Genomic DNA, 144,179 nt, shown 5'->3' on the forward strand with positions numbered 1-144,179 from the left:
AGTACTGAAAAACTCGTCAAGGTTTTGTGTTCGTATTTATTTTTATTTCTGATGAGGTAGGTTCAAATCAAATAGCAATGCCAGAAAAAATAATCAAACATCTCACAGTGGGCTTTTAGACTGAGTTTTCCTTTGTGGATCATTTTTAATTCTCTTTTTCATCAAGGGGTAATTAAATCGGTATCTGTGCTCAAGAGCCAGCGAAGGCGGCAGCAGAGGCCAAGGCGAAACCTCTCAGGCCCCACAGGCTTCCTTGCAGGCTTGTTCATTGGACAAGAGACCTTCCCCCTAAGGAGACTTTCAGGAGAGACTGAGAGAGGGAGAAAGAGAGGGAGAGAAACTTCCAGTGCTGGCTACCATTCAGAAGCTGCTCATTCTTCCCCCAAGCAACTCTACATCCCACATCAGAGGAGCAGGAGAGATCCCAGGTAGGAACAGAATCCTACCTGGATCCTGATGGGGGGAGGAAATCCCCTCTCTCAGTGAAGGACATTTGTCTTGAATTTGATTTGGTGTCACTGAAGATCCATGAGATCAGATTCCTTAAAGGACACTAAAAATGTTTACTTGGTGACTCTATGGGTTCATAATGACCATCACTAGTTAAGAGTGGCAAGAACACCCTTCTCCCCACCACCAACAGATGAAAATCAACTCTGTAGAAAAAAAAAAAAAAGAGTGTGTGGTTATCTGATAATAAACACAACAGTTACATTGAGGAACAGCTGAGAAAGCTCTTAGGTGACCAGGAGAGGTCAGCCAGGTGACTGAGATTGTGTCTTAGACTTCTCTTCAAAATCACACCCTTTCAGTGCCAGTCCAAAATGTTTCCCAGTATAAACCCGATTCTCCCCCAACCCCCCAGAGTGGAAGTTCTACAGAAGAATTATGTGTGTGTGTGTGTGTGTGTGTGTGTGTGTGTGTGTGTTTAAACTGTTGTGTCTCCAATGCCTAAAACAATAGGTATTTTTACATAAATATTTGTAACTGGAATGATAGAACATTAGAAGCCCCTGCCCCATGATAAATGGAGTTTACCAACCAAGACTAGCAAAAGAAGGAAGTGACAGGAATTAAAGTGCTCTTTACCGACAGTTTGGGGAAAATAAATTGTGACCCAACACAATCTTCCCCTACTCTTCATACTAAAGGGAAGCAAAATCACATGTAGATGGAGGAGGGTGCACAGAGTGCTTCCTTAGGTTCTTGGAAAGAAGAGCTCCTAGAACAGGGTGCTTAGTTGGAAGGTGGCATACACCTTTGTTTTCTAAAATTAAATTTGTGAATAGTAAAACTGCAGAACTCTCCAACTACTAAGTAAAGGAAACGACTAAATAAAATGTAGTTTACATGAGTTCTGGAAATGTCTCTAGTAAGAGAATCATTAACCTGGGACTTTGCAGTTCCCACCCCATTAGGCTTCCCTCCTCTGGATGCTTTCGGAAAGGGAAGGCCCCAGGGGTACCGACTTTCTCTTGGGCGCTGGTAGAATAGACTGTGGACTCCGCAGCGCAACACCATAGGAGACTTGGTTCCCACAGCCCTTTCCCCAGCCCCGAGCCACAGACATCATAAGCCCTGGCCCCAGCTACTGACGAAGACCATGTGCGGCTGCCATAATGTGTATAAAAGGGTCTCTCCTAGGGGTGGATTTCTTCTGTTCTTGGAATGCTTTTGGCAGATCATCCACTTTTCCCCTGGCCTCTTGGGAGTATGAACATACATTTTTCTTTATTGCAGACAGTATTCTAAAGTGTCAGATTGTGCACTTCCCACTACCTCTCCTGTCACCCAACCAAAAGCTCTTTTCAGCGCTTGGGACACTGGAGCACGCGCCCTCGAAAACGTCAGAAAGAACCTCCTGCAGAGCAAGGAGAAGTCTGACTGCCCTCAGGCTGTGCGCCGCGGAAACCTTCAGCTGGCTGGTTGCACCAATTTAGGAGTCTCAGCAGCCACCAGCTCTAGCCTGTCCCCGGGAGCGCCCGGTTCTAGCAGGAACGCTCTTCTTTCAGCACAGAGCGCCCAAGTTCAAGGACTGCCCTCTTAAGATTTCAGACTCAAGAGGAGCATTTTGGAATTCAGGGGAGAGAAGAGCGGGTGGGGCAGAGCCCGCCTTGACGATCCCGGATAGCGCGCGAGAAGCATTGACAAGTAGGAAATAAGGGTCTGCTGACTTTGAGTTCTTTGGCTTTGATTTTAAACGGCAGTGACGCTGGGTGGTTTCGCACCCCCACCCCCTTCGCCCCCTGCCGCTGACTCGGATTGATCCTGGAGCTAGTTACGGGTGTTAAACTGGTACGCGGGTGGGGCAATTCATTAGGCAAGAAATGGATTAGTTGTTTATTATCTATAAACATTCCAACCACAGCAACCTATCATAAAACCACGGAAGGGCCTATAAAGTAAAGCAGCAGCGAAGCCTCCATGTGGGCAGTGCGGATTTTGCAATTGTTCCCGGGTGATAAAGTGTCCATTAGAGATGGAGAGGGAGGGAAGGGAGGGAGCAATAATAAAGTGAATCGTCAGGAAGCAATTTCTTAGATTAGGAATCAAGATTTCTTTAGGGTAGGAAAAATATTGGGGTGAATTAGAAGGGGGTGACTAAAAGACAAAATAAGGGTTGGAGGGCCACAGTGGGGTCATTAGCGAGGCCAGAAATGAAAGCTGTGGATTAAATGAGGATAGCCACTTAGTCTTTGGTTTCTTGGTGAAAATACTTGGCCAGTGACCACGAAAAGCAGCCCAACAATATTTTATGGGGAAAAAAAGTTTAAAACTAGTATCTTTCTTGTGGCAGAAATTCGCTTTTGTATTTGGCTTTTTAGAATTTTCATTTGGAACAAAAACAAAACAAATTGCTATTTTTTTCTTTGTGTATTTCTTAATTCTTTTTGCACGTTTGACATTTACTATTAGAAATAATAATGCAATATATAAGCCGGTTGCCAATTAACTGGATCAAGTATAATACTTTTCAATTTAATTCAAATTCTATTATGCAGAATCAAGTTATTGGTAAATTTCTTAATTTAATTTCATAAGCATACAGGTTTAGAAATACTGACTACATATCAGAGGTTTCTTATTTCTCAGATCTTAAAAACTTATTAAAGAGAACAGTTCAAAAATGGGCATAATTTATAAGTAAAAATTTTAAAAATATACTGCTCTTGTAACTACCTAGATCAAGATGAAGAGCATTTACCAACACCAGAGAAGTACCCCTCCTGCACTGAAATTTTTTAAATTAAAAATCCATTTATTAGATCTTATTTTAGAAAATGTTCATATTTAAATAATTGCTTCAGTGCCTGGATTTCTTTTCATTGCCAGTATTTTGTGGATTTTCCCCCTGGGGATTATCTTCTTGAAAATAAAAATGCTTTGAGCATTTTGAAGAGGGAACAAAAAACAGTCTCCACATCCAAAACCCCTTCCCCCAACTTTTCTTATTCCATACTGAGAGACATAACAAACAAACGATTACATGTTGGAAAACACATCTGAAAACAGAAAGGTCACGTTACTACCAAGTCCTGGGGAACATTAATCTGGTGTTTGGAAAAAAAGTTGACAGTTGAAGGTTGGGGTTTCTCTCTCTTCTACTCAGAGAGGGAGGAGGAAGAGGGGGAGGGGAGATAAAATTTGAATGAGATAAAAGAAAAGAGACAACTTTGTGGTCTTTTTATTTCAGAAAGAAATTATTTTAGGGCTACCAACTTTCTATCCCAGATTTGGGGGGTGGGGGCGCAGGGACTATGGGGACTAACAGTCTGAAAAGACTCCAATTTGCATTGACTCTGTGGAAAGGTGTGTGTATTGTCCTAAAATAATTAATGTGAATACTGAGAAATAATCTAAATAACATCAAGCTCTGACTGCCTGAGGGGAGAATTTGCAGGACAAAAGCCAGTCCCTTTTCTAATAGCTTGTGAGAAGGTGAAAGTTGATTGCCTGACCATTTCCCTCCGCATAGCATTTCTTTAAGCCGCTCCCGATTCCTCCCAGGCCCAGGACTCAGAAGTAATTCCTTTTCCTGACTTAGTTAAGTTCGGGTAACCCACCACGCAGTGACTAGGTGTCTAAAATACTGATATCTGGCTACCTTTGCTTGAGTTACCTTTTATCTGATTTTGTAAGATAGAATGAGAAAGAAGATCTGAACTACATTCCTAAAACCATGATTGGAAATTATCATATTGAAATCATGCTGATAAATTGCACTGACAGCGAACAGTGAATCCTTCGTTATGGACCTGCTCAGATCTTCTTGATATCTCTAAATCTGAGTTTTCCAAGCGGGCTGATGGAGGCGGGGGCCAAGAAGTGAGAGATTTAGAATTAGTTTTACCAGAGCTTTGTGTAACCATGTCTCTTTAACCTTGAAAGGTTCAGGTTTCCCATGCACAAAATGGGATCAGATGATGAGCTCTTTCATTCTCTGTTTGTAGGGCAATCTTTAAGTCATCCCTCGGTAGGTTGCTAGAGCATTTTCCCCACTGGGCCTTTTGCATGCCTGTTAAAAGCGCCAGCGTGTATGTGGCCCTATCTAGGACATTCAAATACAAAGATTCTGGCATAGATTCCGGGCTGGGAAATATCGTCTGGACCCCCTGCAGTTAACTGCCTGTGGCGTGGTGTCCAGGGCAGCCAGATAGCTCTGCACCTACCATCTCGGCTGACAGTGATTCATGCGCTCATGACTCTAGCCAACAGTAAACCTCCGATGCTAGATTGTGCAGGGAACAGCGCGGGAGTTAAAAATAAGACCAGAGGATGGGTCAACCCGCACGTCTTTTCCCAGTTTCCCTATCTGGTGCTTTACAGCTTCGGGGCTCAGGAATTTCAGCCTTTCCTGCTTCATTGGATTCCATTTCAAACCCTTCGGTCGACTGTAAGCATGTCCACTTCCTTCCCAGCCGCAGACCCCCAAAGGGAGGTTGGATGAGTCTGGGGCGAGTGCTAGTGCCTGGTGCCCAGCAGAGCTCCGGATGCAGAGGGCTACGAAGTCCCCGCTGCGTCCAATCCCCAGGAGCAGATTATAGGAACGGTAGGAACGACCAGCCCTAGAGTTGCTTTGACATTGGGGGTTGGGGGAGGGACGGGTCGTTTGCCTCGGGATGGAATTATTCCTGATGGTTTATTTTAAGACGTGAACTCTAGAACGCTGCAGCGGCTGCTGCGGTACACAGCTCCCGGAGTCAGGCAAGCAGCCAAATTGCGAGGACTCTATGAAGAAGTAAGACTGGTTCCAACCAGCTATCGTTCTTTTTCTTTTCTTTCTTTCTTTTTTTTTCTTTTTTAATTTTTTTAAAATTTTTTATTTAAGCAGTGAGATCCCGAAGCGCTTGTCTCTCCATTCACAATTCTTAGCAGGCTGCCTCTGGCATTTTCCACTGCACCACCAGATCTGCGAGGCAGACGCCTTCTCCAGGAAGACCCAGGGTGGGGGCCCTGGCGGCCACACGGATTCCTGCCATGGGAGCCTCTAATATGTAGGGTGGGTGGAAGCTGACTTGACTCTTCCAGGCTCCTTCCCGGCCACTCAGATTTAGATCCATCAGTTCAAAAATTAATGTCACAACTATTGTCAAACAAAAACACACGGCTAAGAAAGATGGCAAAAAATTCAACTGGGACCAAGGAGGGTGCTGTCCTTCTTTACACTTTCAGATATCGCTTGAACTCTGTCATCCAGTACTCCTCCCTCGGTACCTACTCTTGGCAGTCTTCATACCACAGAGTGTCGCGGACGTGGTCTAGGACGAGAATGGGGCAGAACGAGCTGTTTTCCCTTCAGTGTTAAATCTGGAACCCCACCCCTCCCCCGCCACTGAAGCAGACGTGCAGAAAAAGTCCCCCCAGATTGGCTACCGAGCTGCGCCATAGACTGTGAGATGAAGGATGAGAGAGAGAGGCTTTTAGTGCTTCGGGAAGATAAGGTCCTTGAATCTTGGAGGAATTTAGCCTCTTTTCCTTACGTCTGCAAGTTGCTCCTTGTTTGTCACCTGCCGCCCCACTCACCTGGAGGGAGAAGAAGTGGACCCCAGAGGTCGCTGGGGAAGGCCCTCCATCCCCCACTCCCCAAGGTCATTTAAGATTTGCTCAGTTCTGGGTAAAGTCACAAAAGATACTAGTGTGAAAATAGATCCAAGGTCAGGCGCAGAGAAGCTCCGGAATTTCAACCCTCCCTTTCCATAAATATCATTCCAAATGTGTTAAAAACTACGTCGTTTTTAAGGTTTAGGATTTCTGATGCTACACTTGAGATATTGAGATCAGGTATGATTTATGCTAGTTATGTGGCAGAACACCGTGGGGAGGAGGACTAAAAGAAGAGTTTCCAAAAGAGCATATATGCCACTTAACATATATGCCGCTTAATCCAAAAGCTCCCATGATTTTTACGGGAGCAATTGCAGTTAAGAAATTACATTTAAGATTAAATAAAATTTAGTTCTCTTAGTCATTTTACTGTTTTTCTAAACTTACGTCATTTGGTTATAGAATTTTACTTTGCAGAAAAAGTATTGCTTTTTTAAAATCAAATTATAGCATCATAGTAGCAAATAGTATGTCCAGGTTTTAAACACAGTTATTTTGAAACAAAATGTTTTCAACTACCTGGGAGGATATACACAACAGAAAAAAAATAAGGTTATATTTTAGAAATTGTAATCATTCCCCTCTGTTCTTTACCCCAGGAAAGAACAGCTAAATTTGGGTTACACAACTTTTTTTTTTTTTTTTTTTTAATTCTCAGGCATGGGTTGGAAAATAATCAATGAATATTTGCAAGAAAACATTAAACAGCATGAAGCATGATAAAAAAATGCCTATATAAATCTTCCTAGCAAGACTAATCTATCATATATTTCATATGTAACCCTATTAAACTGTCATTTATTACTATTGCACTTTTATGAAATTCACTTATGATACTTATATTTTGTATCAAAATGGGAAAATGTAATATCACCTTAATTCAAAGCTCTCCCCAATGAGAGAATTTTTGCCTAAATGGCAAATATTAAAATTTAAAATTTGAAAGAATTAACTACTTGAAAGTATTTCTGCAACTTTAGAACTTGTATTTGTGGGGTTGCTACTCTTTTATTTCTGTACTTCACATGGTTGAATAATTGGGTGACTCTCACCATTTTCCCCACATAAGCCATGCATATTAATGGAGAGAAATTAATTTTGAAATTCTTTTTTTTTGAAGTGATAGATGTTATTATTATAGTGAGGTAAGTAAGCTAAAATCTTTGTAGTTACAATAATGGAGCAGATTTAAGTCCTACGCTATTGTTGACATTGAAAGGCAAGAGCTATGATCAATTGATTTTTTTTAATAAATGTGTATTGAATGCTTTGGTCAGCATATCTATATAATGTGTATCCTCAACAGTTTTTAAATAAATATTAACATTGGGATTATAGAGCTAGCTTTATTCTGAACTAAAGAGGACTTCTGGAAACCCAGCATAAGAGAGTAAAAATATCTACCACACACATTCACAGCCCAAAATTCCTATCCCCAGTGAAGCAAGAATAATCCTCTTATTTCATTAAAATGGTCACTAACCTTATAAAAAGAAAGGAATGTTCTAATCTCTTACCTGAAGGAGTCTTGTCAATGTAACAGGAACTGAAATTGTGACTGCTCTGTGCTGCCTATTACAGTACAGAGTTCTGTACAGCATTGCTTTTGTGAAGGCTGAAGTAATAATGTATGACTATGGCCTCCCGGGACCCTTATGAAAATGAGATATGTAGCTGGTTCAAATGAATGCTGTAGACCTCAACCTGAGGATATAGTTAAGAAAAACATACACTAAAACTTAATTAAAATGTTAACTATAGTGCTTGCATGTTTGTTATTTGGTATGTGCATATTAATGTTATATGAAATCTATGTTAAGAAATTATAGTAGTTATGTGTTACTCAAACTTTGTTTTATGTCAGAGGGGCAAAAATTGCCTTAGAAAGCAACTGCTTTCAAAGTCTTCAGAGACTGTATATTTTAATTAATAACCCCTCCCCCCAGCACGAGAGACAGTGCTGGAAAATCGAACCCAGGTCCTTGAGCCCCCTGGATAAACGCTCTACCACTCTGCAGCTCCCAAGTCCACATCTTTCTCTTTCTTAAAAAAAAATTTCCGCTTCTTCACATGTGGCTTTTTAAGTTTTTCTGTTGTGACTCTGTATTTAAGGTGTTTTCCATTGACTCTATCAAAATAAAGTAATTGTTATTTGGGGATATTATATTTACTTGAAAATGTGTGCATATTTGTTTAAAACTATGAATTCTGGGAAGAATTTTAATTCTATGAAATATAAAATGAGATTTATGTAATGAACAGCTACTGTTTCAGCTAATAAAAAATAAAATTTGTATCTCAGTAATATATTATAAAATGTATTATTATTATTGTCAATCTAAGTTCATATTAATTTGAAAACAAGAATACGTTCTTTAAACAAACTGTTGACATACCATTATGTCATGTATATGGGGTTTTATTTGTTTGTTTATTGACTGATTTAGAATGAAAAATAATTCTGTGAAAGAAATTTAAGGTGGATTATCTAGTCAATTTTTCCAGTCTAAATTTTAAGTTGCTAAAACATAATCTAATATTTTGATTTTTAAAGTTCTTTTTTTAAAAAAAAGTCTCAAAAATTGAACACTTACGCTCACTTTGGCAGCACATATACTAAAATTGGAATGATACAGAGAAGATTAGCATGGCCCGTGCTCAAAGATGACATGCAAATTTGTGAAGCATTCTATATTTTCAGTAATGTAGTCATGCAAGATACTGAATTTGGTGAAATAAGCTAAAGAGATAGAGGGTTTCCCTGTACACTTCTTTACATCTTCCTGGAAATATATAGATATTTTGAAATTTTTAATTAATAAAGAATTATGAAAAAAAATCAAGCACTTATTAGAGGAAAACTCTACTTAAAATTATAATGATCTTTTTGCTTTTTTTAATCACTAATCTTCATGCCAGAAGGAATATGTTTAAGAGTCATTTATACCTATAGTTCACTAAAATAGAAACATGAAATTTATTCTGTAAACAGAAAACAAAAAATGTACATATAGTCATATATCTATATGCATATTTTTTCTTTAAAAAGAAGATTAAAAAGTTTCATAATTTTGAGCAGCAAAAAGAAGTGTAACAAACACTACAGTCCAAAGCAATAATAAACCTAGGAATGATTTTTAGACAAAGAAGAAAGGACATATTCCAGGGTAGATTTAATTTTATTTAGGGGCTTTTGGGATGAAAGAGGGGTAGGCTTTCACTATCTAAATTAAATTATCTGAATTATCTGCCTAAATGGAGCAATAGAGACACATCCAAATGAGTTATGTAGATACACCCATAACATGAGAATATAGACCCCCCAATTTAGTTTTTAAATAATTCAGAACTTTACTTTTAGTTTGGAAATATATTTTGGCAACAGCATTTTGAGACTTAATTTTCAATTACATATTCCCTGTAACAATATTCTTTTAAGTGTAGCACACCTCTAGTGAATGCTCATCATTTATATAACAGCTATTTATTAACTGACTGTTAACATCCAGACACTACTCTAGGATCCCCAAAAAGCAAAACAAACCAAATACCTGCCCTAGGTGGTGTTAGGACTTTTTCTGAAGGCTGTGGAAATTAATCATTAGCGATAGAAAATCCTGTAGTTTTCAGTTGATCCACTAGGTGGCAAAGTGTGCAAACCTGGCAGCTAATATGCAAATAGCGGCTTTTGGGCATATCTTGAGTGAAATTTTCCAGCATATCTTGTTACAAATGTCTCTGTTCGTCACAGTTAATAACTAAATTTTCAGAATACTTCTTGTATTTAATTTTAACAAATCATTTCTTGCTAGAGACTCATCTCCTAGGAAAGAAGAGAGCCAGCTGTATTCCTCAGAGGCCCATCTGCAAGATCCCCAAGCTTATCTTAAACATTTTTCCTCATTTCCTCTGCTTATTTCTCTGTGCCCCCAGATGTGCATATTATAGAAATCTTTCTAAGGTTCTGTACATCTGGCTTTGTACACAGCCCAGGGAGCCTTGGGTTAATTTTATCCAAATTTATCTAGATAAACTTGGGTTTCACACTTTGGTTTGTTAATATGACGGGGTTAGTGTCCAAAACACAAACACCTTAGAAGTATGTCCATGGTAACAAGTAGCCAAACACAACAATCAACATATATATGAAATCATGCTTATATTTTGTTTTCAGAAACCTCTTAAGTACCACCACACCCTTACACTGAGGAATTAAAATTCCTTAATCAGACCTCTTCTTTGAAACAATTTTGACATTTTTTTTTCCCAAATAAAATTGGATCTTTATTTATGTCTAGATTTCCCCAAAAGATTTTTTTAAATCTTCCCTTCCTTGATAAATGGTTTATAGAGGATGCAGAAATAGTTGAAGAAAATTTTAAATGCAGAGTTTGATATTTTCCTGTGCTTATTTATCATATGAAATCAAGATCTGTGTTTATAGATGGGTGTTCTTTAGATCTCAGAATGATATGTTAAAGATGAATATTGCTGTAAGTGAAGATGCTATCTCCAATTCCTCCCAGTTCATGTTCCTGCCTCCCCCATCTCCAGGACACAGAAAATATTAACATTTTAGTACATAATGTAGAAATTTTTCTCCTTACATATTTTCCTTAGCTGTAGTGATCCTCAGTACATTGGAAATGCATGAATTAATTATGGCAAACATATATTTGACATATATGGTTGAATTAATGACTTCATTAGTAACTATGATGTATTTCATAGAGAAATTATTTGTATAAAGTTTACTTGTAGATCTTAATGTAGTCAAGAAAAGAGACTGGTATGGTGTTACTAGTGAAAAATCCATTCTTAACTTGATTTTTATTATTAAACGATTTTAGGCCTGGGATAGAGCTCAGTAGTAGAGCAGTTACCCAACAGGCACAGGCCCATGGGTTCCATTCCCAGTACTGGGACAGGGGAATGGGGAGAAGAAGGATTTTACTTATAGTTAGTCTAAACAAAAGAAAGGACAATTCAAAGGTTTTAAGTAATAAAGTATTATTAAATTGAAGAAATTGAAACCAGCTATTATCCATTCCCACTGATAGCAAATTATCCTCAAAGTTAATCCTAAAGAGACTTATGGACTTTATATTTTAAAAAGGAGAAAAAAGGAAAACTTTTAAAGAAACTAAGATTATAAATAATTGAATAGATTATAATGGGAACTCAGACTTTCCTTCTCTTGAGGTTTTTTGTTTGTTTTTGCTTTTTGACATAATTTTTAAGCATGAACTTTTACCATAGTTCAACCTAGAGAATAACCTTTGAGTTATATTTAATAGAGAGTTCAGGGCTACAAGGCCATGATAATGTTGCTGGTGTTGGTGCAACTTCATCTGAAGGTCTGAATATTACTCAAAGGAAAACAACCTAAGAAGAGAACACTGTGAAAGCATCTACTATGTTGCAAATCAGTTACCACAGACCTAATCAATCACAGAACTTTATTTTATTTTATTTTATTTTTAAATTTTAATATTTATTTTTTAGATCTCGGCGGACACAACATCTTTGTCTGTATGTGGTGCTGAGGATCAAACCCGGGCTGCACGCATGCCAGGCGAGCGCGCTACCGCTTGAGCCACATCCCCAGCCCCAATCACAGAACTTTAAAAAGAAAAAAACTTTGGACAAGGAAATGGGAATACCTTGGTGGGAGATAGGGCCTTCTTATTTATTTATTTATCTATCTATTTATTTATTTATAGCATTGCTAGGAATCAAACCCAAGGCACCTTGCATACTAGGCAAGTGCTTTACCACTAAACTACATCCTTAGTCATTCATCCACAATTTTTAAATAGAAAACATTTAAAGGTTTAGTATTTTCCTTATCCATAAGACAACACTAAATCAACATATATTTTAAGGAGTACATCAAGAGATTTCATTATTATGCAACCATTTTCTGGAGTATTTCAATTAATTTTTTGCAAAATATAAAGAGCCCAAAATTCTGTGGCAAAGTCTCACATTATAACAAACATGAAGTCAATGTGTCATATTGTAGAAAAAAAACATAAAGGACAAACAATAATAACCATACAAGGGCTGGAGATGTAGCTTAGTTGTAGAATACTTGCTTAGCACATGCAAGGCCCTGGGTTCAATTCCCAGCATTGCAAATAATAATAGTAATAATCATACAAAACATGAAACATGGTTGAAATATAGTCCAAGTAAAAAGCTTTGTGACCAAAAATGTTAATACTATATTACATGTTACTTGAAACATAAAATCTTTGAATTTTTGTGCTTAAAACTTTTTTTTCTGGTGGACTCTTTCTTCTCAATGTTGCCACTATGACTAATATTACATCATCATTTTCATGGAGACAACACCATGAGGATATCTACTTATGAGAATATAAGTCACTTGTTATTAGCTCACAGAATGGCAAAGTGGTGCATATTTGGTCTTGTAGAAGAGCTTTCAGTTGATCACCAAGTGTTTCACAGAAGTGAAGTCACCTTTATATCCTTAGAATAGATCTGTGAAGGCCAAATGAACTAAGGAATAAAGGCCTTTAGCAGAGTAAGTATAATAAAAGAGTGATACATTTTACTTATAATTTTGATTCCATTATCATTATATTCAGTTAAATCTTTCCACAATTGTTTTCAGAGATTTCTGAGACTCAGTTTCTCATGGTGTTGACCAAACTGCAAAATTAGCTCCCCTACAGGAAATCTGAGTTACAAAATACATTTCCAAGATGCTGAAACTGTTTCCTCCCAAATCCAGGACTCTGCTGTGTGGCATGACACAAACATTCCCAGCTGAACAGGGTGGTTTTTATCATGGATGCCAACTGGAAAATAACTTAGAGATGTTTTGGGTTGGAAAAAAATCTGACCCCTTTGGCACATGCATTACATTCAAAATGTCTCTACTCAAAAGTGTTTAAACTTTTATTATTGCATTTATCACATTGTATTACAGTCTTGAGTAGGGTGACCATACATCCTTAGTTTATGCATGTTGTCCTGAAGTACCATCTGGTTTAGCATTTTAGCACTATCAGAAGTGTCCTGGTTTAGACAATAAACTCCATAGTCCCCAATTATGAAGCAGGTGCCTGGCAGGAGAGGCCGAGGAGCACTGGGGTGGTCCTAAATAGAATGTGGGCCTGTTTGACACTTTGGTGGTGCTGGTGACCCAGAGATGTCTGGCAGCTTTGCCTGCAGAGGAAAGCTCCTTAAGGAGAAACTTAGCCTCCAAAGACAGGAAGAATCAACAGAGGAGAGTTAGGAAGGCCTCCAAGTCTATGAGGCAGGCTTGCAGGGAAATGGCTTCTCTTCCCATTTCTGCTAGGAACACAGTGTATTTGAAGACAGTGTGGACCCCAGAGGACAGCACCATTTTGTTCTTCTCGGTTTAAGGTTGTATTAGGAGACAGCAGCCTGGTGAAGAAATCAAGGGTAGTGAAACACATTCCAGAAGATGCTTTGCAACCCTGAACCTCAGTGAGGTGTGAAAACAACTCACCCAGAATTTCTCAGGCTTCTGAGAAATACTCAGGGCCCAGGGCTGAGGTGGGATTGAAGATTGGATTTGTGTGTGTCTTTATCACCAGTACAAGATTTAATTTTGTTTAGTGTCATTTCAGTTTTGAGTACTCCAATTGTAGGGTAAGTTACAGTCTATTAACTAAAGAAAAATATTTTCTATCTTCTTTTTAAAAATTAAAATGTATTTATTTTGGTGCTAGGGATTAAATCAAGGGCCTCACATATGCTAAGCACACTGTCACTGAGGTACTGCCGCCAACCCTATTTTTAAAACTGATGTATAAAAACTAGAAGTTGTACATATTAATGGGGAACCACGTGCTGTTTCTATACTTGTATATATTATGCAATGTTTAAGTCAAAGTAAACATAGCTCCTCAAACATTTATCATTTCTTTATGGTGAAACACATTCAAAGTTCTTTCATCTACTCTTTTGAAATATATAGATCATTATCATTATCTATAATCACCACAGTGTGCAACAGTAAAAGAGTTATTTGGTAAGTAGAACACCTCATGCCCTATCAAGAACTTGGACTGGCTAGAGGAAACTTTTCTGAACAAGTTGGTTATTTAGTTCAAAACTTTAATTGTGAAATATTCTTTAACTTGAGACAGAGCAGCATTTGTTTATATTCAAGGTATGTTATTAAAGTACTTGGATATTTTGGGTTGTTTGTTTTGAGAACACTTATCAAAATCAATTTGCCCATTCAACAAATACTTATTTAGACCCTAATATTTGCCATGCACAGTGCTAAGTGCTTATGATGATATCAATATTCAGCTATTTCTGTGATTTATTCTATTGTTATTATGCTGAGGACTCTCTTAAAATATTATAACAGCCATTATCCCTCGCCTGAGTACTAATTATATTTACAAACTAGTTGCTGAATACTTTTGCCTGAATGTACATTAACTGACTGGCCATTTTCTTACCTACATCCTCTCATCACCACCTTCCTCCCAATACAAGCAAACTTGGCCTTCAACTGTGTTTCTTCTAGGATGGCAGCATTATTTGGAGTAATGTTTTTTGTTGCTGTTATTTTGTTTGTTTTTGGTGCTGGGGGTTGAACCCAGGGTCTTGAGCATGGAGGCAAGCAATCTACCACTGAGCTATATCCTCAGTAGCCCTGCAATAATTCTTAACACCTTCTTCTTTATGTCCAACAGTCAATAGGGCACCAAGATGGTTTACTTTTGAAAGTGTCTCTTAAATCTTTTGTCTATCCCTTCCACTCCAATAACAGTGCTGAAGTTCATATTTCCTTCAAATTTTGCTTGCATAATTAAAAGTGTATAATTACCAATCTTCATTGATTTCCTCAGACTACATTTCTACTTTACATTTTTTTATCAGCATTAGAAAGATCTTAAAACAGATCAGAAATGACACATCTGAAAAATCCCCAGTTGTCTACAAAATTAAAGTGTCAACTTTCTATTATGGCTTACTCTTTCTCCAACTTGTATTTTCCAGTCTTTCCTTTCACTACACTGCTGTTCACACTTTACCCTCCAGCTCCCAAAGGTAATTCACTACTCCATGACTCCCATCCACATTTGTATCTGTGCCTTTAGTCATCTCTTCTCTCAGTAACACACCTATTAAAATAACACATTTTCTTCTGCTATTACTTAAGTTAGTAACATACACAAAGTACTTTGGAGTCAGTGTCTTTCTTGATCCCTACAAATGGTCATATGATCCTCCAGAAATCACCTAACTCCTACAGAACTCTGCAAAATTATTATGGATATACACAAAGTATTTTAGGACTGAATGTGGCTATGATTGACTTCCTCCCATGAAAGCCCTTGACAATGGGCTTTCTTCCTTTTTGTCTCTTTCACTGCACATGGGCCGTCTTTAAATATTTATTTGAATGTTTGAATTATAACTTCACTGTTATGTAAAATAATGTCTTAAATGTATTGCCATGTAATAGGTACTTGGGTGCTACAGTGACCTTGATTATATGTGCAGTAGAACTTTGGTATGTGAGAAATGAGATTTTTTTTCGACACTGAAAAAAAGCACAAAATGCATAAGAAAAACTTTAGGCCTTGAATATAATGTGATTGGCTATATTGTTTGTATTAAATTGATGTGATTAGCTGGGCTTGGTGGTGTATGCCTGTAATCCCAGTGGCTCAGGAGGCTGAGGCAGGAGGATGGCGAGTTCAAAGCCAGCCTCAGCAACCTAGCAAGGCTCTTAACAATTCAGTGAGACAGAATCTGGGGGTGTGACTCAGTGGTTAAGTGCCCCTGAATTCAATCCCTGGTACCAAAAAAAAAAAAAATTAATGTGATTAGTGGAAGTATTAGAAATATTCTGAGTCAAAGAAAAAGAAAACTAGTGAGGGGAAGGACGAGACACCGTTCCACTTACCAGTGTAAAAGAAAAAGAAATATGGATTGTGGGCTGGGTATGTAGTATAGAGGCAGAATGCTTGCCTATCATGCCTGAGGCCCTGGGTTTGATACCCAGTAGTGAATAAAATAAAATATTGAAAAATGGAAGCAAATGTTGGCAGTATCTAATAGAAAGTGATTTCGGCTATCCAATTTTAAATGTGCAAAATCACCTCTACTGAGAAATGCATCTGGCCATTGCAGTCTGACACAAAGCACAAAGCATTTGATTCAAGTAACTCCTCTTGCTTTAATTTCATGTTTGCCAATCAATTTTCTACAGTAAGCTGGCAAATAAAGAGGGTACTGATTAGTAGGTTATCACTGTTACATTTCCTTCTGTACTGGATTTAAAATCAATGTCATGAAAAATACATTTGCTTAAGATGTGTTGACAAAACCAGATTTCTGAAACCAAGAACCAGACCCAGCATCAACACAAATTCATCATGGTAATAAATGCCCCCAAGGGGACAGCTGTTACAAGGCATTGGATTTCACCTAATCCAATATGAGCTTAGTCCCATTCAAGGATATTTTTATATTTCTGGTTTATTATTGACTATGGCCATAGTCTTTTTGGGATGGGGCATTCTGGAAACTTCTAAACATTTTCCTAACTCCACAATGAACTAAGGGAAGGGAAAATAAATACATATTTATTTTTCAATTTCTGCAGTAACAGTAAAAATCTCCAAAGAGAAGTGAAATGAATAATTGTGAATCCATGTGTAAACACTATTACCTACATTAGATTTTGCAGTCAAAGCCAGGTATGGTGATAACATCTAGCAACTCAGGTGACTGAGGCAAAAGGATGGCAAGTTGGAGGCCAGCTTTGGTAATTTAGTGAGACTCTGTATCAAAATAAAATTTTAAAAGGGCTGGGGATGTAGCTCAGAGACTGTTTTGGGTTCAATCCCCAGTACTGAATACATGCACACATACATTTATGCAAACACACAAATATTTTGAAGTCCATTTTTAGATATTAAGAATGCAATGCAGCAACTAAATTGCAATTGCTACTAAAATTGACATACATTGAAAATAGAATAATATGATTTTTGAGAATTTTAGAAATGCAATAAACAATTTCATGGCTTCAAGGTTGAAAGTGATATTTGCTTCGTGAGAAACTGACTGTGGGCCATATGATAGATGACAAATGTACTGGTCTACATACACACTATTCTATTTTGCTCTTGTTAGTGTTCTATCAATAAAACCAGCAGCCTTAATAAAATTTTCTAGGCCATTCCACTGGATATTCACTGGAAATCTGGTTCTGGCTGAAGGTCTCTTTCCCTGAGGGATGTATGCTCAACTCAGAAAACTACTTTGAAATTGTTCAACAGGAAGGCACTCTTTGTTCATTTTTCATTTTGATAAAACCTGACAAATGTACATTACCAGTTTTCTGTAAAATTAGCCCTCGAATATCTTTCAGATCCTCAAGATATTTTCTATTCTGCTTTTGTTGGAAGAAGTTTCACATGCCTCAACTCTTTTGGATAGCTATTTGAATAAAATGATAAATATTGACATTGTGTTGCTATTGCTAATTGGTACAAATGCAAGTAACAATTTGCACAATCTTATTGTAATTCAGTATTGATATTGTATTTGGTATTGATAATTGGTATTTGGTGTTTAATTTGTTTAATTAGTCTTGGTTAATTAAAATACTTGGTTAATACAAATATCAAATATAATGATTTCCAGTATTGAATATAATACCAATACTGGGGCAAAAATTTATATTACATTTATTACCTAATAACTAGTCATATTCAGAAATTTGGTTTTAGGTAATAATGTCATTATTTTCAAACATAACACATGAGGAAGTAAGAAAGGGTGTATTAAGTTAGATTGCAATTTTATAGCTTAATTTTAAAACTTGACTACAATTAGGTATATTTTTTTAAAGTATTTTCAAAGTGAAAATTATTTTACATTTCAAGTGCTTCATTTCTTTAAATGAAAAACAAAACAACAAAGTAACCTGAGATTCTAAAATTCCTTGTTTGTTTGTTTTGATTTTTAAAATAAATTAGAGGTTGTCCAAGATTTTTGTCTCAAGTACTCTCAAAATGTCAACAACTAAAAAATTTTAAAAGTGATTAACTACTTGCAAAGAGACTGAAAACAATATCTTAGGTATGTGTGTCCCCAAACATACATATTTCTGATTTAGACTTTTAAACTGTCAATACCAAAAAGACAATGCCATTGACGTGTACCTGGCACTAGTCCTTCCAGTTAATTTTTTCCCTGGAGAGTGGTTTTGGGCGACAGAGTGGCGTCCGGGCTTCCCAGGTTGTTGCACTGACAAACTGCAGTGGTGGTAAAGTCAAGGAGCCTGACAAAATCTCATTAATCATTTTAAATTAAATCCAACCTTCCTGTCCCACCATGCCAAGAAGAAAGCCTTTTCTTTCCTTCTTTCTTCTTTTTTTTCAACAAATGAAAATTTCCTCAGAAAAATTTGGTATGTTTCTCGTCTTGGTCTTTAATTTAGTTAGACAAAAATAAAACAAAACAATCCACTTTTCTAAGCTTGAAAACAAAACATTTGTCCAGGTATGATTTAACAGATCAACCAAGTGTCTTTTAAAGATAAAACATATTTTGAATAAAAAGTCATGGAGACATTCTGAGAGGAAACTACACCATGCAAATTAGAAAGATTATGTATCTTTATTTTCTTATTAGGTCAATGAATTTATTTTGTTGTATCTAATGACCCTGCCAGGCATGGTGGTGCATGCCTATAATTTCTAGCAACTTAGGAGGCTGAGCCTGGAGGATTATAAATTTGAGGCCAGCCTTGGTAACTTAGCTAGACATTATCTCAAAAGAAAAAATATGAAAAGCATTGGCAATAGAGGTCAGTGGTAACATGACCCTAAGTTCAACACACACACACACACACACACACACACACACACACGTGTATATATACACACATGCACATACATGTGTACATGTGCTTGCTCTAGTGTGCACTTTCTCTCTCTCATACATATACATATTGCCCTTAGTAGAATTTTAAAGAGGAAATAAGAAAAAAATCCATTATATTTTGGTATATTTTATTCCAGTCTCTTCTTTCCATTCATGATTTTGCCTTATTTTATAAGGTTATTGTAATGTGTGTATCTACACATGTATGTACACATATAATTTCATATCTTTTAATATTTATAAGTGGTTTTTCATATTATTCAGAGACATCATGGCTTCATAGTAATACATCATGAGAATGTATTTTGTTCTACCTGATCAGTCCCTAATATAGTGTTGGGTATATAGTCAAATATATGTTATTTCTTACAAATGTTATTTCTCAATTTGGGGGACTCCAGGTGTTTCCATCTATTTTTTTTCTTTAAAAATATAAGAATGTGATCGGGGCATACACACTCCCTTTTCCCTATTTTTATTATTTTCTTAAGATGGCTCCCTAAAAGAGGCTCAATTTATTTATTAATGCTTGAAAAGAAACTGTAGGTAGTTGTATTAATAAGGATATTTAAGCAAAAAACCACTTTAGGCAGTGGAAAACAAGCTCCAATTAGAATAAATAGGTTGTTATTTTAAATATTACAACTGAACAAGTCAACTTTCATTAGCTCTATATTCATTGATATTCATAATATTGCCAAAAATTGGAAAGAATAATTACGAAAATTAACAAGATCAAAGACTTAAATTCTTGAAGTTAAAAAAGGGAGACAATCTTAAAGAAACAGTGATTTATCCAGATATTTAAAATTGGAGGTACTAGAGAGATGAATTTATGTTTAGAATAACACACAGGTTGAATCTGTCTTAAAAAAATTTTAAAGTTAACGACTTATAAATTGTGTACACCTGAAAAATCTTAATGTGTTTTGTAAATGGAACTAGTAAAACCATCTTTCTATATGCTTACACAGGAACTGAACCAGAGCTAAAATAAATCAAGAAACTGCTCTGGGAAAATGTCTATGTTAGGAACTGAATCAGACATAAGAATTAAATTTCCATCTGTGAAAACTGAGAAAGCTGTACTGGAGGGAACAGAATCTGGGAACATTGAAGGACAAATAGCATTTCAACAGGTAAATATGAAGGAGGATTTAACAGTTTCCCAAACAGAGTGAAAAGGTGAAAATACAGCATTCATTATGATTAGAGTGTTAGTTTCAACAGAGTAAACTCTGGAAAAATCCTGATGACAAATTTGTAGCAGGCTCTAAAGGATTCAAGTATTGTTGTTTTGTTTGTTTGTTTGTTTGTTTTTTTCCTTCTCTGCCCTCTCCTCCTTTTTCTCCTTTTCTTTCCTTCTGTATTCTTTTCTTTCCTTTTTTTTCACCCTTTCCTTCCCCTTTCTCCTTCCTTCCTTTCCCTTTCTCTCCTTTTCTCTTTCAAAATATGATCTGTATCTTAGAAAGCATAACCAGTGACTGTGTGGGAAGTATTCACCAGAAGTACCCAATTGGCATAGTGCATTCTGGGCTTGAAACAACACAACCCTTATTGGGGAAGGAAGGTGTAGACAGGCCTAAGCACTTTTGTGGGTTTCGGCAGAGCTCAGATTACACATCGGGTAAGGGAATATTTGCTCAAGAACCATATAAAAGCCATTAGCAGTATGATGATTTTCTAGCCTTAAAGAATTTAGTCCCAGGTGGCAAGATAGACTCAAGAAGGCTAAGTATAGATGGGAAAAAACTTCCTTGGGCTGCAGTAAAAGTAAAGATCAGCACCCTTCTTGACAATTTCTTTCTTTAGTCATTGGGATACTGTTCTTCTTCAGTGCTTTGATGAACCCTCTTTTCTGACTCCTTTTTTTTTTCTCTACCCAAACCTAAAATAATATATTCCCAATTATTTCTTTTTATACTCCATACTTCAAGAGACGTTATCTTTTCCATGTATCACTTAATATGCTTTAAATAGTAATGTGGACTCCAACTTAAATATCCAGCTCTATTCACTTTTAACCCTAGTCCTATTTCTGGCTGCAATGAAAGCTCTATTCATTCTTTGAAGTTCAAAATATGCAAAAATTGGGATAGTCTTTTCCATTTTACTCCACCTGTTGCTTCTCCTAGGAGCTACCATTCATAATAGAACAACCAGGCAGTCAGATTACAAATCTTTTTCTAAAATCACCACTCCTATCAATTTCCAAATTTATTACTTCTCTCTAACATCCTCTGCCACTTTTATAATTCAGATCTTGAAATAGAACCTGAGTGGTTGGGAGCAGTCTAATCTTAAGATCATGTTTGATGAAAAAGTTGGACATGTAGAAAATAATAGTATAACTACTATAATAAAGATATGTACAAAGCACCACAGTTTACAGAGGAAGAAGCAATTAACATTAGTGGTGTGTAAAACAGTTTGAGAGCTTTGATAAAGAAATTACTTTTAGGTGACTCTCAGATGATTAGCAGAGGAACACTATATACACAGGTAAGAAAAATGTACCAGAGAAAGAGAGCTTATAAAAGGCAAAGGAAGATCAAACCATAGTTGAGGAATGTTATTAGAGATGAAGCTTTAAAGATAAGCTGAGGCCTGATTGTGAAAAGTCTTAAGGAGGTTACACTTAGTTTTTCAGGGCAAAAGGGGACTTTGAAGTGTCATCAAGATGATTTGTGTTTTAGAAAGATATAAATGTTAAATCTGAAAGAAGATGCAGTTCTCACTTATAGGTAATTTGTTCCCCAGCAGATATCTGAATATATAGGAACATTATTTGTATATCATAATGACTGGGGGAGACTAGTGGCATTAGTAAGCAAGATCCAAGCATGGTTATGCCCCATACTGTATGTGACATTATATATAATACAAAATTCTTCCCATGATTAAGACTAACCTTCCTTCAAAAATAATAGAACCCATACAGGGAAACACTGAATGCTTAATTTAGTACATGTTTTTTATTATTAAGGGTCTTCATAGATGGATCATGTTAAAAATTTTTAATTGCCTATTTTAAAAAGAATGAGGAATGAATCCCTAATCATTAACCATAAAAGGAATACTACTCAATTAGAGAGGGTTTAACTTTAAGTGATAGCCAAATAGCTCTTTCAACCTTCCAACAGATAAAACTACCAACTCAGGGCAAAATATAAAATTCAATGACTTGAAAGTAGTAGAAAGCAACCCAAAGCAAGCTGATCCTACAGAGAATATCATTTTGGGTAGCAGAGAACACAGCATTGGGCGAGTTTCCCATTTTGATAATTAGCCCAAAGGCAGTCCTACTCTGCATCATGTGGAACCTATAGTTTTATTGATGTGAAGAACCACAGGCTAGGGTTTGTGGTAATGACTGTTGCTGGAAAATGCAGAGGGAAAGCCTGGCAAGGAAAGAACCAGTGAGAGTCTCAGATCCTAAGTATGAACTTTGCCTCCAATTCTGGCTGATCCCTGAAGCATGCAGGCACAGAACAGACTCTAAATAGAGCTGCCTTATTAAAAAAATGAACTGAAATTTGACCTGCCTTCAACTATAGGGGAGTCACAGTTTACAGCTGGAAGTTTAGTCAAGTTAACTGCCTATTTGTTTGGGGGGAAAAAAGGATCTGGGGAAACAAATCAGAATCCCAGGGCTTCTATTACATCTTATTTACCATGTCCAGAACATAGTCTAAGTTATTCAGCATAAAGAAACAGAAAAATGTAAACCCATTCTCAAAAGAAAAGGAAACCAAAGAATACTAGCACTGATATGATCCAGGATATTGGAATAAACAGACAAGTATTTTAAAGCAGCTTTTCTAACTATGCTCAAGGATGTAAGGGAAAATGTGCTTGTAATGAATGAAAAAAGATAAGAAATCTTGGCAGCGAGATAGAAGTCATAAAAGCTGAAGGCAATTATAAGTTATAAAAGCTAAAGGGAATTTATAGAACTGAAAAAGTGTAGCAATTTAAAGAAAAATGTTTATTGGAGGCTTAAAAAGCGAACAAGTATATAAAAATTAGTAAACTGGAATACAGATAAAGAGAAAAAAACCACATGAGGAATAAAAGATTGGAAAAAAATCTATAGAGCCTCAAAAATCTGAGACTATATGAAGCTAAAAAAATATTGCATGAAATAAAACACTCAGAGGAAAATAATATCATACAACAGCAAAAACAATTTGAACACTACTGCCTTCTTATCAGAAATAAGAGGTCAGAACATAATGAAATAATATCTTTAAAGGGGAAAAATGTCAACCCAGAAATATTCAGCCAAAAACTCTTCATAAAAAATCAGATATTTTCAGATAAAAGAACACTATGATAATTTTCAGCAGACATGAACTGAAATAGAAATCAGACAGTTTTGATTTTGAAAGGAATGATATTGCAAGAAAACTTGGATCATCAGAAAAGAATGAGTATCAGAAATGATAATCTGGGTAAGTATTAAAGAGTATTTTTAAAAAATTTATTTAAAGTGTATATGCTTGTTCAAGGAAAATTATAACATATAACATACTGTATGTTATATATGATAAGAATAAGGTAGTGGATGGGAGGACAGCATAAATGAGTCTCTATGGTCACATTGGTTTGGTTTGCAGAGGTACATGTTTTTGTGAGGTTTCATTGATTAGTATGCATGATATATCTGCATTTCACTGAATGTAAGTTTTACCTCAAAGGAAAAAAGCTAAAAAAATAGACTTTTAATTAAAGATATGCAAGCTTAAGTCTTTAGAAATGAAGTATATTGATGTTTGAAACTTATTTTAACCTGTACCAAACTAATAAAACGGATTCACTAATGGAAAGAGGGATGGATAAATATGCAATAAAATAAATATAGTAAAATTTAAATTGTAGAATCCAGGTGGCACGTATATAGGTATTCTCTGTAAAATATGTCAATGTTTCTATGTTTGAACATTTCCATAAGAAAATGTTGAAAAAGGTATTGCTAATCCACATTTATAATCAGACTGTAGTAGAAAATAAGACTGATAAAAGGGGAAAAAATTGGGAAGTGGGAGCTCTTAAAAAAGAAAAGAGAATGAACTTTAAAAAGATGACAATTAAGAGGGATGGTGGGGAAAAGGAGTAGACAGAGAGGTCTATGTGCCATGCACTGGAACATAGACACAAAAATAAAATACATTACCACTGTTCTTTGTCTTTTGAAGCTTAATAAATTAGTTTGAACTTTACAAATTAGAATTATTTTGTAATGGAATTCAAAATTATATACATGTAAACATTACTTATTTTATTCAGAATCTAGACATTGTTTTGTATCAGTTTAAAAGTTCTTCTGACATTAAAAATGATTTGATTACCTTATTTTTGTCCTTTAAAAATCTATAGTATACTACTGCAGCTGTAATATTAAAAATCTCTATGGATTTAGGGTCAGATCTGAAAGGAAGCCAGGATTCTACACTTCTAGTAAGAAGTCTCTACTCCAACTCCCTTACCTCAAGTTAGCAGCTCTACCATCAAATTCTCTGTCACTCCAAACCTTTTGTTGTTTAACTTACTATATAAATACAATATTCTCTATCAATCCAATGCTGTGTAAATCCAACACTCTTTCACCACTAAATAATTATTAATTAAGACACACTGAATACATTTGCTCTTCATTTAGTAGGGTTTATCTAATGATGTAACACCTGTGAATGCAGAGCTGATGTCTAGGTATTACTAATACCTAGTACAGTGCTTAGCACATGGAAGTCCCTTGATGAATATTTACTAAATGAATGAACAAAGACTATACACCATTGTCATAATATCCCTTTCTCAATGAATTCTGAACAGAGATTATCAAGATTAGGAAAAGAGTAAAGTGTGATTAGTTCAGCTATAAGTAAGCAGAGATTTATCAGAGTTCTAATAACATGTATTCTGTTCTGATAAGTGTAGATGTTAAATTCAGACACATTTTTAAATCTTAAGTGGTTTAAAGGACTTACTGAGAACTGACTAACTCAGAAGTTTTAAAAATGAAGAATCAAATGATAAATTTATATTGTACAAGTAAGTATGAGTTTTGCATAGTAATATAGTAACAAACCAACACTCTTGGAAGTCCAAAGACAAGGATAGCTGGTATTGGTTTCCATTTGACGTCAGATCCTACTTTTACAAAGACAACAATATTCTCAGATAAGAACCAAATAAATTTCAGAACCCAGTTTGAGAGAAAAGGAAAAAAACTTTAGTTAAAATCTTTACAATAAAATAATTATGATTATAAATCTCTTTAGTTAAATATGTACACATTATATGGAATCTTAAAAAAAAGAATGTAAATGGATAAAGTTTTTCAGGCAAATCTACTGCACAAATACACCATCTTATAGAGTATAATGTGTGTCAGTTTAACATTCTTTCAACAGTTGTGTTAGACAATGGCTGTGCTTTGTGCAAAACATGATAAGCAAAATTAAGAAAAATTCTCCAAGGTTACTTAGTTCTCCAAGGAAATTACTAAAAAAGAAAATAGTGAAAGAAAAAGAGGTTGTATACTCAAGCTTGATTGTATACAGAGGCTAGAAGGGGCAGCACTGATGAAACCCCCATATTTGCTAAATAAGTCCTTGGGTAGCTTTTAGTCTGAAGTAGAAAGTTGAAGTCCTAGTAATTGTGCTTTTATGCAGCCACATGGCCAATAAGGTAGATGTTGTCATAAAGGTGCCCTACAAAATCTTCACTAATGTTTTGAGCAGCACGACGAGTATTTCTAATAAATTCTCTTTTTGACATCTTATTCTTCACATGAGGGCTAGTGAGGTCAATGGAAAGTAGAATCAAAGAGTAGCACAGTACATAAACAGCGTCTGTAAGGAAAAAGAAACACTTTGAATTATTTGCTAGTATAAAAAATATTATCCCAAAGGTTTTACATAAGGGCAAATGTTCATAATTTTAAGAGCTCAAGATTAGTATACAACTAAACAGGATGACCAACTCCTCCCAGTTTGCCTAGTTTTGCTCTTTTTCCAGTTCAGCACTAAAAGACCTGGGAAATTCCTCAGGACTGGGCAAACCAGGACAGTTATCCTCCAGTCTGAATGTAAATTCAGTAAGCATTTCCTCCCTTCCTCCCAACCCCGCAACTGACTGAACCCAGGGCCTCATACATGCCAGGCAAGTGCTATACTACTGAGCTATAATCTTAGCCCTCATTAAGTATTTTTTTCAATTTAGAAGAACTTTAGAATAGTTTAGGAGTTTATAGTAAAAAAATCATTATACATTTTTTTTTTTAAAGTTTTAGGTGGACACAGTATCTTTATTTTACTTTCATGTGATGCTTAGGATCAAACCCAGTGCCTCATGCATGCTAGGTGAGCACTCTACCACTGAGCCACAACCCCAGTCCTCATTCTAGATTTAAGAATTTCAGAATTAGCTTTATTTTCATTTTTGCTTTCAAATGCTTTCACCTACCATACCAAGCTACACTTTCAGAGGCAACAACTATGTAGAGATTTTAAAATGCCTATATATACTAAGTATTGCTTTAGAATTTGCTTTTGCTTTTTTTCACACAGCATATTGTAACGGCTTTCTTTAATCTCACATATAGAATCTTCTCACTCTTTTTCATGGCACCACAGTAGCCATTACAATCCTATTGATATCCCATCTTACAATCCTATTGTGTATATCTTATTGATATAAACATTCATGTTATTTACAATTATATAACTATTTGAATATGTGTATTATGTTATTTATTTCCAACTATTTGTGTACTATGAATCAAAATTCATATTAAAAATTTGCACTAAGAGCATATTTTCCTGCTCATTAAAAAAGGAACATATTTATTTACAGAGTGCTTTACAAAAACCTAGTTTAATATGAAAGCATTTTAATGACTACTTGGCATTAAAAGTAAAATGTTAACAATTTATAGGATTATGAAATTAATATTCTTACTTGGAGAGATGTATTTCAAAATCATATGAAATTTACCTATTAATTTCAAAGGTAAATCTTTAGGGAAAGGATTCCTATACCAGAGCACCATGCAACAAAATAATTTTCTTCTTTATATAAGCTCAGGTCAATACTTGGTGTTTAATATTACAATAGTAACAAACGATACTTGGTACTCTTGTGGTTTATATTTCAGAATCCTACAGGTAACTGAAAGATTATGTCTTGTAAAGCATGTTCAGTAAATTTCATAAGATAGGTAAATGTTTTGTAATCTCTGCTTAATGAGATAATCAATATAAAATTTTTTATATGAAAAGATAAACCTATATCAAATGAAAAGCACACAGGAAACTAAGGTTCTATCACATGCAAACATATATGTATACATATACAGTACACACAAATACAATAAAAACTAGTTGTATTAAAAACAAATTTTATTAGGCACAGGGTCTCTGGTCTAATTCTTAGATCCTTTATCCACTTTGAGTTGAATTTTGTGCATGGTGAGAGACAGGAGCTTAATTTCATTTTGTTGCATATGGATTTCCAGTTTTCCCAACACCATTTGTTGGAAGAGGCTATCTTTTCTCCAGTATATATTTTTGGCAGTGTTGTCTAGTATGAGATAATTGTATTTATGTGGGTTTGCCTCTGTGTCCTCAATTCCATACCATTGGTCTACATGTCTATTTTGGTGCCAATAACATGCTGTTTTTGTTACTGTTGCTCTATAGTATAGTTTAAGGTCTGGTATAGTGATGCCACCTGCTTCACTCTTCTTGCTAAGGATTGCTTTGGCTATTCTGGGACTCTTATTTTTCCAGATGAATTTCACGATTGCTTTTCTATTTCTATGAGGAATGTCATTGGGATTTTGATTGGATTATATTACATTACATCACATCTGTATAGTGCTTTTGGTAGGTAGGAAATATGGTGGAATGAGATGGACATCATTATTCTAGGTACACGTATGAAGTCATGAATGCTATGACTCCACTTTGTGTACAACCAGAGAACTGAAAAATTGTGCTCTATTTGTGTACTATGAATCAAAATGCATTCTGCTGTCATTATAACTACAATAAGTAAATTAATTTTTTAAAAGCCAAAAAACCCCATAAATTTTAGTAGAAAAATATTACTTATGCAATGTGTGGATTATTAAAAGCTTTAAAATAATTTCTCAAGTATTCAATTACATTGGTAAAACTATCGAACAAACAAGAATAATTTTAAAGAATATCTGTAGCTAAATTTAACTTTTGTTCTAAGTCAGTAAATTTACTATGTATAAATGATGTCTATGACTAACTAAAGTAGTCCTCTATGTTTACATAAATGATATATTCCATAGATGCAGTTACTGCTAAAACAAAAAAATAAATATTTTTAGTTAATGGAGTCATTTTTCCCCACAGTGAGAAAAATGTGTCATACTGGACTCTTTTTACCTGGAGGTGGCCAGGGAGGAGAGAGGAAGTAATGTACTATATATATATTCTTACCAGGACTAAGGCCAAGTTCCCGCATTAAATCCGGATTACAAGCACAGAACCTATGTGAGAACTTTGTTATAAGAGTTTCAAGATATTCTCCACGCTCTTCAGGGGCATGGATATGACGAAAAAATTCTCTCAGTGCATTTGGCAAGAACTGATTTCTAAAATTATGCAATGTTACAAGGTCATCCAAGACATCTCTCCTATAGAAAAAAAATAGGTACAGCTTTAGTTAACTTTATTAAAAAATGCTAATAATAAAAATTATAAATTGTAATTTGTAATTTTTGGATAAAAATAATGAATTATTACTCAGTTAATCCTATAAGAGTATATATTCTTCTTTTTTTGAACCCAAAGGTGCTTAACCACTGATCCATCCCCAGTACTTTTTTTTTTTTTTTTTATTTTGAGACAAGGTCTCACTAAATTGCTTAGGATCTCACTAAGTTTCTGAGGCTGGCTTTGAACTTGCAATCCTCCTTTCTCAGCTGCCCGAGCTACTGGGATTACAGGAGTGTTCCACCACACCTGGCTCAAAAGTAGATATTATTCTTAAAACTTTAAAACATTAAGTATGATTATCTAATGAAGTTAAACAATTTTGAATTCTTTCATAAATAGGTTACAACAAAACAAAAGACAATACCAGAAGTAATTCTGCTTATAAAATAAAGAATTTTTTTTGCAGTGTCTTCTTGGCTAAGTCTTTACTTTTTAAATTATGAAAGTAAATACAATCTTCACCTACCATACCAAGCTACACTTTCAGAGGCAACAACTATGTAGAGATTTTAAATTCCCTACATATACTATATATTGCTTTAGAATTTGCTTTTGCTTTTTTCACACAGTTTATTGTTAACAGCTTTCTTTAACTCCACATATAGATTCATCTCACTGTTTTTCATGGCAGCACAGTAGCCATTACAATCCTATTGATGTATCCATCTTACAATACTATTTTATATATCCTATTGATGTAAACATTCAGGTTATTTACAATTATATAAATATTTGAATATGTATGTTATGAATGTTTAATCAATAGCATTCTAATGTCTAGTCTCACTTTGTTACAATATCCTTCAATGATTATTGAACTTAACAACAATTATGTGATCATAACCTTCAACTTCTACCAATTGCTTATGGCAGGGATAGGCAAACTATAGATACTGAGCTAAATCTGGCCCACTGCCTGATTTTGTAAACAGCTGTATTAAAACACAACCACAGTACTTTGTTTATAGATTATATGTCTGTTTTCACAACACAACTGCAGAGTTGTAAGTAGCTATGGCAGAGATAATAAGATCAGCAAAGCATAAAATATTTATGAAAAGATCTGTTTCTTTACTGAAAACTGCCAATTCAAAGAGCCTGACATTTAAAGACAAGAAGAGTCAATGAGAATATTTTTACATAAGAGACTTCTTGTAATGACTATATACCCTATTTTTTTAGCAAAGTTTCTAAAACAAAGTAAACATTTATAAATTGGTATTGAAAAATCCTGAGGAAAAAAATGATTGAAAGACATGCATTTTTTTGTGCCATAGGTTAGTTTAGTATCAGATCTATAATTTTTAAAATGAGAGTTTGTGTGACATCAAAATGTTTTCCCATAATCTTTACCTTTTTTTTTTTTTTTTTTTTTTTTTTAGTAATCAGGGACTGAACCTAGAGACACAGGAACACTGAGCCACTGAGCCACATTCCCAGCCCTTGTTATTTTTAAATTTTGAGACAGGGTCTCAATAGGTTGCGTACAGCCTCACTAAACTGCTAAAGCTGGCTTCAAACATGCAGTTCTCCTCCCTCAGCCTCCTGAGCCACTGGGATTACAGGTGTGCACCACGACACCCGGCTTCAATTTTTTAATGTCCATCAATTAGTAGAATAATAGAGTATAAATGAATGACTATTAAATCAGAACAACATATTAATTATCTCAATGTGTGTAGAACACACTACTAAATGTCATGTTTTCAGAATTTTCAAACATGCACATGGTACTTCTGTGTAGTACTGCTATGTACACACATATCCTTATATCTCTAAGTTTTGATAATTTTTTTCATGTACATGAACAATTTCAGAATTCAAAACTTTCAGTTATTTTAACACTTAAGATTATAGCTAGTTATTAAGAAAAAGGGCTGCAGTTTCCACAAAAATATTGATTTTGGTTTGTTATTAGAAAAATGTTGGGCTATCATTTTGTTTATGTGCATGGACTTATTTTTACTTTTATAATGGCAACTTCTTCATTAGCAAGATAAAACTCACAAAACAAAGGATATATAAGATACAGTAATTGCTGATTGCTATCTAGTATATTTTTAAAGTAAAACTTTATCAAAAGCCTCACTTAACTCATTTCTTATGAAAACTAAAACTACTTCTTCTTCTTTTTTATTTTTTTTACCTTTCATCAAGATAGATTCTCAGCTTTTTCCAGTTCAGTGTTCTTGTACAGAAGATAAACTTTGCTATTTCCTTTGGCGAGTCATCTAGGATACCCTTGGACATAAAGTAGTTCACTCCCTACGGCAGAAAGACAAGTCTACATAAATAAAATCACCCCTTATTTATAAATTTTGACAATTAGGCAATAGCGGAACCATAGCTATAAATTTTCCCAGCATTACTAGGCTTTTTATATAGCTTTATCATGCAAAATACAAGCTAGAACCTGAACTGAAACTATTATTTGTGACTGATAGTTTACATGCAATGAAAAGTAGGAAATTCAAAGTTAAGATTCCTAAAGAAATATTAATTTAATTTTCTGGCTCATGTCAGGTGAAACTAACTATACAGAAATATGGCCTAATTTGGGACAGCATATGAAAGAAACCATCACATACACTATAAAATAAGACTTGTAACTAATACTTCCCCTGCATAATAGAAACCATGATTTCTTAAATCTTAGTCCACTTTCAAGGAAACAGTTTCTTGAGAAAAAATAATATTCTCAAAATGAAGGACTTAATAATTTTTAGTCTGGAAAGAAAAATAATTAAATTACTGAACTTTAAGTAAAGTAGGCCATACTCCAGGCTGGTTAATGGGTTTTACTAGTTTGGCTTTAAGCATCACTATATTTTATAAGAATCTAACTACAATGCACATTAAGGCAAAAACAATTTGAAAGTTTTCATAGGATTTATCTTTGAATTTCCTTTTCTCTGCATGCAAAGTTTTCCAGAGAAGCATTACCCATAACTTTGCATCTACTTTAGATTTAATCACCAACAACAAAACATCACAAAAAATCAAATGCTAAAACCACTGTTCTTTCACATATATGGAAGTCACATTCAAATAAATGTATTAGGTGGATTTGAATGTGCAGTATTGAAATAAAATGCAGGTGTGTTTATTTCAACTTGTAGTTATCCAGAGCCATGCATTTCTATGAATGCTTATGTCTGGATACTAGCACAATGTGTGCAGTTAATTGGTAGAGAAGATGATGTATTACATACACGCAACATACTATTTTCACACATAAATTCCTTCAGCATTTCTTCATTTTACAAACACATAGTACTCAGAAATATTGCACACATTAGAATTTAAAAAGCTGGAATATATTCTATAAAAGACTCAAAGACAAAAGCTTTCTCATAAAATTTTTATATTAAAAAAAATTTAAAGCAAGTTGATACCATGAGGTAATGCTTTTAAAAGGTTATAATTATCTGTAAACTGTAATTCCAGGATGACTTTTTATATAAAACTAATTTTATGATCCTTCAGAATAATACCTTAATAGCAATGTTACCAACTTTTCATGGGAATTTTAATAGTACAAAGGCAATGCTAAGGTCCTAATTTTAAGAATCTACATAAAAGAAGATAACAGTGTAATAACATGAAACTTTCCTATTAACTAAATTGTAGGTCATATTTCACTGAATCCTGGATGCAAGAGCTTGAAAATGTCATATGATCAAGACAGAGAGTCAAATTTTGTCTAGAATGAGCTGTCAGCAATTGTCTGAGGGGGCAGGGATGAGAGAACTATTAATGCTTGTTCCATCCTTTCCTCCATTAATTTGAATAATCGAGAGTTGACTGTATGTTTAATCAATCAGCTTAGCAAAAATTGAGTGGGGTTTGTTTCCAAAATTTCTCAGTGTAAAAGAATAACAGTATTTTCAAATCATTTCTGTGTTCAATTTTAATTGAAGTGATTTAAAGATGAAGAAATGTCAATTAAGGACTACTTAAGTCTTTATTCATACCCAAATCGCTATTTAAGAGGTATAAAATTAATTCTCACCTATTAAAAAACACAAATATAATCCATTAAGTAGGATATAATTATGTTATTATATGTCATTTTAATATCATTTGATGCTATTTAGTTATAAGGTAACCTTAGTGTTTGCCTATGTAATCATCATAAAAATATACTGTTGACTATTTCCTTTTTTATGGAACATGTGTTTTGAGAATTAAATATCTAATCTAACCAGAATTCTCAAAAATCAATCAAATACACAGGAGTAAGCACATATACAAAGAGTTTTAAACCCAATCCTGAAAACTAGAAACATATAGCCTGAAATAAGCCAAATCTATTGGTTTTATGTGGAAAGGAGGCTTTAGTTTCAAGCCTGAGATTTCCCTGTAGAGGAAGAACTATCAAGGTGAACCTCAAGACAAACAAAAAAGGCATGGGATTAGATTATAATTGTCTTGAATAAGGAAGCTGGCAATCATCCGAACTCCTTTCTATGTAATAGTGAAATACAAAAATATAACAGAACATGAGATCCGTTGAAGGATATTGTATTTGTTCAATAAGTAGTTTCTTTAAAATTTTTAATAAAATTTTAGAAGAATGGTACAGAGAGATCTCCAGACCACATAGTACACTAGCAACTAGAACTCACAGCATGTATGTGTGTGTGTGCACATGTATGTGTGTGTGTGCATGTGAACACATTGATTTGTCTACGTGGTCTCTCATAGTCAAAAGAAATCATGAGCACTCATATTTAGTCTATATTAATACAAATACAGTTTCTGGTAAAAGGAAGGTTGCAACTTGGTATATTTTACCTGATTACATGGTTCATTAAAAAAGTGTCCAATTTTGAAAGTTACATTTTATGTTGCATACTGACAAAGTAGAATTTATCTGGACAGAGAAAATTAGGACTCAGATGGTTGAAGGGTATAAAACGCATGTTATATAAGGAAGAGGTGAGGAATGTAGAGGTATTAAACCAAAGAAGGAAATAGTTAGAAAAGAAGAAAAAATAAAGACATTCAATATATCAAAATAATGCAGCACTTAAAAAGATTTTGTTTTTCCATGCTGGGGATCAAACCCAGGACCTCTCACATTCTAGGCAAGCAATCTAACACCAAGTTACCCCCATAGCTTTCCTGTGTACTTTTTTTAAATGTATTTTTTTTAGTTGTAGGTGGACACAATACCTTTATTTTATTTTTATGTGGTACTGAGGACTGTACCCAGTGCCTCACACATGCCAGGGGAGCACTCTACCACTGAGTCACAGCCCTAGCCCCCTATTTACTTTTAAAATGGAAATTAAACACCTAAAGTCCATCTAAGGACTGCAGTCTAGGAATCCCTATTCTAAATGAACACAGAAGTCTCAAGCCAGTTAACATCTCATTTAAAAGGCATGCTTGCAACTACAGCTGAGTTGTTCAAAGGCCAATAGTTTGTTATTTGCTTGAGTCTATTTTTTCTTTTGCATTTCCAAAATAAACTTACGCTTCAAACTCATTACTATTTAATTTCATTGTTTATAAATTTTAATTTCATTATGCAAATTCTATTCTGTTCAACTTTTAGAACTATTTAAATTGTTTTGTTCACAGTGTAGTTCTTTTTTTTTTCCATTTGGGGAGGATTCTAAGACATTTCCATAAAATAACTGTGAGATAAATATTAATGGTGTCAGTCTCATATTTGGCTGGCTCCTTAGATAAGTTCACATCAGCTGAAATGAAACTAATGATCCAAATAGATTTTACTTAAAAAATACAGTTAGGATAAACAGTAGGATAAACAAAAGTTACAGTAGGATAAACAAAATTCCTATTATAAAAGTAGACATTAGGCTTCATGTTTCTTTGGAAAATGATAAACTGGTAAATAATATTCATGTTATAAATCTTAACCTTTTTTTGGTACTGGGGAGTGAATCCAGGGGCACTCAACCACTAAGCCACATTCCCAGCCCTTTTTATTTTATTTGGATAGGCTCTCACTGAGTTGCTTAAGGCCTTACTAAATTGCTGAGGATGGCTTTGAACTCATGATCCTTCTGTCTCAGCCTCCTGAGACGCTGGGATAATAGGCGTGTGCCACCATGTCCACCTTAAATTTCTTAATTATTTAGTCTTTTAAAAAAGAATCCATTAACTTTACATTTAGATATAAATATGAATACCTAAAGAATAGTATATATAATAAATATATATTTACATATGTATGCATATTTACATATGTATGCACACATGTCTAGCAGTATAAAGTTTTTCTAAAACAAATCAAAATTCATAAATTAAAACTGTCCACATCACCATTTAAAATTATGTTAAACCTAGATAGTATATGTAAGGTATTCAGTGACAGACACTGAGTGGTATAAGACAGTTTTATCCTAGGAAAATTTATTTGTGGTGATGAGACAGGTATAGAAATAACTTGCATACACAATGTGACAAATCAATAAAATGCATGCCCTAAATTAATCTGTATTAAAAATAAGAATTTCAATAGTTCAATGAATGGAAACATCACTAAAGGATGGGACATTTGGATAGGTTTGAAGAAATGACAAGAGTTCAGATAGCTCTAAATGAGGGGAACACTGGAAAGAACATTTCAGTTGATATGTGAACAAAAGCAATATAACATAAAAACTAAGTCTATTTTCAGGACAAGGAGAAATATCTTGAATTTGAGAATAAGTATGGAACTGGACAGTAGTATAAATAGTGCTGAATTTTAGGATATGATTTTTATTCCAAATTCATATGTAATTGGAGGTCTTTGAAGAATTTTTAACATGAGGAAGCTGGCCTGCAATATAAATTTGACAGTACAGTAGTCCTTCCTTGTGGTTTTGCTTTCTGTTCATTCAGTTACCTATTCATCTGTGGTTTGAAATATTACATGAAAAATTTTAGAGATAAATAATTCATAAGTTTGGGGCTGAGGTTGTAGCCCTGTGGAAGAGGGCTCGTCTTGCATGTATGAGTCACTGGGCTCAATTCTCACCATCACATAAAATAAATGAATAAAATAAAGGTCCATCAATAACTAAAAAAACACATATTTAAAAATATAATAATTCATAAGTTTTAAATTGTGCACCATTCTGAGTAGCATGATGAAATCTCCTGCTGTCCTGCTCCATCCCTCCTGATTCATATCCTCACTTTATATGTCACTTAGTAGATATCTTGGCTATCAGATCTACTGTCATGGTATCATAGTGCTTGTGTTCTAATAATCTGTGTTTTACTTTAAAATGGCTACAAAAACCAAGAGAAATAATGCTAACAACTTGAATAAGCCAAAGAGAAACCAAAAAGTGCTTCCTTCAAGTGAAAATGAGAAAGTACAACAAGATATGTTGGGTCAGAGAGTATAGTCAAATACATTTTTTTTGCAATATATTGCTATAATTATTCTATTATTTTTCTTAATTTCTTACAGTGCCTAACTTATAGGTTAAACTATCATAAGCATGTATGCATAGGAAAAAAACTATATGTAGGCTCAGAACTATCCATAGTTTCAGATATCCACTATGAGTCTTGTATCCTCCCTGGATAATAAGGAAGGTCTACTCTAATATAAAAAGAAATAATGGAAGATAAACTAGTGGGCTACTACAAGTGTTTGAAAGCATGGAAAAACAGTAGAAATAGGAAAGAAATAATAACATTTTAAAAACTCCATATGTTCCAGAAATGAAAAGAGGTGAGTATTCTTGCAAATATGCTGGCAGTGATAACTGATGTTTCTAGCTTGATGAAGAGGGAATTGACTTGACAAAAAAATGACTGATGGGGAGAAGGGGGAAAAAAAGGAATTACAGATGGTGTTGATTTGAAGAAAACAGTGATAGATCTGGTCTTAGGTTGAATTGGAGGTGGTGATAGATATAACCAGAAAGGCATAATAGGCAGTTGGCAATGTAATAGGATGTAGAGAAAGAAGGGAGGATTAGAGATATAGATTAAGGATCTTGATTAAGAAGCATCAGCTGGAGAGATGGTAAAAAAGAGAAAAAGGGTAGAATAATGTCCTAGAGGACAAGAGTCTTTGAGATTTAAAAATGGGAGTAGATACATTTACACAGTAGAGTTGAAAGAGCATAATTTTCAGAAGAAATATCAAACATAGCTCTGCCAGTAAATGATGATGTGACATAAATAATTTACTCAACCTTTCTGAGTCTCAGTTTCCAAATCAGTAAAAATCTTGGGCAGCTATTGTGAATAAACTAAAATGCCAAGCAAAAGAAATAGCTGGCTTACCTTTTCTTTTGGATAGCTCAAGGAGACTATGGGAAAAGAGGTCACTGGTTTTTTGGTGATTGGGAGAAAACAAAGTAATGACTTTCAAGAAGTCTCTTCTATCCAGTAGTGGAGGCTCAAGTCTAAGTAGAAATCTAAAGAATGAGCTTAAGATAAAGAAACTGAGTAAAGTCCACTTGCTTGAAAATTTTATTAGTACAAAAGGGGAAAAGGTAAGTGGTAAAATTAAAGGCAAAAAGAGAAAATGAATATTTTTCAAGGTAATTTGACCTATGCATGTCAGAATGCAAAAAATAAAAAAGTCAATGGAGAAAGAAAAAGTCTGATAAGCAGGAAAACTATTGCTCTGCAAGAGTAGCAACACAGACAAATGGGAGCAAGGAGAAAGACAGAAAAGTACCATTGGAGTATATAATGCTTTCTAGGCCAGGAGGACAGGGAAGTAGCACTAGTTCAGAGACAGTGTGAAAAATAAATTGATAGTTCATTTTCAGAATATGGTATTTAGCCTTAATTGGGATGTAAAGATTCAACTGTAACTATTTAAAACTATATGCTTTCCCTTTGCCTGCCCCAATTTTAAAATTAGCTAATCATGTAGACTGTAATGCCAAACTCCTCCTATTAGGGCAAGGGGGAGTGCTGCAGTCTACCTGCACAGGTGTACATGCTAGCCACGTTTGGTAGCATACCCTTCAGGAAGAAGTAAAGTTTGCCTTGCCTGCCCAGAGCATGTGTTTGATTTCTTGCAGTAACTTGGTATTTTTAACAATATATATATTAAAAAAGTAAAAAGCCAAAAATCGAGTGCATGTTGGTTTCCTTCTTAGGCAGAATACCAATTTGAAAAGGAATGGAAAAAGAGAGAGCTGATCTGGATCCTTGTGCAAAGCAGTGAAGATTTCTATTAGAAATGGAGGTATAACGGAATCCATTAGTAATAAACAATAATGGTGCTGAGCAGCAATAAGAATCCAGGGAAGTCAATGTGAATCAGTCTCCTCCTCTCATGTTAAATTCACCAAAATCTATCATATATGTTTGAACCAATAAATATATATTTTGAAATAGAGTGCATTCTAAAAAATTAGGCATGTAAAGCCAAATAGAAAAGTACATTCTATTGCACAGATACCTGGCAGGAACATTGTATAACAGTTCATGTCAATTGAGGAGATCATTAATATAACAAAACCAGCATATATGAGGAACATATTCTTAATTGTTTTCTTAGAGAACAGTTTAGTAAAGAAATTTAAGAAAAAAATGATTTAGTTTTTTTGTTCAAATTTGTCCTTTTATACATGCAAAATACATGTATAAACCTATTGTTAGAACACTATATAATACAAAGAAACTGGACATTGCATTTAATTTGATTTTTAAAAGGATATTCTAAAAATAATAATTCTTAAATTTTATCAACAAATATTTACAAAACAAAATAGCTCAATCTAGATTTCTAACTTTCTTTTCAATATAAGAACTCATATATTAATTTTTACATATACATTTTAACCACAGTGAAATGAACAAAAAATATAGTTAAAATGTATTATTTTCACAGTAAAAGTAATGTGAAAATTAAGAGATACAACATGTTATAAAAATTTCACTTTCTAGATAGTAACAAATAAATAGTACATCAGAAACAGCCTGCTGCAGATCAAATGGGAATATTCCCATTGTCTCCTTTGAATACAGAAGCAACAATAGTTAAGAGACTGCTCTGATAAGATTTCTTTTTTACAGGATTTCAGAATTGCTAAGGTAAATATAAAATCTATTAATTTTGTTCAGTTCAGCAGCTCTCACTCTTCCTGTTTAATCAGAGAATATGTGCTCTATAGTTAAGGAATTAAAATTAAAAACCCACAAAATTTGGTCAGGCACAGTGGCACACGCTGGTAATCCTAGCAGCTCAGAAGGCTGAGGCAGGAGGATAGTGAGTTCAAAGCCAGTCTCAGCAAAAGCGAGGCACTAACAAACTCAGTGAGACCCTGTTTCTAAATAAAATACAAAATGGGGCTTAGGGATGTGGCTCAGTGGTTGATTACTCCTGAGTTTAATCCGTGGTACCAAAAACCAAAACAACAACAACAACAACAATGCAAAATTTGAATGAGATTTATTTGTAAATAAAAAAATCAACATGCTGTTTTTTATGTGCAGTAAAATAAAGACTAAAAAGTATGCTTGTAACAATGGCAACTCAGTTGCAAGTTATCTTGTGCAGTTACATCCCCTCCTTTTGCCCTGCATTCTAAATTCCAAAGAAAAGTTGCACCTAAATGATCAAGATGTTAACTGCTGAATAATCTTTCTTTAGACTTATAGAACCCAGAACATCTGGTGACCTTCATGTTACATCAGAATGCATAAGATGATGCTTAACTTTTAGAAACATAATGTGTGAGGGCTGGGTGAGTAACTCAGTGATAGAGGGTTTGCCTAGTATGCCTGAGGTCCTAGATTTGATCCTCAGCACCAAGAAAAGAGAAAGGGGTGGGGTGGGAAGAAAATCAATCTATTTGTCTAAAGCATTTTAGAAATTAGCCCCAGGAGATCAAGGTCCCTTGCAATGTTCTGGTTTGAGAAAAAAGATACATGTCCTGGATGATGAAGACCCCACTCAGCACCTAGCCTTCCTGCACATATTACTGTATCTCTTTTCCCTCCCTATATAAGTCCTTATATGCCTGAATTTCCCAAGATGGTCTTTTTTGGGGGGTGCATGATAACTTTCCCCCATCTTCTCAGGATGTCAATCTTTACATAATTTTGATTATAATTTTGATTATTTCCTTTCTACCAACTTTCATCTCCTGAGTATTGGTTTTTAAATAGTGAGCAGATAGACCTTGGTTTGGTAACAGGCCCAAGTTTTTAAAGTCGTCCTATATTGGCAGGGCACAGTGACACATGCCTGTTATCCCAGCAGCTTGGGAGGCTTTACAAGGCAGGAGAACCAGAGACTACAATGCTAAATGAAATAAGCCAATGCTGGAAACCAAAGACCAAATATTCTCTCTGATATGAGGAAGCTGACTTACAATAGGCAGCAGAAAGGGAGGAGTGAAAGTTCACTGGATTGGACAGGGCAGAGTAGGGGAAGGGAGCGGGGATGGGAATGGGAAAGACAGTAGAATGAATCGGATATAACTTTCCTATGTCATATAGGAATCCATGACCAGTGTAACTCCACATCATGTACAACCACAAAAATGGGAAGTTATACTTCCTGTATTTAGGTCAAAACAGACATTCTACTGTCATGTATAACTAAAAAGAACAAATAAAAATTAAAAAAAAAAATCCAGCGCCAGCAATTTAGAGAGACCCTGTCTCTAAATAAAATATAAAAAAGGGCTGGGGATGGGGCCAAGTGGTTAAATGCCCCTGGGTTCAATCCCCAGTACCAAAAAGTTGGCTATGTAGAAAGATTAGTTTATAAGACTAATATGTTTTCCTTCTATATAGGTACCCATAACTAAACTGTGCACTGGAAGACTCTGTTAATACTAGAACTAAAAGAAAAGAGAGAATTTTGATGTCAGTTTGAAATCTGAACTGCAGATCTCAGTCTCTTCTTTTACCTACCAAGAACAAAGAACATTCACTGTCTACACTCATGTGGGAGAAAAGAAAATTGTGAGAGAAGAGAATGTATCAATGTCCTGTAGCTAATTTCCATTAATATAGTTACTGAAATGAATCATAACATCACAATTCATCTGGAAGATAATGAGAAATCACATTATTCAGACTTGAGTGTGGGATGTTGGAAGAAGCTTATTTATGAATGTTCAAATTAGCAAGGATTTTAGTAGCTTCTGAAAACTATTTATGAGGAACTTTTCAGTACATTAAAGTGCAGAATGTTAAGGAATTGCTAAGTACAGTCATATATTTACCTGAAATTATTTTTAGTTAGAAATCAACAGGAAATCTCACATAAAAGTAGGACAGTTATATAAAAATGAAGGGGCTGGGGATGTGGCTCAAGTGGTAGCGCGCTCGCCTGGCATGCGTGCGGCCCGGGTTCGATCCTCAGCACCACGTACAAACAAAGATACTGTGTCCGCCAAGTACTAAAAAAAAAAATAAATGTTAAAAAAATTCTCTCTCTCTCTCTCTCTCTCTTTCTCACTCTTTCTTTAAAAATAAAATAAAATAAAATAAAAATGAAGAATCCCCTCCAGTGGAATCTAGAGGAACTGGAGAGGGGACATGGGATAGATTTTTGTTTATTCTTAAAGAGAGAGAAAACAGTGACATCAGACAAAATATATGAACCTCCTTATCTAAAGTTTTAAATAAATAATTAAAAGTCATATTAATTAATTATAATAGTTTCAAACAGAAAATGAGCCACATCTAGGAAAAATAATAGCCCCCAGAAGAGGAACATCTGTCACTGGGGTGCATCAATAAGATGACAGATAAAAGTCACTTCACAAATAATAAATTACCACTAAGAATTAAATGTAACAATGATTATTGTAATTATTACTGAGAAAATTGCTATTAGCTGAGGCAAGACTCTTGGAAAATGCATTCTATCTCTAACCTGCCTCTAAAGTGGAAGGAAAAAAGCATTAGAATTAAAATGTGGAGATAAAATTCTATTAGGTTCAGGTATAATTAATAACAATTGAAAGTAATGAAGTGATGTATTTAAATATTGATGTTAGCTAATTTAGAATTTCCACTTCATAAAAATCACACACAAACACTGCCATTTGCAATGTGCATATGTAACTATGCAACTCACTTTGATAAATAAGGTATAGTCTTATCATATTATCTTAATTATAATATGTACATTTATAAATATATTTAACAGCTCTGAAACAACCATGAAATGAAAAACTATTTTAAAAACTTATTGGTGCATATCAATTATACAAAATAGTGGGTTTCATTGTGGAATATCTGTGCATGTACATAATCAATTTCACTCTTCAGAACCTTTCCTTGCTTTCCCTTCATCCTTCTCCCTGATCCCATTCCTATACTCTGATGGTCTCCTTTCTATTTTCATGAAATCCTTTTTTTCCCTCTAGCTTCTACATATGAAAGAAAACATACAGCACTTTAAACAACTATTTCTTTTAAAGTCTTGAACACAAGCAAACAGAAGCAAGTTGGGACTCAAATGATACTTTGACTGCCAATAAATATATACATTTATTCATGTAATGAAAGTGTCTGTTCATGCTACCACCATCTGAGCCAAGACGCATGTTCTAATTTGGACATAATTTTTAGACCTCAAATTATTGTTTAAAATGTCTTTGAAAAGATTAAACTAGGCAATAACATTGAACCAAAATGTTTATTGCATATGCAAAAGATGATTCATATATCAGGAAATGTGAGTAAAGGCAAAGGGTATCACTAAAGCTTAGAGATGTTTGTGGAACCAATATACCCTTCATGAAGAACTATTACTCATTGTCAAAATAGTTACCTATTAGAATCCAAAAGTTCTAGAACTCCAAGGCCTAAAATAGCACCTGGTTCTTCAAATTAAGTTGTTGTAGTTGTACTTCTAGTATGAATATTTAGATTCATTTTAGCAGTTAGAAGTACTAAGAATTTAACATTTATGTTCACCAAACCTTTATAACATCATGTTATAGGTAATCTTATTGTACCCTTTTTGTAGAAGAAGAAACAGAAGCATACAGAGTTTAAATAATTTGCCCCAAATCAAAGTTATGTAACTAGTAAGAGGTATAGATAACTAATAAATATTTGTTGAAATAATATTTGAATTTAGTATACAAAGCTTCCAGCTGACATTCAAGAGAAGCTATAAACTTTTAAGAATTAGTTAATTTATCTAGGAGAAAAAAAATAATACAACCCCTCAACTTATGAGTTAGATCAAATATGAAGGGCATATAAAACCCAATACACCTTGAAATGCCTCAAATTATAAATTCTAATAGGTCGGCATAATTAATCCAAATAAAGCAGAATATCACCCTGATGCTATATTTAACTGCTGGTGGCTAAAAGTGGTTCATAATTAAAACTTTGATTATAAAAAGGTAGTTCTAAAAATTTTATGATATGAACAAAAAAAGATATAATCTTATGGATAAATATATATTACATTTTGAATTTAAATGCCTTTAATGTAGTGTTTCTTTCATACTCCCATATTTTAAAAACTGTAGTTAAGTTAATGGACTTGATGACATTCAATAATTGAGAAAATATTGTCATATCTTGCAGTGACATATACTGTGACAGTGGTAGTAACAACTGCTAAACTCATGAAAGACTCCTACCTTAAGACATTAAATCTAGACAATGATATCAAGCTGCACTAAAGCTGTGGTTATATCAGAGAAAAGAAATCATTTTGGAGCTACCAAAGTAGTCAGGTCACATATGGTGAAATAAAAAGAAAATAAATTTTTCTTTGGAATGTACTTATACCTAAGCCAACATTACAATGTCTCTATCTAAATTGGTAACACCATTTAAATGAAGAAAAAAATGTTTCTCAGTTCTGCAATCAACACATTGTTCATTAATACAATGTCTACTAATTTAACTTTTAAAAGTTCACACCTAATAAGGTAGCAAATTGGTATCTCATAGCATTTTGGGAAAAAGAAGAGCAAAATCCATCAGGTCATTTGATCAATGAATAAACTATGGAAAATTTGTCTCTTTTAGGCTTCTAAAAGGTTTACTTGGAGGGGGGGATATAGCTCAGTTGATAGGGTACTTGCCTTACATGCACAAGGCCCTGAGTTTGATCCCTAGCACCAAAAAAAAAAAAAAAAAAAAAAAAAAAAGTTGACTTGGAATCCACAAATCTTTCTATGGACTAATTCTAAACCATGTGTTGCAATGATTACTGGAGACAAGGGAGGAGGAGATGGCCAAACTAGAGTATGGTTAGGGCAAAGTATGAAATAAAATTGATCTAATAGACAAAAGATAAAGTTGCCTTCTTAACCACAAAATCATCTCAAGGATCAGATTAAAGATAGATACGTAGGTGGATAGATAGGAAAACAGACACATTCATACATTCATATATACATATTTATCTACACTACCTTACCCTCAAAGAAGCAAAAGCCCTCCAGATTAGCAAGATTTGATTAGCTGTAACTTTTTGGTTCAAAGTATTAACTTATTTAGACAGAGGATTCTAGTTAGTGTCTTGGGGCATAATTTTTCATTTTGACTAATGCTGATCAAGCAGAAGAGGCTTGGCCAATGAACATGAACATTTTAGCTCCTTTGTATAAAGAATTCTTAGAAGCTAATTAAGCTGTTTTTTGGTGAGAGACTTTTCTCATTGTTAACTAACTCTTTTTTTCTCTCATTAAATTCTCATCAGCAAATCTAGAGATAAATTAATTATGTTTAAAAAATAATCTGCATTCAGGATTATATATCAAACTCCTAAAAGTTTGAGTAATAATGCTAATAATAATACATCAGTCTGATTTGTATTATAAACAATAGGGACCCTAATTCAAAATTAATACAGGGATAAATTAGGGATAAATTTACTTTAAAAATAAAATTATCTTGTAAAACAAGAAATTCCAAAATAATATGGCTCCAGGGTTGTTGAGCTCAGGAATGGCAACTCAGATCCAAATTTTTCTTTCAAATTTTCTATTCTGTGTTTGTAATACCACTCATAACTGAAAAATGGCTGCATGTGGGCCTATCACACAGTCTAAGCCAATGTCAAGTTGTGCATGCCTACACACACACACACACACACACACACACACACAACACTACTTCCCTTTGTTTCTTTTTAAAATCTGGAAAATCTTTCTTTGCACACATTTCTAATCTCCAGTCAGAACTGGATTATGTGAATGTCATGGAAGCCAGGCAGAATAGAATTAACATGATTAGCTAGAATAAGCTATTTTTAACTCTTGAGACTAGGACTGCTACTGCAACTCAGTTGGTTGAAGTTCTTTCTCTAGTGGGAAGTCAAAGTAATAGGATCATGTAGGTCTATTGTTAATTCTTTAAAAATTATTTTTGTCATAGAATATAGTCATATAGAAGGAACACAAAGGCATCTCTTGAATTACACCTCTGTTGTTCTCTTTTTCCTCACTGTGCAATAGTAGCTATTTCCTTCTGATAATGAGGTTGAATTACTTCAAGCACAACATAACCATCTCCCTTCTTTTTTGTCTGTTTGGTCAGTGACAGACAGCTTAAATAGCAAAAAGGTAGAGTCAGCTGCCAATTCAAATGGTGGTGCTTCTGGTGTCACTATTTGTCCAAAGGCCTCTGACCCAACACAAACCAGAAATAAGGAAGACAGAATCACAAATTTTACAAGTAGGTCACTAAATATATTGAAGACTTATGGAATAATCTTTTAACCTAATACATTTAAGGAATGTAAGAAGAAAGCTTCTTTTTCTGCTTCTTCTTTGTGCTGTAAACAGGATCCTGTGAGAATGTGATATTTTGGACTGTGGCAGGCATCTTGCTATCAAGAGGGTAAAAGTCAATGGATAGAGAGTCCACAATGATATCACTGTATTACTCTGGGTCCCTCCAGAACCCTTTAGAAATAAACAAATATATATGGTCTAAGTTACTATTAGCTTAGGTTCTGTTGCTTACAGTAAAAAATATCCTAGTTGATATATATGGGCAGAAGTGGGTATGGCCAGAAGTGATGATCATGATGATCATGAAACTGGTTGAATGAAGCAGCATAGTGTAGGGCACTGAGAACTAAATTATTCCTAAATAGACTCTAAATAATAGCCAAGGATTAGGAATTTCTATTTATCTTTCTTTATGCTCTCCATCATTATTCAAGGAATATACATCTCACTGTTAATCTAGCTCACATTCTACTACTTATGAGTTAATCTGACAGACTAATCTACTTTTGGTATAAAGATAAAGTAAAATTTCTAGATATATAAAACTAAGAATAAAATCTCAAAAGGCAAGTACATTTTCCAATATAAAAACATCTTAGTGTTCTGTTAGTCTTCAATGTCAATACCCTTGTGAAACAGGAGCCACTAAGATTTAATAGAGAAAGAGAATGAGATATTGAGGATTTAATAATGAATGATTTATTAATTCCAAATTATTCTACATGGACATTTATGTTAAGGTCTACACATTGTTGCTTAAATTTGATATTGCTTTCAGGTTTATTGTCATACATTTATTTTCCAAATTAACATTTTCCTTAAGAAATTGAAAACAATAGAAAATGAAAAAATACCTCAGTCTGTCAGGACTCAAACACAACTCTCAGGGTTTTTTTTTTTTTTTTTTTAAACTTGGTAATAAGTACTAACAGACTATGGAAAAAAAAAAACCAAATAGTTATAGATCTACAGACTTTCATAAGAAAAAAGATTACAGGTATAACAAAAAAAAGCAATTATGGATCCACAGACTTTGATTAAGAGGTTGTATCAGATAGCTATAAATTAACAATAGTGTATTTCAACTATTCTAACATTTATAAAGAGTAGGATTACAGATGATCTATACTATACTATACATTATACTAGTGTATCTCAATATGTGTTTCCTGGAATGCTATTTTACAAATATATATATGCATAGTCAAACAAACTTGGAAAATTCTACACATGACATTTCTCTTTTAAAGAGTCATGAAGTGCATCAATGTATTAATGGCTCTAAAAAGGTATGCTGTAAATAAAAGCCAATTAATCATAACATATCATATTCAATTTTATTAGACTTGGGAACTTCTTTAAGCTAGGTATTCCTGAAGAATACATTTGAGAAATGCTTATCTGTATATTCTGATAATATCAATAAGGGTTTTCTATCCATAGGAATAAAAATCAAAAGTTACTTCTCACCACTGTTACCGTGCTATGAAGTAAAGTAATAACCATTTTGTTGCTGTATATTGGAGCAAAAAGGAAGATTCAGTATCAGTACGAAGATCCTTTCTATAATGGAGAACTCCTACAAATTTCCTGTTTATACTTACACTGATTCAACAACAACAACAACAACAACAAAATGCTATCTTAAAAATAAGTTGCATGTTGATTTCTATCTAAAATATGTATATAGGTCAAACTTAAAATACTTTTATAATAGATCTTATCTATGATCAACCTAGTAAACTGCAAAAAATTGTATGCATGTAGGTCTTTCTGTGTGAGTACAGGGGAAAAAGGCCTTTTTGTTAACCTGACCCCATGAGGATATTAAAAAAAAATTGTTAAAATAAAAAATCCTATAATAAAATTAAACCATATTCATTGCCAGTTTTGTAGACTCTAAATGTCAAGAAAATGTTTTAACACAAAATACAGCACAAGAAATATATATTACTGGTTGGTAAGTAAAATTACTTTATTATAATACTGCTAGTAGAATAAAATCAACACATATAACTTGTACATGCAAGGGAAATACAACATAATGGAAATGGGTCTCAGCACATTCCTTTACTAGAATGTGGTCATCTGCCACTAAGTACACAAGCTCATGCATAAGATCAAGACATTACATACAGCTGAGATCACAATGTCATGCATATAACAACAGCGTGCTAGATAATCATACCACAAATTGTGCAGATGTTCTCCCCCACCCCATGAGCCACTGCCAGCAGTTGCTGTGGAGTTTGGTTACCCATATCCGTGACATGAACGGTGTCCTTTGGAGATTCTTGTTCCCTGTGGCTGTAAGTATTCTTATTTTTATAATATTTTAATGATGCTTGCTATTAAAATGTTAAGTACAAAACTAGAAATTATGGAAAAGTAGACTTTTTATAATAGTGAACAATTATATACATCTTATCTCAGATACCTGCAATAAACACCACTTACATTTAAACATATCATCCAAGTAATTTAATGCTCAAGTTAAATGAACTAAAAATGATATTTCTGATGACAGTGCTCCAGTGAGTGGGGGGAAAAAATCAATCTCCAAAAAGTACTCTTGATTTCTAGCACTCAAAAACCTTGACAAACATCATTCTAATGACCTGGCTAACATATGACTCATACAGATAAGTTCAACATAAAAACATCTTTTTGGATAACCCTTTCACTTTTCAATTTGAAGACCTGAAACAATTAATCAAATGGCTATAATATATTTATATTAGTAACAAACATATACAATATAGTCATTAAAACACTTCCCTTCATTCCTCAGAACATATTAAATATATTTCAATATCTTGTTTTGCCTATTTGTATCCTAAGTGCATTCTGGTAAAGACAGAATTCTATCTTGCTATCAGACAACACCTGCTTAATTACTGATATTTATAATAGCACAACATCAGAATTCTGGAACCACAACATACTTTGAGTGGTTCAAGTCTACACTTATGGACAGCACTATATGGCCCTTTCAAAGTGGTAAATTCAGTACTTCTGGAATGCTCAAGGATATCTTTAAATCAGGCCAAGAAGTAAAGAAAAAGAAAATACAGCCAACTCTCAATAGCAACGGAAGGTAGGATGGATAAGTAAAATCTGATGATCAAAAAAATTATAATTAAATTAATAACTTCAATCCACTCTCTTAGCAAACATTTTGATTTAAAATTTTTAAAACTGTCAGATTAAAAAAAGAATTTGAATTTTACCTCTTTTCTCTGCCTCCCCTCCAAATGCTCTAGAGGAGGTAATAACAAGAATGCTATATGCTGATATACGTAGCTGCAAAAATGGAAGCATATTTTTACATCTAGCTTTTTCAATGTGAATACTTAAAACTATTCAATATTTTAGTGTATGAGTATATATATGTATAAGTATATATAAATATGTATATTTAATATTTGAATAAAAAGATGGCTTTAGGATTTGTTTTAAAAACAGATACTCTTAGCAAGGAATGACTACTTACCATAATCAACATCAGCAGTTACATCCAACTTTTCCCAACTTTATAAATCTACAACTTGGTTCTTACCAAGTTACATTTTCCTTAGAATGCAACATTTTCAAGTCATATCAATCAAATATGACAGTTTTACTCAACATCAATATAATTTGTAATGAGATCCAGTATGGCTTGAGAAACTAGGCAAAATAAAGACTGGGGCTTACATCAGCTGCCTCTTCTGATCCCTATATATTCTAGAGTTAAACACTGTACTATTCTGCCTCAGTTCTTCAATTACCTCAATAGACTGATGCAAAACATATATCTTGTCATAAAATTCATCATGAGAACTATTTTAATTAGCAATGAGTAATGTCTAATTTAAATAACAAGTTGAGAACAATAAAGTCTCTGACACCATGCCACTCTCTGATTATCTACCTATAGCAGAATTTCTTGAATGGAGAAGATAAGCCATAGTGCAAGATCAAAAAGATGACTAGCTTATTGTTCTCATATGTTTACAAGGAAAACAACAGATTTGACCAAAACAAAGTAAAAACAAGTGTTTTTTTTCAATAATAAAGGGCATCAGAAAAATTAACAATAAAATAACAAATATTAAAGCCTAACTTATGATAAATAATTTATCCATTCATTTGCCTTTTTAAAAAATGATCATTAGGTTCTAAAAAACAATATTATATTCATTCTAAATATATAATTTAAACTTTAATTTCCAATGACTCATTCTATTTTCATTAAGAGTATCAATTTTCTCTCACCTCTTAGAATAGTAGAGAGAGGAAAGAGAACAAATATCTGAATTTCAATATTACACCAGGTTTTAAAATATGTAAATTTTGTAAATTTGTTAGCAATGAAACTTTGATTTTTCATGTGTACAAGAAAAATTTAACAAAAAAGAAACTATATGTAATAAGTGAAAATCAATTTAAAAATATGCTGTCACAAGTATTATTACATGTACATTTATAAAATCAGTATTTAAGATAAAAATATTTTACATGGGAGAAATATTTCCCTAATTATAACAAAAATCAATTCCCTAATTTTAGAACATATTTAGCTGTATGATTTAATGAGTCCTTTGTTTTTTCCTTGGGGTAGTGGAAACTGAACTCAGGGCCTGATATGTGTTAAGTAAGTACCCCATCACTATGCTACATTCTCATCCCTAAATAGTCCTTAAGACTTCTATAAACAAATAAAAAAGTTGGTTTTTTTTAATTTAAAAGATTTGGTTAGTTAATATTTTTCCACAGAAAATAATGCACCTGGAAGTATTAATTTTGAGCACTGAATAATTTCTACTTAGATTTCAAAGAATTAGTGTAGTAGGTATTTAAACAATTCTGAAAATTAGAACTTTTTCAGAATAAATTAAAATGAGAATAGGAAAAAAACAGTAGAAGAATTGGCTTCACATTTTGATCATTACTACATTTTAAGAAATAATTAAATGATCAATATAAAATTTTTCAATTTTACAACAATCTCTAAGTACTTTTTATGTCAACAAAGACTTAAAGGCATCAATTAAAGACAATATTTTGATGTTGGAAACTAGAATGATGTTATCTGTGATTATGATAAAAGTGTATCACTAGTAAACAAACAATAAACAGAAAATGCATAGACAACATTTGATGAACCTATTCCATGTTCTAATTACCAAAATGTCATATTCTCCAGTAATAAGTATCTCTATTAGATCAGAAGAGGACTGCAAATGTCATGGATGCTGTCATACAAAGTGAGCAAGCAGAAAGAGTAGAACAAGATATAGTAAAGGAAAATGTCTATGTCATATAGCATTAATTAAAATACGAGGCTTCTTAGTGATTGAAAAGGTATGTTCAATTATTTGTTTTACCTGCAAATTTGTTATGTTAGAAAGCTGCAGCAAGATAGCAATAAAGTTCACATGACACAAATATTCACATTTTTCACTTACCTCATCTGGGTTGGCATTAAAGGTAAGGCTACCTTCATCTAGCTGCATATACAGTTTTCTAAAAGAAAATCCTAGAGGTGGATTCTTATTGTAAATGGAACAGTGACCCCAAGTGGATTTGCACAACCTGAAAAATAAAAGAAAATGAGACAAAAAGTTATTGCATTTAATTTCCTAAATATGCATGAACATGATAAAAGAGAAATATTAAATAATATAAAATTAGATCTTGTAGCTCTAAAGTTTAAACTTTTTAATTTTATATTTGATTTTTTATTTATCAAACATGATAAGTGCCTTAAATTTGGCAATTTTCATAGAACCTAAAAATTTAAGTTACAAAGATTAATAATATTCATAAATACTACCTGAAGTTTAAAATAAGTATCAAAATAGTAATAATAACTGACAGTGCTTACTAGATGCTGGGCACTATTTTAAGTATTTCAATTGTACTGATTTACTCAACCCTCTCAACAATCCTGATGTTGGTACAATAGATAAAAAACAAAAAGACAAAAAAGTTGTCCAAAGTCACACAGCTAATAAAGTATACAGGCAGGATTTGAACACAATGAGTCTTACTCCACAGCTTGAAATCTTAATCAAGATGCTAAATGGAATCTATCAGGTAACCTATGCCCTAGTGAGGGGAAAGGGGGGAAAATATAAGGGGGAGAAATGAATTACAGTAGAGGGGGTAGAGAGAGAGGGGTGGAGGGGGATAGTAGAGGATAGGAAAGGCAGCAGAATACAACAGACACTAGTATGGCAATATGTAAATCAATGGATGTGCAACTGATGTGATTCTGCAATCTGTATACAGGGTAAAAAGGGGAGTTCATATCCCACTTGAATCAAAGTGTGAAATATGATATATCAAGAACTATGTAATGTTTTGAACAACCAACAATAAAAATTAATTAAAAAAAAACATTATTAAAATAAAAAAAATAAACGGGGTTTGGGGTGGGATGGGAAAATTGTTGGGTAGGGAAATAATATTTTGTTTTTTCAAAAATGCATATATTAACAGACAAACTAAACATAGCAATTGTAATGTTATAACTTTAATACATCAAAAATGTAATGTTAAGCACGACTGTTAATACAGTTTTGATTTCAAACATACTGATTCTTTACTATTACAATGATAAATGATTATTTTAAAAGTCTATAGAATCTAAAATACTGTTTGCATCTAAAAATACACTATTTTCTGCAGACCAGTATAGTGGTTTCCAACTCTGTACAGAGGTAATAACTATAGGTTGTTATCTGAAAGCTCAATTTTTGTCTTCTTATGAATGCATGGAAATTCTGGAGTCTTTGCCTCAAAAATGTAAATTTTTGTGTGTATGTTCAAAATATCTGCAACTTGTTGAGACAAAACAGTTTCACCCTCTAATATTCATTATTGATTTCTGCCTCAAATTTCCTTCTTTTCCTTCCCTCTCCCTCTCTCTCTCTCTCTCTTTCTCTCTCTCTCTCTCTCTCTCTCTCTCTCTCTCACACACACACACACACACACACACACGCGCGCGCACACACACACACACACACCCCAGAGGAAAATGTGAAAAAAGTTATTGTCTTAGTCTATAACATCAGAAATTGCAAGGATAAGTGGGTAAAATACTTGATTTGACACTATCCTCTTAATAGTTAAGTTATATCCTGGCATTACTTTTACTAACCAAATGAAATCACTGATTTTAAAATCATAAGTACAATAGAATGTTTAGAAATCAGCTTCTGAGTTTTATAACTAAGCTATGTGAAAGCAATAATCTCCCAATATCAACAAATATTCAACATATTCAAAGTTAAAAACTCAGCCAACCTTTAATTTCAAATAGAAACAATTTTTTAATAAGAAAAATCAAATGTCATGGATGTTGGCATAACTATATGGCAAACAATAAAGCATTTCTTTCAGAGATAAACCATCCAGATTTAAACTTCAAATGAAAAATTCTGCTTGAGTTCAGATAAGCTTAGAAATGAGCTTTTTTCAAGTTCAAATGTAGGAAAACAAATTAAGTTTGAGAGGAATGTTAAAATGTAGAAAAATACTACAAAGAATGAGATAGTTTTAAAGTATTTAATTCCCTCATAAGTTTGTAGGTGATTAAAACTTATGATTTACTTCAAACACTTCTAACAGAATTTCCTCTCACATAATGCCTTCACTATGACAAGGCACTGAAAGCATAACAATACCAAACTAAAGATTTTATCTATTCATAAGCTGAGAAATGACCTGTATTATTTTATACTATAATTATATAACATTAGGAAGGCTAATATTAGAAATTTCACTACTGGAAATACCTTTTTACTAAAGTTTGACAGTTATTTCTAACTGGGAATCTAATTGAGGGAATTAATAAGTTAATAATGATTAATAAGATTTCAGATGGCTTTGAAAGCTCTTTTCAAAGTGCTTCCTGGATATTCTCTTATTGAAGAATAAGATCAAATATTGATGGTAGAAATGATGGTTGAACTATGGCTGACACTTTGTATTGTATTCACAATACTGTTACTTTTTTTTTTTAACTGTTCTACACTTATGTTCTTGAGATTCAACATGTTTATTTTACATTTTTAATAGCACAAACAAATTTCTTTACCATTTAAAGACAATTAATCTAGAGATAAAACAACAATAATAAAAATATCGATATGTTTATTTGAAAAAAAGAAATTATTTAGTTTTTAAAATATTTTTATTTCTAGATATGTTCTTTGTTATTATGAAATCCCATTTTTAAAACAATGCAACTTAAATAAACTTTGGTAAAGAATGCTAGAAAGTCTGAGATCCCCAAATTCTCCTATGTTTGGTAACATTTTCAGGACCCAAAAGAAACAATTCGCAAGGACCAATGATTTTTTTTTTAAGTATGTAGTGCTATTTAAGAAGTAACTTAGGTTCAATTACAGACTCTATACTACCAAATGTTCCTAGATTTGTAATTTAACTTAAACTGGTATAATAGTCACTAAAATTTCTATTACCCACTTTAAGCAAATAGACTGTTTATCCCCTTGTTTTCTAATTTTTTTCCTACTATATTGATGAAATGGTGGTTAGAAAAAAATAAAAAGTAGATAAAATTTTCACCAGCTAAAGTTTATGCTAATAAGCACCTTTGATAAAAAATGTATAACTAAAAATATACACATGTGGGCTGGGATTGTGGCTCAGCGGTAGAGTGCTCGCCTAGCACGGGCGGCACCCAGGTTCGATCCTCAGCACCACATAAAAATAAAGGCATTGTGTTATTTCCATCTACACCTAAAAAATAAATATTAAAAAAAAATACACATGTTCTCCCTTGGAAACCATTAACATCTGAGGACTATTTATTGATGTTTAGGTATGCCTGTTTTGCAGATGGGATACCTGTGGGAAGCACAAACGACAGAGAGGATGTGAAGACTCCAGGTTCTGAATTATAAATTCTCAGTTCAGAACTTTGTTGTACTTTTAGAATAAGCTGGAAATTTCTGATTTATAACAAACTGAAATTTACAACCTCTCTTTTCACTGTAAAGTCATTGATCCATTTTCCTTTCTACAGTCTTTCTTTTCTCAATATCAAATTTGACTGTTAATGATAACTTTCTCTATTTTTTTTCAGGTTTAATAAAGTGCAAGTCAAAGTACAAGCCAAAGTGAAAAACTTATTTTATTTTACACACACACACACACACACACACACATATATATATATATATTTTTTTTTTTACAAGAAGAACATTAAGCCTGATTACGTTTAGAGAGATCTGAATCAAATATTGATGGATTTAACTTACCCTTGCCAGAGAAGTTCATCATTAGCAAGGTCCTGCCAAACACATGAAGCCAAGCAGAGGTCAGTTGCATTCAGATAGGACAAGATGGTAAAACTTAGCTCAGGAGGCAACATTTCCAAGTTAATGAATCCTTCTTGTTCTTTAGATTTCCTTGCCTTTAAAAGATGATATATATCAATGCCTCCTTGGACTTGTTTACGATGATTGGTGTTAGAAATGTTGCTTGCAGCCATTCTCCTGTTCTGCTCTCTGGTGAGGTAGCCTTGCTCACTATAGCCTTCCTGTTGTAGCTGCTGGTTTCTGGCCACTCTCCACAGCCCTTGACCCATCTGCAAGACTGAGAAAAAGCCAGAATGTAATAATGGTAACATTAAAAAAGTAAAACATCTTTCCCAGTAGTACAACAAATTCAACATGAAGCATTCACTTATCAGAATTAAAGTTCCTCATTAAAGACTAGTAAAACCAGTAGTATATTACAAAGAATAGTTGGAACATTTAAAGTACAAAAGTTGGATGGATAAAGTTTCAGAAATATTTCGTGTGATCATCACCTTTTTTCCCAGCTTGCTAACTACTTTTAAGTCCACAGGTGACAAAATCATTTTTCACATGGTAAGATTTAAAAGTTACTGATGTCCTAAAAACTTCTACAAATTATAATTATGTGGACTTATGGACCAGTGTTAAATACAGCTCTGATCAGAGCACAGGACTTTAGTTAAAAGGCCTCCAGGCCCTGCTTTTTATCACAATTCGGGCTAAGCTAAACTAGCCCCTTTTAACCAAACTCCCAGATGCATAACAGCTGTGAAACAGGCTTTTCGTTTAATTCTTGCCAGTCTACACTTATGTTGTAGACTGTAATAAAATGTAACATAGGCCCTGAAGTCTAATTCAGAAACCTTATAAATTAGACACCTAGAACTCCATGATAAATTGCTTAGTAACAGTGGACTATTTTATTTTGTTGTTGCTTTAAAATAAAAATCATAATTTAGACTAATTTTCCAATACTTCTCCACATGGCTCCATGGATTCCCCTGAGGTACCTGGGGAAAAGCAAAAAAGAAGGTGTGCTCTAGTCTCCACCTCCATTTGACTTGCCACCAGAGCAGTTCTAAATTTTTCAGTTACAGATATTGGACTGTAATATACAGATACTTAGAAAACAAGTGGCCTAGATTTCTTATTTGATCTTGTCTTTAAAATAAGCAGTATTTCCTGAGTAAGAACTTCATTAAAAAAAAACTAAATAAGGAATAGCTTTTAATACAAGTAATTCCTTTCATGATCACTCTTTCAAACAAAATATTCTTGCTTTATTAACCCAAGTTGACTACTAATACCTGTTTGTGTTTCAAAAATTTGGAAAAAAATACTGATTTTTACATAAAATCATTAACATTGTCAAATCCATTCATAGCATTACTTGAACTTATAGTTTTGTTACGCAAAAAGAAAAAAAAACCCTAAGGTGAAACAAGAAAGAACAAACAACAAACAAATGAACAAACAAGGAAACAAAAACTACAACACTGCTGGCTAGAAACTCTGAAAATTCTTAGGAATAACTTGAAAATTGAGTAGACCTTAAAAGAATGTCAAAGATATTATATTCTTAATATTTAAAAAGGAATAATCCACATGTATATTTACTAAATTACGGGCTATTATCTGGACAATGACTATCACATTAGGTTACTTGTTGATCCAAACAAGAAAAATAATTAATTAATTTTAACTACTCCTTCTTACATTGAACTGCTTGAAATTCTAGCAGCTTAAGCTACAAAATGGTGGCATATATGTGTGCATGTTGAAGTAGGAGGTTAAGAGAAAAGCAATATATTAGTGATTTTAAAACACAGAAGGCACAAAAACTAAGCTTTCCTTACCTACCATGCATACCACTATAATGGTATCAGTTCTTAAATTATGAGTTCAGCTTTAAAAATTTAATGCTTAAAAACTACATACTATTAAGAAGATGGAAGGACAAACCACAGACTGGGAGAAAAATCTTTGCAAAAACGTATATATAATAAAGGGCAATAATCCAAAATATAGGAAGAATGCTTTAAACCCCCAAATAAGAAATAAACCACTTAAAAAATGGGCAAAAGATCTCAGTAGGAGTCTAGTAAATTTTTTGTTCTTTTTCCTGTTTAGGAAAAAACATCTCAATAGACACCTCACCAAAGACATACAAATGACAAGAAGACACTCAACATCCTATGTCATTAGAAGATTGCAAATTAAAACAATGAGATAATATTACATAACTATTAAAATGGTATTTTCAAAACACTGGCAATAGCAAATTCTAGCAAGGATTTATAGAAATGTAAAAAGATACAGTTACTTTGGAAGACGACTTGCAGTTTCTTACAAAATCAAACATACTTTTATCACATGATTTAGCATTCATTCATACTTTTTGGTACTTATCCAAATTAGTTGAAAACTACACAAAAATCTGCACATGTATGTTCATAGTAGCTTTATTCATCATTACCAAAACTTGGAAGCAATCAAGATGTGCTTAAGTAGGTGGGTGTATAAACTATGGTACATACATATAATGGAATACTACTCAGAACTAAAAAGAAATGAGCTATCAAGCCATGAAAAGTCATGAAGAAAACTTAAATGCATATTAGTAAATAAAAGAATCCCATATGAAGTTATGACCCCAATTTTACAACATTCTGGAAAAGGCAAAACTATGGAGTTGATTTAAAAAAATTAATAACAAAAAAATATAGAATGCCAACAAAAATTCATAGTTTTCAATTTTCTTAATATTTAAATAGGCCATATTACATTATAAAATAAGCACACTTAATTTTGACACAAATGTAACATTTTAAGGCTCACAATCATAAAAAAAGTATTTTATTTTCATGTTTTTTTTGGTTTAACAGCAAGAAAATACCTAAGTATCACAGGTGTTGCTAGTTTCATCTAGTGTATCTGTTATTCTAAATAACTAAATTTATTTTTCTCTTTTGCACCACTAAAGGTAAATAATAAGACATGGTAACTATGGTGTCTGAAATCTTAATATTTAAGACATTTAATAATAACTTTCATGTACTTCCTCTATAGCATCTTTTTAGTGGCATATGTTTAAGCAGCTGTTGTTAGGGCTGTTGCTAGGGAACAAAAAACCAGGGTGATTTCCCTAGGCTCTAGACTTTAATTAATGAGGATCATTTAAATTGAGCACTGGATAATGTGATCAGAAAGCATCCAGCAGGTAGAAAGAGGTAAAGGGTCAGTTGCTGTTTTTTTTTTTTTTAAAAAAAATGATGGGGAGGGTGGAGAGTTGAGGCTCAAAGAGAACTGCAAGGTTACTTATGGGATACTTGACTCTACATTGTAGCTTTTACACATGTAATGTGGAAAAATAATAATACCTAAAGCTCAAGAGGCTGTTGTACTGGAGATGATGTCTACAAGATTCATTTCATGCCTAACAATCAACACACGTTAGGTATTACTTTATTTTGTCAGAATCATTTTGGCTTATGATGAACACTTTCATAAAATGTATTAAAATACTTTAGCTATTCTGAGGTTTTGTCTGCTGACTAAAGTTATTTATGTTTATACTTGCCTAGGTTTGTAGGGATTATACACACAAATTCTTCATCTCTTTTAATTATTCTTATATTTTGGCCACGTATTTTTGGGTTTTGTTTGGTTTGGTAAATGCAATTTGTTTTTCAATGACCAATACTCACCCACGGGGAAAAAAGCCCTTAAAAAAAAGGTTGTGAATTCCACAAAAAGATTCAAAAGCCAATATGCCTGACAATGATGCCAATAGCAATATCTTGAAACAGATTCTTGTGTTATCATCAGTCATCTGTCAACTTCTGGCTTTAAAATTGAGATTCAAAATATGATATGAAACATGAAGAGATCTAAAACATGCAGTTAATGCTGGGTTGTTGCATTACTGAACTAAATAAAACTTGATTTCAAGGTATGGCATTTTTAGAATTGCTAAGTTTTAATAAAATCTTGGTATAAGGATTTTTAACACTGAAGCATACATAATATTATAAAAGATATAGTGCTGTCACTTATAGCAATTATTTGGTAAAAAAAAATCACTGAATAGTCGAATCACTGAATATACAAAGAATTCCAAATTGAAAAAAAAATGAACACAGAAGTTTTTGTATTTGAAATCTTTTTTGAGAGAGAGAGAGAGAGAGAGAGAGAGAGAGAGAGAGAATTTTTTAATATTTATTTTTCAGTGGACACAATACCTTTATTTTTATGTGTTGCTGAGGATCGAACCCAGTGCCCTGCGCATGCCAGGTGAGCCTGTTACCGCTTGAGCCACATCCCCAGCCCCACCAGTTCTGTTTTAATATGAATTTTTGTGGTGAAGTTACTGCTGGTAACTTATATGTTCACTACAAATAGGTTGAGGGAAATGGATAATGCTTTCCTGGAAAAAAATTCTTCACTTTAAAAAGATAATAATTAGTGTATTTCATGTATAAATATTAAAAATAAAATTTATTCTTATTATTCATTTTAGCTATGTTTTATAAAATTCAGTGAAAACACTGAATTGCTAACTACTGAATCACTGCTCCTACAGAAAATACAGAGATATTTACAATGGTCAAACAGCCAAATGAATGAGATTTGAAAACATCTACTTTCCTAGAATTATGCAAACATGCCTATAAGGACCATTACTTGACTACTGTTGTGATCAGTTAATCCTGATCAGTCTCAGAGTCATTAGATATTATTTTGATTTAAGAGCAAAATATTCATGTTCAATTCCACACTGCCCACAAACACACTCATGCAGCACAGTAGTGGACAAGAAACTCTGAAGCCTTATATTAATGACTATTGAGTGAGGAACTGGTAATCAAATTGAGTAATCCTAAATACTTAGTTCTAAGGAATGCATCACATGAACTGAACAATAGCCATTTTATTAATTTAATCTCCTGCATAAGAATTTCATATTTTGGTTGATTTATTATTATATTTTACATTTCAAACTTAAACTTAACTTTCTATTCCTAAAGTCCTATGCTGTTGTGGCATAGCAGCATAGTAGTAGGATGGTGTAAATGAAAGTAATAAGATTCAGAATTATTCAAAAATTAACAAAGCCTTTGAAAAATATTTACCCAGAAGACTGCACAGAGCTTCTTAATTAGCTAATGTTCCCTTTGTGGAGTAAACAGTAACTACTATGAAAAAAGATTTCAACATATTGGTGTAACATGAAAAGTGGGAAGAGGAGTGGTTTCCAATGAAGTCATGTAGAAAAAAAGGAGGATGGTCTGGAAAAGTGCAGAAGGATAGCAGAAGCTTACATACTTTGCAAAATCCCCAAGACGTCTGAGACTCCAAAACAGAGTAAGAAAGGGAAAAATACAGAGTAAAATGAGTAATAAAATATCAGTGGGTTAACATCAGTGGGTCGCTGTTTCCTTTTCCTATATTAGAAAGATAAAATTTTCCTACTTTTACGATTTTTGTGAGAATTAAATGAAATGATATGTGTATATGGAACAGTAGACCACAATCCCTCCTCCCAATACATATACACTACACGTCTAGAATGTTTAGGCATCCATCTCAACCCCTATCACTTACCAGGCAAATTTTAGCACTTTCTCCAAAAAAATCTGAAGAACCACAGAGAAAATATTCCTCTCCATGACCCTCTTAATAATTATAATTGGCCCAATATAATGACTATCAAACCAATTCCCCTAAATCAAGAACCATCAGTCCTATGAGGGACCACACATCTATAAATCCACATTTTATTGCCTCAAAGATGTTCAATCATTACAAGTGTGGCCAAAACATCTGCATAAGAATTATTTGACTTTTTCCTCTGATTTTATCCAGTGACTTTTCAGTAAAAGTTAAAAGGTTAATTTTAATGATAATTTTAATAGACATAAAATTTTATAATCTACATGGTAAATATTTTGTGGGTTTGCTCATAGTAGGTACCCACTGAAAGCTGTGTGATACTATAATATATATATAAAAGATGTGGGCTTGGGTTGTGGTTTAGTGGCAGAGTGCTTGCCTAGCACGCGTTAGTCACTGGGTTTGATCCTCAGTACCACATAAAAAATAAATAAATAAAGGCATTGTGTCTGTCTACAATTGAAAAAAAAAAGATGCATTTTCCCCCAACTTTCACCTTTTCAGTCCACTCAGGACCCACTTGTGGGCCATCAAGAAACTCCTAATTCAGTGTTTCTTAATGTGGATTATTAATGTCCATTGAACTAAAAGCAAATGAAAACAAAACAAAAGCAATGAGATAATGTAAAAATGAAATTTGGAGCTGATCTGAAGGTAGCTCCTGTTGGCCAAATATGGGTCAATGTGGACATCAAAATGACAGTAATATGATCCATCACATAAAAAAATCCCCCAGTCTAGATGGATGATCAATAAGTACATAAATAAAGAAGAGAAGGTAGGTCTTTCTTAGCAGTACAATGATGACTAATAGAAAGAATAATGCAGTTAGAAAAGTCACCACTTTACAACCTTCAGAGAAGAATTACCAGTGGATGCTGAATGGAGTCTGATAAAGAATGCAACTTTTATAGTCTCAAAGTATCACCCCACATTGCTTGCAAAAAGAAATTAAGAAATCTTACAGTACTTTAAGCAAATGACAAAATTAGCATTGACAATAAAAGGCAAACAAACACATGCGTCTCTGGATGTGACACCCTGAGACAGACACAAAATCAATTACATTGTATTCCATCCAAAATACATAATTCAATTGTAAAATATCAAAGAAACACAAATGGAGTCCATAAAACAACAGAATTTTTTTCTTCAGAATTCCAATGCTATAAACAATGCCAAAGAAAGACTGAGTAATAATTTCAGGTTAAAGAAGATATCTACATGCAGTATATGAAAAGGATCCTGTACTAGGAAAAAATTGCTATACGGGATATTACTGGGATAATTAAGAAACTGGATATATGGACTGAAGATTGTATAAAGTATTATATCAATGTTAAATTTCCTGAACTTGATAAGTGTATAATGAATATGAGTAAATTCTTGTTCTTAGGAAACATAAACTGAAGCATCAAGGTATGATTTATGCAACCTTCTCTAAAATAGTTCAGAAAAAGTGATGTCTATGTCTATAAAGAGAAAATAATAAACTGAAGTAGCAAAATGTTAAAAATTGGTTAAGCTAGGTAAAAGGTATACAAGAGTTATTTCTATTGCTCATATGATTGTTATGTAACTAGAATCCTCCTGGCTATGGAATCTAGGCATATGAATTTGAAAAACCCCATGTTTGAGTTAGTGCACTCAAGTCAAGAACTGCTACCCTAGGGTAAATTATATTATGAACTGAAGTCCATTACTTAGGAAACAGCAATATAAGAGTAGTAAGAAACCTGTTAAGGAAAATATCAAAACATTAAGTAAGAATTATTTTTGATAAGAATTTTTTATTTTGTAGAACAGAGAAAATATTTTTAAACAAAATAGGAAAAAATATCCTTAGAATTCTTGTGTACGTATAGAATTCCTAGCTGTTCTGGGCATAGTGGTGTACACCTGTAATCCCAGCAGCACAGGAGGTTGAGGTAGGAAGATCATAAATTCACAGCCAGCCTCAAGCAACTTAGCAAGACCCTGTCTCAAAAATAAATAAATAAATAAATAAATAAATAAATAAATAAATAAGATAGGAGTTTTGGCTCAGTGGTAAAGTTCCTCTAGGTTCAATACTTGGTGGTAATAATAATAATAATAATAGAATTCCTAGCTGCATTCCCTTCTTTTGTACATAATAGTATGTATATAATGTTTATTTACATAGCATTTAGTACTATAAATAGTAACAAATATTATTTTTGTGCTATAAACCATTTATCTAATATTCTGAACCATATACTCTTAAATATTTTACATATTGTCTCATTTTAACTGTCACAACAATCTTAATAGGTAGGTAATATTATCTTAACACAGAGAGGATAAGCAAATTTGCCTGAGATCTCATAGCTGGAAAATGGAAGATTTAAGAGTCAAACTCAGCCCAGAGCTTTTATTTCTAACCAGCAAATCATATGTCTAGAGCTATTAGAGCCCATTAATTGTCAAAGACATTTCTACCATCTGTCTCTTCATCACTGGTGCTCACCTCATTTATCTGTCATTGCTTATTATCTCTACTGTTGCTCCCAGCTGCAACTGCTGTTTCAGGCTAATGTATTTAAGAAAGCCACAAACTTTGATATGAAAAAAGATCTGGATCAAACTCTAATACAGAATCTGATCAGTTATAATATCTCCTTAATTTTTTCATTAGTAAAATAATAGATAATAATTCTTATCTCATGGAACTTAAGATAACATTTAGAGAATATAATCCATAGTAGGTAGTTTACAATAAAAGTAGTTTTACATACATTTTCTTCCAGACTCTTTAAATGATATTTTTATTCCATTTCATCTCATTATTTTGGATTGAATTACCTAATTAGTCATAATCCTGTTCCTAAATTTCATTAATTTAGGATCTATGAAATTTGGAGAGATGCCATTGACTTTTGCTAAGAAAAAAAAAAGTAAATATAAAAAGTAAGTAGAAGTTAACTTTGCTTGGATTGATACATTATATATAAAAACAGAGTATGGCAAGTAAGGTAAATAATTGAGTCATCAGTCAGTGATAACAGGAGCCACTTTGGAAGTTAGGTGCTTCCATAATTTTAAATCACTATCAATATGCTTTCAGAAGAAACTCTAAGAGTTCATTGAAAAACTCAATGAGCCAAAAAGTCCTTTTGGAAGTACCACAAAATACACCTTCCAATTAATAAGAAGTTGTTTACAATACAAATTTTAGTAACACTTTTCCATCCTCAGTAATTTAAATTATGAAGTGTTTTGTGGATAGCAGGCTAACTTTTTAGACCTTCTAAATCAATTTATCAATGGGTGAGATTGGTATTTGCAGGCACATTTCTTGATAATTGTACAATATTTACTCAAACATACGTCTATTAAGATAATTTTGGAACTCATTTATTATATTGTACTTTTATTCATTTTATTATAGTTCATTGTTACAAGAAAATTTAAATATATAATATACAAAAATATAAGTATAAAATGTAAGGATATATATATGCCTATATGTATATACACAACCCTTTCTTTGTACCATTCATGGTAACTACTTGTTAGTAATTACCATGAAACACACAAAGTAAGACCACACTGCCAACATGCACTAGTTTTAGTTAACAGGGCACCATGGAAATGAGGACTGCCTATTAAGTACTAAGATGAGGAGCTGATGCCACACAAAAGTGGATAAATGCAGTATAAAACCTAGGGTCTTGAACATATAAACTGCTCATCAAATATTTGTTGACTGAATGAATGATAAACACTGATTTAAAAACTGAATTAGATGAATCAGGACCTAAAGCTCACACCTTTTCCAAAATTAAAATCATAGATATATAAGACATAAAAAGTATAAATTAAAAAAATACTTAGGGGAAATCTTTAAGATCTAAGGCTATGCAAGGAGTTCTTAGACTTGACATTAAAGCATGATATATAAAAGAAAAATTACTAAAGTTAATAAAATAAAATAAATAAATAAAAAATAAAAATTAATAAAGCTCTTTGAAAGATCTTATTTAAAAGATAAAAGCATGACCTAGGGACTGGAGTTGTGGCTCAGTGATAGAGCACTTGACTGGTATGTGTAAGGCCCTGGGTTCCATCTCAGCACTGCATAAAAATAAATAAATAAATAAATGATTCATTGACAACTAAAAACAAATTTTTTTTAAAAAAGCATAACCTAATGAACTGAGAGAAAATATTCACAAACCACTCATTTGACAAAAGACTAGTAGAGAAAATTAAAACAATTCTCAAAACTCAACAGTAACAAAATAAACAATCCAATTTAAAAATAGCCAAAAGACATTATTTAACCAAAAACATACACCGGCAGTGAATAAGCACATAAGGTGTTCAATATTATTAGCCAAGAAAAAGATGGGTACAGTTAAAAAAGGATAGCATGAGGGACTTCTGCGATAACATAACTGTTCAGTCCCCTGACTGTGGAGTTAGTCTATATGAACCTGCACAGAACTTCATACACACACATCCATTGTGAATCTGAAAAGACTGGTGGACTGTACCACTCTCAATATCCTCCTTGATATATTATAGTTTTGCAAAATGTTACTGGGGAAATAACGTAAAATGTAAAAGGAATCTGTATATTTCTTGCCATCGCATATGTATCCAAAATTATCTTCAGAGAGAGAAGGTGGGAGGACTGAACTGTACATTTAAATGATAACAAAATTGTTTTTCAAAAGGAATTAGGAACTTTTATGAATGCTCTGAAAGAAGTGACCAGGGACACAGCAAATTTGGTATGATTTGACAACAGTAACTATTTTAGACTTTAGGAAATTAAGCTGATTTTTAAAAATTTTAGTCTATGAATTATCTGACTCTGTCAAATTTACTATATAGATCAAAAGAAGACACAATCAAGTAATATAAATACTTAACAATACAAATCCTAAAATGATGTTTGACTATTATAAATGTACCAATAATTGTGTTGTGATATCAATAAAAAGATTATTTTTTGTGTCTCTTACTTGGTCTATGAAAAAGAAAATGTAGGGCTGGAAATATAGCTCAGTGGCAGAGCACTTATATAGCATGCATGAGACCTTGGGTTTAATCTCCAACAACACACACACACAAAACAAAAACAAAAAGACAATGTAAATGCAAAATACATTAGAAAATCAGTATAACTTCTCATTTAAAATTACATAAAGTAATGTGTTAATTTAGACCACTTTAAATAGTAACTCTCTAATATATGTGAAAGTAATAATTTATTTATTAATATTTTAAAAATGTTTTACTTAAATCTTTTATATTCATGTACATCCTTTTTTTCTATTAAAATAACAGTAAAACTAATAGTAATACTTTTATTAAACATTGATCAAATTCTTAACGGAAGATTCAATTTAAAAAAATCTAATTGGAAGTATGTAGGTCTTTTTGGTTTTCTTTAAATTCATTTAGTTTTATTATGCTGAAATTGGAGAATAGACTCTAACGTCTGCTGTAGAGAAAAGCATAGAGGTTTTCTTGAAACTGCTATTGTAGAGGGTGAATTTAAAGCTACAATTATGCCATAATTTGACCTAAGGTATTTGAAACAATGTTATGAGCTTCTGTTTGCTATACAATAGGGGAAATGACTCCTATCTATTTTACAGGATTGCTATGAACCTTCAGTAAGATAATGTATATAAAAGTACTTTTTAATTGGTAAAGCAGTATGTAATTCCTAGTTTAATTTCTTTAATGAAAAATCTGAGAAACAGCTGATTTTGGATGTAGTTTTCTCATTGAAAAAAAGAATTATGGTCTTAGTTTAAACAAGTATGTGATAGCATAGCATAAGGGAACTTCTACCTAGAAAGTAGTACAAATTAAAGATTAATTGCCAGCAACTATACCAGTTATTAATTTATAAGAACTAGATAGTTTTCTGTACTGCTTACTTCTAGTAAATGGCAACAATCCTAAAAAAGGTAGTGTATTTTACTGTATGACGTGTTTTCAAAAGAGTCTTTCCACAAAAGAATAAGATAAAAATAATTTCATTAATAGCTGTATATCTAATATAAAGCAATCTGTAAAATATTAGTAGGTTTAATCAAAATATTTACATGTAACATGTTAAATAACAAAGCATTATTCATATTTTAAAAGGGTAGGTGTACTAATGCTTTTAGTAATTTGATGGCAGTGAGCATTCAAAGGGTATATGCTATGAAGACAACTGTATGTAATGAAGAAGAATGGTTTATATATACCGTTCAGGATATAAAATCTTCCTAGTGGAAAATGAGAAGAAAAAAGGCTGAAGGTCTCAAAAAGCACTCTCATTAAATACTTTTTGTTTGAGGCAAACCAGTTCCATCAAGCACCTTTGGAAAAACAGTGTTATACCATTTAGGTAATGACTGATAGACATATAAATAGTCTCATTTAAATACTCATTATAATTTTCTTCAACATTTCTTTGGCATCCAAATAGTGAAATTTGTAAAGACCTGTTCTATCTCAAAGATCTAAAATGTGTAAAAACAGTAATCTCTTAAAACACACATTTTATTCAATTTTAAAGATAAGGAATTTCATTTATATGTCCCCAATATTTTTTCAAGAAGAAAGCAACAATTTAATTTTTGGTTACTTAAGTTTAAAAATATTTAAGTGGTATCAAGTGATATTATTCAATGGCCTATTGAGAGAGAATCTGTGAGAAAATATTTTGAGACATTTATAATCAAATTGGCAGCCCATTTATTTCTCTACTTTCAAAAGAAAAGACCACCAAAGTAGTTTACAATAGAGTGGGTAGAGAAATTTTTAAAAGAAAAGAAAAAAAAACCTGATAACCAATCACACTCCTAAAATTTAAGGGCAACAATTGTAGAGGAAAGAAAGAAGGGTAAATCCACAAGGAGGTCTTTCTAAGGAGAAAAGGGAAATAGCTAAGTACTAAGAGGTCACAAGGTACATTAAACACATAAAAAAGGCCCCCACTCATTAAATTTAAAGATGTGGTCCTGCAAGAGCAGTTTTTCTTACTAAAAGGCATACCATTTGTAGGATTTGTTTTAATTCAAAAAGATTTACAATATAACTTTGTTTTCTGAAGTTTTTTTCCTGTTCTTTAATTTCATTCTATAATGAATGTTATCAAAATGGTAACTAAATAAACATAAAAATTAAGATGTATTATTTAAATCCTAAACAGAAATATGAGAATTTTAGGCTTAATTTCATTAACTTGTTTTGAAAGAAATGTACTATCATCTGTGTTAACTTGTAGATAAAATAAATTTATCACACTTTTTGCCAGTATTACCTTTAATTATACTGGTTCTTATTGCACTATCATTCACTTAGAACAACTGTAATCAGCAGCACCCATGACAGTATATCCCAACTATCCAACTCCCCTCCTCAGTGTACATCAAACTCTCATGCCCACTAACTATAATAGCTAGTCATATGAGCACTGTGGAATTAAAAAACAAAACAAATATCATAATTCTCATAGAACTTATTTTTTTTACATAAAAACAAGATATTGAATTTTGAGAGTAGCCTGAAATAATAGGAAAGTCAGAAATGTGATGAGAAACATTTAATAGTGAAAAGAAACCAATATAAAACATGGATTTTATTCAGACTGTTTCTTTAGTTAGATGTGAGAATTGGGGAAAAGATTTAAATTTTGAAAACCCCAACTCCTTACCTGTAAAACAAAGGTTTTGAACTTGATCATCTCCAAAGTCTCTCTTAGCAATAAAATTCTATGGTTCCAAGAGCAATTAGACCAGAAAAAGAAATAAAAGAGATATCCAAGCTGGAAAGAAAGAAGTAAACTCATCTCTGTTTACAGATGATTTGATCTTATATGTAGAAAACCATAAGAATTCTGGAAAAAAACTTAAAAACTTATACATGAATTCAGCAAAATACAAGAAAATAAAATCAACACACAAAAATCACTTGTATTTCTATGCACTACTAATGAACAAATTGAAAGGGAAATTAAGAAAACAATTCCATTTATAATAGCAACAAAAAGTATACAATACTTAGGAATTAACTTAACCAAGCAGATGAAAGAACTTTACAATGAAAGGTTCAATGAAAGATACAATGAAAGAAATGAAATAAGTCACAAATAAATAGAAACACATTCATATTCATGGATTGGAAGACTTAATATTGTTAAGATGTCAATACTATTTTAAAACAAGTGAAATAAGCCAGTCATAAAAAGACAAGTAATGATCCTGCTTATATGAAGTATCTAGAGTAGTAAAAATCACATATATATAAAGTAGAATGGTAATTGCCAGGGACTGGGGGTGGGATGGGAATGGGTTGTTGAATGTGTATAGATTTTCTGTTTTACCAGATGAAAAGAATTATGAAGCTGGAGGATGATGATTGTAGGCACAACATTATGAATGTATTTAATTAAAATGATTGAGGATGAAGTTTATGTTATATGTATTTTAACCATACTGGAAAAGCGGGAAAAATAATCCTATGCTCCTATAAAAATAAAATGTTGAGAAAAAACCCTAAAAATATATAAAATGAATAAGTAACAGAGATGGGTGTATGTGTTTATGTCTTTAGCATTCATCCTTCCTATTTCTTTTCCCCCTGTCTTCCTGACTTCTAGGATTCACTGCTCAGTATGAGCCGATAGGGGCTCTCCAAGCTTGGTTTTCTTGCTAAAATCTGGTTCTTTCATTAAAAAATAAAGAGAGAGAGAGAGAGAGAGAGAGAGAGAGAGAGAGAGAGAGAGAGAGAAAAAATATGAATATGAATATATATGAAAAGAGACCAGTACATATATACCTATACAACTTAGCAAGGCCTCAAATTTGTGATCCTGTCTCAGCCTCCTGAATCCCTAGGATTTTAAGTGTGTACCACCATGCCTGTCTTCTTCATTCAAATAGTTTATGAAATCCTATATATTCAATTCTTGAAGAATACACAAACCACTAAGTGCAGATCTAACCTACCTAAATCTGCTGCCTAAACTTAAAACCACATCTTTTTCTATCTCTATATAACTAAAATACTTTGCCCCAAATATGATATAAATTTACTCAAGTTAATAAAAGATGTTTTAGTTTATTATAAAATGTTTGTCAAGAAATTTGTCAGAAAAACAAAACATTGAGAGAAAACAAAACAGGAACCAAATTTCCATAAATAGATGTATTCATTAAAAAGTTTAAAAAATATTACATAATAGTCCAATGAAAAAGCAACATGAGTTACATGTAAATTTTTTATACTTCAGTGCTAATGATTTTGATGCATTATTGTGACTAGAAGAACCTCTGTTTCCAAATCTGCATATAGATGTAGAAAACATTATATACTTTTATATGAGTGGTTGTTTATAGAGTCATAAATTTGAAAAAATTCAAAAGCATTGTGAGCAAAGAAAAGAGGAATGTTTAGGTAATTCAATGTTATATATATATATATAATGTGAAATGAAGAAAATATTTTTAATCTAGAAAAAACAAGGTAATTACACAAAACTGATCCTCACTAAACTGATCATATGTTAAAAAATTATGATGAACATTTTGGATTACCTGGAAGTTATTTCTGTAAAATATTTTTTTTTTTGGATGGAAACATTTAAACTGTACCATTTTTTCAAGATTCTGTTTAAAATTGTGCAGGCATCTAGAGGACCCAACATTGTATCTGTAAAGTAACTTCAACCTACTATAAATAAATTATGTTAACCTGATAGAGAGCAAAGATTTAAAAGCCAAATTTATAATCTGCAAATTGCCATATTCAAATTGGTGGTAAGCACATGAGGTTTGAGAGACAAAAAATAATATTTTACTAACAGATAAGAATTTACAATATCCTTCAAACCTGGAGAAAGCATAATCAATCTGACATTGGGTCATAGCCAAAAGGTGGACATAATAAAGTCTGAAGCCTGTATCTTTCATTTCCAACAAACTTATATGATTTACTAACAAATTGTGCTTGGGATGCTATGTGCAGCCCCATAACACAGGAAGAGGGTTGATACCTGCCACCTAAAGACACTTAAAACATCCAAAATGCATTTTCTTTTTTTTTTTTTTGGAGGGGGGTTCTAGGGATTGAACACAGGGTCTCACTCATGCTGGCAAAGAGTTCTAGCATTAAACTCTATCCACAGCTCTTTTCATTTTTTTAAACAGTCTCCCTAAATTGTAATCCTCCTGCCTCAGCCTCTGAATTAGCTAGCATTAAAGGCATGAGCCACCATACCTGGCCGAAATAAATTTCTAAGACAAACCTCTCCCAATACAAAGACCATCAGTGATCAACATTCTCTCTATATTTATTCCTAGCCCCTTCCTGATCCCTTACGACCTTAAAAGCCATCTTTGCTCATGTTTATTTTGAGCCAATTTCAACCATACAAAAAGGGCAGTGGGTAAGAAACACACAATCTCCTGTAGGTATATGCTCTGCTTATGTAGACCCTAAACACAAAGATCCTCTCAAACATATCATGTCTCAAAGTATTCCAAGAGAAATATAAAGTATGCCTCTTTAGATAATTAGTATGAAAAAAGATAAAAACTTTTTCCAAGAGAGATAATATTAGTACAACTTTGTTTATTTCTTTACAATCTAAATTTTCCTTGTCAGACTGCATTTCTCTTGGACACATTTTTTTTTAAAGAAAGAGTGAGAGAGAGGGAGAGAGAGAGAGAATTTTAATATCTATTCTTTAGTATTTGACGGACACAACATCTTTGTCTGCATGTGGTGCTGAGGATTGAACCCAGGCCGCAGGCATGCCAGACCAGCGTGCTACCGCTTGAGCCACATCCTCAGCCCTTGGACACATTTTTTGCTCAGTTATTCTAATCTGTTAATTCCTGAAAGTTACCAGCCAGGGTATCTATGTTAGGTAGTGTCTAAAAGGGCACCCAGTGATCCCTGTCTTAGGGATTCATGTACTTGTGTAATCCCTTCCCTCTCCATTTTGGGTCATACTTAATGGCTCACTCCTAACAAATCAAAATGGCAATAGTGACGCAATATCACTTCTGAGATTAGGTTATAAAAGACCACAACCTTCTATTTTGGATGCTCTCTCTATTGTTTACCCTGGGGGAAGCCAGCTGCTACATTATGTGAGGCAGCCTTTCATGAAGTGGGGAACTTAGATTTGCCAAGATCCATATAAATGCACTTGGAAGTGGAGTCTTCTTCACCTCAGAGGAGCCTTCAGATGAGATCATAACCCCTAATTACAGCTTGATGGAACCTCATAAAACAACCTGAGCCAGAGGCTCTCTGTTAAGCTGTGCCCTAATTCCTGAGGCACAGAAACTGAGATAATGGATGTTTGTTGTTTTAAGCTGGGGTAAATAAGGGTCATAGTTTGTTACTCAGCAATAGATAACAAAGTACCTCATCAAACAAATTGTCAGGTTAACTAGACAAAAATGAAATCTTATGAATCAACCTGAAAAATATATCAAAATCTGTTTATTCTTCATTCTGAAACCTGACATATTTTTAAGTCATTTTTATGGAGGGGTGATCTCTTATCTTAGAAATATAGTTACCACACTCCAAACATTAAAAGAAGAGGAAGAAATGCTGAGATGGAAAACAAATTGGCTTCACTTGCAATAAAAGGTCATGATTAATTAACCCAGGGAGAAACACCTAGAATCCTTAAAAACTATAGTTGTAAAACAAGTAGACTCAATTATTAGACACACAGAACCTAAAATAAAACCAAAAAAGTCAAATGACAGAGAATTGGGATTCTTTTGTGTAATTTTGTCCAATTAATAATATTTATTATGCATCATGTGAGAGACTAAAGCCCAGTTACAACAAAACAAAAAAAGACGAATTAAAACCTTAACAAATTTTATACCAAAATTTGCTTGTTGTAACGTCAACTGTAATTGCATTCATAAAAGAACCAAAAAATGTGGTAAGGCACCCAAATAACACCTAAAAGCAACACTTGGGCTTAAATAAAGTAACCCTTGCTGTTTCTCGGTTTTATTTCGAAATGAGGCTGGGTCACCAACTGGAGTCCCAAGCTGACCTATACCCCAATGGCCTAGAAACAGAAGGAACGCCCATTCCCGCCTCATGGCACTGATTCTTCACTTTAATAAGCCATCACTGCTGTCACTCAAGATACGTTACACTGTCATTGGTCGTAAACTCTTACAGATCGGCCAATTTCTGCCAACTGGCAAGCACTGGCTGTCTTTATTTCCGTGAAGAAAAGTGAGGGTAAACAGGCAAAAGAGATAAATAGATATAAAATATCTAGGCTGACGCTAGTACCTGAGCAACCTGCGATCTCCACCGCCGCCGCGACGAGTCGGCCTCTGGGCGGGGGCTTTATGCCAAAAAGAAAATGGCTCAGCCAGGAACTGATGCCCAGGCCATGGAGAAGTGTGTCCAAACTTTACTAGTTCACGCCGGTGAAGATGACGGTGGCGAGAGTATCAGAAACAGCCCTACACCCGTATGAACACGGAACACCTCAAGATGCAGGAGCCAGAGCTGCGGACTGTCCCAGTTTTGACGTTTCCTATTGTTGCCGGAAGTGACGTTCGGGTTCTGACCCTTAAAGAAGAAGCATTTTAATTCCCGTTGTTTACGATTCGCTGCAGATTCCTTGTTTCTCGCTTCTTAGTCCGAGCTATTCTGTCCTTTTAAATTATACTGATTAATAATCTGCAACTTAGTATCGCACCGGCCGTTGAGGAGGCCTTCTACAGAGTCAAGTCACCTCAGAATCTGGACGAACGGACCATGGAATCTGCAGCGAGGAATCCTAGAGCGCCAAAGAGCCCGCCGCTTTGAAGATCTTGCCGCGGTGCGCGGCGGGCTCGAACTCGTTCTTCCAACACAAACGGTCGGCGCGAGAAGCGCGCTGGGGCTCCAGCTCTGGCCTTGAGGGAGTACCTGCTGGAGACTAGTTCCAGTGATGGGCTCCGGTTACAGATGCCCTTTCTCCCCTTCTTGTCGTGCTGGACTAGAGGTCTTCTTTGCTCGGGGGCTGCCGGATGAGCCCCGGGGAGCCTGCGGGGCTGCGCACTAGTTTGGACAGAGGTCGCCTCTCTCTGCTTTCCTCACCGAGACCCCGGGTGGAGGCGAAAGAGCAGGTCTGTCTCTTCACCCTTTTAACTTAAATTACGGAAGGGGAATCCCGAATGTGCCTTGCCTGTATACCCGCCTGGTGTATGCTTTTAATAGCGACGAGGTAGAAAATATCGTAGCTGCTTAATCAGATTTAAACTGTGGCTTGGGATAGAGAAGTTACAGTCTTGAGATCAGTGTAACGGATGGATTCCTAGTGGATACTCTGAGCTGAGGATGCATCGGGCTCCTCTAAAATACTGATGGGAAGGAAGAGTTGAAAGTAATTGGTTTTTCCTTGCTTGCGTTTTCCAGGTGTTTAAAATATTTCTCCATCTTAAGAATTACAGATTTTCCTCTCACTATAAAAAGAACTGTCTTGAATTTTAATTCTTTTTTTATATTCTGTAATTGGGGTGTCGTAGAATATTTTTCCAGAAGTATTCGCAAACCTTTACACAGTTATTCCCTTTTCCCCCAGTTTCCTCAATGCTTTCCCTTCCTCAAACTTTTCTCCATATCACTTAGAACAGTATTTCCTTAATATCTTTTGTGGAAATTTACACAAATATAATTTTTTCTCATCTTTATTCCTCTTGTTTTTGACGCATGGTTTTTAGATAATATAAATCGTTGAATCTATGCCACAAACTCTTTAACCATCCACACTAATTTATACAATTTAGTTGTTTGATTCTAACAAAAATCACTTTGAGTCCTGTGACATCCCATTGGGAGGCATCATTTTAATGATCTTAAACTGCTAGGTGATTGAGCTACATTAAAAATCCTAAATATTTTACTTAATAATATATATTGTTTTATCCCTTTCTCATCAATTCACTCGGACAAATTTGACTTGTAGACAGAACTCTAGGGGAAGCTAGCCAGCAATATTGAGACCTTAATGACTGAATCTGTGCTACAAGCTGAGTATTGCCTCCTTTGAATTTTCTTTGACAAGGGTAAACAGGTGAAAACGTTAATCACATTTTTTAAAGCAAAAAATTAATTTTCGTTTCCAAAAGTACTCTGTTAAAATATGCATAAGTAATAGATCAGCTTCTTTCAATATCTTAATTTTAGTGTTTTCTCCTCCCCCCCCCCCCTTTTTTTTAGCAAAGCCCTTCAGGGAAATGTACAGCAGGAGCTGTAAATTTTTTCTGTAATACTCAATTTTTTAAAATTTCTTCATTTTTACTATTCTGTCTTATCACTTATCTCCTTCACCTACAGATCCAAGCTGTACTTGTATCTTACTCTTCTTCAAAATATGTATTCTACTGGTACTGAAGAGGATGTGTTCCAGGGACATACTTTGTTGTCAGAAATTCCATTACCAGAGGTAGAAATAATGTAAGAGTCATGGAAATGTGTTTCAGGACTTCAGAAAAAGGAAAGATACCACAAAATTGCATGTACTGGGATGATGAGATATACATTTGGAGGGACTAAACGAAATCTGTGGGAGAGATACCTTTTACATTAAAGTTAGAGAATGTCTTTCAGTAAGAAAGTACCTGAGAAGAATTTTACGAAGTTAGATAGGTCTGGAACCTGAAAGAGTTTCAGACATATGAAATTGTTCAGTGGCAGAATCCAAGAATTTTTTTTTTTTTGGCAGTTACAACCAGATTAGTTTCCATTTCATTTTTTCTCAGCTAAATAAAGGCTGATCTTGGGAAAACTGTTTCCGTATGTCCATCTACACCCATGCCTCCTATAAGATGTTAGCTAAAGCTTACCTTCTTGACCAGTATTTTGTATAATTTGATTTTGAGATTGGTTATTTCCCATTTGACTATAACCCAAATTCCCTTTGCCTACAAATGTTAATTTGTTTAGGTGGTATAATTGAGTGGCTGAAAATAGTGACTGAAGTGATCATGGAAGAATGGTAAACATTTATTCAAGAACCTATTCTTCACCATGTTGATAAAGGAGAACAGGCTAAAAATAGGACAGTAGTTTTCCTCAAGAGAGGGAATAGTTGCTCTACCCTGGAGAAATGGCTACAGAAATGGGTGGCAAGGGTCTTAACATAGAAAGCTTACTAAATTTAGGATTTTGCAAATTGGTAGCCTTAATACCTCTTTATGTATAGATTCAGACAAGGTGTGTAAGAGAATGATTTATATTCTGATTGCTATTGAAATACAGACTAGGGGGGAAAAGATCACACCAACTACTTCACCCAATTTATGAATTATTCTGTTTTGTTTTGTTTTTAATGTCAATGACTTCATTTTAAAGGAGCTTCATTCTCAGAAGATTCATTACTCAAGGTATTGTTATGTATTATTTTCCTTTTATGAAGTGTCAATGAATAGTTATAGATATTTTTAAATATGTTTTTGAATTTTGCCTCATTGATTAAATTTATGATTCAAAACCTGTTTATCTCCATCATGCAAAAGTTCTTAACAAATTGTCTATGTGTTTATTTTATGAACCTCCTTTGGAAACAACCTCCTTTGGGAATTTTGTAGTCCATTCAGTAAAATGAGTAATTTAGAAATAAGTTTCATGGTATTATTTTGGGAGAGGGGATTTTTTAAAAAATGGTCTTTTATAAAAAATCTCAAAGATCATGCTTGTGTGTATGTTTGGGTGTTTCTGTTATGTTCATTTTTCAGAGTCACTTCTCTTTCATAGATCCCTATATACATCAGCTTTAGAAGATATCAACAATAAATTTTACAAAGTAATTGTACTGATTTACTTTTTTCACATCATTGTGTTAAGAGTTTCACATGCACTACCGATTCATATTTTGGATTTACTTCATAATTTCCTAAGGATTAATGAGATTGAGTATCTTTTTACATGTTAGGTCTTATAGTTTTTGCTGTGATCTCTTGCCCATTTTTCTATTGAGCATCTTTTTTTCTCCCCTTATTGTTTTGTAGATTTTTTTTACATGTTTTACATAAGATTATTTTTGTTGGTTATATGTATTGCCAGCATCATCGTCCATTCAATGACCTTTCAGAGTATCTTTTGATGAGCAGAAATTACTAATTTTAATGTGGTTCATTTTATCAGTCATAAGACATCTTTCTCTTCCTGAGATCCTGAAAATATTCTCCTCTGTGATCTTCACAAAGCCTGGTTGTTTGGCCTTTGTATATTGTTCATTATAAGATTTTCTTTATTTCTTTCAAGTTTGGATTATATTGATTGTATTTTATTGAAGTTAGATCTTCAATAAACCCTTTGTGAAGGTTGTAATATAGATTTCAAGATTTATGTGGATATTTAGTTGATGTATTACCATTGGAAAAGACTATAGTTTTTTCACTGCTACTCACTATTGTCACTATTTTGAATATATATGCTGGTTTTGGACTTGGTTTTGTGTCATTGTTCTGTTTGTACATCTTTTCATGAATTCCAAATTTAATTTCATAAAACATATTCATAATGAATGATTTAAGTCTTCCAATTTTGATCTTCCAGATTTCTTAGTTATCCTTTAGCTTTTGCATTTCTGTATAAATTTTAGTCAGCTTGTCAATTTCCACCCTCAAAAACCTGTTTTGTGTGTGTGTGTGTGTTTGTTTGTTTAGTGGTAGTAGGAAAGGATTGTTTTAGTCAGATTTTTTGCTTTTGTGACTAAAGGATCTGACCAGAACAATTTTAGGAGGAAAAGTTTATTTGAGGGCTCATGGTTTCAGAGGTCTTAGTCCATAGAAGGCTGGCTCCATTCCTTTGGGCTTCAGGTGAGGCTGAACATCATGGTAGACAAGTGTGGCAAAGGGAGGCAACTCACATGGCAATCAGAAAGCAGGGAGAGACTCCCCTTGCCAGATAAAAATATATACCCCATAGCCAAGCCCCCAATGAATCACTTCTTCCAGCCACACCCCACCTGCCTCCAGTTACCACTCAGTTAATTCCATCAGGGATTAATTCACTGATTAGGTTTAGGCCATGGCCCAATCATTTCTCTTCCAAAGCTTATATTGTCTCGAATGTGAGCTTTTGGGGGAACACCACATCTGAACATTAACAGGGATGCATTGAATTTATGTATCAATAATCTATTGAGTCAATCTTTGATCAAAATGTTGCCTCTTCTCTAGATCTTCTTCAATGCATGTCAATAAAGTTTTATAGTTTTGTTTTGAGATCTTACCCATCTTTTCCAGATTTATTCATGTTTGATATTTATTGAGGCTATAGTGAATTATTGATAGATGTCATTTAAAAACATTTTCTATTATTTGAGGGATACAGAGACATGCAATTGAGTTTTGTGTATTGGCCCAGTATTCAGCAAACTTGCTAAATTTACTTATTATTTCTTTTGGATTTTTTCACATGCAGTTTATTCAGTGTGATGTCAAACAATAATGACATTTTTATTTCTTACTTTTTAATATTTTTTCCTTCTTATATTTTTGTACTATCTAGGAGTTCCAGTTTAATGTTGGAAAAAAGTGATGACAGTAAATATGCTTGCCTCTACCCAATCTCGGAAGAAAACTTGGTATTTCATCATTGAATACGATGTTTGTAGTAGATCTCCCCACACCTCACCCCACCTCTTTTTTTTTTTTTTTTTTGTACTGGAGATTGAACTCAGTGGTGCTCTACCACTAAGCTACATCCTCAGACCTTTTTTATTTTTTGACACAGGATCTCACCAAGTTGCTAAGGGTCTTGCTAAAATTCTGAGACTTGCCGTCCTCCTGAGACTTGCCATCCTCCTGCCTCAGCCACCCAGGTCACTAGGATTACAAACATGAATCACAGCACCCAGCTGCAGTAGATTTTTTTTTTTTTTTTTTGGTAGATATCCTTAATCAAATGTAGGCAATTCCCCTCAATTACTAATGTTCTAAGAATTATAAATGTTGGATATTTTCATATACCTATTGTTCAGTATAAGATTTTCTTTATTTCTTTCATGTTTGGGTTATATTGATTGTATTTTGTCTTGTACTTGGGTTATAATTCAATAGTTATGAATTTTGGTGCTCCAGTTATTTCAGTTTGTAACCATTAGGAACTCTTTTTTGGCTCCTATGTCCCTTTGACATAACCCTTCAAAATTTTCTTTGTAGAGTGTTTTTGTTTTTCCTGAAAACTACATAATGCTTCAGTTCATCTTCTATATTTCCTACCCCAGTCCTAGAATTGAACATTTCTTCAAGGAGCCCTGATTTCTTGTATTGTAGACATCAAGATCTAGATGCTAGTTTGCCATAGGATTGCTATGCTTGTTGCTGAAGGATGTTACTTTCAGAAACTTTCACTTGACAGAGAAACAAAATATATGTGTATATATTGAGCACTACACAGGTTAAATATCTCTTATCCAAAATGTTCGAGGATCATAGTGTTTTAAATTTTGGAGTTTTTCAGATTTTGGAGTATTTGCATAGGGTATTGGTCAAGCATCTCTAATCAAAAAATCTGTGATTTGAAATGATGAGAATCTGAAACTTTTTGCATATAGACATGATGATCAAAAAGCTTCAGGTTTGGGGAGTGTTTTGGATTTGGGGTTTTGGCTTAAGATTGTTCCAGGTGTGTGCACATATCAATAAATCTTTCTATTTGAAATGATTGGTATCAATATTACGGTAAACATGTTGATACTGATTTTTCTAACTATAATCAGTTAACACATAGAGCTAATTCTAGTGTACTCCACTTACCTGTAAAATTCCTCTTAAACCTGGTTCCCATTATGCAATCATCAATATACCTAATTTTAAACTTCAATATATCTCTTTAAGAGTATCAGAATTTTTATCTCATATGCATGTAGGCAAAAACTTTATGAACCAGAGTGCAGTGTTTATGTGTTGTTGTTTTTGCCTTTAATGTCACAGACTCTATTCAGTTTTCACCCATCCCCTTTAATGCAGTTGTTTCATACATTGGTAATGTAATTCGATTACCCTTTCACAGTCTACACTCGATCCTGTGCAGTTTCCTAAATTATTTTTAAAATTTTTGCATCCATTAGCATTCACTCTTTGGACTGCAGAATTTCATGGATCTTGATGAAGGCATAATGTCATTTATCTATCTATAAGATATCACAACGAGTAGATTATCTCTCTAAATTAATACCCTATATTTCACCTATATATCTTACTCTTCTCCCTCTGAATCTTTGGCAACTATTGACCTTTGTGTTTTTTTATTGTCTCTATAGTTTTACTATTTACAGAATGTCTTCTCTTTGAAATTGTCTAGTAGCCTTTTTGGACTTGCTTTTGCTTAGAAATATGAATTAAGATCTATCTATGTCCTTTTGTAGCTTGAAAAGTCATTTCTTTTTATTGTTAAATAATATTCCATTGTGTGGATATACATTACTGTAATACGCCTCAGGTTGTCTCGGTTGCTTTCACTTTTGAGTGATTATGAATAGAATTGTTGTACACACTGATTATGTAGGATTTTATTCATACATAAATTTTTGTTAAGTTAGTGGATAAATGAGTACTATAATTGCCGAATGTGTGGTAAGACTATGATTAGTTGTGTAAGAAACTGCCAAACCATCTCCCAAAATGTCTATACTACTTTGAATTCTCACTAGCAATAGAGTTTTGTTTCTTCATATCCTCAAATACATTTGGTTATCAATAGGCTTATTTTTGTTGTGTTTTGTTTTTGGATTCTAGCAATTCTAATAGGTGTGCAGTAGTATCTTGTTATGGTTTGGATATGACATGTCCTCCAAAAGTTCCTGGATTAATGCAGGAATAGTCAGAGTTGATTATATTAGATTATAAGAGCTGTGACCAAATCAATCCATTCTAGTTTGAATGGACTAACAGAGTGGTAACTCTAGGGAGTGGAGGTCACTAGAGGAAGTAGGTCACTGGGGCGTGTCCTAGAAGGGTTTGTCTTCCTTGTAACCCATTCCCCCTTCTCTTTCTGCCTCCTGGTTGCCATGAAGTGAATAGCTTTCCTCTGCCAGAACCTTTGACCATGATGTTCTGCCTCAACTTGGGAGCCCAGAGCAATGAGGTCTGTCAACTATGGACTGACATTTCTGAAATCCTGAGCCTCAAGTAAATTTTTCCTCCTCTAAGTTGTTCTTCTCAGGTATTTTGGTCATAGCAGAGAAAAGCTGATTAACACATATCTCATTGTTTTATTTTTAAATTTGCAATTACCTGATGATATGTTGAGCATCTATTTAAATATTTTATAAAAATTTTTAAAATTTTTTTATTGGTACATGTGAATTATACAGAATAGTGAGTTTTCTTGTATCCTCTTTCTACATGCATATAACACATAATTTGACCAGTATTACTCTCTAGTAATTTCCCTACCTTTGTCCCTTCCTCTGATGGTTTGCTTCTACTTTCATGACATTCTTTTTTTTTTTTTTTTTTAATTTCCCCTTTAGCTTTTATATACAAGAGAAAGTATATGATACTTGTCTTTCTGTGTCTGGTTTATTTTGCTTAACACGATGTCCTCCAGTTCTCATTTTCCTGCAAATAAAATAATTAATTTCATTCTTTATTACTGAGTAAAACTCCATTTTGTGTGTGTGTGTGTGTGTGTGTATACATACTTTATTTTCTTTATCCATTCATCTGTTGACAGACATCTAGGTCAGTTTCAATTTGGCTATTGTGAATTGTGCTGTAATAAACATGAGTATGCAGGTATCCCTAAGCATACTGATTTTAATTCTTCTGGGCACAGGTATTACTGTTTCATATTGTTTTGCTTTGTTTTTCTGAGCTTGGGGTTGAATCTAGACCCTCTTACATACAAGGCAAGTCCCCAGCCCTGACTTAAATTATCTTGGATAAATACTGAGGAGCAGTATTGTTGAATCATATGATAGTTCTAGTTTTAGTTTTTTGAGCAATCTCCATACTAATTTCCATAGTAGCTGTACTAATTTACATTCCAGACTATGTAAGAATTCCTTTTCCCCAGCATCCTCACCAGCATTTATTGTTCACATTCTTGATGATTGTTGCCATTTTGACTGTGATGAGATAGAATCTCAGTATAGTTATGATTTGCACTTCCCTGATGGCTAAACATGTTGAACATATTATAATATAATTGTTATATAATTTTTTTTATTTATTCCTTTGAGAAGTGTATGTTAGTTCATTTGTCCATTTATTTAATTTTTTTTAGTCTTTTTTAGTTCTTTATGTTTTTGGATATTAATCATCTTTCAGTAGAATAACTGGCAAAGATTTTCACCCATTGCAGGCTGTGTGTCTTTATGCTGATTTTTCCTTTGTTGTACAGAAGCTTTTTAATTTGATGCCATCCCATTTATTGATTCTTACTTTTATTTCCTGAGCTCTAGGAGTCTTATTTAGGAAGTTGTTTCCTGTACTTCCTATTGAATTATTTCTCTTGTTTTCTTTTCTAACAGTTATAAACCTTCTGGTGTTATACCATTTTGAGTTGACTTTTATGCAGGGCGAGAATATCTTATAAGCTTGTATGCCACCTGTATGTCTCTTTGGTGAATTCTCTATTCAGATCTTTTGCCCAGTTTTTAATTGAGTTGTTGGCTTTATGCTCTTCAATTTGAGTCCTTTGGATATTTTGGAAACAAGTCTTTACCCAATATGTGTTTTGTAACACCATGACCTCTTTTTGTTCTCTTAACAATATCTTCCATAGAACAGAAGTTTTAATTTTAATGAAACTTAGCTTACCAATTTTTGGTTTTATGGATTATAAATTGATATTATCTAAAACTCATTGCTAAACTCAAGGTCATATTAGTTTTCTACTATATTTCCTCTTAAAGTTTTATACTTTTACATTATACATTAAGATCCATGATCCTTCTAAACTAAATTTTGTAAAACATATAAGGTCTGTATAGAGATTCCTTTTGATTCTCTTCATATGTGATATATTTATTTTTCTTTGGATGTTTTTAGAACTACTGCTTTTCTCTTATGAGATACATCACACTGATATATCTTGGCCTGAGTTTTATTTCACTTATGTTGATCACTCAATGACTCTTTCAGTCTAGAAAATAATGACATTTAGGTCTAAGAGGTGTTTTTGTATTATTTCACACCTTCTTCCCTCAGTGTCTCTGATGACTTTCTGGAATTTCCATTCATTAGATGTCAGACCTTTTGGTTTGATCCCCTGGTTTTCTTATACTTTTCCATGTTTGTATCTTTTCATCCTTTGTATAATATATTTATTTTTCAAACTTATCTTCTAATTTTTATTGAAATTTTTATTTTTGCTATTATTTTAAATTGTTTTTGATTTTTAGTTAAATTTCATTATAGTGTAAAAGCAGACATTGTATGATTTCTATTCTTCTAAGTTTGCTACAGTGTTTTATGGTCTATCATGAGTCTACTTTAGTGAATGTTCTATGTGTTCTTATGAGTGTGTACTCTGCAATGTTGGGTGAAGTCGTTTTTAGATATCTGTTATATCCAGTTAATTGATGGTGTCGTAAGTCCTTACTCATCTTCTGTCTGTTAGATCTGGACATTTATTATAGAAGGGTGTCAGAAGTCTCCAGTTAAAATAGTGAATTTATCTGTTTCTCCTCGCAGTTCTCACATATTTTGATGTTCTTTTGTCAGGTGCATATATGTTAAGGATTATTATATTTTCTTGGAGTTTGATTTTATCATTATGTAATGTCCCTCTTTATCACTGATACCTTTTCATATTGTAAAATATGCTATGTCTGAACTTAATATAGTTATTCGCACTTTTTTGATGAGTCTTACCATGTTTTTTTTCTCTATCCATTTGCTTTTAATCTATATGTGTCTCTTTTAAAATGTTCTTCTTACAGAAAGCATATAGTTGGATCTTGTTTATTTTTAATTCACTCTGACAAACTCTGACTCATTTTTAAATTATGATAAACTTTTTCATTCTTTTTTAAGCCTTCTATTCAGTTTTTTAAAATATTTTTTAGTTGTAGTTGGACACAATACATTTATTTTATTTATTCATTTTTATGTGGTGCTGAGGATCAAACCCAGTGCCCTTCATATGCTAAGAGAGCACTACACCATTGAGCCCCAACCCCAACCCCCACCAATTCAGTGTTAATATTCTTTCTAATCTTATTGAGAATATGGATGGCCCCTAGCTTACAATGAAAGGTCCTACTTAAATTTTTCAACTTTATAGTGTGTTTAATGAGAATAATAAATGCATTTTCTTTCTTTTCCTTTTTTTTTTCTTGTTTTCTTTCATTTTCAGTGCTGAGAATTGCACTGAAAATCAAAGTCCTACGACCGTAGACACACTAGGCAAATACTCTATCACTAAGCTATATCCCAGCCTGCATTTTTGACTTATCACTCTTTTCAACTTACAGTAGGTTTATTGGGATGTAACCCCACATCATAAGTCAACTTACAGTAAGTTTATTGGGATGTAACCCCACATCATTTTAAAATTTTCTTTTATTTTCTGCATTAATTCTGTATCTACCACATTTAAAAATTTATTTCATATTGATCTCTGCCTACATGCTGAAGGCTTTCTTCTAATAGTTATTGATCTTTGGGTATATATTCAGTTTTAAACATGAATCTCTACAAAGAGGTGCTTGACTAGGGCCTATGAATGGGATAGTTTTGCTGTAGGTTTATTGTTTGTGATCCTGGCCATTTTAGTAGATATATCCCTCAAATGTCAGCAATGTTAAGATATTTTTCTCTAGGTGTATCTACTTTCTCTAGAGTAGAACTTGCCAGTTTGCTGTCATCAAGGATATGTTTAGCTAATAGCTATCTTGAAGCTGAGGTGTAGGAATAAATTGTACTATTTGATTTTTTTCTTTAATCTTTCTTCCTTCTAGCATTTATTCTATATTTTTGCCTTGCCTGATGTTTCCCAGTTTGGTATCTCTTTGTTTCATTTTCCTCAGAATGTAAATTTATTTTGTTTTTCCAGAAAAAGAGAGAAGTAGTTACCTAGCCAAACAAGTTATTGGAGGTGTAAGACCAGAGGGGATAGGAAAAGTAAACATCTAGGGTTTAGACACACCTTATATGGACTTTCAAATAATTTTTCTTATACTTCATTCTCTTGGCCTTACTTGTGTACCTTTCAGAAGTATCTGGTGCCCCTTATTTGTGAACCTATGTAGTTTCTGTTGTTTCCTAAATTGCTCTTTCTCTGCTCTGCTAGGTTGGCTGTCACTCATCCATTTGCTTTCCATTTTCCATAATTTTGTTGATTATTATTTTATCACATTAAATCTCCTCCAGTTGTCTTTATCCTGGAGGGTATATATAATTTTTAGTTATTTACTTTTATCTTAGTGGTGTTTAGAAAATGGAAATGAAGCTATATTCTTTTAATCTGTCTTATGTAGGTGGACCTTGAACTTATTTATTTATTTATTTATTTAATGGATTTTGTTCATCTATATTTATTTATAAAGAAAGCATCTGATTGGCAACTGTGTGAGGTCAGAGCCTTAAGAATAATGACTATGTCTCTGCCAGATTTCTGTGTCTTCATTTTTTACTGATTGCATCATGTAAATCTTATGTAAGTATCTAAAATAGGCACTGATAGAGGCCATTTTAACTTGCTGTGTCTTTCCAAATTCTACTTTATTGTTCAAAGCAAAAATATTTGGGAGAATGTCATCTGAAATCCGTTGTAAGAACATGAACATAAAGCAAACTTTTTTGCAAGGGAACGATAATGGGTGGTAGGAAAGAAGCTCACTATACATTCTAGAATTTATAGTAGATACAAGTCAGTAAGTACTTGACAAGTAGGAAAGATAATAGCAGAAATAGAGCTGGGATAAAATCAACATAGCAAGTGCCCATGAGAGAGTTGAACAAGGAAGAATAGAGAAATTTCAAAACGTAAACTGACTTAACCACTCTTTCTTGGATTTTTATCTTTATGTGATAAATTAGATTATTTCAAGAGTTGGAGCTGAATCTAATGTTAAATAATGGCAACAGGTGACTTAAAAAGAAGCTTACGGAACCTAGAACAAGTGCTTCGCTTGCTAAATTATCCTGAAGAAGTGGACTGTGTAGGGTAAGTTATAATATCAAACTTATTTGTATTATTTTGCTAATAATTTAGAGGGAATACCTAAATAAAAACAAAGATTTTATCCTATTTAAATTTCCTTTGAAATATTTAAAATATTTGAGAAACGACATTTTAGAAGTTTGTATATAAGTATTGATTAGTGAGAAATTCCAACCCAAGAGAATTAAGATACTATTTATATAAGTGCATTATACACTAGTATAAAGTATTATTTCTCTATAACTTTTAAATTTATAGAAATATGACAAACTGATTTTATTAGTTATAATCTACTACTCATTCAGTTGAATCATATTTCTTATTTTTTAATATATTCAAAATAAGCAGAGAGATTGCTGCTTTTTTTTGTAGAATATAGCAACATACATTCTCCTTTAATTCATCTGTTTTTTTCATAGCACATATTCTTACCTATTATCATTGGTTGATTGATTGATTAAATATTTCTCCCAGTAGAATGGAAGCTGAAGTCTGAGATTTTTGTTTTGTTCATTACAAAAACTCTACATTTAGAATTGTACCTGGCATATATTAGGAGTTGGTTAGTTGATAGACATTTATTGAGTGGAAGAGTATCAAGGGACAAGTCCAGATTAGGTATATATTCAAATAGTGGAATTAAACTAATGACTAAGTAGAATCCTCAAGTAATGGGCTTTACATAGGAGAATGGATATTCTAATTATACACTAGGGAGGACTAATCCCAAGAGAAGGCTGTAAATAAAAAGGATAGTGAGAATAAGGAGAAAGTTTAATTACTATTCCTTTGTAAGAAACAAAGGTATGAAACAGATGTAATCCATAGTTTTAGCAGTCATCTTGGCTTCTGAAAATAAGAAAATCTCAAATATCTAGAATTTGTAAAGACTTAACCAGTTTGAGTACACAGGTTTTTTTCTTATTATTTTTGAGCATCATTTTAAGACATTTTAGGTAGGAATAATTGAAAATATACCAATACTGACCTGTGTTCTTTCTACAGTAGTTTTAGTTAGCTTTTTATTGCTGTGACAAAAATACTTGACAAGAACAACTTAAAGGAGAAAAACTTAATTTTGGCTCATGTTATTATAGCTCAGTGGTGGGCTGAATTCACTGTGCTTGGCGCAAGGCAAAGCAGATGATAGAAGGGTTCAACAGAGGAAAGCTGCTCAGCTCATAGAGGTGTTCAGGAAGCAGAGAGGAAGTGGCTAATGGGCCACAGGGAAGATGCACCCTTCCAGACCATGCCCCCAGTGACTTACCTCCTGCAGCCATGCCCTACCTGCCTGTAATTAACAATCAGTTCATTCAAGCCTGGATGGACTGATTAGGTTACAGCTCTCACAATCATTTCACTTCCAAACATACCTGCATGAACAGGGGAGCTTTTGGAGGATACCTCATATCCATAGCAACAGTGTTTAAACATTTAATTTTTTTTATTGAATCATGAGCATCATTAAGAACAATACTTTTTAGATTGTTCCCAAACATGGTGATATTGGCAGGGTCTATTAAGGGAGGTTGCTTCTTCCACAGAGACTCAGATTGTTTCCTTCTCACAACCACACATATACAAATACACATATAACACTCCCCTACATAATTTGATTCTTTCTACCTTTTCTGTAAAATTTAAAAAATTTTTTCCTACCATGAACTGTTTTTTTGTGTTGATATACTACTGATTTGTATTATCCTTTTTTTCCTTACTGTTTCTAATCTGCTAAGTCCTTAGAAGCTGAATAACCAAAGTCATTGAAGTTAGCATAAGATGTGTTTAATGTAATCTTGGCTGTTTTCTGTTCATAAAGTGAATAAAATGAACAGATTTGCTGTTCAACAGTATTTCTTTCATTTTATTTTTGGACTATATTTCAGATAGAGAAGGTTGCCAGAGCAATTTCCTCTTTGAGTAAAATATTGCTTTACTCAAAAAGAAATACAAAAGAGAAAAATCATGTGCTTTGTTGTGGGAAACTAATAAGGTATAGATTACAACTGAGCAAAAAGTGGAATGTTGTAAACAACTTGCCTAATTATAGCGTATACTCTTTCTAGTCCTTTTTTCCTTATCTGTAACTTATAATTCATAATATTTACTTTTGTAAGTTTGTGTAGAAAACAAATAAGGTAATGTAACAAGTGTTTGCAAAACCACCATGTGTTGTTGACTACTGTGAAGTGTTAGAAAATGAAGTCAATCTGGTAAGACTAAGCTCTGGTAAATCAATAAATACCGCTGCCCCCAACCCACGAAGGCAGCTGAACTTAAGGTCACTGGTGTGAATTCCCAGGTACACTAAATAAAGCATAGATACACACTTTACCTTTAAACAAGCTTCAGGATGGCTTCTCCATTCTCAGCCTCAGGCTCCTCAAATAGGAGAGCAATAAAAAGTCATGCAAGGCTGGCGAGAGAGAGCGAGCACATTCAATAGTGGGCTTTTATTGCAGGGACCCTTATGCTTAGAAAGTTCCATCCAGAAAAGTTCAGAAGGGTCAGGGTTACAAAGGACAGGTGAGTGTAATTTGATCCAAGGGGCCATGGAGCAACATGCCTGTGTCTGAAGACATGCCCTTAACTTCCTGGACCGGGGGCAATGTCCAGGTCATTACAAGATGTTAATGCCTCTCTGCTCCGGGATGGAAGACACAAATCATTCAGAGTGCCTCCCCACAAAATACTATAGCAAATAGACTGTTGGTGCTAAAGAGCTAAAGTAAGTTTTTAAGTAGATGAACCATGAATAACAGTGTTTCATGCTAGAGTGGTTTAGAATGGGAGATAGAATCTGGAGGGTCATGTAAGACCTAATTGTATCATGACTCTAGTTTTAAGTCACAAATTATTTACAAGATTTTTAATTCTACCTTAATCATTGCGCTTTCAGAATTATGCTCATTAAAATCTGTTTCCTTTTTTTCTTCTAACAGTTTGGTAAAGGGAGACACAGCAGCTTCTTTGCCCATCATCAGCTATTCTCTTACTTCATACTCACCTTATGTAACAGAACTTCTGATGGAATCCAACGTAGAGCTGATAGCAAAGAATGACTTGCGCTTTATAGATACTGTCTATAAGGTATTTTGAGTTGATGGTGAAACAATGATATTTTAGAAGTTATTAAATGATTTAAAAAAATAATGTTTTAATAATAATTCCTTAGATGCTGTCACATGTCACTTAATGATGGGGATATTCTGAAAAGTGTGTTGTTTGGTGATTTTGTCATTATGCAAACATCATAGAGTGTACTTACACAAACCTTGATGGTATGTCCTATTACATACCTAAGGTATATGTATAGGCTATTATTCCTAGGCTGTAAAGTTATATAACACATTACTGTACTAAGTGTTGTAGGCAATTGTAATACAAAATAAAGATTTATATATCGAAACATATAAAAGGCATAGTAAAAATATTAGGCAATAGGAATTCTTCAACTCCATTTTGATCTTCTGGGACCACTGTCATACATCATTGACCAAAATGTTCTGCAGTCCTGGATTGTGTATGTAGCATATATAATTGACAAAATATTTCATACTCATTCATGACATTAAAATGCATACCCTATGGAAATCAAAATGCAATTCAAGTTTGCTTTGTGACTGTGAATGTTTCCTACTCTGATAAATTATGGCAACTATAAACATTAGTCACTGACTATCATTTGCCATTTTTCTATCAAATGTTAGTAGAATTTGATACACTGGCAGAACTTAGAGGTAAATGTAATTACATTCAGTAAAAATTTGTAGTTCATAAAATTATGAGTTAATGTAATTGTGCATAAGAACTGAAACTTTGAGGTAATTTGTTCTTTGAGGTCTAAGACCTTGTCTTATATTTATCTAATATCTACATTTCTACTATATGTATATTGAATTTAATTTTAAAAATATTTTTAATCATTTATTTTTTTCTCAAGTATTGTGTTTTTTTAAAACTTTTTTTTTTATGGTGAGGCCTATTTATTAGATCTTACCTTTAAAAAACAATAGAGTTGCGTTTAATGGAATGGGAGCTTTTATATGTATTCTAACCCCAGAAAGCTCCTATAGAAGCGTAAATAGAATTTGTAAGAAATATTAGGATGTCACTTATCTGAACTTTACAACTTTAGAACCACTGGTCTAGTCTGTTCACAAATGAGAAATTGAGATCAAAAAACATATTGACTTGGGGCTGGGGTTGTGGCTCAGTGGTAGAGCACCTGCCTAGCACGTGTGAGGCCCTGGCTTCAATCCTCAGCACCACATATAAATAAAATAAACATATTATGTCTAACAACTAAAAAATAAATATTTTTAAAAAACATATTGACTTGTCTAAAAGTGTAATAGAATTATAAACAAATGGAACTATGATTTTCTGACATCTAGTATGGTAACATGGTATTTTAATGAACTAAGGAGATTTTCTAGTACCTACGAAGATTTTTGAACTAGCCACCTGGTTGGTTGGTTGGTTGGTTTTGCTGTAATGGGGATTGAACCCAGGGATTCTAGGCAATACTAGGGCAAGGGTTCTGCCACTGAGCTACATTCCCCAGCCCTCTAGCTGTCTGTTTTCTACATGGATGCCTCTCATGACTCACACTAGCTCTATAAATTTCTGTAATAGCATTCATTAATGACTTAGTCTTTCTTGTCCTCTTGAAGATAGCTATCTCCTGACCTAGTAGCCATTTATCATTTTGGATTAAAGAAGAAAATGGTTCCATTACAGAATCTTTTTCCTCTTTTCAGCTTCTTCGTGATCAATTTAATTATAAACCAATTTTGACAAAAAAGCAATTTATTCAATGTGGGTTCGCAGAATGGAAAATCCAAATTACTTGTGATATTTTGAATTGTGTGATGAAGAAGCACAAGGAATTAAGTAGTCTTACCAAGGTAATTCTGTGAATAGATTTGGATGCTAACTTATGCTAAATGACCCAACATTTTAATGTATAAAATTAAGCCCCTATATAGCCAGTTGTTGCATAATACAGTTATTACATTATTCACAGATTTGGGTAATCTTATAAAGCTTCATGTTTACTTTAAATACTAGTCACTTATTTTTATACACCTGTAACTTGGAACTGCTAGTCCTAAACCAACAGTTCAAAGATAGTGCATTTTCATCACTTCTTAGTTTTTAAAAGACATGTAGTTTCTAGAGTCTCATTATTTTTAGATATATTTATATATGAATATTTATATGATAGTGAAATTAAGTATACATTATTCTTTCACAGAAAATTTGTAATCAATGCCTTTTTTTTTCCCCTGGTACTGAACATTGAATCTAGGGGCCCTTTACCACTGAGCTATATTCCCAGATATTTTATTAAGACAGGTCTCACTAATTTGCTTAGGTTCTTGCTAAGTTGATGAGGTTGGCCTCAACTTTCAATCCTCCTGCTCTCAGTCTCCCAAGTCACTGCGATGAAAAATATGTGCCTCTATGCCCAGCTGTAATTATGTCTAATATCATTTTGTTTCTAGACTCCATCACAACAAAGAAAGAAAAGCATTGCTGGTAAGTCAGAACCTTGTTCAAGCAATGAGAAAGCACTTTTAGAACCTGTCAGCATTGATGTCACGACTGGCAGGTTTCTGACTTCAGGAAAGGTATGAAAATATGAAAAAAAAACATGTCATATAATTTAATAAAGAGTTATCTGTATGGTGAATATGACATACATGATTCATTTCTCTGCCTGGCTCTGGTGAACCTTTTGAGTCAAATACTACAATGTAGGGATGTTTATTTCATATACCAAATATTGTTTGGGAAACGTTTCTGAAGTTTTAAGAAGAGAATAGCAATGTAAAATCAAATAAGCCTTATGTTTCTGTTTTCAAATTCTGCTTCATTTCCCAGATAAAATACTGGCAATTTAAAGTTACATTATGCAGTTATCTACATCTACTCTTCATTATATGTATCTGTTCTTCCTAAAATGGGAATATATGAAGAGCCCACCATTAATTATAGTGGAGGTTATGATGATAAATTTACATACATTGATGATTTTACAATTAAGAGTATTGATTATATAATGATTGATAATCTCCTAATTTGGAATTGGATTTTGGTTGTTTTAAACGTAGGTGTTTTTAATATTTTCTCTGTTTTGATATCAGTTTTTGACTACTTTTAGCACCTATGCCTAAGTGTATCCAGTATATTTAGAAGTATAGTTTTTCTATCTCCAAGAGATATTTAAACCAAAGTATTATTTTTTAATTATATATGTGCTTTCAGCTGTCTTCTATCTGGCAAAAACTTTCTGAGATTGAAGGCTAGTATGCCAGATGAATAGGTTCTTATGCTATGTCAGTAAAGGAATTCTAAGAGGCGTGTATTCTGAATAACTGCCCGTAGTTCTCATCCATACACATCTCTAAGTCTTCTAACTCTTGTTAGTTTTTTATGATTTTCTTACTGTTAAATGATTTATATCATATATCCTTCCCCAACTAGAACATTAGTAAACAGGGATTTATACCACTTTTTTTTTTTTACCTTCACTGTGCTTTAGCACAGTATTGGGCATATTTAATAAGTACTTATTACTTTGATATTAAATATGATTTGATATAATTAAATGTATTTTTCAATTTATTTCAATGTGTAGGTTGAAGGGTAATCTAAATTATCCTAACAGAAAAATGTAAAATTTCAATACACTAGACTTGTTTTTTATTGTCTTAGTTTTCTTCATTATCTATCAAAATTTAATGATTTATGTCAGATCTTCAGTCTGACATAATTAATAATTAATCATCAGAAATTTGAATAAATATTAAAATTCTAAGATTTAGAAAAGTTAGAATCTTAAGTACATTTGTTTGTTTATGGGCAAAATATGAATCTGTATTAAAGCAAATTATCTCCTTCACAGCACTTTATGCAGAATGCTATTCATGATTTTGTCACATATGTTAAGTTTGTCTAGTGCATATGCAAACTGTGGAAAGTAAGTAGGCAAAAGAGCCCTATATAAATGCATTGTTGGACCTAGTTCTTCTTGTCAGGTCTTTTAAAATACCATTTTATATTATGGAATACTTTAAACATTTATAAAAGTACCCATTACCTCATTTCAAAAATCTACCAATTTTTTGCTAATCTAGTTTCACCTTTATTGCAGTAACTCTTCCTGACATTTTCAAACAAATCTAAAGATCGTTAAATAAATATTTCAATTTTTTTCTAAAATAGAAATGTTTTAAAATAGAATCCTTTTAAAAATATGAACCACAGTTTTATGATCACACATAAAATATTGTAAGAATAATATTTTATAGTATTTTGATACATTATATTATATATGGCGATTTAAGATTTTTTAAATCTTGAAAGGAAGATCAGGTATTCTTTTTGCAAAATGACCATGTGTTGTTTGAAATAACTATGGGAGTACAACCATTAAAGTATTTCTTACATATTTTTCTTATGCAGAAGAAAGCTGTGGTGATTCGTCACCTGTATAATGAAGATAATGTTGACATTCCTGAAGCTACAACAAGTTCAGTAGCAGATACTGATGAAGCATTTGATATGTTGAGCTTAAAGCCTTCTGAAATAAACATTCCTGAAGAAAATGTGCCTGAAATCAAGGATGAGCAAAAAGTAAGAATGTTAGACTTCTTTATCAAATGCCAGTATTTCTTTTGATAACCTTGACTGTTTCAGTATTTAAACTTTGCCATATTTCTAGCCTTTTGAATTATTAATGATGGCATATTACTCATGTTATCATTATGTAGTAATGAGTCATACTAAATATAATTAAACTGATATTATTTGTTGTTGTGTTTAGGACTTTGGACAAATGTTCTGAGTAATGCAAAAAATAAGAAGACATGGTGTCAGGGGTGGAAGGGGAGAATGAAGTTCATTGGATTGGACAAAGGGGAATAAAGGGAATAGAGTGGGGATGGGACTAGGAAAGACAGTAGAATAAATGAGACATAAGTTTCCTATGTTCATATATGAATACATGACTAGTGTAATTCCATATCTGGTGTAGCCACAAGAATGGGAATTTATACTCCATGTATGTATAGTATGTCAAATTATACTCTACTGTCATGTATATCTAAAAAGAACAAATAAAAAAATTTAAAAAATTTATAGTCTAGTGAGATAAAATATAACACTTTGTACAGTGGAGTTTGCCTACTACTTGTTTTCCTATATTGGTGATTGGAAAAGCTTGGCACTTCATTGTCTTTTCATTTTCCTCTCTGGATCCATGCTATTTTTTTTTTTCTATTAGATTACCATTTCTATTAGCCTTTATTGCCGTGGACCCTGTTATGTATATGATCTCTACTGCTTTTGCTAAAATATCTGTTTCTTTTCTTCATCTATGTCATACGATTTCTGTACATCTTAATATATAATTGGCATTTATAAAAAATACCAGATAGCCATTTGACTTATTCCCTGTTATACGGCACAGTGAATAATCTCAATGCACTTAATGTCATTTTTGGTCATTTCCTCTTAGTTTTGTTTGTTAAAAGAAATTGTTAGTAGAAATTTTACTGTACCATTTGTATTATTTAAGGGCATTATGTAGATTCACTCACAGGAACCATGTTAATAGTTATTGTTGCTCTATTTTTTTTAGATGGGAATGGAGACGTGAGATCTCATATTTGAGATGAACTAACTTAAGTGTTCAAGTAGTCTCCTTCCAGTGATAGTTCTTTTGACTCTTGCTGTACTGCCTCTCCTAACTATTGGAATAACATGGTGAAAATGGGAATACATTGACTTTAAAGGAATTTCAACTTATAAATTAATCTTTTTAATCATTTTAGGATGTAAAAGTTAACCTCGAGATTACTGCACTACAGACCATACTTGCTGAATGCCAAGAAAAGCTTAATAAGTTGCCTTCCATAGAGAAAAGGTTAGACTGTTTGGAAGAAGCAATGAAAGGAAAAGTGATGGTAGATGAAACGACCTGGACTAATCTTCTGAGTCGTGTCACTCTTCTTGAAACAGAATTGCTTTTGTCCAAAAAGGTATTTTTCCTTAGTATGTCTAGAATATCTCAGATATAATAAAGCATTTTTTATTAGGTGTGTTTTCTGTTGGAAATTTAAATATGAGAGTATTTAGGTAATGAGAAAATGTTTACTTAGAATGAAGTCCTGTCTAAATATAGCCTGTTTTATCTGTGGCTATTATTTTTCTCTTTATCAAGTAGGATAATCTGGAAAACCTGTAAATTGAGCTCTAAGTTGTTAAAAATACTTAAATTACTTAAAATGAGGTAAGAATATGTTTGATTTTGTTTATAAAAAGTTTGAAATTAATCTCTTAATAGTACAATATTTGAAGAAGATGAAAAATCAACTCTTTTTTTACTTAATAACTTCTACTGTGAATTTCATAGAAATAACAACTGAACTTACCATTGTTGTATTGGAACTGAGAAATTTGTTTCTATTATTTAGAATTCAATTCTGTTTTGTTTTTTCTTCATAGAAAATAAAGTTGGTAGATTCAAGAAGCTTAAATTTGCTTCTACATTTGAAAGATACTTCTAATGCCTACAAATACTTAGATATTGCTTTGAAAATAAAATAATTTAAATTATTTAACATTGTTCTCTTAATATTTTATACATGGCAGTAAGAATATAAAATGAAAACATTTTTCTTTTCATTTTATTCTAAATTTTTATAACTATACTTTGCAGAATGAATATATAGACTTAAATGTAGTGAGTGAAGAATGTGCTTCTGGTAGTGATGTAGATCTTCAGACTCTTGGTAAGTCCCTAAATAGTATTATTATTGGTGGTATAACAAGGGATTTTCAGAAAAATAATTTTCATAGGTACTTGGTAATTTTAGTATTCTCAAGCCTTGTTTTTTAAAGAAAACACAAAGCTTCCAGAAGAAAATAATGAACCTAAAAACTACTGAAACTAAGGATTGCTTGAGAAGCCAGTTTACATATCTCATGTAACATCTCATGTAACATAGTTGGGTGAATAAATTCCAGTGTACATAGTTGCAAACCTTAGAGACATCTTGTTCTTTTTGTCACTCTAGATTAACAAAATAGACCTTTAGCATTTTTAATTTTTAAACTTTTGTAGCATTCTTGAATGCAAATAATATATGTAAAAGAAGAAAACATTTGTCAATAATCTGTAAAGTATTGAAAACTTTGCATTTGAATAGTTCACTGATAGCAGCAAAAGAAGAAAGATCTAAAATTAGTGACAGCAGTGACAGATCTTTCCCATGTCTCTTGCCTTCACAAAGATATTATCAGGGTAACTGAGCTGCATGGAGCAGCTTGGATAAAGATTTGTGTTTTTCAGCAACAGCTTTTTTTTTTGCTCTTTTTAAAATGTTTAAAAATGTGTTTTAATTAGTTTTACATCGCATCAACAACAGTTTTATTCTTTTGATTCTTCCATTGTTCTTGAAAGACATGTTTTTATTTTATGTCTATGATTAAATTGTATTTGTAGGAGAAATACTTTGTACAATTGAGAATTCATTGTGCAGTTAAATTTTAGTATATGTAAAGTTTGTTATATAGTATATAGTTTAGTATATAGTATAAAGTTTGGTATATAGTATAATCTTTAGCTATTATGTATATAATAATAACAACAGTACATTACAGTGGTAACTGTGTGCCTGGCACGATTCTACCTATTAACTGATTTAATTCTCAAAATAACTACCCAAGATAAATACTATTATTATTGATATTTTATAGATTAAGAAACTGAGGTACAGTGAGATTGAGTAACCAAGGGTCACACAGTTATCAAATGACAAATTTGAATGCATGCAATCATTTCTTTTCTCTTAACCACTATTTAATTAGTACACGTGCCAATTTCTTTTTCTTTTTTTTAATTGCTTTTATTTTTTAAATACATGACAGTGGAATGCATCACACTTCTTATTACACATACAGAACACAATTTTTCATATCTGTTTGTATATAAAGTATGTTCACACCAATTCATGTCTTCATACATGTACTTTGGATAATTATGTCCATCACATTCCACCATCAATGCTAACCCCCTGCCCCCTGCCTTCCCCTCCCACCTCTCTGCCCTATCTAGAGTTCGTCTATTCCTCCCATGCTCTCTTTCCCTACCCCACTATGAGTCAGTCACCTTATATCAGAGAAGACATTCGCCATTTGTTTTTTGGGATTGGCTAACTTCACTTAGCATTATCTTCTCCAACACTATCCATTTACCTGCAAATGCCATGATTTTATTCTCTTTTTTTGCTGAGTAATATTTCATTGTGTATATATGCCACATTTTTTAATCCATTCATCTACTGAAGGGCATTTAGGTTGGTTGTACAGTTCAGCTATTGTGAATTGTGCTGCTATAAACATTGATGTGGCTGTATCCCTGTAGAATACTGTTTTTAAGTCCTTTGGTTATAGACCCAGGAGAGGGATAGCTGGGTCAAATGGTGGTTCTATTTCAAGTTTTCCAAGGAATCTCCATACTGCTTTCCATATTGGCTGCACTAATTTGCAGTCCCACCAGCAATGTATGAGTGTGCCTTTTTCCCCACATCCTCGCCAACACTTATTTATTTTTTTTTTAAAGAGAGAGTTAGAGAGAGAGGGAGAAGGAGAGACAGACAGAGAGAGAGAGAGAATTTTAATATTTATTTTTTAGTTTTTGGCGGACACAACATCTTTGTATGTGGTTCTGAGGATCCAACCCGGGCCGCATGCATGCCAGGCGAGCGCGCTACCGCTTGAGCCACATCCCCAGCCCTCGCCAACACTTATTGTTGTTTGTCTTGATAATAGCTGCCATTCTGACTGGAGTGAGATGATTTCTTAAAGTAGCTTTGATTTGCATTTCTCTAATTGCTAGCGATGATGAACATTCTTTTTATATATTTATTTATTGATTGGATATCCTCTTCTGAGAAGTGTCTGTTCATGTCATTAGCCCATTTATTGATTGGGTTATTTGTTTTTATGGTGTTTAGCTTTTTGAATTCTTTATATACCCTAGAGATTAGTGCTCTGTCTGATGTGTGAGGAGTAAAAATTTGCTCCCAGGATGTAGACTCTCTATTTATCTCACAGATTGTTTCTTTTGCTGAGAAGAAACATTTTAGTTTGAGTCCATCCCATTTATTGATTCTTGCTTTTAATTCTTGCACTATAGGAGTCTTAGTAAGGAAGTTGGGGCCTACTCCCACATGATGAAGATTAGGACCTACTTTTTCTTCTGTTAGACGGAGAGTCTCTGGTATAATCCCTACGTCCTTGATCCACTTTGAATTGAGTTTTGTACATGGTGAGAGATAGAGGTTTAATTTCATTTTGTTGCATATGGAGTTCCAATTTTCCCAGCACCAGTTGTTGAAGAGGCTATCTTTTCTCCCACGCATGTTTTTGGCGCCTTTGTCCAATATAAGATAATTGTAATTTTGTGGGTTAGTCTCTCTGTCCTCTATTCTGTACCATTGGTCTACCAGTCTGTTTTGGTGCCAATACCATGTTGTTTTTGTTACTATTGCTTTGTAGTATAGTTTAAGGTCTGGTATAGTGATGCCACCTGCTTCACTCTTCCTGCTTAGGATTCCTTTAGCTATTCTGGGTCTCTTATTTTTCCAGATGAATTTTACGATTGCTTTTTCTATTTCTCTGAGGAATGCCATTGGGATTTTGATCGGAAACGCCTTAAATCTGTATAGTACTTTTGGTAGTATGGTCATTTTGATAATATTAATTCTGCCTATCTAAGAGCAAGGTAGATCTTTCCATCTTCTAAGGTTTCTTTGATTTCTCTCTTTAGGGTTCTGTAGTTTTCATTGTATAGATCTTTCACCTCTTTCATTAAGTTGATTCTCAAGTTTTGTTTTGTTTTGTTTTTGAGGCTATTGTAAATGGGGTAGTTTTTCTCATATCCCTCTCAGAGGATTTGTCACTGATATACAGAAATGCCTTTGATTTATGGATGTTGATTTTATAACCTTCTACTTTGCTGAATTCATTTACTAGTTCTAGAAGTTTTCTGGTGGAGCTTTTTGGGTCTTCTAGGTATCGAATCATATTGTCAGCAAATAGTACTAGTTTAAGTTTTTCTTTTCCTATACATATCCTTTTAATTTCTTTCGTCTATCTAATTGCTCTGGCCAATGTTTCAAGGACTATGTTAAATAGGAGTGGTGAAAGAGAGCATCCCTGTCTTGTTCCAGTTTTTAGAGGGAATGCTTTCAATTTTTCTCCATTTAGAATGATGTTGGCCAGGGGCTTAGTTTAGACAGCCTTTACAATGTTGAGATATGTTCCTGTTATTCCTAGTTTTTCTAGTGTTTTGAACATGAAGAGGTGCTATATTTTGTCAAATGCTTTTTCTGCATCTATTGAGATGATCATATGATTCTTATCTTTGAGAATATGAATTACATTTATTGATTTCCTTGTGTTGAACCAACCTTGCATCCCTGGGATGAATCCCACTTGATCATGGTGCACGATATTTTTGTTATGTTTTTGTATTCGATTTGCCAGAATTTTATTGAGAATTTTTGCATCTATATTCATTATAGATATTGGTCTAAAGTTTTCTTTCTTTGATGTGTCTTTGCCTGGTTTTGGAATAAGGGTGATATAGACCTCATAGAATGAGTTTGGAAGTCTTACCTCTTTTTCTATTCCCTGTAATAAATTGAAGAGTTTAAAGAAGTATTAGTACTTCTTTAAAGGTCTTGTAGAACTCGGCTGTGTATCCATCTACTCTTGGGCTTTTCTTGGTTGGTAGACTTTTGATGGCATCTGCTATTTTATTACTTGATATTGGTCTGTTTAAATTGTGTACATCTTCCTGATTCAATCTGGGCAAATCATATGACTTAAGAAATTTGTCGATGCCTTTAATATCTTCTGTTTTGTTGGAATATAAGTTTTCAAAATAATTTTTAATTACCCTGTGTATTTCTATAGTGTTTGTTGTGATATTACCTTTTTCATCATGTATGCTGGTAATTTGAGTTCTCTCTCTCTCCTTCTCTTTGTTAGCATAGCTAAGGGTCTGTCAATTTTATTTTTTTTTTCAAAGAACCAACTTTTTGTTTTGTCAAGTTTTCAGTTGTTTCTTTTGTTTCGATTTCATTGATTTCAGCTCTAATTTTAATTATTTCTTGCCTTCTACTGCTTTTGATCTGTTTTTCTTTTTCTAGGGCTTTGAGATGTAAAGTAGGTTCATTTATTTGTTGACTTTTTCTTCTTTTAAGGAATGAACTCCATGCAATGAACGTTCGTCTTAGAACTGCTTTTATGGTGTCCCAGAGATTTCAATATGTTGTGCCTATGTTCTCATTTACCTTTAAGAATTTTTTAATCTCCTTTTTGATGTCTTTTGCAATGCATTGTTCATTCAGTAGCATATTGTTTAGTGTCCAGGTGTTGGCGTAATCTCCTTTTTGATGTCTTTTGCAATGCATTGTTCATTCAGTAGCATATTGTTTAGTGTCCAGGTGTTGGAGTAATTTCTATTTTTTATTTCATCATTGATTTCCAATTTCATTCCATTATGATCTGATAAAATGCTTGGTGGTATATCTACTTTTTTTGTATTTGCTAAGAGTTTCTTTGTGGCATAATATATTGTCTGTTTTAGAGAAGGATCCATGTGCTGCTGAGAAGAAAGTATATCTGCTTGATGCAGGTTGAAGTATTTTGTATATGTCAGTTAAGTCTTAAGTTACTGATTGTATTACTGAGTTCTATAGTTTCTTTATTCAACTTTTGTTTGGAAGATCTATCCAGTGGTGAGAGAGGTGTGTTAAAGATTATTGTGTTGTGATCAATTTGACTCTTGAACTTGAGAAGAATTTGTTTCATGAATATAGCTGCACCATTGTTTGGGGCATATATATTTGTGATTGTTATGTCTTGTTGGTGTATGATTCCCTTGAGCAGTATATAATGTCCATCTTTATCCCTTTTGATTAACTTTGGCTTCAAGTCCACTTTATTTCATATGAGTATGGAAACCCCTGCTTGCTTCCGTAGTCCATGTGAGTGGTGTGATTTTTCCCAACCTTTCACCTTCAGTCTGTGTATGTCTTTTCCTATCAGATGAGTCTCCTGGAGGCAGCATATTGTTGGGTCTTTTTTTTTTTTTTTTAAATCCAATCTGCTAGCCTATGTTTTTTGATTGGTGAGTTTAAGCATTAACATTCAGTGTTACTATTGAGACATGGTTTGTATTACCAGCCATATTTGTTTATTTTTGTTATTTAACTTGACTTGATTTTCTTCTTTGATTAGTTTTTCCTTTAGGCTACTACCTCCCTCTGCTGATTTTCATTGTTGTTTTTTGTTTCCTCTACATGGAATATTTTTCTAATGATGTTTTGTAGTGTTGGTTTTCTAGCTATAAATTCTTTTAATTTTTGTTTAACATGGAAGGTTTTTTCATCTTCAAATCTAAAGCTTAATTTTGCTGGATACAAGATTCTTGGTTGGCACCCGTTTTCTTTCAGAGCTTGATATATGTTGTTCCAGGGTCTTCTAGATTTCAGGGTCTGTGTTGAAAAATCTGCTGTTACCTTAATTGGTTTTCCCTATATGTAACCTGATTCCTTTCTCTTATGGCTTTTAAAATTCTCTCCTTATTCTATATATTGGGCATTTTCATTATAATGTGCCTCGGTGTGGATCTGTTGTGATTTTGTACATTTGGAGTCCTGTAGATTTTTTGAATTTGGATTTCCAATTCATGTTTGGAAAGTTTTCTGATATTATTTCATTGAATATAGATTGTTCATTCCTTTGGTTTGGACCTCTATGCCTTCCTCTATCGCAATAACTCTTAAATTTGGTCTTTTTATGCTATCTCATATTTCTTGAATGTTCTGCTCTTGGTTTCTTACCATTATCACTATGTGGTCTATGCTCTTTTCAAGATTATATATTTGTCTGATTTCCTGTCTTCCGAGTGGTCTGCTCTGTTGGTGATGCTTTCATTTGAGCTTTTAATTTGGTTTATTATTTCTTTCATTTCAAGGATTTCTGTTTGGTTTTTTTTTTAGAACCTCTGTCTCCCTGTTGAGGTGATCTTTTGCATCCCGTATTTGTTTATGTATCTCCTTGTTGAAGTGATATTTTACTGCCTATATTAGCTCTCTTATATTTTCCTTGAGTTCACAGAACATTTTAACCATGTACATCCTAAACTCCTTCTATGTCATTTCTTCTGCTGTGAGTACCATTGATTCTATTGAAGTGGTGTCTTCATTTGTTTGGGACACTTTCTTCCCTTGTCTTTTCATGTTTCTCATGTGTTTTCCTTTTCAGCTCTGTGGGTCTAGATTCTTATTGTGTTTATCCTATAGGTTTGTAGTGCTCTTGTAGGGTTCCAAGACCTCTCCTTTGTGGGGAAGGACAATGTTAACAGATCCCAATATCAACAGTATACCACCTATGAACAATTTGTTGTTATTAAGACGTTTACAGTTTAGTCTCGCTGTATAGAAATGTTGGATTCAATTATTATCTAAAATATAACCAGTAGTTTTGTAAAAAGGTTTACAGCTTCTGATGGTGGACAATAAACTGGGGGTCAGGTGTATGACTGTATGCTGAGGAGGTAGGATGTGAGGATATAGAGTTAAAATATCTTAGGAATTGTGAAGGAGAAATCTAGTGAAGAGAGTTAGTAGCAAGAGAAAAAACAGGAAGTAATTTAGGGTAGACAAATATGTGGGATGACAATAGAGTATATAAAACACACATGTATTTAGAAAAATACAGATGTTAAAACACTAAAATTTGGAAGGGGAAAGAATAAAAGGGAAAAGAAAAAAAGGGCATATACAACACCTCTATATTATATTATTCAGATGACTCAGTCCTCAAAGTCCTATTTTATGCAAAGTTCTTGGTTTCACATATGTTGGGGATGTGAGGGCTGGAGGATAGAGAGGTAGAAAAGAAAAAACAAACAAACAACTCGAAGGAAGAAACTAGGGTTGTAGCTAGCTTTAGAGATCTGCATCTTTCCTGCTTCTCTCCTCATACCGTAGGTGGGGAAGACTGTTGTAACCTGGTGTCTCTGCCCTCTGGATGGTGGAGGTAACCAGGGTGGGAAGACTAGTCCTGGCACAGGGCAACTGGATGTGGGGAGTGGTATCCTCTAGTCCCTGCAGAAAGACTGCACCTCACGGGTCTCTTTCTGGGACTGCTTGTATGACTTGAGCGCCTGGTACTATCTCCCTCTCTTGCCTGGAGATTTCCCAGTTCCTGGTCTCTTGTTAGGCTCCAGACTTTAGCCCTGTCTCCCTCTCCCCTAGCAGTTCTCAACTGAGGAAACTCTGACCCTGGGGACTCCTGTGGGCGGCTCCCTGATTGCACTGCACACCTGTGTTAGGCAGCTACTGTGTTGGGTTACTGCCACTGGGGAAGGGGGAAGGTTGGAAACCTGGTACCTGGCCATTCGATATCTGATCTGGGAACTGCTCCCAGCTAATTTGGCGAGAATGTTGAGTCAAGATGGCAGTGGTGTGGTTTCAGTGATGGGGTGTCTGGTGACGTGGGGGGAGCCTGGGGAGCAGGGCGATGGTGTTGAGCTGAGGGTAGGTAGCAGCCGAGTGACTTATGTGGGAGTTGCGTGATGTCTTGGCCATCTGCAGATGTGTTGATAGGTGATTCTGCTAAGGCTCTCGTCAAGTCTTGAGTGGGCTGGAACTTCAGGCTTTGGGTCCTGCTCCAAGACCAGGTGTCCTATTCCAGCGCTGACGCCCGGAGACCCTTGTGGGTTCACAATGCTGGGGATTTCTGTGGAGAGCAGCTGAATAGGGGTCCTCTAACACTCTCAGAGATGGAGTATTCCGACTAGGTGAGATCTGCCGGCACGTCAGTGCAGGGCACGGGGCAGCTCACTCCCTTCCCGCCACCATGTTTTTCTGGAGAAAAAACATGCCAATTTCATCATCACAGAGAACTATTTTAGTGATTAAGTTATTAAATATAATTATCTGACATATTATTTTAGGTGCTAAATTCATTATAGACTGCAATTTTCAGATTTGGTAAAAATATTGATTTTTTTCGTTTATTCATGCATTCATCAAATATCATAGCACTACTCTAAGAGTAGTGAAAACAAAAATTATCTTCTGATCTGTCTTTCTAGCAGACAGAAAATATATCTATAATATCTCGTGAAGCTCAAATATTTCTGCATCGAAAGAATATTGAATGTACTCTTTGCAAAATATTACTTTTTAAAATTTGATTTGCATATTGAGCCTTACTGTTTTTTTTTTTTAATATATTGTTTTAGTTTTAGATGGACACAGTACCTTTATTTTATTAATTTATGTGCCAAGGATTGAACCCAATACCTCACACGTGCTAGGCAAGTGCTTAACCACTGAGCCCCAGCCCCGGCTTACTGTTTTTTAATAACATTATTATTACAGAATATACTCTAAGCCTATATCAGAACACTGTCTGAAATGAATGTTAGGTTATGAATGAGGCAAATACGTGTATAATAGTTTATAATCTAGATAAATTAAAGAGTCCAGTTTATAAAGCCTTAACACCTTTTTCCTTACATGATGCTTGAAAACATAAGGTTTGATTTCATTTGCATGCAGAAAGCAGTAATTTACCAGTCTAGTCATAGAATCATTATTCCATCAGGAAGGATTTCCATGAGGTTCCAGATTTGTTTCCCTTTATCAAAAGTGTAGTATTCGTGGAAAACTGTAAGGCAGCTCAGTAAAAGTAAAGTAGTAGAACCTTTTAAGGATTGAGTTTTGCTTGGGTCATTTAATTAATTTATTTATTTAGAGGATTTAAGAAAGTGAGGGCTCTTCTGATTTGAATGTTGTCAGGAAGCAGGGGCAATTTGATGATAAGAATGAAATTGAGCTGAAATTTTCAATGGAAAAGAAGTACTCATGTTAGTGGAGAAAGGGCTATATCTAGTCATTTTTGTGGTTACATAATGCTTTTGTCTCCTCAGAAATGACAGTGGTTTTATGTTGATTTTGGTTTTTCTATTTCATGACTTTATGTGATATTGCTTTTAAAGAAATTGTAATGTGTTCATATTATTTATGGGGACTACAATAATTTAGGTGTTAATTGCCGTTTAGGCTACCCCAGTGTCAGGGCTGATTGTCTTGTTTTTGTCTTGTTTTTTGTTTGGGCCTTTCCCCCATAGAAGTAAAACATATTATTAAAGTATGACACCACAAAAGGGTATGGTTTGTTCTGGTATGACTAGAAGGAGGGGTACATGTGGGCAAGGTTAATATCCTCAATTTGTGTCATAACAGTAGTTTAATGATTGATTAGTAGAATATAAGACGGACAATATTTTGTTCCCGAACTGGGGTTGACAAGGACAGTAGTTTAAGAATAGTTCATTGGTCATTGTTTTAGAAGAATAACAGATATCTGAACTAAGGCAACAATCATGAAGATAAAGAGCAGGGAATACGTTTTGGAAATAATTTGATGTTCAAATCAGAAAGACTTTATTTATCAATAAGATATTACTTCATTCACTGATTGAAGAAGGAGTGAAGGAGAGAGGAAAAGTTAAGATTGACTACTTACTCATATTTGAGCAGATAGTTGGTACTCTTTAGTAAAATAGGGAATTCAGGAAGAAGAGAAGATTTGGGAAAAATAATGAGTTCACTTTTGAATATAATATGTATAGAATACTTAAGATTCAGAAACCGGTTGGATATGCACATAGGTCCTTGATTTGGAAGTATTTGCTGACAAATTATTAAATAGTAAAGGGTGCAGCTAGTTCCCTTACTGGTAAAAGGTAATAATACTCCAAATTTGACAGTCAAAAGATTAGTGGTCATGTAAGGAGAACTGTCTAGAAGATCTAGTGTCCTGTACCTTAGATTTCCTTTTCTTCAGAGGGATCTCTTAGCAATCACTACTGAAATGCTCTTAATGACTGACTTCTGGGACCTGGTGTCATGGGTCACTGCTCTCCATTTTCTTTTGCAATCTGAACTGAATTCTTTTCTCAATTTCCTACAACATGGCTAAGAAACAATTATGTTTAAACAAGACTTTACTAAAGGTTCAAGAAAGCAATAAGAAAAATTGTTACTGAAAGTAATATGCACTTAACTCATCTGACTATGAAATGTGCCTGGTGTTTGTATGCTGCACTGTATATCCTTTGTAATCCCCATGGGGAGATCTGTCTGAATAGCCTCCCAGCCTGCATAATACCAGTTTCCTTCCATCACAAAACACACCCTTGAACAAGGCTAGATACCTTTAGGCCCCAAAATGCAGGGGCAGAAAAGCCATTCCTTTACTCCCTGATATCTCCATCTTCCCAGTCCTGTATCCTCTTCCTAGGAATCCTTGCTCTTTGGGGAATAACATCAATACTGTCAGAGTATACTTATCTCTACCCATAGAAAATAATAGAAGATTTAGGGCATAGTAGATACAATGCCTGCTTAGTTTTAGATTATTCCTTAAAATTACTTATTGCTCAAAGTCCCTGGTAAAAAATATGGATCTCTCTAGTCTTCAAAGTTGTACCATATGCTCTGGACCCTCAGGCTCAGCTAATTGGATCAATAGTAGACACATAACCCAGCAAATACCAATCCAAAGGGTGTTGAGCCAAATTCTATTCTCTCTCTTAGAATTTGGAATTAAGACCTCAAGAATAACTTCATGTTACTCATTACCAAATAATGTTGGGCCTGGACTAGGATGGCCATTTTATTCAAATTCATGCTGATGATTGAACAGTGAAAGCCACTCTATAGACAAAAGCAGAGAAAGGGAGCAAGTGACAAAAGAAGTAGGCAAAAGAGATGGTGATTCCATTTGAGATAAAAATTGAAGTCTTATAGTTGTTTCAGTCCTCCTCTATTAATATTTTGTTCCCGAACTGGGGTTGTCAATAAAGGCTTACGATAAAACTATCTTATTTAAATCAGTTCAAATGGACACCTGTTTTGTTGTTGTTTCCCTTATCTTTGCAATCAGAATTACTCTGACATAATGGGGTATGACTATAGGATTGACTTGGTGGGGCATGTACTGTCTCTAATGGTCCGTAATTGATTGAATTGTAGGAAAAATTTGCCATCATTTTGTCAAATTAATGATATCAGGATATCCGAAATGTTAAAATTTTTTATTTAGAAAAAAACTGGATCATGAATTTTGCGCATTGTTTTTTTCATGTGTATCAACTTGGGATAAGGATGTTTCTTGATTCTTTAAACGTATATATTGTCAAGTTTTAGTAGTAGTAGAAGTTTCTGTTTGCCACAGAACAATATTGTAAAATATTTATTAAACAAATTCATGATAAAAGCATCATGACAAATTCCTGAGCATTTATTATTTACTATAAATACTACCATTTTAAGAAAAGAATATGTATGCCTCAGTGGCTTAAAAATAAATTATGAACTTACCTATTTATTCACACTGATTGTGTCATGATAAAGATAATATTATCTGTTGCAATTTCTTTTTAGACAGTCTTGCTGTATTGCCTATGCTGGCCTCACACTGGAAATTCTCCTGCATAGTCTTCCTGAATAACTGGGATTATAGGCATGTGCCACTATGCCCAGCTGCCTTTTGCCATTTTTAGTAGCCATTTTATACCATTTAGATTCTTCACATGTAGGCAGTTTCTTGAAAGAATACTATACCAGTAGCCATTTTATGATAATCTTTATTTTTCTTCCATCTGTAATTAAAGTTTATGGACATGGATGCTATTGTGAAAGGAAAAGGTGACATAAAACTTATTTCTTCTCAGATAGAAAAAGCGAAGTGGAAGCATCAGCAAATATTCCTCTGTCCTCTGGTTATAGTACAGAAACAGATTCAACTCCCAGAGCTTCAACTGTTATTTACAGTGGTTTGAAAGAGACTTCAGAGGTAAGAAAAACTGACAGCTGTACAGATGATCTCCTTTCTAAGGTCAAGAAAATAAGCAAGCATTCACTTTAGTTGTATATGCTATTATCAGGAAAAAGCAAAACTATGTAAATCTTAATCTATCAAAATTCTTTGTGATAAGTAACAATAATCGATGCAATGTTTCAGACTGTGTTTTATATATTCATGGTCCGTCTTTGAGGATAATTTACTTTGAGAAATTGCCTAAATTTGTTGCTTTTTAAATTAAAGGAAACAACAATCCAGAAATTGGAAAGGATGAAAAAAATGTAAGTAACAGAAAGGGGCAACAGAAATTAATTTCTCTGTAGGGAATTGTATTGGATTACAATATATATAGAATGTGCATGTGTTTCAAACCTTAAAGGTCTCAATCAGGTGTGGAATTTCCTTCAAGACTCCAGTGGATAATAAATCCACCTACAATTATGTGTTTGTGAGATGAGTCACTGTTTTGGTTTCCAAGAAGTGGTATAAAACATTGTTAATGGAATTAACTGTGGATTAAAGAGTGCAAAGATATTTTGGGTTGATAGTTAATCAAGCTATCTTTTTTTGATAACTGACTTATCAAAATATTAAAAATATATAAATAAATGGTTTAAAGCATCTTTTTCAGTAAGTTATTGATAAAGTAATACTATTGACAGTACTTTAGCTCAAATGACATTACACCTGGTATTTTTTAAAGACCAGTTCAAAGGAAACACAAAATGAAATTTTATAACAATATTATTCAACCTACTATATTAAAAACTTAATATTTTGAAATGTGAGAAGTGTTAAAATAACTCATGCTTCAAGAATTGACTATTTTTTGTCTCCTATGGTATATTTAAGTTTATTAATAGCAACTGTGCCTAAAAGTAGGGAAAATATTAAAATTTATTTTAGACTCAAAAGCATACTCTTAACAATTTAAATCGTATTCTTCATTATGAATCATTTATTTATGTAACATATCATTTGTTTATTCTATTTCAGGTTTGAAGAAACAGCAGAGTTACTGAAATGCTCAAGTCACTAATTGTAGAATTTCCTGCATGAACGTCTCTAGAACTTTGACTACTGTACATGTTGTATATTTTAAGAATCTATATAATTTTAATATACTGCAATTTTTATTAAGAATTTGAATTCCATTTGATATAAGTTTTTCATTCATTATTGAATAAATATTATTTTTGAGCTTTGATTATACTGCTTTACTCTCCTTCACTTTTCTTAGGAAAAACTTATGTTTCAGTACATTACCTTTACAGAATGAAGTCATTACAGCAAGCACTGTATTTTTGTGTTGACATTTGTTGGCAATGTGCTAAGTAATATGTTTTTTAAAGTACAGACTTGAGAACCATAGTTTACATCCTGTTGGAAACATTCCAGCTAGGACTTGCATATTGTACCCAAGAGGCTCTCATACATACCATCTTGCCATCTGTGCTAACGAATAAGCGGTAGTGAAAAGTTAAAAATGCTCATTGAAAATTAAAGCTAAAAAATACAGCTGTTTTATGTTTAGTCAAAAAGCAGCAATACCTTTCCAATTAACACTGAGAATCAGGGTATGATTCTCTTTTTGTATTGAAAAGGTTCTGAAAGATCACTTTGAGAGATGTGTTGAGTATTTAAGTTCCCCGGTGTATAACACATTTTAAGACCAGCAGCACAGATGCAGATGGTGGCTGTCAGAAGATGCACAGTGAAATCTTTTTTTCTCTTGATGGAAGTTGTAAATATTTTCGAATAGTAAAAATCTTAGATGAAGTTAAATCAAGAGAAAATGAAAATCATTTTAGAAATTATTACATAGTATACTTCTAAACTTTGTAAATAAAAATATACTAATAATCCTAGGCAATACTCAGGAAACTTGAAGGATAAAAAGGTTTTTTTTTCTTTTTTATCATATAGAACATCTCATTGTATCCTACTCATCTGTTTTCAATACATATATCTAATTTGATTTTCACTGGTGAACAGATAACTTTTTTGAAAAAGTATTTTTAATATCCCAACAAATGTTGTCACTAGACTTTTAAAACTCTCAGCTTTTTATGTTAGCCTATTAAAGAATATAACCTTGAATTTAGCAAAGTTTTAATAGTACGTCCAAAATTAATGAATCCTGTTAGCTTTATTTTATCAATTACAGGAGAGCATTTATAAAACTCCAGTTTTGAAAGAACAATACATCAGCTTTTATCAGCTCTAGTGTGGAATTATAGCACCACCTTGTGGTTGATACACTAATATTTTACCTTTTCTTGAAACGTGATTTCCCATAAAATGCAATCTTATTTTTCCTTTTGAAAAAACTGAATTCCAATTTTAAAAATAAACATTTTTGAAGTTTTCTTGTAGAAGACAGAAGAAAAGGTAAGTTCCTTTTTCTCTTTCTGTAATCCTCCTTTTTTTCTTTATATAGTATAAATGTAAACAAAATTTAGATGTTTCAAAATATCTTAATCTAATTTATTTCTAATATTAGAAAATATGTGTCTATTGAAAATGTAGTAAGACATTTTTTATTATGTTACCAAGTAGAAATTTGGGATCCAAATTTGGAATCCAGCTTAGCCAGGAACAAACAAAACAACTCATGTAACTATATATGTTTACACTTACAAAGAGTCTATACTATTTTGAACACATAATATTTACAAAAATAAAGCAAGTTTGATTTAAGCTAAGTTACTGAAGAGGATTGTCAAATTATTTCTTATTCTAACTCTTTTAGAAATAGTAGAAACATTTTTCTATAGGTAATTTGGTAAGTGGTTTATAATAATAAACCAGCCCCTTTGGGGAGTTTGAGAAGCTGAGGTAGGGAAGTCCTGGAGAGATTGTCTGGGGTTACATAATTGACTTAGATAACTGTATAACTGTAAGTTTTAGACTACCAACAAAGGTGTCAGTGGCTTGTGCTGCCCTGTTTACACTGTACAGTCCAAATAGTCTGGGTAGAGACAATATATAATACCACAAAGAATGCATATTGTGTAAAGTACTAGTAAGAATGTGTTGAAAATAAGTATTGCCAACTATATGAAAATTCTAGGCAAAGTTAAGGTCTATTATGTTAGAAAAAAGTAGTTCTATCATGTTTGTTTCACTTCACTGTTTTAATGTGATGTTTTAACATGTAATATATTCCTTGAAAAATAAAACTTAAAGACTTTGGAACTGTGTTTTATGCCATTCATTACTCAGAGCTTTATATAATTGATTGGCACTTGGAGAAGCATTAAAAAATAAAAGGACCTTGTCAATTTTATAAACTACAACACTTTTTTTAAGCTCAAATTACATTGTAGCTTTAATTTTTACATTTTAACAATTTCCAGGTTTCTCTGTCTCTTTTCTTTCAATCCAAAGAATGCAGAGAGAATAAAGTGGTAGAGGTAGTATAAAATTTTAAACTACAAAATTAAACTTTAATTGTTATGACACTTGAACTTTAGTGTTTCTGGTGAAAATGATAGGCTTCTTATGCCACTCAAAAAGAGAGAAAGCAACTGGAAACTATCCATTACTGACAGCAGTATTTAGAACATGCAAGTTTTTTTTTGTTGGGGAATTTTTAAAATTCTATTTTATCATGATTTATATTTGTAATACTTGTAGAAATGGGGCCTATATAAATGTATATGTCCATTTTCCTCACTGAAGTTCACTAACTCATAAATAAAAATATTTTATTTGAATTGTTTCCAGTTTGTACATAATGCTGTTGTAAACATTCTTGCACATGGTGAACATAGTTAGGCATTTCCATTGTGTATATGCCTAATCATTTTTTTTCTTTTTCTTTTTTGTTTGTTTTTAGATGTACATGACAGTAGGGTATATTTTGACATACTTACATGGAATGCAACCCAATTCTAATTTTGATTACATTCTTGTGGTTATACATGATGTGGAGTCACACTGAGCATAGGAACAATAATTAAAATGTTTGAGGAAACGAATGAAGATGAATTATTTTAACAAACATTGCTTGGGCACATTTTTCTCAGCCATGATTCCTTATCTCTGGTGTTAAGAACTCTCCTTATAACACCTTTTACATAAGAATTTTTTTCTGTCTCTGGTGATGAGATGTTTCTGTTCTCCTGGTATGGGGTAGGGATGGCATAGTGCCCATTTTGTATCTGCTATTTTTCAAGTGCCTTTAGCTTAAAATAATCCATTTGACAAAAGTGGCATATTTTGTAGTGGCATATTCTGCCACCCTTCACTATCAAAAACAGAATACGAAATCTCACTTAGGCAAAGATAATTGCTACTACAAGTCTCCCCCATCTGAGTCCCGTTGTTATTACTATGCTATCCTTTATTCTTCATTCTATTTCATACGTGTATTTCCTTTCCCATTTTCATTGTATGATCTCAAGGTTTTCTCTCTGTTTGCACTATCTACTGATCACCCTGTTGATATCTTACCCCTTCAGTGTATCCATACTACTTCCAAAGTAAGTTTTTGAAAAGTTCCTTTGATTATGCCATGTTGCTACTAAAAATGCCTTTAGTTTCTCCTATTCGGCAAAAAAAAAAAAAAAAGACAAACTTCTTAGGCTGAGCATCAGAGGCCTATTTCTCTGAAGTCTCATCTTCCTTTCCAGATCATCTGCAATTCTGTAGACAGTCTAGGTATAGTGCTCTCTTAAATTGTGCTTTTGCACATGATCTCCTTTGCTAAGAATGACTTTCCTTTCCATCTAGTGAACCTCAAAGCCACTTTACCTTTCTTGGATAGGTTTCTCTCAGCTACAAAGTCCAAGTTATAAACTTTCATCTCCGCTGCCTTAGTGGCTTGTTTATACTTTTGATTTTTACATTGAGTTTATAGCTATTAATTATTTTTAGTCTCCCAGTGTACCTATTATTTGTTTATTTTTTTTATTCACTACCAACTAAATGATAATAATTATTGACTGAGCAATGACTACTGAATAAGTAAGGATTTCCAGATGAGTAAGGTTTTATCACGTCAAAAACTGGGACCTGTCATATGCTATATTTGTTCTATGGGAGGAATCTGTATTTTCAGAAAAAAGATATAGTTGTATATTCTAGAAAAGAATCATCCTAAACTGAATACCTCTTTGATCTATTAACAAATACTTTTAGAATGAATGAAAGTTTACTGAATTGTTCCCAAAGTGCCAGTGTGTCAGGCACTGGACATAGGAAGAGAACAAGGAAAAGATGGTTCCTATACTCACCAATATAATGACTGAGTAAGAAGGATAACTTAAAAAGCAATAACAAAGTGTAGTCAGTGCTGTGATAAGGGAAGGCTGATACACCTAAGTAATCAAGTTTGGTGGGAAGGCTTCTCAGAAAGTGATATTAATTTTAAGTCCTAAAGGATGAATTGTGCTGTGGTTTGAATCGTAATTTTAAATTAAGTTTTAATTTTATGATTTGAATTTTAATTATCAGTTAATTTTAAGTCCTAATGGATAGCCAGGCATTATGGTTTAAATATGGTTTATTCCCTCCAAAATTCAAGATGGTATCTGTAGTTTTTCCTTTGTGCCTAAGAATTTGGGCACAGCTTTTCACTTCTCTTGGGCAAATAACTAGGAGTGGGGTAGCTGGGTCAAATGATTAAGATTGCCTCATTTTATGAGAAATTGCCAAACTTTTCCAAAATGACTGTACCATTTTGCCTTTCCCACTAGCAGTGTATTGAGAGTTTCAGTTGCTTGCCATTCATGCCAATACTAGCTTTTGTCAGTCTTTTGGTGGATGTATGTTGGAAGTTCAAAATATAAGACTTTATATGTACTGCCTTGATACCTGGTAAAACTGGGAAGGCTTCAAATGGTCTCACCACATGATTCCCTTCCCGCCTGGCTTCCATGGATAAGGTTCCCTAGCCAAACATTCCTCCTCACAGGGGATTAGACACTTAAACCTAAGTAGCAGGGTTTCTGTTCCATGCCAAGTATAGATTATCCAAAGAAACCAATCATTCTCCTGTTGGAACCCAGGGTCACAACCCCCTCTTAAGAAGTAGTAATACTACAAAGTCTGCCTGTCCCTTCCTCCATGTGTTCACTATTCCTCAGCAGAGCCCCCATGTGGCCCTGCATGATGTGTAGTCCTATAAACTGGTACTCCCCACAGGCTGTGAGTAAATGAGAATAAGAAACTATTATCATTCTTGTCTGTCTAGTGTTTAATGTTGTTATGGTTTAGATTATGTGTTCCCCAAAAGCTCATGTGTGGGACAATGCAAGAAAGTTTAGAGATAAAATGATTGAGTTATAAGAGGTTTAAACTGACCAACACATTAGTCCATGATAAGGATTAATTGGTGGTAACCAATTAATAGGATGTGACTATTAATTAAGTGGGTCCCTGGGAGCATGCCTTTTGGGTTTATATTTTGTCTAGCCCAGAGCAATGGAGTTGGCCATCTATGGACTGAGACCTCTGAAACTATGAGACCCCAAATAAAATTTTTCTCCTCTAAAAGTGTTCTTATCAGGTCTTTTGGTCACAGAGGCGAATTTAAAAAAAAAAAAATGATATAAAACAAATGTTATATGTTTGGCCAAACCAATAACCCTGAGGAGGGAATCACTCCATCATCAATGTGATAAATAGGAGGTAAAAATAATGTGTTGGTATTCCATAGCAATTTTAGTTTAATACTTCTTTAAAATGTTGAGCATCATGTACTTATTTACTATTCATGTATCTTCTTGATAAATCTCTTCAAATATATTCCCTACATTTTAATTTGGGTTGTTTGTCTTATGGAGTTTTGAGAGTCCTTTGTTGAACATGTTTTGCAAAAACTTTTTCCCATTTTGTTTTCCCATTCATTTCTTTAATAGTGTATTTTAAAGAGCAGAAGTTCTAAATTTTAATCACACCAATTTTTCAATTTATTAGTTATTGGAAAAGGAGTGTTTTCTCCATTGTTGGAGATCACAAAAATTATATTTTTCCTTTCAGTTCAATCATGTATTTTTGAAACTCTTATTAGATGCATAAACATTTAGAACTGTTATTTTTTATGATAATGGGCTTATTTATGAATTGGCCCTCTTTATCTCTGTATTATTCTCTAGATATCCACTTTCTCATACTAATATAGTCATCCCAGCTTTCTTTTAGAAAATGTTATCACAGTGCTTATTTCCCATCTTTTTACTTTTAATGTATTTCTGTGTGTTTCATTGGATCTTTTAAAGACAACATAATTTGGTCTTGCTCTTTTATTCAATCTGAAAAATCTCTGAAAGGTTTAGATTATTTAATTTGGCTAGGGGTATGATTGGACTTAAATCTACTTACCTTCTTGTTCTTTTTTTATTTATTTCTTACATACATGACAATAGTGGAATGCATTGCGTTCATAATTATCCATTCACAGCACAATATTTCATATCTGTATATAAAATATGTTCACGCAAATTATGCCATTATACATGAGCTCTCTTATTTTTTTGCATTGCAATTCTTAATAAAATTTTATGCCACGATTTATCATATCTCTGTATATAAGCTATGTTGACACCAAATTCACATTTTCATACATGTATTTTGTATAATGATTACCGTCTCCTTCCACCATCCTTGCTATTCCCCTTCTCCCTTCCTTTCCCTCCCACCCCTATTCCCTGTCTAGAGGTAATCTTCCTCCCAATCCCACTTTGAGTCACCCGCCTTATATCAGAGAAAACATTCTTGTTCTTTATTTTTAACATTTGTTTTTACTTCCCTTTTATTGCTTCTTTTTCTGCATTATTTTGTATTGAGTTTTTTCATTTCTTTTTTGTCTCTCTTATTGCCTTATAAAATATACATACATGCACACATGCATGTATACTCACACGTGCTTCCATGATTACAATATATATCTTTATTTAATTGATTACAGTTCACCTTCAAATGTCATACCACTAGAAGTATGACATAAGAACCTTAAAACAATAAGCTTTCATTACTCATCCTGGTCTTTTTTGTCAAAATTTATTTCTGTATGTGTGATAAACTACATAAAGCATTGCCATTATTTCTTGCAGAAAACAGACCATTATCTTTAAAGAGGTTTAAGTCTGTTTTTTTAAGAGTCTTTTAAAAGACACCATTTCTGATGCTACGTATTCTTTTGCATATATTCACATTTTCTCCTATATTATTTTACTTTTGCATGAAGGGCTTCCTTTAATTTTTTTTTCTTTTTCCTGTTCTGGGGATACAAACTAAGGCCTTGCACATGCCAGCAAACCTTTAACTTTTCTTATAGTATTATTTGCTGGTGACGAATCTGAAAAAATAAAAGGCATTTCACCATCATTTTTAAAAAAGGTGTTTTGGAACCAGACATGATGGTGCATGCCTATAATCCCAGCAGCTTGGGAGACTGAGGCAGAAGGATGGTGAGTTCAAAGCCAGCCTCAGTAAAAATGAGACATCAAGCAACTCAGTGAGACCCTGTCTCTAAATAAAATAAAAAATAGGGCTGGGGATGTGGCTCAATAGTTGAGTGCCCCTGAATTCAATCCCCAGTACATCCTCCTCTCCCCCACAAAAAAGATGGATGTTTTTGCAAGGCATGGGATTTTAGATGAATGGATTTGTTTGTTAGTTCTTTTGGCAATTTAAAGATGCCCATGCACAGTCCTTGGTTTGCATTGTTTCTTATGGGAAGTCTGCTATCATTTTTATCTATCTTCCTCTATGAAATCTTTTCTCTGTCTACTTTGCTACTTTAAGATTTCTTTTTTATTATCATTGATACTCAGGAGGGCTGTATAGAAGAAACAAAGTATAGATTGATCTTTAGAACATATTAAAACCAATTTTATTTCTATAAAAGAACCATGAATTGGGATTTTAAAAAGACATATAAAGGGGCTGGGGATGTGGCTCAAGTGGTAGCGCGCTCGCCTGGCATGCGTGCGGCCTGGGTTCGATTCTCAGCACCACGTACAAACAAAGATGTTGTGTCCGCCGATAACTAAAAAATAAATATCAAACAATTTTTAAAAAAAGACATATAAAACAAACAGGTAATGAATACTACTTAGAAACAAATGTAATAAAAGGTATATGTGAACTTCATATAGAATATTACAAATAAAACGTTAAAGAAAACTAAATAAATATATGGATACACCATCTTCATGTTAGGAAGACTCAGTAATAACAGTTAATTCTCACATGATTTATATTTTCAATACAATTGATCTCAATCAAAGTCTACATTTCCCCCATAATTTAAGATTATATAAATTAAAGAAAATAAAGATTTAAAAGATAACTGATTAAATTTTGAGGGATACTCATCCTATAATATATTGAAATTATATGCTGTAATAATTATAGCACTAATTAAAATTGTTATAGCAACATTGGCAGTGCAAGGCAAACATACAGGTTAATTGAAAAGTAGAGAGTCCCCACACAGATTCTATATAGAAAATATATAACAAATGCTGCATTACTGATTAGGTAATGGGTAAATTATTTAGTAAGAAAATTAATTTTGGATCTTATTTGGTACCATATACAAGTCATTTTCAGATTAATTTAAAGCATAAATATGAAAATAAAAATGAAAGTAGTTCTGTGAACTGTAATATTACTTCCCCCCCCCCAAGCTAAATCTACACTTCAAAATATTTTCAGGTACTTTTATGAATATTAAAGTTGGAGATGCACTGGTAAGGGAGATTGTCTTTATAACTTTGGGGTGGGGAAATAGTTCCTAAAACACAAGATTCACAAGCCATAAAATTAAAAAAATTAATTTGGTTTTCAAATGAGATAATATTAATTACTGGCTGAAAAGATGTTGGCTTCCTGGAGAATTGGTGTTCACGTTGAAGGTAGCCCTGCAAATATAACAGGCTTAGTTACTTAGAGATCATCTCAAGTATCCTGCATCTAGTGCACAAAGAGGTCACAAAAAGCTCAATTTAAACTGCCTGAAAAGTGAAAAGGAATTTGTTGGCTCGTTGAACAGAAAAGCAGGGGGAATATAACATGTCAGAGGCCAAAAATCCCACCAACAAGGAGAAAGATAAAACAGCTAACTTGTGTGTATTCCAATCCTGAATGTTATGGGGATCAGTCACTAGGGCCTAGACCTGTGTGGACAGCCAAGGTATGAGTGAAGGAGATGTAAGTGAGCTTACAAGTGCACGGTTACCACTTTGCTATTCTCATGAACATTTACCTACAAAGTCTAGGTGTGTCTGATGACTATTGCCTGACCTTGTCATAGTGAGATTTTAAAACTCCAAAACCAACACCCCTGATCACTCAGAAGATGATTTAGATGTTTGTATGGACAATGCAGTATCAATAAGAGCCGTGAGTTAGTGTTGTTGGTTATGTCTGGGCTTTCAGGACTGATGTCTGACTCCAGAGAGATGTTCAGCTGGTTCAGATGAAGTAGAGATTTTCCATCTTCAACATAGAAACCCTGCTAGCCTCAAATGACGAAAGAACAGCCAGTCATGGCTAATAGCCAGATTATCCCCATCCATGTTTTCCACACTGTCCTATCTACACCCACCTCCTCTGCCAGCCCTGGTTCTCAAGTAGAACTCAGGAGGAAAATGTGCTTATATGTCTTCTTTAATGTCACAGATACACAGTGGAGCCAGTGACATGGAGAAGGTAAACTGGTAATCTGGATGTAAAAGAACGAACAAGGCTCATTGGAGAAAATGCCCTTTTATTAAGGAACAGCTCTGCATATTTATAGAGCCAGGGGTGGTTTGACAGTTGGCATGGGGTCCTTTCTTATTGGTGGGTAAGGATCATGTGAGTCAGCAGGGCTAGTCTGATTGGTGGGTAATGATCATGTGAGCCAGCAGGGCTCACCATTGGATGGCTCTTCTTAGGGGATGGGGAAGTTAGTCTTTCCAGCTGGGGCGACTCCCAACAGGATGCCTCAGGCACAGATTCCAACATGAGGTAACACTGACTGGACTCCTCAATCTGTAGGACCAAACTGCCGTAATGCCCTCATTGGAGGAGAAGAAGAAGGGCTCCTATATCAAGGCCACCATCTGAGCCATCCCTGCCACTCCAGTATATTTCCCATCCTTTTCTTCTTCCTTCTGGCAGTGATAGAGGGGGCCACCATCTGGGCTCCTGGAGGGAGTATCTAAACCTCTTGAACATTGGTTTCTTCCTATTTACAGAACACTTTGGCTTGTAACTGGTTCTCAAACTGATCACCATAGACGTTTTGAAGTTTCCAGAAGTCATTGGGGTCCTCTGGTAAAAACGGTAGAAGTTACATGAAAAGCCTCACTAGCTTGAGCCCTTGTCCTCCATAATTCCCAGATTATGGGAATTCTCCATCCTTTATTTGTAAATTTTACTTTTGACTTCCCATGCAATGTTATCACTGAAAGAAAATTTCAGAATATCTTGAAAAACACTTCTGTCAAAAGAAAATGTGAAATAATAAAGCGGAGATGAAGAATTTTTCACTATAAATCACCAACAAAAAGTCAATATTCAAAATGTACAAAGAACATATATAAATAAGTTTAAAAGAACAACAGATAATCAGAATTCCTCAAAAAAAAAAAAAATTCCTGGCCAGATACAGTAGTGCACACCTCCTGTTGTCCCTTGTTTAAAAGTCAAGCGAGATTAAATTTTGTTAGGGTTAGCACTAACAGGAATCAAATTCTTCTAGTGAGAGTGCAATCAGTATAAGCACTTTGCAAAATAATTTGACAAAGTCTAGTAAAGATGAAGATCAGAATATGCTTAGAACCAGAAATACCCCATTGTGGTGTATATCTTAGATAAATTCTCTCACAAATGCTTAAAGAACATGCGAGAATATTCATAGTACATAACATTGCATGAATCACCAAAAAGGTTTGCAATAACTATTGGTAAGAAATAAGAATGAAGAGATAGTATCATGTCTATTAGCTTAGGGAGCTTTACCCTAGTGGTAAAATACCTTTACCTTGAGGTCCGTAATTTAATTTTATAATGATTATTATGCTGGTGGCATTTTAGAAAGTGAATTAGAAAATGACAAAGGTAGTGGCAGGAGTACTGATTCAGGAACTATTATAATGTCAAGAAGAGAAATGGGGACTCAAAGTAGAAAATTGCAGTGGAGATAAAAGGAGACAGAAGAGAGGAATATTCAAGAGATATATTTGAGGAATTATTGACTGGTTAGATAAGGAAATAAAGGTAAGGATATTTCTGTCTTGGGCAAATGACAGTAATTCTTTTCTTTATTTTTTTATTGAGAACTCAATAAATTGCTGAGGTCTAGCCTTGAAATTTTAATCTTCCTGCCTCAGCCTCCCTAGTTGCTAGGATTACTGGTATATGCCACAACACCCAGCTCTGTGGAAAATTATTTTTGAAGAGCCCTATCTTCTAAGGAGTTTACTAGGATAAATCATCTCCAACCTATAACTCCAGGAAATTAAATACATTTACTCACAGGATAGGCTTGTTTATATGTGGTTGTTACGAACTTAGTACAAATAGTGATTCAGTCTCTATAGAGTTTAAATCATAATTTTCTAGTAGAAGTTTCACAAATTTCTCCCAAGCGACCCAAATAGAACCCTTTTTCTTTATTCTACCTACCATAGTCTTCAACACATCATGGAACCATTCCTGTCTTCTCTATTCTCCCATCTGGGACCTATTTCAAGTTAAAACCATGTCACATTTTCACTTTTATCATGGAATTTAAGGCATTTTTTTTTAATTTCAGTTTTTCTGAAAAGTTAGGAAGAAAACAATGATTTTTTTCACTCTGAGCTATCTTTATTATTATTTTTCTTTCAAGCATAATATGCTGTGTTTTAAAAATATTTTTTATTTGTTCTAATTAATTTATACATGACAGTAGAATTCATTTTGACCGAAAAAAATTAATGCATAATAATCTATGTAATTGTGATGGGCATTTTAGGTACTTATTTCTTGTCCAGATTGTACTTCTCTCTGTTTAGGAAATTTATCCAGGTTCCTAACAGGAAGCTAAGGCAGCAGTGAGCTCTTTCTACTTATTCCCAGATACTGATTGACAGATGAGAAGATAAACTATTCCTTTAGGCAAGGAATTTTGCTGGGTTTTCTAGGAGAGAGAAACTTTTTTCCTTCCCACAGTAGCTACTATAAGAGATTCTTTCTTTCTTTGTACAGTGCAGTGTGAGAATGTGAGTCTGGAATTGATAGTTATTTGTACCTGAGTGAAAGTTATTGACCTTATGGAAATAATAATAAGACAGTATTTGAAATGCTGGAGGAAGCTTCATCAAAGCCAGACCTACCATGGATTTCACAAGCCAATACATGGCCATTGTTATTGGAGGACTTTTAGGTATAATAGTGCATCTAGAAAATTGTGGTTAATTTTTAAGAAAAAAATCAAACTCAAAGAAATAGCTTTAATTTTTATCTCATGGCAAGTAAGAAGTCCTCAGTAAGTATGACTTTCTATCCATAATAGTCTGATACATATGAAAGATATTGGTATTTTATAACTCAAGCTCAACTACTCTTAACGTTCAGGTCCAAACTATCACTTAACAATATAAATTGAAACAGTTTTCAATATGAAATTACAAAGAAAAATGTATGATAAATCCATTAGCATTTACATTTAGGATGGCAATTATACTTTCCCATTTTATTGGGAAAGTGAATCAGGATGAATAGGAAAATATCCCAGAAAAATTCTTAGTCCAAACACAAAAATATTCCTACTTTAATAAGGGTCATAAGCATTTTCAGAAGTTGTTAGTCCTTCTGCTCTTAGTACAGAATTAGTTGATTTGATTTTAAGTTGTAAAAGCTAAAGGAAACATGCTTTAAAATTGTTTTGATCTATCTTCAAAGGAACAAAAGTTTTAAAGTAGTCAATGTTAAAATATATTTGGTAGTTTAGCAATGACATTTTGCTTCCAGGGTAATGTTCTCACACTTTATAAGCTTTAAGAATGTACTTTACTCATGGGAACTAAAAATGTTATGCTTAAAGAAACCAAAGGGGAAAAGTTCAAAAGGTAGTCCATGAATTTCTTTTTCTTTTTCTCTCTCTCTCTCTCTCTCTCTCTCTCTCTCTCTCTTTTTTTTTTTTGCTTAGAAAAAGGATAAGATTGTTTGGATTATGTTACTCTCTGATTTAGTTAAAAATAATTTTTAATGAATATATATTGACCTTTAGGTTATCACCATTCTTGCTCAAGATAGATTTATGGTAAAAATAGACTACTGAACTGTCTTGTTAAATGTTTGAAGATGAGTTTGGATGAAAAGCAAATAACATCCTCTACCCTTAGGTCAAAAAGAATATGTAAACCCAACCAGTTTTAGATAAGAATACTTATTATAGCTTCAACTATAATAGTTTTATTAAAATAATTATATGAGAATTTATATCTTTTAAAATGTTTTTTTATTACAAAGTATGTTCTGAATTTGTCATATGTTCATTTTTTAACATGTCCAAAGTAACTTGTTCTTTTTATTTTTATTTTTGAAATGTGAAATAGTACAAAGAGCAAGTTTTACCCAGAAATAACCTTTCTTAATATTTCAAAGACTCTTACTTTTTACACATGTCTACTTATCTGTGTGTGTACTTGTGTGGATTGTGTTGGTCATCAAAAATAGATGTAATTTTTTATTTTTTAATGGAAATTGTGAGCATTTTCTATTTTATTGAAATATGTTTCAAATGCAAAATCTGGATTTTCATAGCTATTAAATATTCTGTCCTAGTTCAACATTGAATATTTTGCATGTGCTAGGTCCAACACCATTTTAAATCATTTTCTATTGTGTACTTCACTGGTATATAAAAAATAGTTGAAAATTGCTGTGATAAACATTTCTACATGTACATCTTTAATAATATGTATTATCACTCTTAACGCTGTGTCTTTAGTGTACACATTTGATATCCATTGCTGGCTTTATATCCACTAAAGTTATCCCCTTCTAACTTTAGGAGTTTTTGTTTAACTATATACTCAGCACAATTGAACATTTTCACTTATTAGACTTGTTCTAATTAGTACATAAATTATGTTGCTTCATCATTATATTTCTTACTCTTTTTTTAAAATTAAAGTAAAACAATTGCTTAGGTTTTTTTTGTTTGTTTGTTTGTTTTTTAACCCCCTTTGCTCCTCTCCACAGAGAAGAAAAAGTCTGAATACTTTACTGTTTCTTCTGGTGTCTGACTACATATCTCTAATTAATATGGCTGTAGCTTTTGTTTGATCTACTTTAGGCATTATTTTTGGTTACCTATTATGGAAGGGGGAAAGAGCACTCCAATTCCTATCCATCTATCTTGCCAATATATTTATATTACTTTTTTTTTTTTTTTTTTTGCAGTGCTGGGGATTGAACCCAGGATCTTGTGCATACAAGGCAAGCAGTCTATCCACTGAGCTATATCCCCAGCCCACTATACTGCATTTTAATCTATCATTTTGTGCTTTCTTCCTAGAAGCTTTCCACGTGGAGTGCTTCATCCTCTTGTTCCTTTTTCAGCAGCTGCTCTCCAGGCCTTCTTCCATCCATTTCATCATGGAGCTTCCTTTGGTCACTCTCCTGGGTTTAGTCTTGTTTCTTGGATCTCATATTTTAAGCATGTATTGATCATGACCACTTACTGTTCTGATTCAGCTGTTTGCTCAATATATGGGGTAAGAATCAGAGTGTGCCTTTGGCTGTGCTCTGATGTTTTTATAAAGCTCATCACTACGTCCAGAAGCTTCCCGAATTCTGTCTGCAGAGCCAACTCCCTCCTCAGTCTCAGCCCTTTCAGTATGTGTGTACCCCATCCCATGGCTTTTTCCTGCCTGCTACATAGTAAACTTTAGTTTTTATTTTCTAGAAATTTCTTAAAATATCTGCTATCATATTTATTGTCATGGTCAGTGAGGGCTATAGAAGATGAGACAATGCATACTTTCTTAAAATAGAAGCTCTTCTTCATTAATTTGAATTTAAGAAAAAATTATACACTTTGCACAAGATAATTAGAGAAAAATTTAAACATTAAGTAAGCATCAAAGCAATCCATCCTTACATTCTTCCTGCTGACTATTAAGTTGAAATATAGGTAAAGTGTTGCAAATCCAACATGATGAGAGGAGTAAACATTGGCTGATGGAAGTAAGAATTAAGATATGTAGTTTAGCCAGGCACCATGGCGCATGCCTATAATCCCAGCAGCTTGGGAGGCTGAGGCAGGAGGATCGTGAATTCAAAGCCAGCTTCAGCAAACATGAGGGGATAAGTAACTCAATGAGACCCTGTCTCTAAATAAAAATACAAAACAGGGCTAGGGATGTGGCTCAGTGGTTGTGAGTTAATCCCATGTGTGTGTGTGTGTGTGTGTGTGTGTGTGTGTGTGTAAATATATATATATATATATATATATATATATAGAGAGAGAGAGAGAGAGAGAGAGAGAGAGTTTAACAGTGAAAGCAGTGGGCAGCACAATAAGACCATCTCTAGTTGAGTTGATAGAGTGAAGGCACAGTGTTCCATATAAGGTGGGACAAAATGAACAAAATAAAATTTCTTGTACCTAGGTTCTCTAAAAGTTTATTGAGTACCTATTCTAAGCTGAACCACTTCATTCATTAAAATGGAGTGAGAGAGGTAGTGGCAAGAGAAAAAAAGGAAAATAATGGGGATAGCATTTACTCAATCTTTGAACAAACAATACTGGCCACACTCCAGACTCATTCTAATAATTTAAATCAACCACATTTTATAAAATACATTTCCATAGGTCATATTTTATAGCCCTTAGTTACATTTATTGCATTTATTGCTTCTTATAATTCTAACATATATATATTTTCTCATCATTTTCACCAAATAAATTTCGCATTAATTTTAGGAGCATATTTACAATGGAAAATATCTCCCCAAATAGTCTGTGTCTCAGAGTGGCAGATATTTTATGTGCTTCACATTTGAACTCCCTTGAATAGCAAAGCATGCATTTATGATGACCACTCACTGTTCTGATTCAGATGTTTGCTCAATACATACAATTAGCATGAGAGTGTGCCTTTGGCTAAAAAGAATATTATTCAAGTTGAGCGGATCCATGACCTCTGACTCAAGCAATGTAATTCTGGAACAAAAAATAATTTTATGCCTAGTTGGAGAGACATAATGCTTAGAATCAGACCTGTTTCCTTACTAGAACTGAGGTCTAGAACACAGACATTCCTCCCTAACTAATGCATTTGCTAATAGAAATAATCTGCCAGGATGTTGAGCCAACATTTCTTGTGCAAAGCAAAGTTCTCTGAAATTGACTGAAAGTGGAAAACTGACTACACTGATTGCAGAAGACATTTATATTTATAGAAACACTTTAGATAAGACTTTTAAAAAGTAATCACTCTTAAGAAGTATTTTAGAAAAATGTTGTAATCCTTTATTTTTGTAGGAATAAAAATGATTGTTATATTGATATTGATAAAAATTATATGGTTAGTTGGATATTTTAACCTAAAATGTTGAATTCTCTAACAATGGTTTAAGATTTTTTTTTTTTTTTTTTTACCATTTACAGTTTGATTTTGTGGTCTGGCAAATGCCCAATGGTCATGTATCTAAAATGAATACATTTCCACAGCTGGATTTTCAAATATGATTATAAAGTTCATATGCCAGAACTATCCTGAAAATAAATATGTCAGCAGTCTTTGCTGTATTTTATGCATTTATTCTGGATGTAACATAACTTCTTACAGACACAGACTACAATTTAAGACATTTTGCCAAGGCTATTCAAGTATAGATAGTGTTGTTTGAGATTGTAGAAGGTGAGTTAGAAACACCTGGATCAAATATTTATATCCATGCCTTAAATTTAAAAGCCTTGCAGTTTTATTGTCCTTTAGGGGAAAGACAGGAACTACATTAACACTTGTCAGTGTAATTGTTAATGCACTGCTGAAACTGACTTGTAAAAATTTTGAAAATTATGCAAAAAAAGAGCAAAGGAGCACTAAAGAGGGCTAGTGTCTGATCAGCATTTATAGGTTTAGAAATATATATCTTAGACTCTATTTTCAGAAGAAACTTTTATATTTTGGAGTTAGAGAGCATGAAGTGAAAATTCACTGCAATAAAATTTTTAATCTTATATTTAAATGAGTAGTATTGTTTGTAATACTATCAAAAGGAATATAGCTTAGAGTCTCAGTTGATAGTGAAATAGTAATCAACAATATATACTTCTCAAGCTTACTGTATGTGGACCTCTTGATACCTCTTTTTTTTTTTTTTTTTTTAATACCGGGGACTGAACCCAGGGGCAACCTACCACTAAGTTATATCCCCAGCACTTTTTATTTTTTTGATTTTAAGACACAGTCTCACTAAGTTGCTAAGGCTGGCCTTGAACTTTCAATCCTCCTGCCTCAGCCTCCTGAGTTGCTGGAATTACAGTCAGGAACCATGGCACCCTATATCTTCTTAATAATGTTTTTTATATTTCCTCCTTCTTCCCTCCCTTACATCTGCTTGATATAAATTGTTGTCACACCAGACAAAACGCTTACTTAATCTGAAAGAACAATATAAAATGATAGATTGGTAGCGAGAAGAATGAGAATATCTGTTCCTCATTTCACTAGCAACAAATTCACATCTAAGAGCAATCATGTGGAGGGACACCTCCAACCCTCTTGGTTTTTCCCACAGAGGTAATAGGGGTGCAACACTGTAGCTTATGATGTAAATATTTTCTCAGAATGGGAATTTTACAGGCTACCAGGTAACACATTAGTTAGATAACGTGTCGCACTTTTGAAAAAGTCCCTCTATAAGATAATCTATATCAATAATAACAATAATTGTTGCTAATATTTGAGCACTTACTCTGGCCGGGTTCAGAGAGGTTTACCTATATTACCTCCTTTAAATTTCCCAACAATCCTATTGGGTAGATACTTTTGTTATCTCATTCTACTGGTACAATATCTATATCAAATATCTTTTATGATTAACTCAATACTTTCAAAGTTAGTGATTTAAAATATCAATGCTTCATTTATTTAACTTAAGATTCTGTGAATTGGTGATTTGAGATTGGTGATTTGAGCCAGATTTAGCTGGCTGGTTCTTGGTTTTGTTCAGGCTTAGGGGATCTTGGCTAAGCTCAATGAGCTTGTGATCCGAAGGGAAGTTGGTAAAGCCTAAATGGCCTTATCTGGGCCTCACTTCAGAATACCTCTGTCCACACAGTCTCATTCTCTAACCTACTAGCCCAGGCTTGTTTATGTGGTAGTCACAGATTTTCAAGCTCTGCAATTGTAACCACTCTTGAACCAGCCTAACATAACTTTGAGGGCTTTCTATTGGTCAAAACAATTGACAATTGTTCCCAGATTCGAAGGGTAAGAAATATACCCAACTTCTTGGGAGGAGCTTCACTGTGACTATTTTTGCATTCTAACATTGATTCTGAGTCTAAGAGAGGTGTCTTGACTTACTAAAGATCACACAGTTACTAGGTAAAGAAACTGGATTCAACTCCAGGTTGAAGTCACTACATTGCACAATTCAGCATAGTGTTCAAGTGTCAATGTGAACTCTTGGCCTCATTCTTCCTTTAATGTGAAGGACTCATAATAGTCTCTAATTATGATTTGTATTAAAATGATAGCATTTGTTCTGAATGTGCAAACTGTAATTCATTAAGTAATCACTGCAAAATCTAATCTAGACCAGAATGTTGCAGACTCTCCACAAAGTCTCTGGAGTTCAAGCCTCTTGGACAAGGACAAAAATGGAAGGACATTGTATCTGAGATTTCAGATTCATGGTGTTTTTCACCTTTTCAGAATGATCTCTGGGACAAAAAGCTAATGATGTAGATTGAGAGTGGTGTTTGGGATATAAGAACAGATTTGGGGGCAAGGCAATGGAAACCAAATAGAAAGAATACCCTCCCCTACCACCAATCCCTCTGTCCATCATTTCCCAACCTGAGTCTATTTTAGTCCAGCTATAGGTCAACTTATTAATAGCAGTGGTTGGGAATCTGAGGGACTCCCTTACGGTTGTTGGTTTTAGTTTGGGGTTCCAGATACTGTGATTCTTTTTATTGTGTTATTTAGCCATGGATTCAATTCAAGTCTAGCAATAAAACAGCTTTGATATTTCCCTATATTCTAAACCTGTGAGCTCAGGGCATTCAGTTTAAATATTGGTATTCCAGTTTTTTCAAATTAGAAATTTATTTAGCTTTTCCTTATTCTTTCCTCTATAGTTGATTCTAGGGAGCACTTTTTTTTCCCTTTCTGGAATTCCTCTTTTCCCTTTGAGGAAAAAGAACTGGGCTCAAAGTTTTCTTCCTCCTCTTTCCTTTTATCTCATCTTCCTCCAGGTCCTCCTTCTTCCATTGCCATGCTCTGTACTATATAATCTGGAGAGCAATGGAAGGCAAGCTCAGGATTTAGTGCTGGATCCCATGGGATGATAAAAGCTGTCAACACAACAGCAGTTCTACTCCAACTAGTCCAAGTACTTGTTACTTTACACTCTCTACTTCTTGACATTAGCAGTGGGCGTGGAAGGACATTCTCAAAAAGTGGTCAGCTTCTTTCCAGAGCCATGAGGCAAAGAGAATGGTTGCAGATTAGATACTTCAATCCAACACTCCTTTTAGAAACCTTCCATCCTTTATATTTGCCCCTGGAAACTCCTGGTTCTTCTTTATATGTTCAAAAATGATTATATTTTTATGTATTATCTTGTGTATATTTAAACTACTTTCCTGTTGCTTATTAAGTGTTGTTTTAGTAAGCTTTATTGAAAAAAAGACTTGACAAATACAATGTGTAGAAGGAAAAGTTGATTTAGGGCTCATGGTTTTAAAGATCTCAGTCCACAGACAGCTAACTACATAGCTTTGGGTCTAAGGTGAGGCAGAGTATTGTGGCAAGAGTGGGGCTGGGGAAAGCAGCTCAGAACAAGACAATGAGGAAACAGAGAGCTCTTAACAAGGATAAAATAAATGCCCCAAAGGCACACCCCCAATGACCCACATCCAGCCAAACCCTACCTGCCTACTGTTACCACCTGAATGTTCTTATATTGTCTCCCATGTGAACTTTTGGGGGACTTTGGGGGGGGACACTTATATTTAAACCATAACAAGAGTTGAGCATTTTTTGAGTGTTTTACCAATATTAACTAATTTGCTACTTATAATAACCCCATCTTATTGGTTGATAAATGCTACAAAGAAAATTAATAGAGTCATGTGATAGGAAGTTACTAAGCACAGACATCAATTTTGACATTCCTAAATCTTCATGTTCCTTTCTAATTCGTGTTTTCTTCAACCTCTTTCCCCAGGGAAGCACTTAATCTGCTTTCTGTCATTACACTTTCATGTTCTAGAATTTTAAATGCATGAAATCACAGTGTGCACTCAACATTCTGATGTGTCAATATTTTGTTCCTTTTTGTTGCCAAATAGTATCTCACATATGGATTTGCCATAATTTATTTATCCATTCACTTATTGATGACATTTGAATTGTTTCCAACTTTTGATTATTGAGTTATAACTGCTATGGATATTACCTTACAAATCTTTATATGGTTGTATGTTTTAATTTCTCTTGAGTAAATTGCTAGTACTTAGGTGTATATTTAATTTTTTAAGAAACTGCCAGACTGTTTCTGACAATGGTTATAAAATTCCTACCAGCATTATGAGTCTAGTTGTTCTATATCCTTGTTGTCTCAGTCTGTTATAGCATTTGCTAAAACAAAATGCCTTAGGCTGGGTAATTTATAAATAATAGAAATTTTATTTCTCATAGTTCTATAAGATGAAGGTCTAAGATCAAAATGCTAGTATGTTTAGTGTCTGATGAGGATTGCTCTCTTTTTCCAAAGTGATGCCTTTTTGTGTGTATTCCCATGTGAGAGGTGGAACAACAAAAGGGAAAAATATTGTATATTTTATGGCATAATCTTCTCAGATTTTATATCAACTTTTTTGCAAAAAATGAGATGGCACTCATTATATGAAGCTTTTCTAACAAAAAAGTGTTGGTTTTACTTAAACATTATTTATTATTGCTCTGCCTTCGGTGCAAGATTAGGATGCATGAATATACATGAATATACATATCCTAATATGAATATTAGGATGCATGAATATACTTGTGAATATATGTTAATTCAGTGATGGTGATTATGCAATGGAATACTGTTGTTTCTCATAGCAGGAGAGATAGAAGGACTGAAGGGATGAATGCTGTGTTATACCTCTTTTTTAAAAGGACATTAATCCCATTCTACCACTACTGGGGTAGAGCCCTCATAATTTAATTACCTCTTAAAGGCCAGACTTACTCACACAATCACATTGACAATTAAGTTTTAGCATATGAATTTGGGGGGACACACCATGACATTCTATCCTCTACCTCTCCCAAAGTTCATGTCCTTCTCACATGCAAAACACATTCATTTCATTCCAAAACTCTCAAAAGTCTTAACTCATTCCAGCACCAACTCAAAAGTCTAAATTGTCATCTAAATATCATCTAAATCAGATACAGGTAAGACTCAAGTTTCAATTTAACCCAAGGCAAATTACTCTCCAACTGTGGACCCATGAAATTAGACAAGTTGTATGCTTCCAAAGTACAATGGTGGGGCAGAAATAGGAGAGACATTCCCATTCCAAAAGAGAAACAGAAAAGAGGAAAGGGGTGATAGGTTCCAAGTGAGTCCAAAACCCACCAGTGCAACATTATATCTTGAGACTGGAGAATAGCCTTCTTTGACTCTATGTTCTACTTTCTGGACACATGGGATAGGATTTGCGACAAATACTATATTTCAATGCATAAATCTTTGCAGATGTTATACTATTTTTTTTTCTTCAGAAAATGAGGTGCACTCATTTGGGTCTCAACCGACAGATTATAGTTAAGTACCTGTGGCTCTGCAGGATAGTATTACACCCCTGTGGCTGTAGTGTCTGTGGTCTCATGGGTGGCCCTGCCCCCGTGACTCCTTTAAGTGTTGCCCTCCTGGGGACCGTCTGTGGTGGTCTCCCCTCTGTGGCAGTTCTTTTCCTGGACCATGGGACACTGAAGGCATCCTTTGAAATCTAGATGTGCACACTGTGCACACTGTGCCCCTGGAGATTTTGGATGCCGCTAAGATTTACCACCCATGACCTCCAGAGTGCCAACCATTGCCCATCCGTGGCCCACTGGAGCCACACCTGGGGTGGCTGAGGAGCACTGTACCAAAACGCAGGAAGCAGAAACTAGAGGCAACCCTGGGCAGTGAATGTTGAGGTTCCATGGGTTCTCTGAGGCCTGATTTTGAAACCGTTCTGCCTAGGGGACCTGATACTCTGGATTTGTGATGAGAGGGACAGCCTCAAAAATCTCCCAAGTGCCTTTGGTGTCATTCTCACAGGGTCTCAATCAATAGCATCTGCTTCCTTATAGCCACACTCTAAGTTCTGCTTCCTTTTTGATTATAAATTTCATCTTCAGTTCGTTACTCTCTTCTCAAATTTTATGATAAGCAGTCAGGCGAAGCTATACCACATCCTCAATGCTTGGCTTAGAGATTTCTTCAACCAAATATCATAGTTTATCACTCTTAAATTCTGCCTTTCACAAAGCACTCACAGCCAAGTTCTTTGCCACTATATGGTAAGGATGACCTTTCCTCCAGTTTTCAATATCTTGTTCTTCATTTCTCTGAGATCTCATCAGAGTTGCCATTACCATCCATATTTCTGCTAACATTCTGTTCATGTCTAATTAGATAAACTTTAAGAAGATTTTAGGTGCTCCCTTCTGAGCCCTCACCTGAATCACCCACATTCACAGAGAGTTAGGCTTTTGAAAGCATGTGTGGCCAAACTTTTATCTATCCATTAGCCAGTTCTAAAGCCACTTCCACACTTAAAAGTACTTGTTATAGAAACACCCCAATTCTCAGTACCAATTTCTGACTTTGTCTATTTATGCTGCAATGATACCTTACAACAGACTAGATAGTTTATAAGTAACAGAAAATTTTCTTATAGTTCTAGAGGCTAAGAAAGCCAAGATCAAGTTGTCTGCAATTTCAGTGTCTGGTTAAAGATCATGATCTCCTTCATAGATGGTGCTTCTTAATACATCCTTGCATGGTAGAATGGCTAAAGGAACTAGAGTGCTCCCTTGAACTTCTTTTATAAAGTTATTAATCCCATTCATCTTATCACCTCCTAAAGGCTCTGCCTCTTACTGTCACATTGGTGATTAAGTTCTAATTTTCGAATTTTGAAGGGATACCTGCCCACCATAACTTGATATGGTTAGTATTTTTAATTTTATTCAGTGGTTACTGGTATTGTAGTGGCATTTCATTGTGGTCTTAATTTATATTCCTCTGGTGACTAATGAATCAAACATATCTTTGTCCACATATCCATGCTAAGTGATTGTCAGTATATCTATATTATTTTGTGAAGTGTATATAAAATCTTTTGCCCACATTTAAATTGATTTAAATCATTTAAAAATTAAATTAGTTTGTAAGAATTATTTATATATTCTTGATACAAGTCTGTATCTGACATATGTATTGTGATCATTTTTCTTCCAGTTTTTGGCTTGCTTCTTCATTTTCTTTACGGCTTTTTTTTTTTTTTTTTGTGGGCGTGGGGGTACCAGGATTTGAGCTCAGGGACACTTGATCATTGAGCTACATCCCCAGTCCTATTTTGTATTTTATTTAGAGACAGGGTCTCACTGAGTTGCTTATTACCTTGCTTTTGCTGAGGCTGGCTTTGAATTTGTGATCCTCCTGCCTCAGCCTCCCAAGCTTCTAGTATTTGTCCCAGGCATGTGCCACTGCACCTGGCTGCCTTTATGGCATTTTTTTAAAATATTTTTTTTTTTTAGTTGTAGAGGGACATAACTTTAATTATTTATTTATTTTTATATGGTGCTGAGAATTGAACCCAGTGCCTCACACATGCTAGGCAAGCGCTCTACTACTGAGCCACAACCCCAGCCCTTATGGCATTTTTAAGGAGCAAAATCTTTTCATTTTAATGAAGTCCAGTTTACCAATTCTTTTTTTTTTCAGTCTTGTGCTATTTTTATTCTGTTCTAGAACAAATGAGTGAATAAAAAGTGTTTGAGAAGAGTCAAAGTGTGTCTATAAAGGTAAAAGGGTATAGCCTAAAGTGGTCCTAGTGTTTTGTTTTAAAATTTCATGTGAATTTTGCATTGTATTTAATAAAATAAACTTACATGCTTTAACACTAAAATAATGCTTTACTTATGAGTGAGTTTGATGCTCAAGGGTAAAGCTCACATTTATTCCATAGCATAGTACTGTATACCTTCATAGCTAAGAACTCTATGTCAGGAATCATAGAACTGAATGGGCAATGGTCTCAGAAACCATCGCATTACCATTCATAATGAGTTCCAATATATACAAAAGGGGAAAGGCCACAAATAAAAGTGTGATTAAATAAAAATTAATATATATTATTTTTTCTGACCATTGACTCTATTAATTTTCTATGAAGAGTCAGCAATTCAAGAGTTTGAATATATCTATGCTACTAGATATACATATCTGAATGAATAACAGATGAACAACTGAATATAAATGAAAACAGATGGCCCTAAAGAAGAGGATCCAGATTTGTCATCAACTCCTCACAATCACTACATGTTTTCTCTAACAAGCTCATAGGCCTACAGCACAATGCCAAGGTTTATTGACTTGTTCCAAAATTCCTGTGTGAAATGAAGATTATGAGCTCATAGAATCCAGGGTTGCTGACTAAAGAGCACACCTCCCCAAGGATGTTCTTCCAGAGAAGCTGGCACTCTCAGGAGTGCTGGGGGAAGGAGGCACATGGGACATTACTACACTAACCCTGCTGCATGATCTCAGAATCTTCTTTTTACTTCTTTCAATTTTACTTCTTTCAAATCTGAAAATCCAGAGCCACTCCATGATCCAAAGAAATAAATGAAATTTATTTTTTAATTCCAAATACTACCCCTGTATTTAGTATTTAAATTATTGTGTTTTAAAACATTTATGTGTTAATTTGGCCTTTTCTGATATCAATAATATTCCTATGCACATATGCACATTCTTGTACAATAATATATTGATAATATATAAGGAGAGAGGGGTAGCATAATTCCTTTAAAACAGAGCACAATGGTTTCTGCTTTTGGGGTATTTACTTTATATTTAGTGGCATTTAAATGCATAAAATGTCTTTTAAAAAGTGATAACAAGTTGGATATTAAACAACTGAGTATGGCAACTAGGACTAAGATATATTACTAAATTTTTATTCTCACTGAACAAGTCCTAAAAGGCATATAATTCATTTTATACCTTGCTTCTGCACATGCTGAATATTGATTTAAATACTGAAATATTCTCATGGATCTATACTTTGATTCCGTGTGTGTGTGTGTGTGTGTGTGTGTGTATGTATATACATATATATACATATATTTTTTTTTCTGGATCCTTTTCTGATAAAACTTGTTGGTGCTTATTTCTCTTAGTACTGAATAATATTCCATTTTCTGGGTATACCACAGTTCATTTGTCCCTTAATCTATCAAAGGATATCATGGTTGTTTTCAAACTATGACAATTATGAATATGAAATTATGAATAATCTTATATAAATATTCATGTACAGATCCTTATGGGGACATAAATTTTCAACTCTCTTGAGTAAATACCAAAACTATGATTGCTAGATTATATAGTAAGTATGTTTAGTATTTGTAAAAAAATTGCCATTCTATCTTAGGTGACTACCAGTTTTGCATTGCCATCAAGAATGATGAGAGTTCCTGTTGCTCCACATTTTTCCAGCACATTAATTTAAAATTTTTGATTTAACTTGATATGATTGGTTACCTCACGGGCAGTGAAATCATGGTTAGTGACATCATTGGTGTTGGATGTTGTTAGTGTTCTAAATTTTGGCCATTTTAACAGATGTATAGTGGAATCTCATTATTGCTTTAATTTGCATCTTCCTGACTACACACCGATTGAGGCATCTTTTCATTTATTTATTTCTGTTAGTCTTCTTGCTTAGATGTGTCTTAAAATATTTGGACCAGTTTTTAACTGGGTTGTTTGTTTTCTTAGAACTGAATTTTAAGAGGTGTTTATATAATTTGAATAAAAGTCTTTTATTAGATAAATCTTTTGCAAATATTTGCCCCCAGTCTGTGGCTTATTTTTTCACTCACAATGTCTTTCACAGGGCAGGACATTTTACTTTATTTTAATAAAGTTCAGCCTATCAATTCTTTCATGGATTCTTGTCTTTGGTGTAATATATAAAGTCATCACCAATTCCAGGTCATCTAGTATTTCCCCTATGTTACCTTCTAGGAATTTTAGAGTTTTGTATTCTATTTTATATTTATGTCTATGATGCATTTTTTTAGTTAATTTTTGTGAAAAGTGTAAACATTGTGAAAGTTTGTGGCTAGTTTGTTTGTTTATTTTGCATATAGATATCCAGTTGGTCCAGAACCATTACTCCATTGCTTGAAAAACATGATACATATTTTAAATCTACTGGGTTGGGAGGATGTAGCTTCCTGGTAGGGCACTTGTTTAGCATGGGCAAGGTCCTGGTTCAATCCCTACGGATTTTTTTTTTTAATTAAAAATCTTTTTCTAAAAGGTCATAATGTTTTATGTTTTCTCACTCTATGTCTGCCTTTCCTTGAGTAGGTACCAGACTATGTACCCCAGTACACTATGAATCAATAACAGCCCAAAGTGCCCCTAAAATTTAAAAAAGTACTGATGTGTTAAGATAAGCACAACATTTCTTGGCAGTGTTCCACGGCCCTTCTTTCCCAGGACTGTTTGTCTGCCTTCTACATATCAATGTCTAGGGCCCTGAGCACTGTGTGGGCCTCACTAAGTAATTGCCAAGGTCTATTTATAGGTAGAAATATAAATTTTACTAAAACTATTTATAGGCAGCGTATCAGGCATTTTAAAGAGAAAATCAAGTATTAACTCTGTCATCAAACAGCCTCCAGTTAAGGCAGTAATTTTTTTAAAAAAGATTTGATGTTATGTTTATGCTAAAATTCATTTATATATATTTCTCTAGGAACTGAAACTAATCCATGTCTTTAAAATTATCATCAATATAAATAAGAAGCAGGATTGACCTTCCCGAAGCTTCTTTTTGTTCCAATAAATCTATGTAAAGGCCATTATGATTAAATCTTTAGAAACTTCTTCATTAGACAGAGGTTAGTGAAGTGATTAATTGCATGGGTTTTGAGAAGAGATTTCTTTTTAGCTGAAATCTTAGCTCAGCTATGTACTATTTTGGTAAACTTAGACAAATAACTTCATCCCACCAAGCTTCAATTTTCTCATTTATAAAATACAGATACTATTCTCTTTCTCATATTGTTGTATGAGGACTATACATGTGAAATTTTGGGTACACAAGCTGGCGTGTGTGTGTGTGTGTGTGTGTGTGTGTGTGTGTGTGTGTGTGAGAGAGAGAGAGAGAGAGAGAGAGAGAGAGAGAGAGAGAGAGAGAGAGAGATTCTCCCCTTTATATTTTCTACTTTCTTTCAAGCAAATTGGTTCAGGGCAGAAAGTGGAACTGGCTTTCAAATCATTCTCTTTTATTATTCAAAAGCCACAAACCTTCCGAGAATTTAGAGGATTTGAAGGAAGCAGGAAAAGGATGGGGTGTAATCTGAAGCCAGAGATAGAGTGCTTTGAAATAATATAAAGAAGCAAATGTTCCTCCGGAGTACAAAGAAGCTTCCCAAGGATGAAGGGGAGGAGAAGATTCTGAACATGAGGAGGCTGAAAGCAGGGATGATCTGCATTTTTGTTTGTTTTTCTTTTTCTTTTTCTTTTTCTTTTCTGAGGCAGTTTCTGAAAAGCCAGCAAGATTTGAAAGAGGAAGACCATACAGTGCTCTAGCAGGGGGAGCCCTGGGCAGTCTCTATTCCTCATTCCAAAGGAGATGTGAGAGCAGCAAACCTTGCTGAAGGAGCTTCATTGGCAAGGTTAAGGAATAACTTGGGTAATTGCAAAGAAGGCTGCAGATAGCCAGAAGTCCCATATGTCATTTTGTGTGACTACAGAACCACAGCACAACACTGATTTGGGCAGGGAACAGCTTCAGGAAGGACTCACAGTAGCCCTGTGGGAAAGGGCTAAGAAATTGAAATTAAGTTGCTTTATAAAAAAAAATTAGGCATCAGGTACAACTGAGTTTGGGAATTGAGATTCACATCCAACATCTACTCAAAAACTGTCATTAATGGCAATTTTTAACCCATCATTGATATGGAAGAATGTAGAAAAAAGAGCATTTTTTGGCTGACCATCTTTTAACACTTCCTACCTACTTAAGGGTCTTGCTTGATCAATTGTATCTAATTTTAAGAAAAAAAATTGCAGGGGAGGGGGGTAACAGGGATTGGATTCAGGGGCGCTTAACCACTGAGCCACATCCCCAGTGCCATTTATATTTTATTCAGAGACAGGAATTGAGTTGCCTAGTGCCTTGCTTTTGTTGAGGTTGGCTTTGAACTCAAAATCCTCCTGCCTCCAAGCCACTGGGATTACAGGTATGTGCCACTGCGCCCGGCTAATTTTAAGAATACTTTTTCCAGTATTTGCCTCCAAAACATGCTAAAGATTTTTCTTATCCTCAAACAAATACTAAATTCTCTTGCTCCACCATTCTGTCAAGTTCTTATATTCTTCCTTCTTTATCACATTTCTTAAAAGAGGACATAATGATGTGCCCTAACTCCCTTATACTTTGATTATAGTTTGGTTTATTTTCTTGCCATTGATGGAAACTATTTTTACCAGGAATATCATGGCCTCTTGCAGGCCATTTTTATACTGCATCCTAGTTTACCTCTGACTAGTATTTGACACTGTGTAACACTTGTAGGTGTCAAAAAGATTTGTTTTTTAAATTCAGCATCATATAAGGATTTTTAAAACTCTGCATAAGGAAATATTTACTAGAAATGGATGTCACATAACCCTTGCCTGATACCTATTCCAATGTTTTATAGTATAAACTTCAGTTAATTTCTTTATTATGCCACAGTGCTCCTGGGTTAGGATTTGATGTATGAATCATCATTTCTTTCTTCTCAACACTCACATCCAAGAGGATACCAAATCCTGTAGCCTCTACCTAAGAAATATTTCTTAGCCATTTTTCTTCCAGCTTCTACTGTGATAGAATCTCTCAAGATTTAGTAATCCCTAATGGATTTTTCCTGTTACACGTCTCCCTATTCCAAGCATATCCAGGCATATCTCGTATTGACCTCAAAGCCAATGATAGGGATCTTCCCCCTGTAAAGTTGTCTGTGGTCTTTCATTGCCCCTAGGATGAAATCCAAACTGCTATCTCAGTATTTCCCAGGGTGCTCGGGAAAGAACTGGTTAGCAAAGCAAAGTCTGGGGCCCCATCCCAAATGTACTGAAACCAAAACACTTCAGTCCAGTGATAAAGTGATTTTAAAAGCCTCCCTCCTTCCCCAGGTAATTCCACTTCACCCTAAATTGGTGAACCTCTACTAGGGCTGGTAGGAAAGAATCCTGTAGATTTGGCTGCTCCCTGACTTCACAGCCTCTTCTGCATTTATGCTTTGGTTCTCATCAACTCTCTCATCTTGCAAATGCCAGACTTTCAGATTGTTCTTCCACAATGGAATGCCACACGTGCATTTTTCTTTTTCTCTTGGAAAGTTGCTATTATTTCTTTGACATTAGTCTAAAATGCTGTGAGAATTCTGACCTCCCTCTGTTGGAATATTGCTCAAATCTTTGCAATAACACTTAGCATGGAACATTTTAATTTATCTCTTTCTAGGATATTTTCCTCTTATGATTATGAATTCCTCCATATATAGACTAGGTTTTATCCTTCCTTCTACCCCTAGTGGCCTAACTTGCTGTTTTTTTTTGTTTGTTTGTTTTATTGTTTGTTTGCTTTGTTTTTCTTTTTTGTTCCCCTTTTACATAAAAACATTTAAGACAGTGGAGAAATATTTTTGGAATGAAATATTTCAACTCATACCATAAAGAGCAACAGGAAGCTTGGAGACCATTACAACTTTGCATACCAGAGAAACCAGTTTCCTTATTGCTCTTTTGTCCACCTGCATACATAAAATGACAGAAATTGTTTGAGCAACAGACTGATTCCTCTCACATATTTACCATATGTTATTTCTATTCTACTTTATCCATGTGTCCCACAGGCCCCTTTATACAACTTCCTATGTGACCCCAAGATTCTGACAATAGGATATAATGTTTCCCAGGTGATTTCTCTCTACTACACAAAAATCCTGTTACTTTTTGTGCAGTTATTGAAATACCCTCTCCTGGTTTTTTTTTTTTTTTCCCTTAAATCTGATTGTCATTTTCTCATGAAGGAATGTTGTGAGGTGAAGAGATAAAACAAAAATAATCTTTACTATCCCAAGCTCAGGGATGGGATTCTGACGGTCTTTCACTATAGTCCTCTCCCCCTTTTTTATCTTTAATGCATTAAAATGCACAATAAAAGACACAACTTTATTGTATGTATGAAAATAGATGAATTTAGAAAAACAGGAGCTGGTATTTGCAGATTATTTCAGGGTAGCTGTGCTGTTACTATTGATTTGCTTCAAGTGCCTTCTTGTTCCCATAGCTTGATGTTAAACTGCTTAGTAAATAACTCCCTCAAAGCACCAAATTTAATTCATTAGCTTAAAAGCTTAATTCAGTTTCAACAAGTAATTGTACATTTATGGAGTATCATGTGCTTTCTTTTAGAGAAATGAAATTTAGAAGTCCAAATAAATGATTTAATTACCAATAAAGCAGCCTGGAAACTTTTTTGATTAATATCTAATAAAACAAGATCAACTAATAATTTTTCCATGGCCTTTTAATTTCATCATGAGTATTTAATATTCCTTGATCACTTCCACAGATTTATTTTATATGATATGTAGAAAACCACATTTGCCAAGCCAGAGTGACTTTTTAATGTGGCTTTCATTATCGTTGAAAGTGACAGATATTTGACAAACCTCAGGTCTATCTCTGAACTGTTACAGCCGTGTACTTTCCAACTCCAGCAAGTAATTCCAGCTCCACACAATGGTTAATGTGAACATCTAGTTCAGGAGCTAAGTCTGTAGGAAAGCCTCAGGGTTAACCTGTAGCAATTTCTTATAGCAAAGAAACAGAACTTCTACAATACTCTTAAACTCCAGATAAGTGAGAGACATAAAACTAATTTTTTTTTTGATGTTCCACTTCAAGACGACAATGAATCTACTCTTAATATATATGCAGCTAAAGCTATTTGAGCCATGGAATCTATGAAGAGAATATAATCAGAGACCAACTGTTTGAAGTGCTGAGGTGCTGCCCAAATGTCTCAGTCTGCTAAGGGACCACTGAGGCCATATAATACAACTTTTTCTCCTCTCTAAGCTCTGAACAGTCTTCTTCCTTTCTGTGTTCCCCTGCAATAGGACGGCACACTTGAACGCTTTAGCCTCTGTCAATGGCCACAAGTTGTTAATTAGCTACCATAAATTCACCTTCTCTCAGCATATCCAAATATTTGCCCCAATTTTGCCTATATTTGTTATGAGTATTCCAAGGCAGAAGAATAATTAGCCTCTCTCTGTACCCTAAAAAGTAGAGGTAGGGATTAGATTGACTATAAAATTGTACGTGTGGGAAGGAGGTATTATCAATATTGGCTGAGGGTTCTTTTGCTCAGTTAGGATAGAAATCACCAATAGGACAAAAAAACAGAAAAAAAATCACCAATAGGCAAAGCACAGCTTCCTTAGTATTAGCAGCTCTGAATGCCAGTGGCTTTCAGCCCTTTGTCCACCCTTCTTTGATCTTTAGTCACCCTGAGTTACCAGGCCCTTGCTGGCCACTTTCAGTGCCAGCAGCCTTTAATATTACCGGCTCAGCCTGTTCTGCATGCGATAGAAAGCATGAACAGGTAGAATGCAGCTATCAGAAAGAGGCTTTATTAGGACTTAACACTGCAGCATAAGGGGAAGGAGGGACTGTTCTAGTGATAAGTGCACGGGGGAACCTGCCTAAATAGACCAACAGGCAGACTCACACATGCACAGTGTCCTGCCAGCTAACTGCAGATTTTCTACTTGGTCATGGGTTGGGGAGGGGCTCCTTGTCAACTGGATTGGGAACAGCTGAAACAGCTATAGAGGGGTAGAGTTGTTCAGAAAGACGGTGGAGCAGTGTCATCTGGAATCAGCCCACCACCCAATGCTTCCACAGCCAAAACAAAAGCCTCACAGGTGGCCCTAGGGCATCTGATTAGCGGTGACTGGCCCCGAGGCATTTGGGAGCAGCCATAATTATCAAAGATGGAAGAATAAAAGATACCTTTGGGGAGGTATCAGGCCATTCTCTTCTGTCTCAGAAAGAATATAGCAATTTGCCTCAGAAGGAGGATCTATCCTTACATTGTGATTATGTTTACCAGCATTGAAATCAGGTATTAAACTCAATGATGAAGTCAACATCAGAATCATTTTGTGGTTTATTTCTTCCCAGTTGTCTTCTGAGGGGCTGCTTTCTCTGAGTGCCCTGGAGAGTGCTGGCTGCTGTGGAGAAAGGCAGAGATGCGGGGAGGGTGCGCTTTGCTTGGTGTGCCATGAGGTGTGTGTGAATGTTCCAATTAGCACTCTCTCTCTTTTCATTAGCCACCCTCCCACCCTTATAAGTTAGCCCAGAAAAATAGGAAAAGGATAAGAAACCTCCTTGTGATCCTGTGACACACAAATGCCACGGTGCATCTGCATGGTCAAGGTATCGCTGTGTCCACTTCAGATTGAGGGGGAAAGTTCAGGTGCTCCTCTGAAAGAACTTAGTCACAGTCTCCTTCTGTGGGAGACTTAATGGCAAATGTTCACTGATAAGCCTGGAGTTAAAACTAAGGACACTAGCTGTAATTAAAAGTGACAAATTAGTGAAAGTGATCAGAAAATTAAGACCGAGATATTGGTTGAGTTTTTGTTTTAGGAAAGGAAGAAACTCAGACAATACTTGCCTTTTTTTCTGCATAGCTGGTCAAAGACTGGGGACTGATTCCTATTGACTTTGATTAACTCATTACTGTTTTAGGCTGATAAGGCTCGTGGCTTAAATGGATGAATAGTGTTTGTATGTTCAGCACCTACAGCCACTTAAGGCTTTTGCCTATTTGTTCATTTATTCATTCATCAAATATCTTTTAATTATTGACTATGTTCCAGACACTGGCTGGTACCAGGGATACTCTTTCACGGAAACCCAAGCATAATTTTGATAATAACAGTTTGATGATCTAGGCAGGTCACTTACTTCTCTGGGAAATATGTCAAGAAACAACTGTTAAAATAATTACTTGAGCCAGGTGCAGTGATGCATGCCTGTAATCCCAGAGACTAGGGAGACTGAGGATCAGAAGTTCTAAGCCAGCCTCAGCAACTTAGTGAGGCCCTGAGCAACTTAGTGAGACCCTGTTTCAAAATAAAAAAATAAAAAGGGCTGGAGATGTGCCCCTGGGTTCAATCCTCAGTACTAAAAAAAAAAAAAAAAAAAAAAAAAAAAAAAAAAAAAAAAGTTACTTGAATCCAATCAACACTGATGGTTTTTATGACTATGGGACCATACACGATACATGTCAGAATATCAGAGAAAAGCTATTACTAAATTATACAGCTTTATATCCTTTGGTTATAAGCTGATTACACTTAATGACATTTGACTGTAAGATGGTCAGACAGAGCCAGGTATGGTGGCACATACCTGTAATCTTAGCAACACCAGAGACTGAGGCAGGAGGATCACAAATTTGAGGCCAGCTTAGACAACTTGGCAAGACCCTGTCTCAAAATAAAAAATAAAAAGGTGTGGGAGTGTAACATAGTGGGAGAGCACCCTGAGTTCAATATCCAGGACTGGAAAAAAAAATTTTGTTAGGCAGAAATACTACATTTTAAGCTATAGGTTAGTAACCATAATTTGAGATTGACTCATTCTAATTTATTCAATCAACTACTTTTGAATAACAGAATAAATCATAGAAGTAAACTGAGAAACCTTCTTTAGTACTTTCATTATAATAAAATTCATACTTATTCATTAATTATTTCCCAATTTTTAAAAATATTTTTTAGTTGTAGTTGGACATAATACCTTTATTTATTTATTTTTATGTAGTGCTGAGGATCCAACCCAGGGCCTCATGCATGCTAGGCAAGCACTCCACCACTAAGCCACAACCCCAGACCCCAAATAATTTTTTGAATGACTAATTAGTAGTGTGTCCAGGAGCAGAGTCCCAGCATCTGTTGAGATATGCCTTGTGCCATCCCAGCATAGAAGAGCAGAATGTGCATGGAAGAGAGCAAAGGGCAGGAGCCAAACTCATCTCTTTATCAGGAGTCCCATGCCTTTTGTGGGTTTCTCCCCACTGACAACGAACCCCACATCTTTGATAATGGCCTGACTACCTTTGAAATTTCCCATCTCTTAACATGGTTGCATTGAGGATCGAGTTTTCAACGCTTGAACTTTGGGGGATACATTCAGACCATAACATGGTGCTAGAAGCTAATAATGCAGTAGAGGAAGATGTATAAGCCAATAAGTGCCTTTATAACCTGCAAAATCTGAAATAGAAGTTTCATGGCTACAAGAGGGCAAAAATCTCATAATAAAAACCAAAGAATAATCTAGTTAATATTCTCTCAAACACTATTTTTCCTTCTTTTCCCTTACCCAGAAACAGCCCCCTCCAAAAAACCAAGCATATAATAATAAAAACATTATCAGACACCATCAAAAATGGTCAGATATGTATAGTTGGTATTTGTGTGGGGGGAGTACTGGGCATTGAACTCAGAGGCATTGAACTGAGCATTGAACTGAGCCACATTCCCAGCCTTTTTTTGTATTTTATTTAGAGACAGGGTCTCACTGAGTTGCTTAGTGCTTTGCTTTTTGCTGAGGCTGGCTTTAAATTTGTTATCCTCCTGACTCAGCCTCCCCAGCCACTGGGATTACAGGTGTGCACCACCACATCCTGCTGTATAGTTGTTAATTTAAACCCGTTTTTCTATTTTTCTTCTGTTCTTCCTTCCTTTCTTTAGTTTTTCTTTCTTAGTTTGATTAAAAGACTTACTTGACTAAACTCTCAATAGATAGAAGCTGGAACTACGAGGTGCTCAGAGGCTCCAGATGGAAGAATCAAAGCAGACAGCTCTGGGAAAAAAAGAACTCCTTGGGAATCCTGAAACAAAAGTCAGAGGTAGGTGTAATTTTCTTGATTTAAGTGCAAAACTATTTTTTTTTACTGCATTTTGCTAAAGGTCAATCCTGAGTAATACTGCTCCCAAATAATTGACTCAAATTGTTCTTCATGTGCTGTGTCCCTATCTCTTAGCCAAGGATTTAATACAGAAAAAACAGTGAGGGGCAAT

At 33.9% G+C, this 144,179-nt stretch overlaps 2 protein-coding genes and 1 non-coding gene across 9 annotated transcripts; 2 read left to right on the forward strand and 1 right to left on the reverse strand.

The window, feature by feature from the left end:
• Positions 1–8,697: 8,697 nt before the first annotated feature.
• LOC143398795 (U6 spliceosomal RNA) lies at positions 8,698–8,804 on the forward strand. Its single transcript, XR_013091378.1, has one exon. It is a non-coding gene; the product is annotated as a U6 spliceosomal RNA (small nuclear RNA).
• Positions 8,805–19,137: 10,333 nt separating this feature from the next.
• On the reverse strand, positions 19,138–73,304 carry Fbxo8 (F-box protein 8). The gene is made up of 6 exons (XM_076853676.1): positions 72,760–73,304; positions 54,733–55,069; positions 50,908–51,034; positions 30,931–31,049; positions 28,506–28,702; positions 19,138–25,883 (listed from the first exon to the last, which is right to left on the reverse strand). The coding sequence occupies exons 2-6, from the start codon at positions 55,059–55,061 to the stop codon at positions 25,696–25,698; spliced, it is 960 nt and encodes a 319-aa protein (XP_076709791.1). The 5' UTR covers positions 55,062–55,069; positions 72,760–73,304; the 3' UTR covers positions 19,138–25,695.
• Cep44 (centrosomal protein 44) lies at positions 73,144–108,763 on the forward strand. 7 transcript variants are annotated; one of them, XM_076853670.2, is made up of 13 exons: positions 73,147–73,586; positions 74,797–74,916; positions 75,814–75,845; positions 85,461–85,587; positions 88,527–88,674; positions 90,348–90,494; positions 91,095–91,220; positions 93,058–93,228; positions 94,428–94,634; positions 95,315–95,387; positions 107,426–107,547; positions 107,800–107,837; positions 108,553–108,763. In XM_076853670.2, the coding sequence occupies exons 4-13, from the start codon at positions 85,499–85,501 to the stop codon at positions 108,593–108,595; spliced, it is 1,164 nt and encodes a 387-aa protein (XP_076709785.1). In that variant the 5' UTR covers positions 73,147–73,586; positions 74,797–74,916; positions 75,814–75,845; positions 85,461–85,498; the 3' UTR covers positions 108,596–108,763. The 7 variants fall into 7 exon arrangements, 6 of the variants coding, with proteins under 6 accessions (XP_076709790.1, XP_076709789.1, XP_076709785.1 ...); XM_076853674.1 differs by lacking the exon at positions 90,348–90,494 and having other exon boundaries at positions 73,145–73,586; XR_013091175.1 differs by lacking the exon at positions 95,315–95,387 and having other exon boundaries at positions 73,146–73,586; positions 108,553–108,594.
• The last annotated feature ends 35,416 nt before the right edge of the window (positions 108,764–144,179 follow it).

The sequence above is a fragment of the Callospermophilus lateralis genome, chromosome 4 (genome assembly GCF_048772815.1).
Source record: "Callospermophilus lateralis isolate mCalLat2 chromosome 4, mCalLat2.hap1, whole genome shotgun sequence".
NCBI lineage: Eukaryota > Metazoa > Chordata > Mammalia > Rodentia > Sciuridae > Callospermophilus > Callospermophilus lateralis.

Coding starts and splice junctions, on each gene's coding strand:
- Fbxo8 (XM_076853676.1), bottom strand. CDS start 55,061: ATGGGTCAAGGGCTGTGGAGAGTGGCCAGAAACCAGCAGCTACAACAG. Junction 31,050..50,907: donor TTAATGCCAACCCAGATGAG/GTAAGTGAAAAA, acceptor TTTCTGCCGTAG/GGAGTGAACTACTTTATGTC. Junction 28,703..30,930: donor AGAATCTATCTTGATGAAAG/GTAAAAAAAATA, acceptor TTTTTTCTATAG/GAGAGATGTCTTGGATGACC.
- Cep44 (XM_076853670.2), top strand. CDS start 85,499: ATGGCAACAGGTGACTTAAAAAGAAGCTTACGGAACCTAGAACAAGTG. Junction 85,588..88,526: donor GAAGAAGTGGACTGTGTAGG/GTAAGTTATAAT, acceptor TTCTTCTAACAG/TTTGGTAAAGGGAGACACAG. Junction 90,495..91,094: donor AATTAAGTAGTCTTACCAAG/GTAATTCTGTGA, acceptor TTTTGTTTCTAG/ACTCCATCACAACAAAGAAA.